Raw genomic sequence first — 144179 nt, forward strand, 5'->3', positions numbered from 1 at the left:
AATGCTCCAACTCGAGTTCATTTTTACTCACAGATATAATTCAAACGGTTTTAGAAACTAGAGAGTGTTTTCTATCCAATAGTAATAATACTATGCATATTGTATGAGCAAGAACTGAGTACGAGGCAGTTTAATTTGGGAACGAAATTATTACAAAGTGCAAATAGCACCCCCTATTGTTAAAGTGAGTTATTTTCTAGCGGTTTTCAGGTGTGGAGTTATTATAGTGGGCAAGTTTAATAGGCTAGAGTAAGAACTATAGCCTAATTACAATACAATGGGTTTTTAAGCTTAATTGTTGCTGCAAAAAATATCCTGGAAGTTGAAGTCTGCATTTCACCATCGTCCCTTATACCTCAGTTGGTAGAGCATGGTGCTTGCAAAGTCAAGGTTGTGGGTTTGATTCGCACGGGGGACCAATATGAAAATGGATGCAGTCATTACTGTAAGTGGCTCTGGATAAGAGCATTTGCTAATTGACTAAAATGTAAATGATTGGGGATACAGAAAGCTTTAGCGACAGATCAAAATATACTGGGGGGAGGAGATGCACCCTCCCCAAAGTTACAAATCTTTTCACAACTCTCTCCTTGTACTGTAAAATAAATTGAACACCCTCCCCCCTCATAGAAGTAACTCAAAATAATGTTTACGACCAAAAATAACAATAACTGTAGACGTGGAATTGACTTTGCCACTTCAGCATGCTTTTGTCATCCAATCTAAAGGTAAACATAGTGGTTCAATATACTGTACCAGTCAAAGGTTTGGACACACCTACTAATTCCAGGGTTTTTCTTTATTCTTACTATTTTCTACATTGTGGAATAATAGTGAAGACATCAAAACTATGAAATAACACATATGAAATCATGTAGTAACCAAGAAAGTGTTAATCAAATCAAAATATCTTTTATATTTGGGATTATTCAAAGTAGCCACCCTTTGCCTTGATGACAGCTTTGCACACTCTTGGCATTATCTCAACCATCTATACCTGGAATGCTTTTCCAAAAGTCTTGAAGGAGTTCCCACATATGCTGAACACTTGTTGGCTGTTTTTCCTTCACTCTGCTGTCCAACTCATCCCATACCATCTCAATTGGGTTGAGGTTGTGTGATTGTGGTGGCCAGGTCATCTGATGCAGCACTCCATAACTCTCCTTCTTTGTCAAATAACCCTTATACAGCCTGCAGGTGTGTTGGGTCATTGTCCTGTTGAAAAACAAATGATCGTCCCGCTAAGAGCAAACCAGATGGGATGGCGTATCGCTGCAGAATGCAGTGGTAGCCATTCTGGTTAAGTGTGCCTTGAATTCTAAATAAATAATTGACAGTATCACCAGCAATGCACCATCACAACTCCTCCTCCATGCTTCAGGATGGGAACCACACATGCAGAGATCATTCGTTCACCTACTCTGCGTCGCACAAAGACATGGCAGTTAGAATCAAAAATCTCAAATTTGAACTCATCATACCAAAGGACAGATTTCCACCGGTCTAATGTCCAATCTTATTATTGCTGTCCTGTAGTAGGTGTTTCTTTCGAGCAATTCGACCATGAAAGCCTGATTCACAGTCTTCTCTGAACAGTTACAATGTTAGGTGGTAGGGGATGTTAGGTTAAATGTCTGTTGAATGAACTTTGTGAAGCATTTATTTAGGCTGCAATCTGAGGTGCAGTTAACTCTAATGAATTTATACTCTGCAGCAGATTTAACTCTGGTTCTTCGTTTCCTGGGCGGTCCTCATTAGAGCCAGTTCGTCATAGCACTTGAGGTTTTTTTCGACTGCACTTGAAGAAACTTTCAAAGTTATTTTTTCTAGATTGACTGACCTTCATGTCTTCAAGTGATGATGGACTGTCTTTCTCTTTGCTTATTTGATCTGTTCTTGCAATATTATGGACTTGGTCATTTACCAAATAAGGCTATCTTCTGTATACCACCCCTACCTTGTCACAACACAAATAATTTGCTCAAATGCATTAACAAGGAAAGAAATCACACAAATTAACTTTTAACAAGGCACAGCTGTTAATTGAAATGTATTCCAGGCAACTACCTCATGAAGCTGGTTGAGAAAATGCCAGGACTGTGCAAAGCTGTCATCCAGGCAAAGAGTGGCTACTTTGAAGAATCCCAAATATAAAATATATGTTGATTTGTTTAACACTTTTTTTGGTTACTACATGATTCCAAATGTGTTATTTCATAGTGTTGATGTCTTCACTAGTATTCCACAATGTAGAAAATAGTAAAAATAAAGAAAAATCTTTGGAATTAGTAGGTGTGTCCAAACTTTTGACTGGTACAGTATATTGATCCACTATGTTTACTGTTAGATTGGATGACAATATTTCGCTGTTGATATTGACATATTGCTGACACAATGGGACATAAATATGCTATTGGGGAGCTAATATGTTGCATTTTATCAGTCAAAGCAGAAAGCTGTAGCCTGTGGTGGCTTTTTACATGGCTAATGGCTAAATTGACAGGTGGGCTAAATCGATAGGTCAGCCAGGCTTCACAGGCATTTCTTCTATCAGGTGTTCCCGCCTAAATGTGTCTGGAAAAATAGCTTGAGGTGTTTTGTTCGTCATTCTGACCATCCCATTAGTCGGGGCTGTGACTATTTGAGAACTTATGTGGAATTAGGAGGAAATGGGAGGTGGCTGCAGTGTTCCAGATAATTTGGAAGGGAGTGACACGAGGGTGCATTTGGGTATAAATAGCACTGTTTGTGCAACTTTTCTGACCATCTCATCTGGACGAGGGAAGGGAGCATTTCGAAGTGCGGAGGAAGACCGGCTGTGTACCGAAGCTATTGCCATGGCTCTCCACTTACTTTCCCTTGTATTGATCACCTCAGTGATTTTACAAACTGTGACATCGAGCACCTTCAAAACGTAAGTACGCTACAAAACATTTGATGTAGTTGGTAGTAGATTAAACACACAATCAACAATTTGTATTTACATGTCTTTCTGCATGCAACATAATTAATTCTACTCCGTATTCTGCACACGTTGCACTTGCAGGTGTAGAATAGTCCACCTGAGCAATATAATTATTTTAGTTATAAACCTAATATGACATAATGTAATCGTTTATATGTACTGATATAACTGAATGTCTGCTTGCAATTGTCTCCATGTGTGAATAATAATGCAAAAAATATAGTGGTAAGGCCACAGGACCTCTCTCTTTCTCTCTGAGCATTTCACATGTTGTGAGGCTTTTCACATGTTGTGAGACATGCTGGCAATTAGAACTATAGATTTTTGGGTTGAAAATTCAAATAGAGTTAGCCCTTAAATGTGCACCTGAGAGATGTTGACAGACACCGCTCCCCTATTGGTGTGCTTTCCTCCAATGTCTCTCTGTTTAATCATCCCCAAGACATGGTTGACAGACCATTAAGACAACTCAGTGGTATTCCCTCTAACACTGTCCAAAACAAAATCAATTGTGTCCTCCATTTCTCATTGGTTGGCCTCTCTGAGTGGGGCACATAGCCAGAGACGATTAAGATAACTTTGTCCCCAACTTTAAAACAGTAGGAACAAAAAGAGGAACAAAGGAGCAGTTTGAGTACACTGCCACTTAAGTATTATTACCACAGCTGCATTCATGCTGACTCTTTCCCCTTTAAGGATTTACCTGGTGACGGTCAGCTCGGAAGTGGTAGGAGGGACCACAGAGAAACTTTGTGCTCAGGTCCACCAAACCACAGAGCCTCTGTCATTGAAGGTGTCGATGGAGATGGAGGATGGCAGCAGCACCATTCTACTGGAGGAAGCCGTAACACAGGATTTCTATCGCTGCACCTCCTTCCAGGTCAGCTGCAACTGTGCTGTGTTCAGCAGGCTACAACATTGTGGAAGGCTTTGATAGAAATATATTATGTAGAGCCAACATGCCTCTCTGACATGTAGATTAAGGAATCATGCCAGCTCTATCTATGACATTTCTAACTGCAAAGTTCCACAACAATGTGATCTACTGAATGTGGCCCTATTCTATCTTCTCACATGCAAAAGCATCCCGACTACAGTCAACAAGCCAATTTGTTAAATGTTGACGTCATTTGTTTACTTAACTAACACTGACCGGAGCCATCGGCTTTAATAGTAGCTGACACTTTGAATTGGGTCTCTTCCCGTCAGTGTTGGGTGTTACACAACCTGTGCGTCGCTTCATATTGATTTTAGTTGAACAGTAACCCCCACTAGTTGTACATACACTGAGTATACCAAACATTAAGAAGACCTTCCTAATATTGAGTTTTGCCCTTAGAACAGCCTTTATTTGTCGGGCCATGGACTCTACTTGTTGACGAAAGCGTTCTACATAGATGCTGGCCCAAGTTGGCTTGACGTCCTTTGGTTGGTGGAACATTCTTGATACACACGGGAAACTGTTGAGTGTGAAAAACCCAGCAGTGTTGCAGTTCTTTACACAAACTGGTGCACCTGGCACCTACCATACCCAGTTCAAAGGCACTTAAATATTTTGTCTTGCCAATTCTCCCTCTGAATGGCACACATACACAATCCATGTCTCAAGGCTTAAAAATGATTATTTAACCTGTTTCCTCCCATTCATCTGCACTGATTGAAGTGGATTTAACAAGTGACATCAATAAGGGATCATAGCTTTCACCTGAATTCACCTGGTCAGTCTGTCATGGAAAGAGAAGGTGTCCTTAATGTTTTGTATACTCTGTGTATATCAGATAACAGTTGACAGAAACTCCTGACTCTTCTTCTGTACTGGTCATTCTTTATCTAAACAAAACACTATTCTTAGACTCAAGCTAGCTATGCGCATTCATTCAACAACACACATTCATTTCAGTCTTTTATTCTGAATAGTTTGGTCAGTCAGTCATGTTGTGTGGAACTCAACTTGGTTTCCAGGCTGTATGCAAAATGATCCAACCTATGAAATGTAATAGCTGTTATTTTAACCTCAGCATAGTGAAGTATGACTATCCACCATTTTAACAAAAAGCCCTCTTCTCAAACTACTGTTAGGAGAGCCAAGCTAAGGTTAGGAGCTAGAGAATATTAGAACTTCTAAAAAACATCCATTGCTGTGCAGGTACCCACAGTGAAGGCTGACAGTGTGGCCACTGTCCATGTCAGCATCAAGGGGAGGAAGGATGAGATGAGTAAAAAGACCAAGATCTTTATCAAGCCCAAAAGATTCCTCACCATTTTCCAGACAGACAAACCAGTCTACAAACCTGGACAGACAGGTAGTTAGATACATTTCATTATTGATCAAATAATGTACTAAACTGACCCTTTTCGTCTGTTAATAATGTTGAATGATAATTATACATACTTATATTGAGGAAAGGTCATTACTGAAATGGATGATGAATATACTGTATATAGACAGATGCTATATAGATAAATGTTTCTACCACTTTTCCAGTCAAGTTCCGAATCGTCTCGCTGGATGCTAGTTTCTTGTCATTCAATCAGATGGTAAGTTACTCTCAGTGTTATTCAATAAAAATAAAGTTAGTCTTTCAAAGCATTTTTAAGTTGGGTTGTACAGGACAGCCGGTGTTAGTCAGCATTGGAACATTCTAGGGAGGTGCTGTGTCATTTGGGAGAGGTTTACTGTAGTTGAGTAAGGAAGGGACGTGATGGAGCAATGATTTCGTTCTCTTGCAGTCCCATTTTTTTTATGGGGCAGTGTGGGTGAGTGTATGTGGGTGGATAAGCAAACATGTGGTCAGAGTTCATTTAGCTCGGCTGTTTGGTCAGAGCATCTGAATCAACAGGATCTCAAGGCCTGCTCTGTACTGTAGCTCTGTAGATGCCTGTACTGTGGAAGCTGTTTTGGAAAGTTATGTATTTAATGTTTTAAACCCATTTCTGACACCAAACAATTCTGGGTAGTAATACAAATAAAGTTTGAATTTATTTTGGGGGGGCCCAATGTAAATGCTGAATGTTTGTTTCTCTTTTCTAGTATGAAACAGTGGAACTTCAGGTGAGACTCATTCACATCTATTGCACCTAAAAACCAAATCTGCATATATAACATAAGCAATAATAATGTCAGGATCTCTCTTCAAAAATATTACCTGCCAATATGTACTGAGGCATGAATTGATACAATGCCTGCCTCTGTAACAAAAATATCTTCCTTCAACCTATTATGAATCTGTATACAGGACCCCAACTCCAACCGCATTGCTCAGTGGTTGAACCAGTCAACAGTGAGTGGAATTCTGGACCTGTCCCACCCCATGTCTGCAGAGGCAACGCAAGGAAGTTACGTCATCACTGCATGGAATGAGAAGGGAGAACAAACCTCCCAAAACTTTGACATCAAAGAATATGGTGATGTCTTGTGTCTGATTCTATTGTTTTTACATTGTGATTACATGGTGATTTAAATGGTGGTCTGTGATTTGTTTTTGGTGTAGTTCAACAGACAATGAAGAAGTAATATCAACATGTCTTTTTTACAGTGTTGCCCAAATATGAGGTGAAAGTCCATCTTCCCCAAACAATAACTATTCTGGACAAACAAGCAACACTGAGAGTTTGTGGAAAGTAAGTGACTAAGATGATCGACCGAGCATGACAGACAATAAGATGATAATGACCAGCAAGATAATGATAATGACAAACAATCTTTTAAACAAGGCCATTTTATGGGCAGAATATTAGGACTTAATGTGTGTGTTGCAAAGACTATACTTTATAGATACTGTCCCATGTTTGATACTTGCTCATGTTCATAGCTGTTTCTATTTTTACAACACATGTGTTTACCATTATTGAATTGTCATTCTTCTGGTGACTTTGTTTCTAGATACACTTATGGAAAACCAGTGCTGGGGTCTGTCACGACGAAAGTTTGCAGAAATGCCAATCGACGTTACTGGTCATATGATTCTAGTAATATCTGCGACTTGTATCTTATGAAAGTAAGTATTTTTTATTCTTGTTACGCTAAATCCTTTGATGACAAATGGAACTCACTGTGGTGAAATTTGTGAGGTTTATGGAAGCATGCTTTCATAGAGGAGCTAAGCTGACCTACAATAACTGTACTCATTCTCCCTAGACGGACAAAACTGGTTGTGCAACCCAAATTATTGACGTGACCCGGTTCGGTTTAAATGAATCAAAGTTTGATGACTTTGAAGTGGAGACTGAGATGGAGGAATATGGAACGGGTAGGAGAGAACTTCATCTTTAACGTAGAGGTGTTTACATGTTTAACTGTTAACCTCTGACCCTTGCCTGTGTTCTCTCCAGGGGTCATCCTTAAAGGTAGTGGTAAGGCAAGCTTCACCAATGTCATCATAACTGTCAGTTTTGAGGACGTGCCCCAAGCATATAAACCAGGGATTGCATACGAGGGGAAGGTGAGGACAAAATATATTAACAAATGCCTTTTTAATAACACTGCAGGGAAACGGATTGCTCAGGAAAATCTTTGTGAAAGAAGTTGTGATAAATGTTAACGTATCATTTGTAGCATCTAAACCATGATTTTGATGTGTTGTGTGCAATGGGAGTTTACATGTAGTATATTGGACGTCTGCAGTCATCCTGTCCTGTTTTTTCAGATCAAAGTGACCGGTCCAGACTCTACTCCCATTCCCAATGAGCCTGTGTATCTCTTCCTACAAAACAGTGGCACATCTGAAAACTGGACTCTCACCACAGACAGCAAGGGCATTGCTTCTTTCTCTCTAGACACTTCTCTGTGGAGTTCTGAGTCTGTGTCTCTGTCGGTCAGTTGTCACTCATGTCTTCCTCTGTTAAATATTTAATGATATATTATTTAAATATGAAAATGTTTGTTCAGAAAGAGATCATTCATTTCTCATGGTGTATTCTTTAAGGTTACTACAATTGTTTATTTTTCATATATTTTCTGTATTTCTTCAACCAGGCTCGTTATCAAAAGGTTAAGAAGGATTATCCGTACATGCGCAGTGTGCGTAGACCAGAATATACATCCGCTAACCATTTCGCAAGGAAGTTTTATTCCAAGAGCAAGAGCTTTGTGAAGATAATGCAGGGCGAAGGGAAGTTCTCCTGTAAAAAGGACGGTATTGTTCTTGCTCGCTACATCATCCAGGGGGAGGAGCTGATAAAGGGACAGACGACCCTGGACTTTTTCTATCTGGTAAGGTTAAAGGGATGTTTCACTCAAAATACAACCTGTTTTTCCACTTACTTTGTCTGTGGTTTTCGGAATATATATATTACTTACTTTGGTATTTGATTGTCATGTCTGGAAAGATTTTAAGAATGGATCAGGCAAACCGTGCAATACTTTACATGCAGCTGAAAAGTTATCTTATGTCCCAGGTTATATCTAGAGGCAGCATTCAGCAGCATGGCCGTCTTCCTGTGGCCGTTATTGAAGGAAAAGGTAAATGAATTGGTCTTGGATTCTCCCGAATGCTTCCTGACATTTTTTCTTTAGGACTTCACAGAACCTCACTTGATTAGAGAATATACCTTGTTGAAAGGCCTAATGGCATTAACCTGTCATGGGATGAAAATCTGTCTCAACAGGATTCAATCAGCCAGATTACATCTTCAATACTAGTTCTTTTTTTTTCTTTTTTTTTTTCTTTTTTTTTGGGGGGGGTGGATCAGCTTAATATTGCGGAAAGAATGTTGCTTCCAATGTAATTGTCTGCATCATTTCCAATCCCCCATATTTTTTGGGGTAAATATATATATCCATTCACGTATGCATACATATACATATTATTACATACACATACCTACATAGACATACATACTTTTTTAAAGAGTATACCTTTATTATTATTCCCCGCAAACCCTACCACCGATCCCCCAATTGGAGTAAACTGATAAACATTTCTGTTTTTACCTTCAATTTATACATCTTATACACATTTTACAGACACAGTCTACTTTATAATAGTTCTCTCTTGTTTGTTCTTAGTCCTTCCTCTATTTCTGTTGTCCATCCAGTTTGATTTCCACTTGTAACTGTGCTATTTCACAATAGCTCCGCACCTATACACATTTCACAGATCCCGTATGCCCTACATTGTTTATCTTGTTATTAGTCCCACCCTTCAGCTCCACTCAACCTTTCCCATCTATCTTCCAACATCATCCATTTCGGATTTTTATTTGCCATATATTTTTCAACTGTGCTGTGATGCTTCACAAAATATTTGAATCTTCCTATTCTCATAGCTTCCACGGATTGTAAATTAAAAATAAACATTTTTGCTAAAATAATTATTATATTATTGATTGATTGACTATGGCTTTTCAAATCCCCCAGTATTGCTATCTGTAGCGTTAGTTCTACGCAAATGTTGCAGTTCTTCAACCATTCCTGGACCTGTGACCAAAAACGAGCTACATGCGGACAATACCAAAATAAATGGTCTAATGACTCTGCCTCCTCACAGCAGAATCTACAGAGCTGGGAAGATTGTATCCCCCATATATATAACATTCTATTAGTTGCAAGAATTTTGTACAATAATTTAAATAGAAAAATTCGAAGTTTTGAATCCGGCGTTGTTTTGCGTATCAATTCATAAACCATGTGCCATGGAATGGGTACATCGAAAATCTCTTCCCAACTATTTTGCAATTTATATGGCACAGCTGTAAGTTTTTTGGTCCTTAAATGAAATTGGTATATGTTTTTATTTATCACACTTTTCTTTAACCATTTATGTTCTTTAATATAAGGCCGACATACAAGTTCCTTACTTTTATCCCCTTCCACCTGCCTCTTCCATTTTTGTGGTAATGCCGCAATTAATCGGTTGTAATTTTGGGTAGAGCAAACATTTCCATATGTCTGTGTTAGCTGCATGTGTGACATTACTCCACAAGTCCTATTTATGATATCATTCACAAAAATTATACCTTTTTTAAACATTTCTTCGATAAATACAGTTTTTTTATCAATTACTATATTTGAATTTAACCACAAGATTTGTTGTACTATTTGTTCCGTCCTTTCAGGTGGATTAAACTGAAATTGCAACCAACTTTCTAAGGCTTGTTTAAAAAATAAAGATATTTTGGAAATTATTTCCTTTTCAAGCAAATGAAAGTGAGCAGGTGTAATCTGAATAAAGGGAAAAAGGCCCTTCTTGAACATAGGATGAGACATTCGTACCAATCTACTAGAGAACCAGTTTGGATTTAAGTATAACTTTTGTATGACTGATGCCTTTAGTGAGAGGTCTAATGCTTTAATATTTAATAATTTCTGCCCTCCGAATTCATATTCGTTATATAAATAGGCCCTTTTAATTTTATCTGGCTTGCCGTTCCAAATAAAATTGAATATTTTGAATACAAGTTCTTACTGCACAGTGCAAAGCATATTTACATTTCATAGACTAATCACAGATCACAATGTCCGTATTGGATGGCTGGTGGTTTACAGTGACTTAATTTCAATCACATTGTCCATCTCATTTCAGTAAACCAAGGGGAGCTGACGCTCTCGCTGCAGCGAATGCCTGAGCTGACCCCTTTAGCCCAGGTAGTGGTGTATACCATGCTGCCTGATGGGGAGGCAGTAGCAGACAGTCGAGACTTCCCCATTCACCTCTGCCTGAAAAACAAGGTAGGTCCTAGGCACCTTTCACCAGCTACATGAGATGTCAAAATGTCACATCAGAGAGCCTGAGCCATATGGATATATCGGGGCAACGTGCACTACAATCGATTTCCAAAATGACTTTGCATCAGACTACGATATGAAATGCTTCAACTGCACCTCTTGGATCATCACAAAATCTTTGGGTATGTTTCTGTTCCTCTACACAGGACTCTAGCACTATTACTATATGTGGGCTCTGTTCCAATATGCACATCACTTTGCTACTGTATTTGAAATGAACCAATGTGTTGGACATATATGTTAGTATACAGTAACCTTCAGAAAGTATTCAAACCACTTGACTTTTTTCACATTTTGTGTTTTTTCACATTTTGTGTTTTTTCACATTTTGTGTGGTCCTCATCCTGTTTGCAACAAGGCACTTAAGTAATACTGCAAAAATTATGGCAAAGAAATTAATTTTATGTCCTGAATATCAAAGTGTTTTGTTTGGGGCAAATCCAACAAAACACATCTCTTAGTTCCACTCGTCATACTGCATTTTCAAGCATGGTGGTGGCTGCATTGTGTTATGGGTATGCTTGTCATCAGCGAGGTCAATTCTATGCTGGAGTTGCTTACCAAGACGACATTGAATGTTCTTGAGTTACAGTTTTGACTTAAATCGACTTCAATATCTATGGCAAGACTTAAAAATGGCTGTCTGAGCTCTGTCAAGTTGATTGTTGATCATTGATAAATATTTTTTTAAAGAACAATGGGAAAATTTTGTACAAGCCAGGTGTGCAAAGCTCTGAGACTTAACCCCCCAAAGACTCACAGCTGTAATCGCCACCAAAGGCGCTAATACAAAGTATTGACTCGGGATGAATACTTGTGTAAATGAGATATTTCTGTATTTCATTATAAATATATTTACGAACATTTCTAAAACATGTTTTCACTTTGTTATTGTTGTGTGTGTGTAGATGGGTGAGGGGAAAAAACATATTAAAACAATTTTTGAATTCAGGCTGGATCAGAACAAAATGTGGTGTAAGTCAAGGGGTATGAATATTTTCTAAAGGCACAGAAGATATATTTAAACGTTTGCTGGGATGTGTTCTCCTTTTCTCCTCTCCAGGTGTCCCTGAAGTTCTCGTCCCTCCAGGAGTTGCCAGGGGAGAAGACCTTTCTGAGCCTCCAGGCCCACCCGGGGTCTCTTTGTTCTCTCAGGGCCATCGACCAGAGTGTGCTGCTGCTGCAGCCTGAACAGGAGCTCAGTTTAGACTCTGTACGTTCTCCATGTGTGCGTCCCAAATGGCACCCTATTCCCTATGTAGTGAACTACTTTTGGGCCTCAAAGGTGTTTGGTCTAAAGTAGTGCACTATATAAGGAGTAGGGTGCAATTTGGGACAGTACACAGCCCATCCACTTACTAACCATTGACTCACCACACTAAGCTGAAGCTTAACCACGATCACACAAATCCTCCTTTGGCATTGATTTTGTGCACCCATGTATTTCAAGATAGGATCCGGCTTACTTTCAGCTTCTTCTAACCATGTTTTAACAACTGTCTGATACTTAACGTTTAAAATTTTGGGACTATTCCATTGGTTCTCTTGTACCACTCAAGCTAAATCAAGTATTTGCTATATGTATTTAACCAAGGTGTTATCCTATGCACTGACCTCGTACTCACCCTGTAACCTCTGATCACTTTCTGACCACGCTCTGACCATGTCAAGATGCTGTGGATGATCTAGTCAGTATTACAAGAGGTATATTCTCTCTCTGCAGGTCTTCAGTCAGCTGCCTGTTCAGAAGTTGTCTGGATATTCACACAGAGTAGAAGACTTTGACCCCTACCCATGCCTACCATTTCCTTCAATCATTGAAGAGGAGATGGAGGTGCCCCATCCACCTATACCTGAGGATTTGGAAGCAACACCCGTACCTGATAGGAAAAAACGCTCATTCTGGTTTGGCCCCAACAACGACAAAAACGACGTTTACAACATCTTTAAAGTAAGAGTCTCATTTTAAGTAAGAGGTTCGAGCTAAAATGCGATCTTTTTGAAGTAGACACTGAATAAATTAAAATGGAATGCAATCTGTGAAGTGATGTTTCAGAAATAAGTAGAAAGACATGTACACAGTATCTACAAAAATGTTTGGGTTTTAAAACTATCACCCACATAATTTAGCTAAACAGAAATACAGGTATGATATGGCCTTTATTTCTGGACACTGTTTTTAGAATTTTCTGTACTTTTTAATTTTAGGAAGTTGGAATCAAGATCCTGACCAACTCCGACGTGAAAAAACCTTTTGACTGTAACCTAAGGTTTTCTATGGAGGACGATATGGAAGGTGGTATGATACGCTAATGTGTGAACCTTTCTAGTCTTAGTCTTAACCTAATAAAGGATTGGTTTCTATTTGCATCTATCCTATTTAAATACGTAGATGAAATTGATGCTCCATTGTTAGTTGCCTACATGATGGAAGAGGGCTCAGGAGCTGAAGCCTCTGACGGGCCTAAGGAGACCGTCCGCACATACTTCCCTGAGACCTGGATCTGGGACCTGGTGCCTGTGGGGTAAGCACTGTAACAGACACCATATTTGTAGTCCAATTTCTATTTAGTTTAACGCACATCCCTTTTGATGGGGTGCTGAGCTGACAATGCCTTGTAAAAGGGGAATACAGGTATGTTTTTGTCCAAGGGGTCGTTTTTAAGGGGGGGGGGGGGGTATTTAACCTTTTTTGAATTGACCATAAACCATGTGTTCAAATGGTAATATACATTTTGTTTTATTGCACCCTTTTTACCACCAGAGATACAGGAAAGGTGAATGTTGAGAAGACTGTCCCTGACACCATCACTAAGTGGGCTGCAGGGGCGTTCTGTACTTCCTCAGTGGGTTTTGGCCTGGCTCCCAACACTGGCCTCACTGCCTTCCAACCCTTCTTTGTGAGCCTGACGCTGCCCTACTCTGTCATCCGGGGGGAGGTGTTCACACTCAAGGCCACAGTGTTCAACTACCTCTCCAAGTGTATCATGGTAAACCCTCCCAGTATTGTCTATTTCTTTTACCTCTCCAGTCCCACTTCATTTGGATAGTCCCTGTAGACAACCTGACACTCTGACATTAAGGACGAGAGAAGAGGACACATGGAATCTAGGAAAGACTTGAGATTGACCCCATGTGTTTCTCCTAGGTGAAGGTGATTCTAGCTGAGTCGGACCAGTTCACAGCCAGGCCATGTGAAGGCTGCCAGTACACCCTGTGTCTGTGTGCTGAAGAGAGCAGGACCTTCAAGTGGATCCTCACCCCAACTGCTCTGGGTGAGCCATACATTACTCTCTGTCAATCTATCACAAGGCTCCAAATGTACTCCCTGCACCTTGGTCCTTCCCACTAACTCTTCTGTAAGGTGTAATAAATATGTTGGTAACTCCACTAAACTGCGTATACCTATCCAGATCCTTAATTAATGCAAATGTTGACGGGTTAGGGCCAAAGAGGGGGTAGGATGGGAATTTTGCCGCCTGTGGTACCACTGTAGTGCCTAAGGACAGCGTTATTCACTTCGCACAGCTCTCGTCAGACTGAAATGTAAGAATATTCAGTTAGGTATCTATTAGACATGGCTCAAATACATTCCTTGTATATATCCTAGGCCTGTAAAGAAATGTTGACAATTGCTTGTACTAACGTCAAGAGGGATATCTGATGTGCTCAGAAAGATCTCCCTCAGGGGTATCGAATAAATGGAGGGAGGGAAGGAAGGAATGAGGGTGGGTGGGAAGTAAGGAATGAGGGTGGGTGGGAAGGAAGGAATGAGGGTGGGTGGGAAGGAAGGAAGGAATGAGGGTGGGTGGGAAGGAAGGAATGAGGGTGGGTGGGAAGGAAGGAATGAGGGTGGGTGGGAAGGAAGGAATGAGGGTGGGTGGGAAGGAAGGAATGAGGGTGGGTGGGAAGGAAGGAATGAGGGTGGGTGGGAAGGAAGGAACGAGGGTGGGTGGTTTAGGAAGGAACGAGGGAGGGAACAGTTGAGCCAGGGTACATGAGTGACTGAGGAGACGCTAGAGGATTCTTTTTTTAAATAATGTTTTTATTTAACCTTTATTTAACTAGGCAAGTAAGTTAAGAACAAATTCTTATTTATCAAAAGGCCTCCTGCGGGGATGGGGGCTGGGATTAAAAATAAATTATGTAAAAAATATAGGACACCACACACATCACGACAAGAGAAAAACACAACACTACATAAAGAGAGACCAACACAGCATGGCAGCAACACATGGCAGGAGCACAACATGGTAGCAGCACAAAATAGGGTACAAACATTGTTGGGCACAGGCAACAGCACAAAGGGCAAGAAGGTAGAGACAACAATGCATCACGCAAAGCAGCCACAACGGTCAGTAAGAGTGTCCATGATTGAGATTGAAATAAAACTGTCCAGTTTGAGTGTTTGTTGCAGCTCGTTCAAGTCGCTAGCTGCAGAAAACTGAAAAGACGAGTGACCCAGGGATGTGTGTGCTTTGGGGACCTTTAACAGATTGTGACTGGCAGAATGGGTGTTGGATGAGGGCTGCAGAAGATATCTCAGATAGGGGGGAGTGAAGCCTAAGAGGGTTTTATAAATAAGCAACAACCAGTGGTCTTGCGACAGGTATACAGAGATGACCAGTTTACAGAAGAGTATAGAGTACAGTGATGTGTCCTATAAGGAGCATTGGTGTCAAGTCTGATGGCCGAATGGTAAAAAACATCTAGCCGCTCGAGAGCACCCTTACCTGCCAATCTATACATTACGTCTCCATAATCTAGCATGGGTAGGATGGTCATCTGAATTAGGATTAGTTTGGCAGCTGGGGTGAAAGAGGAGCGATAGAACGATAGAAGAAACCAAGTCTAGATTTAACTTTAGGATGAGAGGGTGAAAGGGAGGAAGCAGATGGAGGGGCAGGCTGATGGATGACTGGTCCAGACTTGCATGTTAATGTCTCCCTGGCCTGAACTATAGGGGAGGTGAGTGTGAAAGTGAGCGCCGAGGCATTGAAGACTGAGGAGCTCTGCGGAAACGAAGTGGCCACGGTGCCAGAGAAAGGACGCATTGACACCATTGTGCAAACACTGCTGGTAGAGGTGAGTGTTTGTCCTGTATAGCAAATCCACTGTTCTTTCTCCCACATTGATAACATGTTTTCAGTAGCACTAGGGTGAGGGTAAATACATTAGACTTTATATCCCCTGCATGGTTTGGTGTTTTAAGCTCAAATACAGTTATACACCGGCCGATGCATAATAAATAAATAGGAAATATTTTTACAAGTTTGAAGAAAAATGTAATCTGTCAATTACTTAATGCATATATTTTGGATTGAGTCGTATAGCTGGACTGACACAACAGACGGCCTGGGACGTAGACTTATCTGAACAGTCTACTTTTCAGGTCAAAAACATTTAAATAACCTTTAAGTGATTACCATATAAATTCTAGGATCGAATGAACTAGAGTTGTCATCATTAGACTTTTCTTTTGGTGCTGTTTTTCCTGAAAAAAGTCAGTTTCCCTCTATTAGGCCGAGGGAACCCAGGAGACGGTTAGCCACAACGCCCTGCTCTGCCCTGCAGGTGATCTCCTGACCTCTATCAGTCATTTTACTTTCTCATAATTACCCTGATGATTAAGTTGACGTGTATTTGTTTTGGTTTAGATGACAAATACTTTTTAATTGGTTATACCGGTTTTCAAGTCACTCAGTCTGTCTCATATATCTGTCTCGCGTCACCAGAGGGCCCAGTGGAGAAGGACATCTCTCTGAAGCTGCCTGAGGTGTTTGTGGAGGGCTCTGCCAAGGCCACCCTCTCAGTACTAGGTGAGAATACTCTGTCTGAGTTTTCACACCTAATTCTAAGTTTTATAAAATGTTCAGGATATGTTTTCCTTTTGGTGCAGATGAAGTGTAGGCAAGGATTTTTCATCCCTCTATTCATGATGGGGGAAGTGGATATTAAACTATTCAACCTGCAGATCTATGATTGCCTTAAGGTCATGGGTGAGGATAGGGATAAGCATTGATTAACGTTAGGGTAAGGAACAGGGATCTGCAGGTCAAATAACTGCCATTAACTAGAGACCAATGTTTGATTGCTTGCCTCAATGGTTGGTCTCTTTCACCAGGCGACCTGATGGGCCGGGCCATGAAGAACCTGGACAGCCTGTTGAAGATGCCCTATGGCTGTGGAGAGCAGAACATGGTGCTGTTTGCTCCCAACATCTACATCCTCAACTACCTGCAGAGCACCAGGCAGCTCACCAAGGAGATCCAGACCAGGGCCACAGGCTTCTTAGAGAGTGGTGAGGAAGCTGGGTCTGGTTCAGTAAGGCACAACATAACAAAACTGGTTTAAAATATGTTGCAACGAAAAACAAGCATTTATTATCAGACATGTTCAGTTACAGCCTACACTCCCTATTTTACTCAATAGCATTTAAAAAAAAAATCTCCCTACTGGACACAACCCTGGTAAATAGGCTGCTATCTATTCTGAAGGCAAATGCTTAATTTAATACATAGAATGGGATCTGACAAGATCATTTGCAATAAGCCTTGTGCTTTTTAAATAATGAGCTGTGATTGAACAGGATTCTGCAAAGATGATCACGGTCTCTGACAGTTTGTAGTCTGATCATTTCTGTGTGCATCTCCCCTCTGACTAGCAACATCATGTTGTCTATATTTGGCACAAAACCAGTTAACTGCACCTTCCATGTACAGTACCTGTCGCTAGAAGGAGTCTGTTTGTTCATTTGGCCATTTGTGTTGCAGGCTACCAGAGAGAGCTCAACTACAAGCATGATGATGGCTCCTACAGTGCCTTTGGGCAGAGTGATGAGTCTGGAAACACCTGGTCAGTTTATTGGAAGTCCACACAGTCATAATACCGTCTCTTAGATATTTCCACAATTTAGATATTTTTTTTTTAAGTCACTCTAGAAAATGACATTTGATTTAAGGGTGTTAACAGTATGTAATAAAGGTAGAATGTGATCGTCTCAAATCCATATTAGGATGTGCTGAAGCCGATTTGTTATCGTGGCAAAGTTAGGGTTGGCTTTCAGCACATACAGTATGGCTACTAGCCACTCTTATCTAGATTCTATGATCCATAGTTTAGGTAAGGCTCACCACATCTAAATTCAGCAAAAAAAGAAACATCCTCTCACTGTCAACTGTGTTTATTTTCAGCAAACTTAACATTGTAAATATTTGTATGAACATAACAAGATTCAACAACTGAGACCTAAACTGTGCAAGTTCCACAGACATGTGACTAACAGAAATGGAATAATGTGTCCCTGAACAAAGGGGGGGGGGGGTGTCAAAACTAAGTCAGTATCTGATGTGGCCACCAGCTGCGATAAGTACTGCAGTGCATCTCCTCCTCATGGACTGCACCTGATTTGCCAGTTCTTGCTGTGAGATGTTACCCCACTCTTCCACCAAGGCACCTGCAAGTTCCCGGACATTTCTGGGGGGGAATGGCCCTAGCCCTCACCCTCCGATCCAACAGGTCCCTGACGTGCTCAATGGGATTGAGATCCGGGCTCTTCGCTGGCCATGGCAGAACACTGATATTCCTGTCTTGCAGGAAATCCCGCACAGAACAAGCAGTATGGCTGGAGGCAATGTCATGTTGGAAGGTAATGTCAGGATGAGCCTGCAGGAAGGACCTGCCTTGCAATATGCCTACAAGCCCTTAGTCCAGCCTTTCTCAGCCTATTGCGGACAGTCTGAGCACTGATGGAGGGATTGTGCGTTCCTGGTGTAATTCAGGCAGTTATTTTTGCCATCCTGTACCTGTCCCGCAGGTGTGATGTTTGGTTGCACCGATCCTGTGTGGGTGTTGTTACACGTGGTCTGCCACTGCGAGGACGATCAGCTGTCCGTCCTGTCTCCCTGTAGCGCTGTCTTAGGTGTCTCACAGTACTGACATTGCAATTTATTGCCCTGGCCACATCTGCAGTCCTCCTTGCAGCATGCCTAAGGCATGTTCACGCAGATGAGCAGGGAGCCTGGGCATCTTTCTTTGGTGTTTTTCAGAGTCATTAGAAAGGCCTCTTTAGTGTCCTAAGTTTTAATTGTTTATTAATTGTTTATGGTAATTGAACAAGCATGAGAAACGGTGTTTAAACCCTTTACAATGATCTGTGAAGTTATTTGGATTTTTATGAATTATCTTTGAAGGACAGGGTCCTGAAAAAGGGACGTTTCTTTTTTTGCTGAGTTTAGTCTTAGTAACTCCATTAACATCTTCCCTGTGTCCTCTCAGGCTCACCTCCTTTGTGCTGAAGTCCTTTGGCGGGGCCAAGCCCTACATCTTTGTGGACCCCGCCCACATTGCCCAGGCCAAGGCCTGGTTGGCCAGTCACCAGCAGAAGGATGGCTGCATCACATCAGTGGGGAAACTCTTCCATAACGGCATGAAGGTAAAGGCGAATCAGAGCTTAGCTGGAAATAAGAGGAGGAAGAGTATCTTACTGCTACCGCCTAATGTGAAAAGGTGACGTTAAGGGCTGAGATTCAGCAGGAGGTTCTGGTGCAAAAGTGTCCCATTCTATTTAGTGCAATGTAACTTGATAACAATACATAGTCGTAACATCAAATATATGTACTTTATATAATTCATCCTGCACTGACACCTGGGATAATGTACTGTTCAGGAGGACCTTAGGACCCCACGTGTGCCCCAAAAAAGCACGTGCTGAGCACAACAAGAATCCCAAGCATGTTTTAGCCTGTCCTGAAAACACACCACCTCCCTAAAGTTACCGGAGTCTGACTAGTCCTGACATCTTTTGTGTATCTACACAACAGTACACTTGAATCTGAAGGGCTGAACAGGTTTTCCCAGCCTGTTCTTTATCTTGGTGCACCATACCATGCAAATGTTGTTTTAAACACTGCAATGATTTTTGCCTGATATCGGCCGATATCAGAGTGACTTTGAAACTCTGTAGCACCTGAGAGTACTGTATGATGTTGGATGAAGTTTACTGTCATCCTTTGGTGTTATAGGGAGGGGTCGGGGATCAAGTGTCGCTCACTGCCTACATTACCGCTGCACTCCTGGAGCTGGATGGCAACACTACTGTGAGTTATCACCGGTTGACCTTTCTCTCTTTCCTTATCCATATCTTTTTACATCATATTGATAAACAAGAAGGCCACATTTGGTGCTTTTATCACAAAATGTACAGACCTAGGGGATGTTTCTGCTTAGCTGTCACGATCGTCTTCTTGAGAAAGAGAGGACCAAGGCGCAGCGCGTGAAAAATACATCTTCTTTTAATGAAGGAAAAAACAAACACTTACAAAATGAGCAAAACAAACGATCGTGAAGCTAAACCTGAACTAAGTGCACACATGCGACATAGACATTGACAATTACCCACAACCACCTAAAGCCCATGGCTGCCTTAAATATGGCTCCCAATCAGAGACAACAATAAACAGCTGTCTCTGATTGAGAACCAAATCAGGCAACCATAGACTTTCCTAAACACCTACACTGAACACATCCCCATACATACTAAAAACCCCTTAAACAATACACACACCCTAAACTAGACAAAACACACAAAGACAACCCACCCCAACTCACGCCCTGACCAACGAAATAAATAAAAGAAAAAGGAACAATAGGTCAGGAACGTGACATTAGCCGTCCCACTATTTCATAGATCGAAATACATCTCTATATATCCATCAGTGTATTCGGAAAGTATTAGACACCTTGACTTTATCCATATTTTGTTAGGTTACAGGAGGGCTGCCCAACACTCTTCTTGGAGATCTACTGTCCTGTGGGTTTTCAGTCCAACCCTAATTTAACACACCTGATTCTACTAATTAGCTGCTCAACAAGACCTTAAGTAGCTGATTCAGATATGCTAAACTAGGATTGGACTGAACCTACAGGACAGTAAATCTCCAGGAAGAGGGTTGGACAGCCCTGCGTTACAGCTTTATTCTTAAATGGATTAAATTGAATGTTTTTGTCATCAATCTACACACAATACCCCAAAATGACAAAGCTGAAGCTGGTTTCTAGAAATGTTTGCTAATTTATTAAAAATGGAAACAGAAATAACATATTTACATAAGTATTCAGACCCTTTGCTATGAGACTCGAAATAGAGTTCAGGTCATCCTGTTTCCATTGATCATCCTTGAGATGTTTCTACAACTGGAGTGCGCCTGTGGTAATTTCAATTGATTGGACATGATTTGGAAAGGCACACCTGTCTATATAAGGTCCCACAGTTGACAGTGCATGTCAGAGAAAAAACAAGCCATGAGGTCAAAGGAATTGTCCGTAGAGCTCCGAGACAGGATTGTGTCGAGGCATGAATCTGGGGAAGGGTACCAAAACATTTCTGCTGCATTGAAGGTCCCCAAGAACACAGTGGCCTCCATCATTGTTACATGGAAGAAGTTTAGAACTACAAAGACTCTTCCTAGAGCTGACCACCCAAAACTCAAGCAATCAGGGGAGAAGGGCCTTGGTCAAGGAGGACAAAGAACCTGATGGTCACTCTGACAGAGCTCAAGATATCCTCTGTGGAGATTAGAGAACCTTCCAGAAGGACAACCATCTCTGCAGCACTCCACCAATCAGGCCATTATGGTAGAGTGGCCAGACAGAAGCCACTCTTCAGTAAAGGCACATAACAGCCTGCTTGGAGTTTGCCAAAAGACACCTAATAGACTCAGACCATGAGTAACAAGATTCTCTGGTCTGATGAAACCAAGATTGAACTCTTTGGCGTGAATACCAAGCGTCACGTCTGGAGAGAACCAGGCACTGTGTGAGGGTGTGTGTGTGGTGTGTGGACATGTTTAACTCTTCTTGTGGGGACAACTGGGGACATATTGTTGGTCCCCACAAGGTCAAATGCTATTTTTAGGGTTAGGTGCTAAAGTTAGGAGCTAGGGTTAGGTTTTTGGGTTAAGGGTAAGGTTAGGGAAAATAGGATTTTGAATGTGACTGAATTGTGTGTCCCCACAAGGTTAGCTATACAATATTGAGTTTATATACATACATTACCAGTCAAAAGTTTGGACACACCTACTCATTCCATGTTTTTTCTTTATTTTTACTATTGTGGAATAATAGTGAAGACATCAAAACTATGAAATAACACATATGGAATCATGAGTCTGTAATACCAACATGTTTCAAGCAGACCACCATAGTCCCTGTGACCAAGTACACGAAGGAAACCTGCCTAAATGACTACAGACCTGGAGCATTCACGTCTGTAGACATGAAGTGCTTTGAAAGGCTGGTATTGGCTCACATCAACACCATTATCCCAAAAACCCTAGACCCTAATTTGCATACCGCCCAAACAGATCCACAGATGATGCAATCTCTATTGCACCCCACACTGCCCTTTCACACCTGGAGAAAAGGAACACCTATGTGAGAATGCTATTCATTGACTACAGCTCAGCGTTCAACACCATAGTACCCTCAAAGCTCATCACTAAGTTAAGGATCCTGGGACTAAACACCTCCCTCTGCAACTGGATCCTGGACTTCCTGACGGGCCGCCCCCAGGTGGTGAGGGTAGGTAGCAACACATCTGCCACGCTAATCCTCAACACAGGAGCCCCTCAGGCTCAGTCTCTTCCTGTGCTCCCCGTTCACCCACGACTGCGTAGCCAGGCACGACTCCAACACCATCATAAAGTTTACAGACGACACAACAGTGGTAGGCCTGATCACCGACAACGACGACACAGCCCATAGGGAGGAGGTCAGAGACCTGGCCTGGTGGTGCCGGAATAATAACCTATCCCTCAACGTAACCAAGACTAAAGAGATTATTGTGGACTACAGGAAAAGGAGGACCGAGCACGCCCCCATTCTCATTGACCGGACTGTAGTGGAGCAGGTTGAGAGCTTCAATTTCTTTGGTTTCCACATCACCAACAAACTAGAATGGTCCAAACACACCAAGACAGTCATGTAGAGGGCACGACAAAGCCTATTGCCCATCAGGAAACTGAAAAGATTTGGCATGGGTCCTCAGATCCTCACAAGGTTCTACAGCTGCAACATCGAGAGCATCCTGACTGGTTGCATCACTGCCTGGTACGGCAACTGCTCGGCCTCCGACCGCAAGGTACTACAGAGGGTAGTGCGTACGACCCAGTACATCACTGGGGCTAAGCTGCCTGCCATCCAGGACCTCTACACCAGGCGGTGTCAGAGGAAGCCCATAAAAATTGTCAAAGACCCCAGCCACCCTAGTGTTGGCTGTTCTCCTTCTACTACCGCATGGCAAGCGGTACCGGAGCGCCAAGTCCAGGACAAAATGGCTTCTCAACAGCTTTTACCCCCAAGCCAGAAGACTCCTGAACAGGTAATCTAATGGCTACCTGGACTATTTGCATTGTGTACCCCCCCCCCCCCCCCCCCCCAACCCCTCTTTTACGCTGCTGCTACTCTCTGTTTATCATATATCCATAGTCACTTTGAATATACATTCATGTACATAATACCTCAATTAGCCCGACTAACCGGTGCCTGAATATAGCCTCGCTACTGTAAATAGCCTCGCTACTGTATATAGCCTCGCTACTGTTATTTTTCACTGTTACTTTTTTATTTCTTTACTTATGTCACGCCCTGACCATAGATTGCTTTGTATGTTTCTATGTTTTGTTTGGTCAGGGTGTGATGTGGGTGGGCATTCTATGTTGTATGTCTAGGTTGTCTATTTCTGTGTTTGGCCTAGTATGGTTCCCAATCAGAGGCAGGTGTCAGTCGTTGTCTCTGATTGGGAGCCATATTTAGGTAGCCTGTTTTCCTTTGGGTTTTGTGGGTGGTTGTATCCTGTGTTAGTGTTTTCACCATACGGGACTGTTTCGTTTTTTTTGTACTTTTGTAATTTCGTTCAGTGTTCTGTTTGATTTATTAAATATATCATTATGGACACTTACCACGCTGCGCATTGGTCCTCCGATCCTTCCTACTACTCCTCGTCAGACGAAGAGGACGGAACCCGTTACAACTTACTTATTGTTCACCTAATACCTTTCTTTCTTTATTTTTTTACTTAGAAATTGCACTGTTGGTTAGTAAGCACTGTAAGGTGACACCTGTTGTATTCGGCACGCGTGACAAATAATTTGTTTGATGTAGTATATTTCAGGTTCTTCAAAGTAGCTACCCTTCACCTTGACAGCTTTGCACACTCTTGGCATTCTCTCAACCAAAATTCAAGAACTTTGTAAGTTTCTTCAAGTGCAGTCGCAAAAACCATCAAGCGCTATGATGAAACTGGCTCTCATGAGGACCGCCACAGGAAAGGCAGCATTAAGAAGAAGAGACTTGATTGGGCCAAGAAACACGAGTAATGGACATTAGACTGGTGGAAATCTGTCCTTTGGTCTGATGAGTCCAAATTTGAGATTCTTGGTTCCAACCGCCGTGTCTGTGAGATGCAGAGTATGTGAACAGATGATCTCCGCATGTGTAGTTCCCACCGTGAAGTATGGAGGAGGCGGTGTGGGTGTCCTTTGCTGGTGACACTGTCAGTGATTTATTTAGAATTCAAGGCACACTTAACCAGCATGGCTACCACAGCATTCTGCAGTGATACGCCATCCTATCTGGTTTGTGCTTAGTGGGACGATCATTTATTTTTCAACAGGACAATGACCCAACGCACCTCCAGGCTGTGTAAGGGCTATTTGACCAAGAAGGAGAGGGATGGAGTGCTGCATCAGATGACCTGGCCTCTACAATCACCTGACCTCAACCCAATTGAGATGGTTTGGGATGAGTTGGACCGGAGAGTGAAGGAAAAGCAGCCAACAAGTGCTCAGCATATGTAGAAACTCCTCCAAGACTGTTGGAAAAGCATTCCAAGTGAAGCTGGTTGAGAAAATGCTAATATTGTGCAAAGCTGTCTTCAAGACGAAGGGTGGCTACTTTAAAGAATCTCAAATATAAAATATATGAAGAAAATAGTCAAAGTAAAGGAAAGTATTAGTAGTATTATTTGTATTTGTCAAAAATTTGACTGGTACTGTGCATACATACACCTGTTAATTTATTTGTATTGCTATCATTATTCAGTACTCATACCCATATTAAAGACCAGATAAACGGTCTTTGTTCTATTCAATAGGGAACGCAGTGGAAAACCCATAGACATTTTGCAACTGAAAATTAGCATTTCTTATTGGTCCAGGTATTCCCTCACAGTTTCAATCAGTGTTCCTCTGTCTGGTGCCTAATGAACACAACACTGTGTTATTTATATGTGGGTGTGTCAGGACCCCATGGTGGAGAAGAGTCTGGTGTGTCTGAAGGCAGCAGTGTCTGACAAGCTGGAGAACACCTACACCACAGCCCTGCTGTCCTACACATTCACCCTGGCACAAAACCAGGACATGAGGGCCAAGCTCATCACCCACCTGGACAAGATTGTTGATACCTCAGGTATGTGTCTTGTCTCTTTGTGAAAATGTCTTTGTCTTTACCTGTCTGTCTGACTGCCGTGAAACAGTCACTGTTTCTACTGACAACGAAAATTACCACAGGTGGCAATCGTCACTGGCAGAGAGCAGAGGCTTCTGGGCGGAAGACGGACTCTCTGGAGGTGGAAATGACATCCTACGTGCTGCTGGCGCTGCTCTCAGGCCCCTCCATGCCAGGCTTTGGGCTGGACTACTCCACCGCCATCGTCCGCTGGCTGGCCCAGCAGCAGAACCCCTACGGAGGTTTTGCTTCCACACAGGTACTTTATTGGTCTGGTAGACATTCATTCACTCTAGCACCTCATCTGCCTGTCAATCCTACTGTTAGTACATGGTTCAACATTGATCACACCAAATACTTATTTTTATATGAAATGTAGCATATTGGACATTTTATTAAAGCCTTACTTCATAACACATTGTATGGATTTCCTTGATTTGTTGTGATTTAATTTTACATTCTTATTGTATTGCTTTGTTATATTGATTCTCTCCATCCATACCCAAGCTAGTCATCCAGATTTGTATTTGCAACATTATCTCCCTCTTCTTCCCCTGTCACCAGGACACAGTGGTAGCACTGCAGGCCCTGGCCAAGTACGGTGCTGCCACCTTCAGTCCAGAGGGCGCCAGTGCAGTCAGTGTGAGCTCAGCTGGAGGCCTGAATATGGAGTTCACTGTGAATCAGAACAACAGGCTGCTCTATCAGGAGGAGCAGCTGAATGAGGTCCCTGGGGACTACAACATCAAGGCACAGGGCAAGAGCTGCGTGTTTGTGCAGGTCAGGCTCCAGTCATTTGCCCTTTGCTGCCTCTCTACATGCAGTACTGAGTGTCTGGTTTGTGTTCAGTAGGGCCCACTGTTGCACAAAAACGTTTCAACCCTAGAGTGGCAGCATTAATGTCAGGACCCGGTGTGAGAGTCACTAATAATCAGCAGAACCCAGAAGATGAGGCAGACACAGCAGTACTGGAGACGGTGGTTTAATCAAAGGAAAGATCTTCCGGCAAAAATATAAATCCACAACATCCAAAACAAAAGCCAAGAGACAAAAATAGATATCTTCCAAAGTACAAAGAAAATCCACAAAGTGGTAAGAACAGCAAGGGGAAAAACAAACCTCAAAAGACTAATCCAAAATAAACAAGAACAATACCAGAGAACCTCTAGAAACTCCAACAAGAGAAAATGTTAACAGCAGGGCTGGGGCTGGGTGCTAACGTACAAACACTGAGCAAAGACCTGAGGAACACACAGGGTTTAAATACTAACAAGGGAACGACATACAGGTGCAAACAATAAGAGAGCAAGGAAAAAACAAAAGGTACAAAAAAGGTGCAATGGGGACATCTAGTGATAAAAACCAGAACAGTCCTGGCCAAAACCTGACAATTAATGGAAATGCCTGTGTACGGTACATTGAAATGTGGATGTTGATTTCATGCATCTCAATGGTATTGTCTGTTTTCTTTTCAGATCGCCATGCACTACAATATTCCCCCTCCCCCTGATTTCTCTACTTTTAACATCTCAACAGAGACACTGGGGAAATGCAACAGCACCAAGAAATCTCTGATTGTGTCTGTGGATGTAAGGTACAGTGGTATTCCTTTTAACCTTGAAATAGCATCTGACTGATACTGGTAGGACAGGTGGAAAAAGTGACTGAACCACCAGTGTGTAGATGTCAATATCTTTAAAGCTGCAATATGTAACTTTTTGGGCAACCCAACTAAATTCACATAGAAATGTGAGTTATAGATCTGTCATTCTCATTGACAGCAAGTCTAAGAAGCAGTAGATCTGTTTTTATGTGCACTATTTTTATGCTTCCCATTCTTACATTTAGTTTTTGCATCTTTTACTTTCAGTTTTGTACACCAGCTTCACACAGCAGAAAATACAATATTTGTTGTTATTGAAAATATATTTCAAAGAGGTAGAGATGGTACAATGATTCTCTACACCAAAGAGCCCCACAGTGGAGGTGTCATAATACCCAGACAACCTAGCAGTTATGCACGGAAATGGTTCAGGTCGTTTTTTTTACTATTCATTTTAGAAACACTTAAAATAAGGGCTGTGTGTTGTGTAGGCTTACCTGGCGTGACATTTTGATAGCCTTGTAAATCTCTCTCGGACAAAGTGACTTATCAATATTTTTAGCTCAATTTATCTCAGATGCGAAAACGCTAATTAGCATCAATGTAGACATCATGCAAAAGTACAAATCCCTGCAAGCTCCTGCACGTCATCTCTATCTGCTACTTTTCTAACTGGTATTGTGTCAATTAAAAATGTGTACAAGACAGTTCACAGAATTGTCCATTGAAAGAAATGTAGCCTATTTATTCATTACTACATTTAACATTAGATAGTTAACCCAGATATTCTTACCTTTTGCCTTGATTCGGTAGTCTCGTCCAGATCATCATGGCATTTGTAGTTCTTTATGATAGCAATATTAGCAGCTAAAAAGCGTTTCATTTTTGGGGGAAAAATACAGGTGAATACATATTGATAAAAGTCACCTATCCTAGAGAGATTTACACGGTTATCAAAACGTCATTTCCCTGTTTGACCTCTAGGTTTTATGGGTATTATGACTCATACTGTGCTACTCCTTGTTAGGCAAACTAGTAGAACTGTAGCAACTAGGAAATGGAGCGATTTATACATATTTGCAACTTTTTAGGGTAATACAGTATCTTACCTTCATCTGACCCGGTTTGACTGACAGGTACAACGGTCGGCGAGAGGAGACCAACATGGTGATCATCAATGTCAAGCTTCTCTCCGGCTTCGTCCTGGACAAGTCCTCCCTCAGGCCTGTGAGTCAATAAGAGAGCATTAGTTGAGGGGAACGCATATACAGTTTAATCAGGGCCAGGAGTTTTACCAGGTTGGGGAACACGCCTGGCCCTAAGTATAATCCCCTCCAGGATTAGTTGATATATAATAATGATAATGGCGTCTGTTCTAACTGTAAGTATTGTCAATGCCAGTGGTTGTCCTTTGGACATATCAGTTCTACTGTCTATGACAATGTTAACCTGTGTTCTGTTCTTCCAGTTGAAAAATGACCCCACTGTCAAGCGAGTTGACCTGGAGGAAGGACATGTCATAATCTACCTAGATGGGGTAGGAACATGAATAATGAATGTTGCGTCTAAACAGGTTGCTGTCTTTATCGGTTACAGAAAACCTAGTTGGATGTGGTCTCATTTGCATCCACACACTGGATTTAACTTGAACAGTAACATCAAAGTAAGACCGTAGTGGATGTTTTATACAGGAACACTATATGAATCAATAACATTGAACTGCAGTGTCAAATGTATTATTTCCTTTTCTTCCAGCTGAAGCAGAAGGAAACTAAGACGTACAGCCTGGCCATAGAGGAGGATGTGCCTGTGAGGAATCTGAAACCAGCTGTGGTGAAAGTGTATGACTACTACCAGACAAGTAAGAATTCCATCTAACAGCGACAGTAAAAACGTCTTCTCATGCGCCGAAAACATTGTTCCCCATAGTCTACATTAGTCCCAGATATATTAGTGCTTTGAAAAAGAGCACCATGAATTGAAAATAACAACATATACAGTAGTTGTTTGGATGTTGCCTTTTTGTCTATTAATGGAGACTACACGTTTCAATTAATCAGTTTCCAAACCACCCATTTCTCTTTGAAATATTTGATATTTGGTGGCACTGGCCAACCTGTCTGGGCTACATACATAACTCTTGTTCCCTAAAGAAGGAAACAAGACATCACCAGTGGGCCCATTGGTTCACCACTGAAGTGGGAGTTTAATGATGTTGACTGACTGAAAGGGAAGTAAAGTTAGCAGAAGAAACTGACCTCTGCATTATCTGTTCTGTTCTCAGGTGATGAAGCTGTGAGTGAATACAGCTCCCCATGTGCAGAGAGTAAGTACATAACCTTTCTACAACCAAACCTACATGTCTCATACAGATTCGCACCTTGCAGGCAAAACATTTCAGTGGCCCCCCTCTTGACGACAGAGAAGTATTTTAGTTGTAAAGCTAATTTCCTGCAATTCTACACATTTGTCATGGGGAGTAAAGAAAAGGTTGCAGTTTTAAAGTAAGCTTTCTACAATTCTACACATTTTGCCAAGAGGCAGGGAGAAGTTTAGCAATTTTATAACAAATTACATGCAATGCTACTCATTTTGCCTTGTGGCAGAGAGAAAAACTGTGTAGTTTTACAGCTAAATTCCTGTAATTCTAAACATTTTGCCAAGACTTATGCCATCTTAATGATATGAGAGTCACTTAAAAAATCAATGAGGGGCTCTCTGGAGGTCAGAGAGGTCAATCTAAAAATCGTTAGCTAACATGGCAGATTTGGGTGACTGTCAGTGTCTGCACAACCACATTTTGAAATTGCACCTTGTGTATTCTACAATTCTAAAACGTAGCAGAGTTGAGATCCCGACTGAGTGCCCCCCCCCCCCCACCCCTCTAAAACGATGTATTCCGAAAATTAGGAACCTCCCTTTGCCCTCAGAACAGCCTCAATTCGTCAGGAAATGGACTCTACAAGGTGTTGAAAGCATTCCACAAGGATGCTGGCCCATGTTGATTCCAAAGCTTTCCACAGTTGTCAAGTTGGCTGGATGTTCTTTGGGTGGGCCCCCTTCTGAAAGGGTTCTTTGACTGTCGCCATAGGAGAACCCTTATTTGGTCAAGGGGGCCCTAAGCAACCGCTTATGCCTGGAGCCGGCCCTGTGAAGATGTGTATATGTTCACTGTTTTATAGAGTAAGATCCTAGGACAAGCAGGGAATGTTCTATTGATGTTTGACATTTTCACAGGTGATGAAATCAATGAAGTGTGACAGACAGAGAGCCAATCACAAGCTGACTGGACCCGGGCTCAACCAAGTGCTTTCATACGTAGGAATGTTTTTTTAGGCAGAGCTCATGAATTTTCTCAATTTATTTAATTTGATGCTTATAGTTCATGGTAACACATTGACCACATTGACAAACTCATAAACCGTTTTTAATATTGTAAGTGAACACATTTTTTCTTATGTCAATTTGAAAAGGTGGGCAGAGATAGGCTGTAGGATTTTACCTTAACTGTGTTTATTTTGTTTTGTTACTTTGATTTGTGCTAACATGTCACAACCTGCTGTTGTAACCCTAAAACTGCTATTACTAAAGTGATTATGTGAGATCGTTATTTCAAAAGTAGCATTTCAGTGTTTCTACTGCGATGATGAGAATGCACATGACTGCATCTACTGAAAATGAAATGCATGTTTTAATAAAACCATGGCCATGTTGCTATGAATTCAAACCACAGACTCACAGTAACATTTCTGTTTTAATAGATCTGACAATAATCATATAATCCATACATGAAAGTGCCGTATGAAACAGTGTACCGTCAACATAATATAGTCTGAAGACTGTGCGAGTGTGTGAGATGTTCTACACAGTGTTGAGGGAGTGTAGACAGTTGTATGACCCCATGAATGTTTTTTTAAGTATGGTATACTGTATCAATGAATACAGAACCCATAAAACTGAAGTGTATTCTGACCATTCTTTTGAAATGACAAAAACAAGTAAATTGCTTTTTATACAATACAGGTTGAATGATGAGTAAATTACATTTTCATACAGGCATCTTTTTACAGTATAAAAGTTTTTATTTTTTATAACACTTTGATATACCTCTGACCAATGCTGAATATTTGGTTGCACCTGGGAAAAATATAAATGGGAAAATATATTAAGGTCTTTTCTCACTAGTCTCTTTTCCTCTACTTGACAGTGACATGGTTTACAGTACCACTGTATCTCAGGCAGGTTAGCCATAAATAAAAAAAAATAACTACATTTCACAATGCTTCTCAATCAACCTGAACTCTCAGGTTTACACTCAGGTTTACATGTTCAAAATCACAGCATAGTCTTCTTTAAAAAGATATTCAGATGGTGATAAATGTTGTTGTGATCGTGTAGCCTGTCTGAGTCCATTACAATGATTAGGTCAAGTTACCAGATCATGACGTTCTATTAAAGCTGAAACGCACCCTGAGTCTGACAAGACCATATACCCTGTGCACTTGTGGAGATCTGAAAGAATTGGATAAGTGTAAGCAATATTATATTGCGACAATTCCACCTGGCGTATCAGAGAGCAGTATGGAGCAACCACCTGTTTACCAATCCAATCCTCTCAGATCTACACAAGAACATAGGATGTAGTGGGGGCTTGAACTTGATTTGGAATTCAGGGGAGGTTACTCTTCACATGTACTTGTGTATTGCTGCATCAAAACAGCAGTCAGACTCCCCTCTCCCTTCCCCATGCAAGTCTGTTGAATTCTGATACTGTTAACAAAGATTGTAGAACAGCACGATCAACAGTTACAGACTAGGAGTATTATGACACATCAAGGCACAGCATGATTATCATTATTATAATGACATGTACTGTTGTCTCATTTATGTAGTCCCTAGAGCTCCTGGTGTTGTAGGCTGGCAGTGATGGAATGGCTGTTTACGTAAGGGGTCGAGTTATCATAAGATCAAGTTATCAGGACTTGGCAAACAGACTGTGTGTGTGTCTTTAGGAGTTGCAAAAGACAAGACGGACACAGTGGAATCTAGTTCAGCAGTAGAGTAAGATCACAGAGATGGATCAAGATCTAGTTTCATCTGTGACGGGAACTCAAATTAAGTATGGACTCCTGAGTTGGTGTGTTGTGTCATGGTCTTACTGATTTTAAATTCGATTTATTCTCCAACATTTTCAATAGAATTTCTTTTAAGCATTTCTTAAATGATTACATCTTTCGCTCACTGATAAACTTAAGTAGATTTGGGGAAATGCCTTTGTGTTCTATTTGAAACATTCCATAAAAACGACCATCTGTTTGAAACTATTGTTATGTCATTTGGCAATATTCCATATAGTGTGTGAAAAAAAAACTATCAAAGACATTTACTGATACACAAAATAGCTCTCACACAAGAGCCTGTAACTAAAACAAGATCTCCATTTGGCAATATAGAAAGGCTTTTGAGCAGAAAGACAGTTATGTCGTTTTGGTTATATACAGTGTGTGTGTGTCTCTCGTCCAGGGCTCCCTTTTTTAATCAGTGGGCAGAAGCAAGTAGAAAAACCAGTGGAGAAAAAATGTCTATTGTAAAGTGAGAGATGTGAGATTTAAAAATAGATATAATGAACGTAACAAAATAAAAAGGCAATTTCCCAACATTGGGAGAGGCGCTAGAAGGAAAGGCCTGAATCTATTGAAGTGTTCCTGCCGAAACAGTCTCCTTATGTCAACGTACGCAAGTCTCCCCTATTAGTTCATGAACTGCGTGTAGCCCTCGGCTCCGGTTACTATAACATCCATCCATATCCTCATGGCCTCCGGGGCAGGGGCCACCATGTAGTAGAGTCTGTCATGAGTCTTCACACAGAAGGTCAACGAGGGATTGGGGCTCTGGGATTGGAGGAGAGAAAGGTCAAAGGTCAGTAATATGGAGCTGACGTATCATTTAATGACTCTGATTTAGCACTCGATGTTAAGGGGTGTGAAAGTGCAGAAGCTACCCATATCCTTTTTGGGGATCATTGGAGGCTAGATCGAATGCAGAATGTGGGCGGAGAGTTTTTTCTACGTGCTACCCTCGGATATTGTCTCTGATTCAACTAAAATAACCAATATCATGCTCTGTCCCTACATATTTTTCCAAAATTATTTGGTCATGATGGTTAGTATAATGGGTGCGCTACAATAATCAAATATCATAAACGACAACCCAAAAACCACAGGCAAGAGTTAGTTGCTACACATTTGCCCATCTAGATTTCTTTCAACTGATTGTCTTGTTGCCGGACAGTGGGGCTTCTCCTAGGCCGAGTCACACTTCTGTCTTTTGAACATGTGAAAAGAAAAGTGAGCACTACGCTGCGCTACCACGTATTTACCCACAACACACAGTTAATCAGGGCGTGGCAGGCACACACACCTCTCTTCGAAACTGAGGAGGCAGGAGCTCAGAAAAGTGCTGAAGGAGACAGAGTCAAAACAGGATACAAGAAATACAGCAGGACAGTACACACACACACACACACACACACACACACACACACACACACACACACACACACACACACACACACACACACACACACACACACACACAAACCATAAAACGCATGTGCCTAATGCACATATTTTACAGTTGCACACATGCACTTCTTAGGAGTTCATAAGCTATATACAGTATGTGAAATACAACACTGATACGCACACACGCAAACACACACCTGGACCCTTATTTAGTCTGTTTCAATTGAAGGGACAGATTCAAACACAACCAATTCCACAGAGGAACAGACAAGTGAATTATCACTAAAAAGGCTTGCTTTGGCAAACAACTCCAATGCAGGCACTTCAGACAAATATGAAACCAAGGGGGTGAAATGTGAGGATCCAGAGATGCACTGTTCTGTAATGGCTGTCTTTTTTTGTATTAATCATGCATGATTACGCCCCTGGTGGGTATTCAACTGAAAGTTGCAGAAAGCAATGGAATATGTAGAGCTGACACATCCTTATTCTACATGACAGACAATCCTATCTATTCTACATGACATATTTCTATCTGAACACTGTGTAAACAAACAACCAAACACACACACTGGGGTAAGGAGGGCAGAGAACAAGCAATGGGTGGGTCTGTGAGCTCACAGACAAAAAGTGATACATACATTGGCCAAATTGAGGTTGAAAAATCCTTTCTGTGAAACCAGCCAGTCAAAGAAAAAGAGTGAGAAGAGCGTAGAAGAAGCAAAATGTGTATAAAACAAAAGAGCTTCAAGATAAATATTTAATCAGTACAGTGAAAGCGTAAAAAGAAAAAGTGATTAAAAGAGGATTTCATTGTGTTCTGCATAAAGATTGTTTTCCGATTGTTGGGTAGATAACACGGAAAGTACCTTCGTGGCGATACGCAAGTGATCGTAGTAGACCTCTTCAATGGCCTGGAAGTAGATGACTCCTTTCAGTTTGGTCTCGTGCTTGTCTGTAGAGGAGATAAACATCACATTATTATTTTCGATTCCTACAGTACAGTTTCTTTGATGACAGAGGGAGAGAGAGTCATGGAATTTTTGTAGATAAGGACAATCCTTTTCATTGTTTATAACAATTCTATTATTGAGCTCCAACAGTATTTCCTAAGCCAGTGTCATAAAAGGAACATACTGTATCATCATGTCCATTTGAATAATATTGCAGCCAAAAAATATATGTATATTTCAAGTAATTTCTTTGTAGAGAACACAGCTTCCTTTTAGTTTTAAATAGGTTGCAGTGTCTGACTATTGTATTTTAGACTTGGGGCTCTATTCAATCCTCCTCGCAGAAATTCAGCTTTACAGCGTGATTGGAATTTAAAGGCAATATTCCCCCCCTTTAGTGGAGACTGCATTCATAGTAAACGCTGCATGTTGACTCAATCGGAAATTACTTTTAATCTATATTGCAGGATCTGTAACGCTGAAGCATTACAGATTGAACAGAGTCCCTGATTTCTACATTCTTACGGTACAATATTGCAGCTTATTTCATCAACCACTGCAAAAACACAAGAGGAACAGGGGGTAACTTTATGCTTTATGCCTGCTACCAAACCGCTAACCACACATGTGCATTACCCTTGTGTATCCTAATGTTAATCTCCACCGATCTCATTTACACCACCTTTCATAAATATGGTCTACATTGAGGTCAAGGGGTATGAATATGCCATGTACTGTATCTCCCGTTGGCTCGATCAGAGCAATAAGAGTACACAAATATGTTTGTATATAAATGGCAGCATTTTCCTTACCAACGTAATAGGAGAAGGTCCTTTTGAGGCGGTCGAAGACAAACCAGCGTTTCTTCCACGACTTGATCTTGCCGCCCATCTTGACCAGGTAACCCTTGCACATCTTGTCTGTGAGGATCACGTGGTGAGAGGTCTCCACGTTGTGGCCGGATGACTCGATGTGGGAGCGCAGGTCAAACTCCTCCTTGCGGATGGGCAGGTAACGAGTCATAGGACGGGCCTGAGGAAAGGAGGAAACAGACGTGTAACCAGTCTTTCGAAAGCCTGTACGACTAACAGAGGATCAGAGAGACACATCTCAAACTGCATATTATTTTGTAGGTTGTTGTCGGGCCTGAGGCTCACCTGGGAGAAGTTCTTGCTTCTCATCTTCACCTCCTTGTCCACCAGCTGCTGCCTGTGCACCGTCTCCTCCTGAAGCCTCTTCTCTGCCTCCTCGCGCCGCCTCCTCTCCTCCTCCAGCATCTGCCTACGGGCATGGCTCTCACGCTCCTGGAGAGAAGATCATGAACATAAAGCCCTTTTTACATAAGCAGTTGTCACAAAGTGCTTCACAGATACCCAGCCTAAAACCCCAAAGAGAAAGCAATGCAGAGGTAGAAGAAGAGTGGCTAGGAAAAACTCCCTAGAAGGCAGGGACCTGGGAAGAAACCTAGAGAGAAACCAGGCTCGGAGGGATGGCCAGTCCTCTTCTGGCTATAAACACTGAAGTAAGACGTTAGTATGGGATCTGATAGGAAGCTAGACATGGTGTGTGAGGTGGTGTCTTACTCTGGATTCTATGAGCCTGGCCTTCTCTAGGTGGGCTTCCTTCAGCATCTTCTCCATCTCCTCGATCTTCAGCGCGTCCATCCCACTGGCACTGCAAACCAGACAGTCAGAGTTACATCTCAACTACCAATGACATCCATCATTCAATATATTTATGGGTAACAGAGTATGAATACTTTTAAGTCCTAAAACTGTGACCCGTCATGGAAAACCACACCCAAAATGTATAAAGATCGGCAAGCTTTTTACATAGGAACGAAGAGGATTAAGTAAGTAAGTCCTAAAAACACCTGTCATCACTGGTCATAAAAACAGTAAATTACCATGTGGACACTAACTACCACAAACAGTTATGAACTATCACAGACAGTTATAAAATGGGTCATGACATGTCTATAACTGTTTAGAGGTCCAATGCTCGTATACACTGGAAATGTCCCGTACGGCCAGGTGGTGCCTAGTGGACAGTGAGTGCAAGGTTGTGTTCATTAAGGCATGTGAAGGTCAACATTCTAACACGTTTTGCAACAGAAGACAAATGACTGTTTCTCATTGGACATGTCCAGATAGTAACCGCCCCTTTTCGGACAGTTTTTTCTCTCTCAATTTCCTGCCTACTGAACACAACCCTAATGAGTGCTTGGGCCTGATAATTACATGCAATATTTGATTACCTGTTTAAAGTGGAGAAACAGCTGTGCTTTCACCAGATCCAAAAGGGGATGGTCACATCTGCCTAATCTGTGTGACCTAACACACACACCCTACCTTTCATATCAACTGGCTCAGGGAAACCCCTCTTTATCTGTGCAGAGTGTCTTTCACTAGTCTTAAGACTATATTTAACTAGTCATTTGACTATATTTCAGAAGTCACTCATGTGTTAATGGAAGAGTGTTTCCCTGTTGACATTTTTGTAGGCCTCATTATGGCCGGTGATAATTCATGCACGACAACAAACTTGACGAGTTCTGTACGGACTGGGAGTGCCTTTCTCTGTCACAAAGACGACCTGTTCACAATTGAATTCTAAGTTGTAGAATGTTTGAACTGGATTTAGAGAAATATAGATTTTTCACACTATCGTGCTGACTGAAACCAAACTGTGCTGGCTTGGATACTTTACACATCGTCCTTTTCAGCATGGTTCCAGCAGACCATCTTAGGACAGACAACCTGGTTTGGTTCCAGCAGACCAGTTCAGGACAAACAACCTGGTTTGGTTCCAGCAGACCAGTTCAGGACAAACAACCTGGTTTGGTTCGGCTCAGTAGCATACATTAAATATCCACCAGAATACTGACAACAGCTGAGCAGACACATAGGCTTCTTTTGTCACTATTAGACAGACAATAATGAATAATGTGCGGATACAAGACACAGCTTGACCCCTGTGGTTACTTATTGGAGATTCCTTGGCATAAATTAGTCAGTATTTGTGTGTACTTTGTGTCAGGTAAAGCTGAGTGTTCCTCGCTCTGACCTGGACATGTTGTCGGTGAAGTGTGTGTGTGTTCGAGGATATGCGTGTGGGTGTGTGTGTGTGTACGTTTCTCTGACCTGGACATGTTGTCGGGGGAGCAGGCCGAGTTGTTGCCGGTGGAGACGCTGGTGTCCATGCTGTCAGAGCTCTCCAGACTCAGTGTGTCGTACGGCTGCTCGCCCGCCGGCGGCGGCTGGTGGTGCAGGATGGAGTGGTGCACCATGGGAGGTCCGTGGGCATGGGAAGGCGCATACTGGGTGCTGAGGTGGGTCTGAGAGCCGTGGAGCGCATCCCACTGGCACTGGGCCTCCACTGCAGCCCGCTGCTTCAGCTCAGCCAATCGACGACGCTGCTCCTCGATCACCTGGTGGCCTGGGGGTGGAGGGAGAGGGAGGAAGTCACAGCTGATCTGGGGGGTGGTTTCATCACGTCCAGGGATACCCCATTATGTCCCGTGATGACAGTTCCAGGGTGCATGGCAACGCCCTCAGCATGCAGACTCACCCACTAACCAACTCAAACACACTCACATCCACTTGCCAAGAAAAAGGTCCTGATGATCAGCGTCACCCAGCTATGAAAAGAGAATACCTAAAGATTGCCTGTGAGTCCATGTAATGTAGACACCACAGGTCAGCGACAGATGAAACCAGGCCCCACACATACGTCAAACATACAACATGTATAGTATGTGCTCGGTATTATCAAAAGCCCAAGCACAATTCAACCGGCAACACGTTTCCTCATCACCAAAGCCTCCTAAGTACATTAGCAGCAGAAATACTAATACAAAATGATCCAGTAACCCAAGGAAGTCACCTTCAAGTTCAAACCCATGCTCGCTATCCATCATATAACTGACAGATACCTCCTTTTAAAAACAGGCGCAAAGTTGAAGAGGAACAAAGGTGGCCCGACAGATGAAAAGCACTGCTTCTACCAAACGCATGCATTGTTGATTCTCAGCAGGAGGATGGAGACAGACAAGAACATGGAGAAAAAGAAGGATGGAGAGTTTATATGAGACGAACGTCAGACTTTTAGGAAATTAACATGAGACCAAACCCACTCCCAGGCTCAGAGGTCTGTCTGTCTATCTGTCGGTCTGTGGGATTGTCCATGGTGGAGCAGGGAGACTCAGACGTGGAAGGCAAGGAGGACTCTGTGACATGGAGAGTGGAGGACAGTAATGGAGAGAGGGATGGTTGGATGGAGGGACAGAAGGACAGAGTGACAGACAGGAGGACAACATGGTGGTTAAATCCGAGCTAGAGGAGGTAAGCGAGGGAGGGGTCGTAACCGTGGAAGCAGAGACTGGGTGAGGGGGAAGTGGGGTGATGGAGACAGGGACGGGGTGTGGTTTCTCTGAAGCATGACAGGAAATCTTGAAAATGACAGACAAATCTTGGAGAGGACCATCTTAAACACATTATAACTATACATATTCCATGTTGATGTTTACTGCTGAAACTCTCGCCTCAGACCAGAACATGGGACAGAGTAGCCTGGTGTAAACCCCCAAAAGACGGTTACCTTTCTGCTGTAAGGCTAGCGCTCTCTTGGTCTCTATGTCCTGCATGGTGGCAGCCAAGTTCCGTGGCAAACTTCCGGTACTGTTGGGAACCATCAGCGGCCTCTAGAAGGACACAAAAGCAGGAGAGTGATTGATTGATTGATTAATTAAATTCAATTAACAATGAAAAACATATACAGCAACATATCAATGCAATGGAAGTACACAAATGACAAGGCATCAAGGTTTACACAAAAATATTTATTTCCAATGTGGTCGTCATTGACTGGCAGGCAAGGCCAAGAGCCAATAAGATAACCAGTGAATGGGACAGTATATAAACCATCATATGCTATGCATTTAAACTCTCGGGCTTGTGAACAATGTCATCTAATACTATCAAATGTCATCTGATACTATCATGTAACACACAACACATAACCTGCTGTTGTTTACCAGTATGTAACCATATGCTAGGTCAAATCAATCACCATGTGACCTGAGCAGGATACATACACTACATTCAGATTGATTGTGTATAAAGGGCATTATGTACTTTAGTCTTCCTCATAGAAACTTACCACAAACTTTTATGATGAAGCTAGCTAGATTGCAAGATTACAGCAAATGGCTGCCTCAGAAGAGATCTACACGAGCTACAAAATCCAGCCACAAACGTGACCTCCCTCCTACACCAGTACATTCTATTTAGTATTTTAACCAGTACATTCTATGTAGTATTTTAATTTGGTTGTAGGCTTGTGTAGGCTGCAATTCGGCTTTTAGCTGCAAATGTGTGCTATTCAAATGAATCTTACATAAACCTCAAATGATAATAATAGTTGATTACTACATGATCCGCTGAGGAGCCTACTAGCCAACCAATAGAGATGGAGCGGAGGTGATGAGGTTTACCTTGGAGGTTGTGTTGCGTCCCAGTGTGGCAGCTCCGCACTGCAGGTGGGATCCGGAGCCTGCTTTGGGTTGATGTACCGTCTGTCCAGCATCACTGTCCAGCTTGGAGCGGAACACCTGGGAGGAGTGAAGACGGACCAGGATCAGCTATCAAACACAGTAAACTAATTGTTCGAGGTTACCCCGCACATAGTAAAACATGTATTACATTAAATGGAATGAGGAATATAAACTGTGATGCTTACTCAAAACTAGTCTGGTGGGAGATGCTATGAGAAGTAGAGTAGGGTACAAATACAAAAAAAAGTGGCTTTTTCAGCGTTTCAAAGGCATTTCAATTCAACCAACATATTGACATTGATTGATATCTTTGAAATGTTAAAGCAGCCTACTTTTGGTGAGTGTACTTTAAATCACTACAGCTACTACTGAGATATCAGACAGACAGAGACAGTGATTATTATGGCAGCACCAACAACATGTCACGACTTCGGTCCCTCTCCTTGTTCGGGCGGTGTGCGGCGGTCGACGTCACTGGCCTTCTAGCCATCGTCAATCCACTTTCCACTTTCCATTTGTTTTGTCTTTGTTTTCTACACACCTGGTTTCAATTCCCCCATTACATGTTCATTATTTAACCCTGTGGTTTCCCCCATGTTTGTGTGTGTGTTTGTTCTATTGTTCAGGCTGTTACTGACAGCTGGTATTTTGTTGCCGGGTTTTGTTATTACGTCCGTTTATTTCGTGATACCGGTATTGTTCCCGCACCATAGTATTGTGTTTATACTGGTGTTATCTTGTATTAAATACCTTGTCCACGCATCTCAGCTCTCCTGCGCCTGACTCCTTTCACCAGTTACCCACAGCCTTGACACAACATCCCTTGTATTGGTGATCCTTTGATTCCTCCCACAGGTGTAATGACAGAATCAGTGTCAAAGTGCTTTACTTGCAGATGCCAGTGTGAAGACACACACCCTGTTGTAACCACAACCGTCAGGTGGTTTGTCCCACGGCCTCACAGCATGAGGTCTTATGGCTTTTCATTGTGCCTTTAAATCTTCAGAAATGTATTGCAGTCTAAGCTATACCCAGGTTGGGGTCAATTAATATTTCAAGTACTTGGAATTGACCCCAACCCTATGGCTATGCTTGTATGTACTGTAGTATAGCCTAGCAGTAAATAGAATACAATGCACATTATAAATAATAATTTTTGAAGATTTCATATTCAGGTGCAAATGTAATGACATCTTTAGGGCTAGGCCCCTTTTTTCTCCACTTCCTGTCAGAATGACGTTCCCAAAGTAAACTGTCTGTAGTTCAGGCCCTGAAGCCAGGAAATGCATATAATTGGTACCATTGGAAAGAAAACACTGAAGTTTGTAGAAATGTTAACACAATAGATATGGTAGGAGAAAATCCAAAGAAAAACCAACAGGAAATGTATTTTTTTGAGAGACCATCCTCTTAGATATGCAAGAGAAAGGTCATATTGAGAATTAGCTCCCTGGATGCAATTCCTATGGCTTCCACAGGGTGTCAGCAGTCTATGTTCAATGTTTCAGGCTTGTAACTTCAAAAACAAATAAGAAATATCCGTTTGAGCAGAAGGACACAGTCTTGGAAATTCGTGTTTGTGCGCGCATGTAGACATTACACACCTGCTAAAATTGGTTTCCTATTGAACATACTTCTTTCTGTAAGAAATATTATAGTTTGATTACATTTTAGGGTATCTGAGGAGTTAATAGAAACATATTTTGACTTGTTTGAAACAAAGTTTAGGGGTAGATATTCGGATTCCTTTCTCTGCATGTTGAATGAGTGGATTACTCAAAATCGATGGCGCCAACTAAACAGACCTTTTGGGATATAAAGAAGGATTTTATCTAACAAAACGACACTACATGTTATAGCTGGGACCCTTGGGATGACAAATCAGAGGAAGATTTTCAAAAAGTAAGTGAATATTACCATAAAGCACGTAGAAGATGCTTAAAAAAATCTAACTAAAGAAAAAGGGAAAACTAAATGCATGAGTGGCAGCAAGTCCAGGCAGACCATCGATGAACAATTAGCTCAATCAACAAAGCACACTGCACTTGAAAAGGCATTTTCATCAAAAGTGAGAACATGAAGACAGAACAGAAACAATGGAAGAGTAAAACATGGGGAGGAATAGAAAAGAGGAGGAGAAGGCAGCACCTCTGAGAATTACCTGCATAGGCCTGCGAGGGAAGAGCAATTTAGCTGGGAGAGGGGGGCAGAGATGGCTGCTCTCCCCAGCAGCCATCACCTCCTGGTACCACTGCTCTAAATCAAGAGTGGGGATTTGAGGCCTACTGCGCTCAGGCTGGTACTGGAGGGCCGCAGTTAAGAGTCCACAGTAAGAGGCAGCCGAGAGGCAAAGGACAGGATGGACAGAGCAAGGGAGTGGAGGAGGAAGAGAAATAAGAAAACAAAGCATTAATGAGCAAATAAGAGGATCTGGTAGTTTTCTAAATGTTATGTTTTGTGTGTGTTAATGTTCATCTTCTTGAAACATCAGCAAATGCTGACATATAGGTCTCTCAATGGAAAAAACCTGTTGAAATGAATGACATCAATACAACCAGTTTACAAACAACTACAAACATGGTTGTAAACTGGTGGTTTGATGTCATTTCAACTAGCTTTGTCCACTGGGGTAGAGGGGTCATTCGGGCACCTTCACAGAAACGAGAGGTGGAGGAGAGATGGGTGAGAAGGAATAGAGAGAGACCAGACACACACCTCAACAGAGAGAGAGAGGGAGGAACCGTGAGGAATGGAGAGGCAGGAGAAGGCAGGGTCTCCCGCTCCTGACTGGAGGGGCCGGAGAGGAGAGGTAGGGGAGGACTCGACCTTCGGCATCCCAAAGATCTGAGTTAACTGGCCCACAGTCAAATACTCCTTTCATTCAAGGAGCCACATATAAACAGGCAGACAGGATGTCAAAGGGCAAATAGGGAAAGATAGAGAAACACAGGCAGAGAAGGACACACGTCAACAGGGAGGAAAACAGAAGCTACAAGTACAGCATGTGAAATACATGTCAGTAAACCTGACCCTCATATGGATAGTCTTTCAATAATATCAACCCATTGTACCATCCAGACCTGGGTCAAATACATACAGTATGTCAAATACTTGAGCTGTGTTTGATTCAGTTTGCCTGGTACAATGGAACCAATGAACTAGTTCCAAAAGTGCAAGCTCCAAGCTAAATCAAGCTCACTTAAAAAATACTGGCAAGTATTTGAATGTATATGACAAATGTACAGCATTTCATCCAGGTCTGGTACCATTATCCTCAAAATTCTCATTCTCAAATTAGTAATGCAGAGGTTAGTTGAGCTGATTATAACAAGGACAGGGCCATCTAGCAGAAAGCCAATACACCAGTATGTAAGTACAGTAAGCTACCTACAAGATGACAGCTAGAGGGAAGAGCAACAGGTAAAGAATGAAAAGATGGAGTGATAAGGAGAGAATAGAGTGAGACAGAGACAGAGAGAGAGATAGAAAGTGATGGAGAGAGTGATAGAAAGAGAGAGCAATGGTACCTCGCAGGGGACAGCTGCGTCTAGGATGAGCGAGAGGCCGTGCTGAGCAGAGGTGGTGAGTTGGGTGTCATGGCAATCTCTCTCATACATCCTATAGACATCCGAGAGCTTCATGTACTCCTGAGAGCCAACGCAACGCAAACCAAACAGGACAAGAGGCCATGAGCTCTCTCCATGACACGTCCTTTTCATAATATGCATACTCATACACACACGGATGTGCACCCATTTCAAAAAGGTGCATGTGCACACACAGGCATATAATATATGTACACTTTACAACCACCTAAGACAAGCTGCTGCTTTATCTTGTGTTTTTAAAACATAAAACAAATACGTTTGTGTGAAAAACATGAACAACTATATGAATGGAATAAATAATGAGCACAGCATCTCTCTACCCTGTAATTTCCCAGTGAGCTCAGGTGTCATGCAGGAACAGTTGCACTGACAGTTAGTCTGGTTACCTCTGTCCGGCTGCCCCCTGGGTATAACTGAGAGGAGGAGCTTAAATAGAAAGCAGCGGGTCGGCAGAGAGGATGCTGGGAATGGGAGTCCTCTAAAAGGTCAATCTCGCTGATATGGAGCACTTCCTGTTTCAACAGGAAGTCAGGGACACTGGTTTCAGCTCCAGTTGCTGTAGTGTACAGTTACTGTTTATGTCCCTCTGAACTACACAAGTGTCAATACAGTATTGGGATAATAACTGTCAATCACAAAAGGGTCAAACATAGGTGTTACTGCACATTGAGTGCCCTTGTATGAGTTATATTTAGTTTAATAGGCCTAGTTTACAGTGGTCTAAGTCCATTATATCCAATTCAACAATGAAAGGGATAGGCATCTCATGTAATGAGCGTGGGCTAAATGCATAAGAATGGAGGTTGATAGGATATGTTAGAATTGGACGAGAGTTTAGCACCAGACTAATCGGTTCATGTTTTCAGACTAAACGACACAGCCCACGGATTCAGTATCTCGCTGGCCTGAGTTGAGATATGTACAATCCATCATCAAATTGCAGATGTTTCCAATCCCAAAAATGTCAGTCGGATCTGAATTATCAGATCAAACCAGTCTTACTGATGTGATCAGCTGCATCTAACTATCCGAACGCAATGTAAATAAGGCCATACTTCACAAGCGGACACCACATTGTGTTAATCACAGGAAATAAATGGTTACTCTGGCACACCAGTGGTAGAACAAGCACACACTAGACCTACACCGCATGTAAAAACAGAGAGAGAGGTATCAACCTGAAGTCCTATTCACCAGTTAAACATTCTACCATCTCAACTATGAAAACCATAAAATTACCCTTAAAGCCACAGTCTGTAATTGTGTAACTTGAAATAATGAATTGAGAACAACAGATGTATCATAGAAATCTAGTATCCTAAGCCTACTATTTGCATATGAAAATGTAATGGAGGTCATTTTCTCCATTGTTAACATCTTCAGTGGTGGTCTTTGTTAGTCTTTGCCACTATACACAAATGAAGGAGTGTGGCTTTAGACAAGTGATCAGAGTGGAGGTCCGTTCATATATCTGCGTCATGGTAGATAACCCTGTCGGTGTGACCCCTGAAAGAGCGTAAGATAAACCCCCCCACCTCTTTCATGGTGCTGGAACTCTTAGGGAAAGACCTTCCTCCAGTAAGGCTGAGGTACCTCTTCTCCAGGGCCGATAGTCTCTCTTTCTCCTAGAACACAGAGACACCAGAACACATAAGTATCGGACTCTGTCCTGATTACGGATTGCCATAGTTTCTTTACCAAATTAGATAATGTGCCACTTGCAGAAAAGCAGGGGACAAGGCAGCACAGCACATACGTCGAGATTGAAAGTGAAATGTTGACAAATGGGAAAAACGCCAACAAGCTCTTAATTAATAGACTTGATCTGAGGCGGCTGGCATGGAACATTGCCCTTCATTTGGTAATGACTTTGTGTGCGATTCTCACATTGTCAAGCAAGACCAGAGAGTGATAATGATTAGATTGTAATTATAGTCATTTTCAAAGGTGTTCCATGGGAATCACCTGTACAATTACAAAAAACAGAGTAATAACCAACAATGTGTAGATTGTAGTGGCTGCTGGGCCAGATATAGACTGTATTGTAATGTTACCTTATGGAGCATCTGCAGGGTAAGGTTCCTGTCCTTAGCCAGCCTGTCACACTCCTGAGACGCCTGCTGTCCCAGCTGACTGGCCTGGCCTTCCAGAGCTGCCACCTTGTCCTGGAAGACAACATGTTTAAAGAGTTATTGATGAATTAAAGGGGTACTCAACAAGATGACTTTAAATTGAGAAAATATACACTTCCATTCAAAAGTTTGGGGTCACTTAGAAATGGCCTTGTTTTTGAAAGAAAAGCATTTTTTTGTCCATTAAAATAACATCAAATTGATCAGAAATACAGTGTAGACATTGTTAATGTTGTAAATGACTATTGTAGCAGGAAACTGCAAATTCTTTATGGAATATCTACATAGGCGTACAGAGGCCCATTATCAGCAACCATCACTCCTGTGTTCCAATGACACGTTGTGTTAGCTAATCCATGTCCGGTGCACAACTGAGCAAGAGGACAAGTACATTAGATTGTCTAGTTTGAGAAACAGATGCCTCACAAGTCCTCAACTGGCAGCTTCATTAAATAGTACCCGCAAAACATCAGTTTCAACATCAACAGTGAAGAGGTGACTCCGGGATGCTGGCCTTCTAGGCAGAGTTGCAAAGAAAAAGCCATATCTCAGACTGGCCAACAAAAAAAAGATTAAGATGGGCAAAAGAATGCAGACACTGGACAGAGGAAGATTGCAAAAAAGTGTTATGGACAGACAAATCTAAGTTTGAGGTGTTCGGATCACAAAGAAGAAAATTCGTGAGACGCAGAAAAAAATGAAAAGATGCTGGAGGAGTGCTTGACGCCGTCTGTCAAGCATGGTGGAGGCAATGTGATGGTGTGGGGATGCTTTGGTGGTAATAAAGTGGGAGATTTGTACAGGGTAAAAGGGATTTTGAAGAAGGAAGGCTGTCACTCCATTTTGCAACGCCATGCCTTACCCTGTGGACGAAGCTTAATTGGAGCCAATTTCCTCCTACAACAGGACAATGACCCAAAGCACAGCTCCAAACTATGCAATAACTATTTAGGGAAGAAGCAGTCAGCTGGTATTCTGTCTATAATGGAGTCACCGGATCTCAACCTTATTGAGCTGTTGTGGGAGCAGCTTGACCATATGCTACGTAAGAAGTGCCCATCAAGCCAATCCAATTGGAAGCATAGGGTGAAATCTCTTCAGATTACCTCAACAAATTGACAACTAGAATGCCAAAGATCTGCAAGGCTGTAATTGCTGCAAATGGAGGATTCTTTGACGAAAGCAAAGTTTGAAGAACACAATTATTTTTTCAATTAAAAGTCATTATTTATAACCTTGTCAACGTCTTGACTATATTTCCTATTCATTTTGCAACTCCAATTTCATGTATGTTTTCATGGAAAACAAGGATATTTCTAAGTGACCCCAAATGGTAGTGTACACTACACTCAAAACAAAGCAGTGATCATGTATCATGTCTTTGTCAGGTATCCCCACCAACACCATTCTTGATGTGAATGATCATACTATTTACACTCAACCTGTAAAGGCATTTGGCCATCATCAGAAATGAGCTAGTTTCTCTGACAGACATTCATATTCACAGCTCCAGATATGATGAAGGGTTGCCAGAATAGATAGGAGCAGCCATTGTGGTCCAGTCCATTACCTTCCTCTTGGCCACGCTGGTGTGGTACTCGGCCCTCTCCTGCAGCAGCTGCTGACTGATGGTCTCCCTCTCCTCCTCCAGGCTGCTTTCCCTCTCCAGCTGCTGGAACTCCAGGTCCTCAAACTGCTTTGTCTCTGACTCCAGGGTCTCGCCCTCCTGTCGAACCCCACACAGAGCCCATCACAATGGGTCACAACCACACCAGGCCTCAGCCTCCTATAATATACAGTTTTCACACTGCTGAGCCAAGCCAAGCCGAGCCGAGCTGTATTTGGCCTGCCTGTTCACGCATTCATCATAGAAAGCACAATGTGTTTAGAAAATACCCGAGCCAGCAGTCTGGTATGGGTTGGCACGATAGTGTGAAAAGGGTTCTAAAGTACCAACAACTACCAACCCCAAGAGACAGACAGCCCCACCACACCCCACAAGGTCACCACAGGGTCAGGCCAGCCCCCTCCTCCCCCTTGACTCTCTCCAATGACCATGCTCCTCAGCCACGGCGGTCAAGGCCCAAGCCAAGCCAGCACAACCAAGGGCGGTAGGCCACGGAATGAATGTGCTTCAAGTCCTTGTGCTGAGTCCTTTAAGATGCAGAGTAAACTGCATGGAGGTTCTATCTAACGATTGGTGGAGTTCTGTTTATCACTATGACTACGTTGATCATGCGTTGATAGATTTGAATATTATTTTATTTGGGTTAACTTTGCCATTAGACTCTCTCTTCATTGTATCCTAGGTTCTTAACTATGCCACCAATGGAGAAGCACCATAACATTATGAAAATGTTGTGGTATACAGCAGCAACAACACAGCAATCAATATTACATGCATATCTTGAGGAAACTGCCTCATGCGAATATAATTGGTTGGAAGATTTTATAGCCCAGTAGGTTGATTGAATGGTGACAAGCAGTCTTCTCTGCTGCACTATCTATCTATATGTTACAAAAGGTAATACTGTGCTTTTACTGTAGTAATACTAAAGTACTTATACAGTACTATCTTCTATACTGGATTTTATAGCTGATTTGCATGCGAGAACCCAACTGAATGGCTTTGATTCTTTACCATAAGCCGAAAAAACCCACACAGAGATGTGAGGACGTATGCTTTGCAGGGGGAAAGACGAGGGCCTGCCCTTGCTGTCAGTTAATCGGAGCGTTACTGACGTTGACGAGTGAAGGCTCATGTCAACACTGACATCTTCAGGCCCTCTGTGTTTGGAGAGCAGGCCACTCAAGGGCCTCTGTCGCACTTCTGAAGAATGTCTACAGCAAATCAGGGTCGTGTTCATCAGTGTACGCAACGGAAAATGTTTTGTTTATTTTTGTCCAGGTGGACCCCCCCGTTTCAGTCCATTTTCCTCCATTCGCTGCCTAATGAACATGACCCAATGAGACGTACAAGGCGGCATTTGCAAATGTAGAAGTATACAAAATGTATTATATCTGCTTTCTGTCCTGTAACGAAGGGAAATTGTATAGCAATTGTTCTATCAGGTCAGTCAGCCAATATGTCATGCTACTCTACGTGGATAGGACAGCAAAGTGAATAGAGCTAACATGCAAAATGTAATTGGCTGATACATTTTAACTATTTAAGATACATTTTCTATGGACTGACTTTTCAGAGAGCTGACGATATAAAATATTATTCAGACACAAAACAAACCCATTTCCATTCAGAGGAAAGATATGAAAAGAGAGTAGGACAGGGAGTGGAAAGTGTCTACATTAATAGATTAGTAAGCAGTTATTAAGGGGTTATAAGCCATCACAAATCAAGAAGAGAGGGATGCTTCCAGATGCAGAGACTGTACCAACCAGACAGACAGCACACACACTCCTGTGTGAAACGCGTGCAATGCACATACGACCCAGAAATCACCACAATGCAGCACCTCGCCCCAAAGTCATTAGGAGCCATTTGGACACTCATTCTGTTTGCTCAGAGGCATAGCACATCGTTGTGGCGGAGAGAGGAGAGGGGAAATTCCAGCAGCTTGTGGCATTAGCACGTAGGCGAGGGGCACAAGACAGGATTTTCATACGTGCAGAGTGAAACAGGTCCCGGCTAAAGGGGTAAAGGTCCCAGTAACAGTATCTGAAGAGGTATGCACCAGGTCTTATGATACCAAGATAGTGTTTTGCCTACTATGCAGCAATCACCGACTGGCATCTGGCATAAACATTAAAGGCAGGTTTCCCGGACACAGATTAAGCCTAGTCTAGTCCATGTAGAATCTCCATTGAGCATACTTTCTAGTCCAGGTCTAGGATTAATCTGTGTCCAGGAAACCTACCCATAATCTGTATGCCATCTTCTTGGATGTTACGAACATTTTTCAGTGTTCATCATAGAATTTGATTTCCAATTCCGTTCCTTTGGCCGTCAAGTGCAGCCTTCTATGCACTTTATCCAGGAGATCAGTAGACATTACACTTGTAAATCCGTCAGTACACCACTTCAGCTTTTCCTGAAAATGTCATTCTCTTACTGGGTACTTCAATAATCTGGAGGTAAGTATACGCTAATTGTGATGTGGCTCTGCTGGAATTTCCCTTCAAAATGTTGGATTGGCGTAGCTCAGAGATGAGGGTAGAGGAAATGGGTGGGTGTGTGGAGGGGTACAAGGGCTGGGGGGACACTGCCTGTCTCTGGGTCTCAGGGGTCGTTGTGGGTGGTGGTCTTGGTGGTGGATTGACGACTGACCCGTTTGAGCTGTTCGTGTAACTGCTCCTTCAGTGACTCGGGGCAGTTATGAAGCTGGTTCTTCAGCTCACTGTAGCCCTCCTGGAGGCTCGCCAGGGCTCGGCGCTCTGCGTCAACATTTGCCCTCTCCTAGAAAGAGAACACACCATCCGGGTGGGAGGGAGGAGAGAAAGGGGGGGACAACAGAGAGAGAAAGCAAAAAAAAAACACTTGCTCAAATCCACGCCATGCAAAAAGCTTCCGATGTTAGAGGTCACAACAGTGGATAAGCCAGAGGACGAGGGACATGGGGCATCTGTGGAGTTTATAATACTGTGAATTCAATCCCCAGTGACTAACTTTAAAAGTGCTGGACTACAGGGCACAACACTGAAAACGAAAAAAAAAAAATTGCACTGGAAATCAAAAATGTGCGTTTCTTTTTGGACAAGTCCAGGTACATTCTCCTTGTTTAAGTCAGTTTTTTCCACCCTTTCGATGCCTAAAGAACACGACCCAGGCCTCAAACAGGTCTGAACAGACTTCTTGTTCCCAGACATTTCCAAGCTGCAGGATTCGATGCTCATGATAACACTGGTCTGCGATGGAACAGGAGATTTTGCTATTTGATCAAACATGAAATAGTTTCTGTTTTGGCTCAGCTGTGGTTGTTTTTTCACGTCACAGTGAAAAAACACTTTGGCTGGTGCCTCTCTTTTTCATGTGGCTTGAATTTAAAAAATAAAATAATAATAATAATAATAATAATTGGCCTATCCAGATTTTCATGTGACTTAATTTTTTAAATAATAATAATTATTATTGGCCTATCCAGATTTTCATGTGACTTTGGTATTAATACTTTAGGTCAGTCCAGTTAGTTTTGAACAGGATGTGTAGGCATGCTAGAATGATCAGAAGTCACATTCATTCTTCTCAACCATGAGAAGCATATCGTTACTAATTAGTGTGCTGCTTTAGTTATCATGGTTGGCTACCATTGTGTTTGAAATGTTTTTAAAACTGTTGTATTATAAAACAGCAGAAAATACCAATCCGTTATTTTCCAGGCACTTTGTGGGTTTCGCTCATACCAAATTAGACAAAACAGTTGATCATAGAAAGGCCCACTGCTAAAGCATGAATTACAGAAGGGCAACGTCTGTTAACTGAAGGGTAGCAGGGTTGGGTACCCTCTGGGCATCTGGTTAAAAGCTTACGGAACGATCAATAACAACAGATCTTTGTTGTTATTGCAGCATGTGAGTACAGGCGGTGTAAGCATGGGTAACTAGTGCTCTGCGCTACTGCCCTACTGGCACCCAGGCTGTGATATAAAAACCCCTGGAGGGAATAAAAGCTTTCACTGGTACAGTATGGAGCTCTTTCGCAATAGGCTCTCCTCAATTCCCCGCGTCTGCTCTCCTCGTCTCCTTCGAAACGCAATGGAAGGTCAGAGGGGAAAAACCTTGGATCTTTTCCTCCAATATGTTTTGAAGAAGAGGAGAGGATGTGTGGAATAAGGAGAGTTAGAGCCTGGGTGTGATTGTAGTGAAAGCGCCTGGTAAACTACCTCTATAGAGGGTCACCACTGTACAACCAGTAGAGTAGACCATGCATGAGAGAGAGGGAAACCTTCTGCAGACTAAGAACCTTTTTAGCATTACTGCATTATCTAAAGTCACATGGTGGGAGAGGGGTGTGGGCGGTGCTTTGGGGTTTGAGTGGCACTCCTTTTCTCCAATCTGCCTAACTGTCACCCTGCTCTGGCTCCACCTCTGTCTGTGACCAATGGCAATAAAAGTAGAGAAGGGGACAATACAATACAGGTCGTTTTTCTAGTTGAAGTTTTTGTTTTGTTTTGATTTGTAGTTTTAGCTGAGACAGACCGATAGGGTCTCAAGGTTCTAACTTGAACACAGGAAGTGAGAGGGAGAGACTCTCCGAAATTGTCAGTAATCTACAAATAACAAGATAAACGTTTTTTTTTTAAAGCCTTAAGGAAAGACAAGAAAATGGCCCCTTTCAGATTCTCAGTTTAAGTGTGTCTACATAAAGCCTACATCCGTGGAGTGACATGACTAGGTGAAAACAACATACAGTTGTGTAAAGCCTTCAGATAGAGGCCCTCTGTAATGTTATGAACTACTGTATGTGGTGGACAATGTAGCCTACACAATAGCCCTAAAAGGACTCCCACAGATATACTTTTAGCAGCCAGCCACTCATACCCACTAGCATCCTGTCCCAAAAGCTTCAGCGAAGTAGAAACCTAAAGGATCGATTCACACCTACGTCCCAAATGGCACCCTATTCCCTTCATAGCCCTATGAGCCCTGGTCAAAAGTAGTTCACTGTATAGGGAATAGAGCCATTTGGGACACGTATAAGACAAGTGCTAATAACATACATGGATTTCAGGCTGACAGTGGAGGGAAGGAGGAGAGGAAATTGCTGAGTGAAGCAGTGAAAGGATTAGAGGTTAATGGAGGATGGTTAGTGGAGCCGAGCTGCAGCAGAAGAAAAAGCCCTGAGGAGAGAGACAGAGAAACCACCAAGGAAAACGAAGAACCAAAATAAAGAAAAAACACCCATACTTAAGTCTAAGAGCCATCGTCCAAAGCTCTTCTAAGGTAAAACATCAATGCATATAACAGATGGAAGGATGGAGCATTCCTCGCTGGGGGGGGTTGAAGAGCGACTGCTATGGCTGGGTGAATTTACCTTGGGATGGCAAAACCAACTAGATACGGTCTTGGGAAGCCATCCAGGATTTGGCAATGCCTTTAAGGAATGTCAAGAGACCAGAAAAGGCTGTTCAGTCCCTTTGAGGCTTACGAGATGTATATTCAGTGATGTGAAACGTTCGGAATGCTGCAGAAACATCACCAATAGAACTGCCATGAATCCTTTTTCTATCCGTCAGAAAATGGTATATATGTTCTACAGGATACATTTCTACGTGAACGTTCTGTAACGTTCCATCCACCTGAACAGGAACTATAACAGACAGTCCAGTGGAGGGAAAGGAGGGCTGGGTTGCGTTTGTGGTGTTTAAACATGATGTTGAGATCTCACAAATCTCACCTCCCTGTCTGCATACCCACCGGACTCTCTCAGAGTGCTAGGACAACACAAACAGTTCACTAACAAAAGTACTTTTTCTGTTGGATTCTCCATTAAAATACAACACAGTAACGTTGGAATGACAGGTTTATAAAATGGAGCTAAAACTAATGTGCAGGTGGTAAGACTGCTTACTGTGTACAGGAGATTATACTGTGTGTGTGTGTGTTTTCCCCCAGGGTCCGACCTTGTCTTTCTCCCTCTGGATGGCGTTCTCCAGCTCGTTGCGCTTGTGTTGCAGCTGTCCGATGATCTCTGTCTCTGCCTCTATCTGGTCCAGTTCCGCCTGCCTCTCCCCCTGCAGCAGGGCCCGCTCCATCTCCGCCTGGGAACGGGACACACCCGTCACACAAGAGCCCCCCCTGGCCCCCTGCTCCAATCACAGAGCTCCCTGACAGACAGCAGACCTAACGGTGCATGTGACTTGACACCACCCAGTGCTCATTCAATCACTTTCTGCTTGTTAGTGTTACTAAATGTATGTGAATGCAGACACACTCACAGACACACAAACAAACACACACACAGTATATAGTTTCCTTCAGCTTCCCCACATATATTTCTAGTATTAGAAGTAGCTTACTATCTGGAAATTGAACTGATGGACTTTCTTACCTCCTGCTTGGACTCCTGTAGCTGTTGCTCCAGCTCTGTAATTCGTGATTTGAGCTCGTCGACTCGGGCCAGCACTCTGACCCTCTCGTCCTCCAGGTAACCCAGCTCTGTCCGCCCCGGGCCGCCAGAAACAGACTGCTCTTCATGCTGAAGGGGGGGAGAGACAGAAGAGGCAGGCACATTGTCACATATAAGTGTGAAGAGCATTGCCCATTTGCAGTAGTTAACTGTTTCAGTCGGTTGCACGCACACACAGACACACACATTAGGTTAGGGAGGGACTATTTACATCACATGCCTCCTTGTTAAACACTGTCGCTTGGCAAACAAATGTTGTGATCTTCATCCTTTTAACCATCAATCATGTCAAAATTCAAGGTCGGGCTATGTCTAGCAATTTTCCACATTAAATGCATGCAGTAAGCGCGTGCATGCTGTTGTCATTTCAATGGCATGCCTGTAGTTCTCATCGTAAGTAGTAGAAATGATGAAAGTGATAATAGACGGCCCTACGTCTGACCTGGTATCGGTCTCCATTGTGGAGGGCCTGGGGAGGAAGTGGCATCCTCACCTCCTGATGGGTGCTCTCTGTACTGCTGCACTCCTCCTTGAGGTTCTCCTCGTCGCTCTCCCTCTGCTGTCTCTGGGCCATGCTACGACGCAGCGAGCTGGACCCTGCCAAGTTGTCCATAGAGGGTCTCCTGGCCTCCCCCTCCCCCGGTCCCAGGCCCCCAGGGAAGCCCATCCTCCCCTCTGCCTCACCCCCCAAGGGCCCGTCGCCCTTGTTGTACTCGGCACACAGGTTCAGGATGGTCTCCAGCCTCTGCCTCTCCTGTGGACAGACAGAAACATAAAAGAACTGATTACATCCAGCCTCAGCTGCAAATATGTCCTCCTCCTCGCCCTCGCCCCAAATCTCATTTCCTGTGTGTGGCTGCCACTGATGCCAATCTGGAAATGAGCAATTTGGAGGTGGGTGGAGATAAACAAGACCCTCTCCAGAACCCACCTCCCCCCAGTGATGGCATCTTTCCTCTGTGGAGGAACCAGGTCTTATCAGGGACAGATCTAGCTCCAGCAATGGCTAAGCCAGACCAAGTCTGTCTTATACGCAGTACAGATCACACTCCTACCAAACCAAACAAAAAAAAACTCCATTAACCGACATGTTTTGTGGATGTTGGTGTGTTCATAGTTATTGTGTCCTTTAACTGGGTCACAGGAAGTTAGTAGGTTAACTATAGGTACTATACTGACGACCGTGTCTTGATCCCAATGAGCAGACATATAGACTGCCTGTGCACCCCTGAAACAACAAGATGTATCACAGCTGGCAGTGCATTGCCAGTGTCTAGAGGTTCTACTCAGGGGTCTCACAAACACAGTGATTGTAGAAACAGGTGTCATTCTAAGAGGTGTGCTGGCCCACCTCTGCAGCAGTCCATTGCTGCTCATCACCAGGGGACCTCTGGGGTGACCTTTAACGTCTAAAATTCAACTGGCCCCTGCTGTAAACCCTTGGCTGCAGACGCAGCGACTCTGGTCTTACAGAGACACGAGTACCTTTTCACTCTATTGTGTCGAACCAACTGTACTGTGCCGACTTGGACTTGGCTTTTCTTTTCACATTGTTCTTTCCAGCACGGTTCCGGTAACCGGGCCAGTGCAGTACAGCTCGGCTCGACTAAGTATTGTGAAAAGGTTATTAGGCAGTCAGTAGAATACAGTGCTCAGACAGATAAACACAGACAAAGAATATTAGAAAACACATTTTTTTTCTAGATGAGTTATGTTTTGCATTTTCAGACAAAGGAGATGTTTTGATCACATTCATAGCACCAGCACCACATTACTCAGTCAGATTTGATACCAAGGTCTAAAACCAGCTAGGTAACACCTAACTAGGAATACTTGGGGTGGCAGGTAGCCTAGTGGTTAGAGCGTTGGGCCAGTAACCAAAAGGTTGCTAGATCAAATCCCTGAACTGACAAGGTAAAAATCTGTCGTTCTGCTCCTGAACAAGGCAGTTAACCCACTGTTCCTAGGCTGTCATTGTAAATAAGAATGTGTTCTTAACAGACTTGCCTAGTTAAATGAAGGAAAAATAAACATGTAGCATATGACTAAAGTTTTCAGGTGGTAGGCTCTTTTTGATGCACACTCAGACAGTGATTCCCTGTGATTTAGGTAAGTGGGGTCCTCACCAAACCCTACATTACCTTAACCTGTAATCTGAGCTAGCCACTTAACAGAGGGTTAGAACAACAAGCCCTGGGCTACAATATGTTCACTAGAGATATGAGGGGAAAGCATAACAACACTGGAGCCTCCATTTGCAATGCACAACACCCACATCTTACTGGCTTTCATCTGGAAATGGCACCATGCCTTCCCTTTCTGGAGTCACTGATTAGTGAATTAGGTCTAGAAAATGCAGGCCTGACTACACCAACAGCTGAGAAAAACAGAACATGTTCTCTTGTTCCCTGCATTTTTGTTTGCTAAGAATGTAGTCTACTAAGAAACAGAGCATACCGACAGCAGGCATTCTTGGGGCTTTAAAGTTTGTATGGCATAAATCCAGCAGATTTTCCCTCATACCATGTAACAGGACCTGGCTGGCAGTGCATGGCCCTGGGCTATAGAGAATCAGACTTGAGTTCAATTTATTTAATTTTTTTTCAAATACTTTGAGCATTTGATCGACCCGGACTGAGTGCCATATGGGCAGGTTTGCACTTTTGGTACCATTCCATTGGTTCCATTGTGCCAGACAGAGCTGCTTAAATATTTGGAAGAAAATACTATTTGAACAGAGGTCTGCAAAGAATATCTGGATAACATACTATACGTTCTCTCTATTCCCACCACCTGTCTGTGCGCATATTTACTTTTTGATGCTGTTAGAAAGTTAACCGAGAGTCAACATAATCTCTGTGTCCAAACAGACTGTCTGTCTAGGTTCAAAGAGCCTAGACTGATTTCTGTAATGCCCATGTGTTTCTCTGTACATGAATCAGCATGACAGCGTCAAATTAGCGCAGACACAACCTTCGCATTATGTGATTTTCTGATCTTATGTGACTGGTTGCCAGGACTTTGCTAACTCCAGCAAATTGCTAGTACGTTTTTTCCCTCGCTCTTTTTGCAAGCAGAGCTAGTGTCTAAAGACCTTCAAGAGTGGAGCACCTCGCCTTCTGACGCACCGTTTGAGCACCTCGCCATCTGAAGCACCGTTTGAGCACCTCGCCTTCTGACGCACCGTTTGAGCACCTCGCCTTCTGACGCACCGTTTGAGCACCTCGCCTTCTGACGCACCGTTTGAGCACCTCGTCTTCTGACGCACCGTTTGAGCACCTCGCCTTCTGACGCACCGTTTGAGGACCTCGTCTTCTGACGCACCATTTGAGCACCTCGCCTTCTGACGCACCGTTTGAGCACCTCGCCTTCTGACGCACCGTTTGAGCACCTCGCCATCTGAAGCACCGTTTGAGCACCTCGCCTTCTGACGCACATTTGAGCACTTGGCCTTCTGACGCACCGTTTGAGGACCTCGCCTTCTGACGCACCGTTTGAGCACCTCGCCTTCTGACGCACCGTTTGAGCACCTCGTCTTCTGACGCACCGTTTGAGCACCTCGCCTTCTGACGCACCGTTTGAGGACCTCGTCTTCTGACGCACCGTTTGAGCACCTCGCCTTCTGACGCACCGTTTGAGGACCTCGTCTTCTGACGCACCGTTTGAGCACCTCGCCTTCTGACGCACCGTTTGAGCACCTCGTCTTCTGACGCACCGTTTGAGGACCTCGTCTTCTGACGCACCGTTTGAGGACCTCTACTCCTCTTGTTTGAACACAAAGTACCCTCTTTTGTTTAGCAAGCAGAGCTCCCAGTGCCTAAAGTGTTTTTATGTTCAAGTCCCAGGCCACCACAGACTTAAGTGTCAATATGTAACTTTTTGGATGACCTGACCAAATCCACATAGAAATGTGAGTTATAGATCTATTCTTCTAATTGAAAGCAAGTCTAAGAAGCCGTAGATCTGTTCAATGTGCGCTATTTCTATGCTTCCCATTCGTTCATTTTTTGGGGGGCTCCCGAGTGGCGCAGCGGTCTAATGCACTGCATCTCAGTGCTAGAGGCGTCACTACAGACCTGGTTTGAATCCAGGCTGTATCACAACTGACCGTGATTGGGAGTCCCATAAGGGCGGCGCACAATTTGCCCAGCGTCGTCCGGGTTTGGCCGGGGTAGGCTGTCATTGTAAATAAGAATTTGTTCTTAACTAACTTGCCTAGATAAATAAATGTTAAATGATGCTTCTTTTACTTTCGGTTTTGTACACCTGCTTCAAACAGCTGAAACAACATTTTTGGTTATGGAAAATATATATTTCACAGCGGATAAGATGGTACAATGATTCTCTACATTATACTATCTTATTATGTCATATAAACTGAAATTAGGCAAACTATTATAGTTTTAACAACCAGGAAATGGCGGAGCGATTTTAAAAAGGTCAAATCCCTCAGTTTATGAGCCTTAAACAGTCTCTGTAGATGTCATTAGCTGGCTCCCCCAGGGTAAAGGCACGGCAGAGGCAAGGTGGGACTAGAGTTTTCCAAGCACCTTTAAAGCACACGATATCAAAACCTGGTGGCACAGTCAGAACCCGAGGAGGCGAAAGGAGGGGAAAAGAGGGCAACTCATTGGATCTCCAAGTTGGCCCACACGTCTCTCTGATTCTGCAGCTTCCCCTCCGTGTAGATCTAAGTTACTGACTGGTTCCAATCACAACATAGCATATTACTTCACATCCACTACCTATTAAACACATGGCAGTTAATGGTCTAGCACCCGCTAGTCTCGTGCTTTGATACCGATTTATATAACACAGAGAATTCCAAGAGTTTCCTCGAGTTCCACAACCAGCATGGCAGCATCCACACAACACTATGTAAGCCTAATACTACACTGAACAAAAATGTAAACCAAAAATGTAAAGTGCTGGTTCCATGTTTCATAAAAATCCCAGAAATGTTCCATACGCACAAAAAGCTTATTCCACTCAGATTTTGTACACAAATTCGTTTAAATCTCTGTTAGTGAACATTTTTATCCTTTGTCAAGATAATCCATGTACCTGACAGGTGTGGCATATCAAGAAGCAGATTAAACAGTATGATCATTACACAGGTGCGACTTGTGCTGGGGCCAATAAAAGGCCACTCTAAAATGTGCAGTTTTGTCACAAAACACGATGCCACAGATGTCTCAAGGGAGCAGGCATTTGGCATGCTGACAGCAGGAATGTCCACCAGAGCTGTTGTCAGTGAATTTAATGTTAATTTCTCTACCATAAGCCGCCTCCAACATTGTTTTTGAGAATTTGTCAGTGTGTCCAACCGGCCTCACAACCGAAGACCACATACAAGCACGCCTGCTTTGGACCTCCACATCCGGCTTCTTCTCCTGCAGGATTGTCAGATGGGAGAAGGGGTGGAAGTATTTCTGTCAGTAATAAAGCCCCTTTGTGGGGAAAAACTCATTCTGACCCCTGGTTTTCTTATATGAACTGTAACTCAGCTAAATCTTTGAAATTGTTGCATGTTGCATTTATATTTTTGTTTATTTTGTTGTTTAAAGTTCACCATGTTCAAGAGTAAAAAACAACAACTATCAATTATTAAATCAATCAACCATTGAAAATTCAATTTGATCATCTACAGTACAGCAAATAAAAGTCAGCAAATCAGTGGGCTACTTGCTCTCATTGTGGAGGTGTGAAAAGGCATAGCTCTAGGAGGACAGTGAAGCTCATTGGAGTCCCATTCAAACAAATCCAAGTCTCCCTCCCTGAGACAAACAAACCCATCCCTTCTACAGAGTCCCACCCCCAAACCCCTCCAGTGTCTCCAGACCTGTGTAAACACGGATGTGTAGGGCTGACAATGAAAGATATTTAGTGGCCTCAATAAACAACACGCCTCTGACTCACATTCCTACCTAGTGTACAGTCGTGGCCAAAAGTTTTGAGAATGACACAAATATTAATTTTCACAATATCTGCTGCCTCAGTTTGTATGATGGCAATTTGCATATTCTTCAGAATGTTATGAAGAGTGATCAGATGAATTGCAAATAATTGCAAAGTCCTTCTTTGCCATGCAAATTAACTAAACCCCCAAAAACATTTCCACTGCATTTCAGCCCTGCCACAAAAGGACCAGCTGACATCATGTCAGTGATTCTCTCATTAACACAGGTGTGAGTGTTGACGAGGACAGGGCTGGAGATCACTCTGTCATGCTTATTTGAGTTCGAATAACAGACTGGAAGCTTCAAAAGGAGGGTGGTACTTGGAATCATTGTTCTTCTTCTGTCAACCATGGTTACCTGCAAGGAAACATGTGCCGTCATCATTGCTTTGCACAAAAAGGGCTTCACAGGCAAGGATATTGCTGCTAGTAAGATTGCACCTAAATCAACATTTATCGGATAATCAAGAACTTAATCAAGAACTTCAAGGAGAGCGGTTCAATTGTTGTGAAGAAGGCTTCAGGGCGCCCAAGAAAGTCCAGCAAGTGCCAGGACCGTCTCCTAAAGTTGATTCAGCTGCGGGATCAGGGCACCACCAGTACAGAGCTTGCTCATGAATGGCAGCAGTCAGGTGTGAGTGCATCTGCACGCACAGTGAGGCAAAGACTTTTGGAGGATGGCCTGGTGTCAAGGGCAGAAAAGAAGCCACTTCTCTCCAGGAAAAACATCAGGGACAGACTGACATTCTGCAAAAAGGTACAGGGATTGGACTGCTGAGGACTGGGGTAAAGTCATTTTCTCTGATGAATCCTCTTTCCAATTGTTTGGGGCATCCGGAATAAAGCTTGTCCGGAGAAGACAAGGTGAGCGCTACCATCAGTCCTGTGTCATGCCAACAGTAAAGCATCCTGAGACCATTCATGTGTGGGGTTGCTTCTCAGCCAAGGGAGTGGGCTCACTCACAATTTTGCCTAAGAACACAGCTATGAATAAAGAATGGTACCAACACATCCTCTGAGAGCAACTTCTCCCAACCATCCAGGAACAGTTTGGTGACGAACAATGCCTTTTCCAGCATGATGGAGCACCTTGCCATAAGGCAAAAGTGATAACTAAGTGGCTCGGGGAACAAAACATTGATATTTTGGGTCCATGGCCAGGAAACTCCCCAGACCTTAATCCCATTGAGAACTTGTGATCAATCCTCAAGAGGCGGGTGGACAAACAAAAACCCACAAATTCTGACAAACTCCAATCATTGATTATGCAAGAATGGGCTGCCATCAGTCAGGATGTGGCCCAGAAGTTAATTGACAGAATGCCAGGGCGAATTGCAGAGGTCTTGAAAAAGAAGGGTCAACACTGCAAATATTGACTCTTTGCATCAACTTCATGTAATTGTCAATAAAAGCCTTTGACACTAATGAAATGCTTGTAATTATACTCCATAGTAACATCTGACAAAAATATCTAAAGACACTGAGGCAGCAGACTTTGTGAAAATGTATATTTGTGTCATTCTCAAAACTTTTGGCCATGACTGTACATACTGCATGTTCTCATGTCTGACCTATTCAGATGGAATAGTTGAATTTGATGTTGCTCCAGCGTTGAAGTAGCGTTGAAGTAGTAGCAGATCCAGCTTGCTGACAGGAGGAACACTGACTGGATTTCCTAGCCAAGCTAAAGACTTATTCCAAATGGGGCTCTTTCCTTATCTGCTAAAGTGTGACTCAAGGGATCAGCTCAGTCACAAGTCTAAACCACAACCAGCCTTACAGTTACACTACAGTCTGTCTGCTCCACAGGAAAATACTTAATGAGAAGTAAAATACTGTACAACAAGGTCCATCCCTGCTATGGCCAACCTGGGATTTGAACCCACAGACCCAGAAAAGCCAAGGTCCGGGTTGACAGTACTACTCAATAGTCAAACTGGTTACAATTCAAAGATGGCAGTACTTCCACCAACTAACCCACCCACGTTCCATTTAGCCATGACTCATTCCTGGTTATTTCATGTTGTTCTGCACTGTTTACTGAGTCATTCTTCCTCCCACCGCCATTTAAATTCATCGACAGACAAAATGTGACAGGACAACACACACTCGCAGCGAGCTCTCTAAGCATCATTAGCTTTCCTTATCATATTAGCAGAATGTACTTAGCCTGTTTAGCTAACTGAGTGGCAGTGATCAAATGAGTAAATGAAGTGTACAGTTAAGAAAGTCAAAGGAGATTACATCCTAGTAAAATGTTAGGGTAATTGCTTGACATGAGACTGATTTGATAAAGAGTCTGGAGTGAGGATAAATGGAGGATAAATTTCTTACAGAAAGTGATTGATGCTCCTCGTTGGAACATTTAGGCACACTAATTTCTAGCCAGCAATTTTAAGGCATTCCCCGAACACCGGGACTATCCCTCACTCTATCAACATCCTCTTTCTTTGAGTAAGTCAGTAGCTTTCCCACAGTGCCACTCTCCCTAACATTTAACGACAAGGCCTATTCTTTGAATCAAAGCATCTCTTCCCCAGTCTCTCGCCCTTCTTCCTCCTTTTTTTCTGTTCCTCTCGCTCCTGTCCTTGTTTTGCACTTCTGCATCATTTTCCAAGTGAGAAAAGCTGGTTACAATGACATATTTTCTGATGGCATGGTCAAATTACACTGAGTATACAAAACATTAAGAACACCTTCCTAATATTGAGTTGCACTCCCCATTTTGCCCTCAGAACAGCGTCAATTACTCAGGGCATGGACTCTACAAGGTGTCAAAAGCGTTCCACAGAGATGTTGGCCCATGTTGACTGCAATGCCTCCCACAGTTGTGTCAAGTTGGCTGGATGTTCTTTGGGTGGTGAACCATTCTTGATACACAAGGAAAACTGTTGAGCGTGAAAAAAACAGCAGAGTTGCAGTTCTTGACACAAACCGGTGTGCCTACCACCTACTACCATACCCCGTTCAAAGGCACTTAAATATTTTGTCTTGCCCATTCACCCTCTGAATGGCGCACATACACAATCCATGTCTCAAGGTTTAAAAATGATTCTTTAACCTGTCTCCTCCCTTTCATCTTCACTGATTGAAGTGGACTTAGTGACATCAATAAGGGATCATAGCTTTCACCTGGTCAGTCTATGTCCTGGAAAGAGCAAGTGCTCTTAATGTTTTGTACACTCAGTGTATATACACTGACCAGAAAACAACCAACACCCCTGTGGGAAATGCCCATATTGTAGGCATCTTGTCAGGCGTTGGACTGGAACATGTTTTGGTATTGCTTAAAATGTTGCACTGTAGACACGCAACAAGGACAGCCGCCGGGTTACCAAGAACAAATTCAGAGTCTCACTGATACAAAGGCATTCTTCACAACTCATAACCCAGGGGATAAAAGAACGTCACACTCTCCTTAGTGCAGCGAACACTGGGAAAACAACCACATTGAAGATTGACCTCTTCTTCTTTTCTCTATCTCTCTCTTCCTCTTGCTTTTTTATCATGTACAGTTCCGGGGAGGCAGATGAAAAATCACGGCGGTTTCTGTGGCGCTAGTCACTAGCTTGCGCTAATTAAAACGGCAGCTTCAAACAGCCACATGGAAGTCTAGCCCTCCAGCAGCATCCTGTGCTGGTGTCCATGTCTCAAATGATACCCTATTCCCTATACAGTACACTACTTTTGACCAGGTCCCATAGGGTAAAATAGGATATCATTTGGGATGCAGCCTGTATCACTGACTATGTTTGAGAGGAAACTTGTTGTCCCTGGTCGAACTGGTTTGCATTCAAAACTAATGATGCCTCTATTAATGAGACAACAGCCCCCTTCCCCTGGATGTCTCTCTGAGTGGCAGTAAGGCTGGTCTTACAGCCACATGTCAAATAAAAAACAGAGACAAGTTTCGAGGAAAGATGCAAGTGAAGTATGATCCCGTTTTAGAAGCTGACTAGATGACAAAGATTTCCAAACCTATACATTGTGTTGTGCCCATCATCCATCCCACAATATCTAAATACAAAACAATGCACTACAGGAGAACATGGAAGCACCAAGTCTACACCACCATACAACTAGTAGCTTGTATGATACTGCAGCATGTTTTCTATGATAGCCATAAGACCAGGTTTGTCCAGGTGAGGTTACATGAACATACGGTCTCTCACTCTCTGTCTCCCCACTTTCTCTCCCTCTCTCAGTCTCCTCCCCTTGGCTGGGCCCCTGTCTGAGAAGACAGAACACACTGGCACAGCAGGATGTTGACTTGGCTTAAGACTTCACAGCCACACAGTAGAAGATGAATGACCCCTGACCTCCAAGAATTTACACCCTCAGGTTGGAGTTTTCACTGTGGCCTGGGTTGTGCTCATTAAAAAGGATAGTTCACTCATTAAACAAAAGTACATACTGGTTTCCTTACAATGGAATTTTAAAATGAGCCCGTCTTATTGGACAAGTCTAGGTTATCCCTCCCTGTTTCAGTCCATTTGGTTCCTAACTAACACGACTCTAGAGTCAAGGCAATCTCTTAGCGACAGACGCAGAGGTCTTGAAGCTGAGTGTGTTTGACGTTGTGTGGATAGGATGCACTATGAAAGGAAGCGTAACAGTTTCATGGTATGTTTCTCTAGCATAACATTGTTAATTCAACAGTACAGACTTGGAGAACAGGCCTAATATAAAACTTTTATTCTGGCCTCGCAAGTGGCGCAGAGGTCTAAGGCACTGCAGCACAGTGCTAGAGGCATCACTACAGATCCGGGTTTGATCCCGGATCTGCCGGCCGCGACCTGGAGACCCATGGGTCAGCGCACTATTGGCCCAGCTTTGTCCGGGTTAGGGGAGGGTTTGGCCGGCTGGGATGTCTTTGCCCCATCACGCTCTAGCGACTCCTTGTGGCGGCCGTGTGCATGCACGCTGACTTCAGGTCACCAGCTGTACGGTGTTTCCTCTGACACATTGGTGCGGCTGGCTTCCTGGTTAAGCCAGCAGTGTGTCAAGAAGCAGTTCGGCTTGGCAGGGTTGTGCTTCGGAGGATGCATGGCTCTCGACCTTCGCCTTTCCCGAGTCCGCACGGAAGTTGCAGCGATAGGACAAGACTGTAACTACCAATTGGATATCAGGCACATTAAGCATATTTCACATGCTCTAACCAGCCAAATCTCCAAAGTCTAAAAACAGGTTGAAACCGTAAAAATACACTGTTAATGTGAAAGCCACCATTGTGAATTGCTCTGCAAATGAACAGCCTATGAACTCAACAAAACACACCAACTTCAGCACATGCAGGAACGCACAGGCCCATGCACACATACACACCAACTCAAGCAGATACAGAAACGCACGTACACACACAACCCATTGTTTCCTACCAATTCCACATCTAATCTGGAGCAACAAACAATAATTGCGTTAACAGTTTAAAAACGTGTCTGTGTAGCTCTCTCTTGCTAATGCAGTTATAACCAACGAAACAATGAATACCCGACACAAGCCTTTAACACCATCCAAACACACTGCCACATACCAAATCACATTTAAATATAGACAGAGACAGCAGCAACTGTTCCACAATTGCTAATATTAGAGTTGTCCCCTGTTACCTTCATGAGTGCAGTCACATTGGAGAGGAAAGCTGGGTCTTCCTGAGCCAGAGAGAGTAAGTACAGCATGGCTTGGTCCCTGCTCTGTCCCGCTCTGTGTGCTTACGATCCGCTTCCATTGAGGACTTTACGTCGCTCCATTACTGGTCCTAGATCAGTGTAGTATGTACAGTAAGCTGTGGCTGCACTGTGGCTCTATTGCTAGGTTCTGTTCCCAGTGCTGGCTTGTTCAGTTGTGATTCACCTCCTCACGTTTCAACAGAGCTCGGATGGAGATCATTCCTCTGTCCTCAGGCCCAGGGGGAGAGGCTTAGACACTGGGAGGAGGGGTCAGAGCTCACTACATGGGGCTGACTTCCTCAAACTGGAGGTGGCTTACATAAACACGCCTATGTTACTGATTAATATTTATATCCTAATAGAATTGATAAAATATTAAGAATCCTACAGCCAAATCAACAGATCAGAAAAACAAGTTGTGGTTTTTAATGAAGTAGGCTATTGGGGGCCTATTTGTTTACAATACTCTAGTCTTGAGACTTGTTTCTGCACACCCTTGGTAGACCATAAAGTAGGAGCTCTACTAAAATACAATAACGTAAGAATAGTCCCTCTTGTGGAAATACTTTTTTAGAAAAACATTTTTTGTCAAGAAAACATTTCTGAACTATCCCTTGTCCTCTTTTCAGACAGAGGGATTTTGACCGCTTGCAACTTCTGGAAATGAATCTTCTCCTCCCGGTCGTTCCAATTTGCTCGTAAAATGATTTACCTAATTCATGTAAAAATGAAAAACTGCTATTGGGTAAACTTTATCTACTTGAATATAAAGTTGAATCCCCCTTCATCTAAAATGAATGCCTTAAGATGTTAATGAGGAAAACACATGTCAGATCGTGGTTATTGTCCATAATAGTCGGCCACACGATTACATGATAATTGTGACAGCCCTGTGACCTCTATCTCACTAAATGTTCTCTGAATGCAGATAGCCTAACATATTTTTGTTCACCTCACATGCCATCTTAAGCACCCAACCAATGATTGCTTTGAAACAGCATGGTAGCGTGCCGTATTTGGCAAATCGTGACAATGGGGCGGTAGAACTGACACAGAGAACCTAAAATAGACACAGAGCATATTTATTGTTATTCGCACAGACTAGACTACAATAGCTTCCCTTCAAATGGAGTATGAATGAGAGATTTGCTACTTACTGTCTACTCACAGATAATCTGGGTCTCTCTTTTCTCAATCAAGCTGTGGGGATCACTATAATCTTCCCTGGCTAGTAAACTCGATACTCACTGTGCTTTAAAACCACACACACAGGCCTCCATGGATGCTTCTAACTCTATACCTAATGATGGAATGTAGTTAGAATAATAAAGTTGTGTACTGCTGTAAGAACTACAAAATATACATGTGTTTAAAATCAACCACAGCTACCTGACTAGGGCTGTGACGGTCACCAAATTTCATCAGCCGGTGATTGTCAAGCAAATAACTGGTCGGGCTCACGGTAATTGACCGTTAGTTAACAAACACATTTATCACTTCATGGCTTCCACACACAGTCTACAAGCCACTGATGCAGACCTTTGGAACATCTACATTTTAAAAAGTCTAATAAATCCATGTAATATACACCTTCACAATAAATCCATTATTTATTTTAGTCAGGTCTAAAGAAACATGATATGAAGAAAATGGAGTCTATTTCAGAAGAACAAAATAGCATACTCTGAGTTGTCCTGATCTGGCTATGCCATATGGCTGTGGGCTAGTTAATTTAGCAAACGAGATTTGCTTAGAAGTCTGTGGAATTATTTTATAGTATGAAGAATACAATTGAACAAAGCTGAATAAAGTAGAAAGGATATTTTCTCCAAACGATTTGAGGAAGTGCACACATGCGGCTATTCTGTTTTAACAAAAAAATAGGTACTCCTATATGCTTCATTTTGAGTTTAATACATTGTAAGGCTGCATAATGCAACTCTAATGATGATTTTTTTTTAAAGCTGCTTGAAAGGCATGAGCTCTGCTTTGTTTTTGCGCAGGCTGTACACACTTCGTCAGTCTCTCATTCACAATTTGAGAAACACTTGATAATGGTTCGAATTTCCCGGCGGCATCCCCTTTGTGTGGCCATAATGCACACTAAAAAAATCCATGCCTTTTGCAGCCCTTCTCCCTGAGTGCTGGCTGCTCTGAAGCACTTCGCACTCAGACCACTCTCCATCACGTGATCTGGTCTTTCTCACAGGCTACAAGTGAAGACAGACAGATATGGGACGCAACAGCACGCGTCCTTATCCAATTCCGAGGTGCATATTGAAGATATTGGAAGACCTGTCCACATTTACTCTGTCAGCCAACAAGATGAGTAGGCCTAACGAACAGCAAAAGCACTAGCCTACATCAATCTACTATCCCCATAGTACAAAAGTTGTCCTATTATATTCTGTGTGAGAAATAAATATTCCATACAGTCTGGGACAGTTGTGAGATGAAATAGATCCCAAATTAATACAACCACTAGCATCAAAAAACATTCTTTAACGCAATAAGGCTGACACAACAGATCAGAACATTTAACATAAAATGTTGATAAACTATTAGACTATTTCTTCACATTATAAGAGCAGCAATGCGCACACGGCAGTAGGCTATAAGCGCGAATGTTCCATTAGTGCAAAAACATAATTCTCAAAAGTAACCACAAATATGATTTTGCATTTAATGCTTTTATTATAAAGGTGCATTTTTAGGGTGAAAATTATCCTCCCCAAACTTGAAACTCACGCGCTGCTTATGTATGCCAGATAGGCTCTACACCCTTTGTAACGCGGATTAATGTGCTCAATTTTAAGAAGTTATTTGGCCACTTCAGTTGTGATAAAGCTTATCAAATCATATAGGCCTATGGGCTAGGTTACATGACGTGCGCGAATATGATTTTCTTTAAAAAGGCATTATTTCTTACCTTTATCATTCAAAAGTGATACAGCTCAGGAAGGAGACTCATTCTGTCTCCTAGAGATTAACGTACTTTGGATGCGAAAGTGCAAATCAATCCCAGAACAACAGCAAAGGACCTTGTGAAGATGCTGGAGAAAACAGGTACAAAAGTATCTATATCCGCAATAAAACGAGTCCTATATCGACATAACCTGAAAGGCAGCTCAACAAGGAAGAAGCCACTGCTCCAAAACCTCCATAAAAAAGCCAGACTATGGTTTGCAACTGCACATGGGGACAAAGACCGTACTTTCTGGAGAAATGTCCTCTGGTCTGGTGAAACAAAAATAGAACTGTTTGGCCATAATGACCATGGTTATGTTTGGAGGAAAAAGGGGGATGCTTGCAAGCCGAAGAACACCATCCCAACCGTGAAGCACGGGGGTGGCAGCATCATGTTGTGGGGGTACTTTGCTGCAGGAGGGACTTGTGCACTTCACAAAATAGATGGCATCATGAGGAAGCAAAATTATGTAGATATATTGAAGCAACATCTCAAGACATCAGTCAGGAAGTTAAAGCTTGGTCGCAAATGGGTCTTCCAAATGGACAATGAGCCCAAGCATACTTCCAAAGTTGTGGCAAAATGGCTTTATGACAACAAAGCCAAGGTATTGGAGTTGCCAACACAAAGCCCTGACCTCAATCCTCTAGAAAATGTGTGGGCAGAACTGAAAAAGCGTGTGCGAGCAAGGAGGCATACAAACCTGATACAGTTACACCAGCTCTGTCAGGAGGAATAGGACAAAATTCACCCAACTTATTGTGGGAAGCTTGTGGAAGGCTACCCGAAACCTTTGACCTAAGTTAAACAATTTAAAGGCAATGCTACCAAAAATGTATGTATGTGTAAAATGAATATATACGTGTGAAATTCGTTTTGATTTAGAATGGACCATTATCATGCACCTGTCTCGAAACAGGGGCAGGGGGAAAAAATACATGTCATCTCTGCACTTAAATGGAGAATGGAGGATGTTTTTCCTGTGGTTCATTTTCATGCCAGCCAGGTAGGCTATACTCCTGTTGTAAAGATAAGCAATGTACTTAATATTAGGAAAGTTGAGAAATAAATATAGTAGACCTAGCCTATAGAAAGATGATGGGATATTCCTCTTTTTAATAGAGGCCATTACTCTCTTTTCACGCGCACATTTCATAGCCTATAGAAATGTTGCGCAACATGAGCTCATGGGCTCTCATGAAGTGCTTGAGAAGATTTTCATTTACATTTGCATTGATGTCATGGTGTTTATAGGGACAATAGAGTGCTGAGTTCCAGGCAGTTAGCAAGTTTTGGTAGGCTACTAATGACCATCAGCAGCATCAGAGCTTGGAGAAGCCTAATTACCGTGAATAAATGGTCACGTGGAATTTGACTGCCTTCATGACTCGTGACCTCCGGTGTGGCGGTAATACGGTCACCGCAACAGCCCTATGATTGACCACAGATTTTGACCAGTGACTGACCGGGTATTGTTCTAGGTCTAAACCTAAGCCACGTTGTCCGATGACAGGACAGTACAGCCAAGAATATATTTGGTGTGCTGGTTATATTTAGTGTGCTGGGTATATTTGGTGTGCTGGGTATATTTGGTGTGCTGTGTATATTTGGTGTGCTGGGTATATTTGGTGTGCTGGTTATATTTAGTGTGCTGGGTATATTTGGTGTGCTAATCCATGTGAACACTGACAAAGACGCCAGTCATGCAGAGAAGACCTTTCGCTCTCTTGTGAAGAGCCAAGCTTTTTCTCTGACATTCTCACCGACTCTGAAAAGTCAATCTCTCTTTGCTAGAAATTCTTCACAGACAAAATTGCATGCACAAAGAGACAGGGAAAGAGAAGTGGTGAAAGAGACAGGGAAAGAGAAAGAGAGGGGTAGAGAGAAAATAAAAAACAGATACCTTTTTACATAGGTATTCAGACCTGTTGCAATGAGACTCGAAATTTAGCTCATGTGCATCCTGTTTCCACTGATCTAGAACTTGATTGGAGTCCACCTGCAGTAAATGCAATTGATTGGACATGATTTGGAAAGGCACACCATGTCTATGTAAAAGGTTCCACAGTTAACAGTGCATATCAGAGCAAAAACCAAGCCATGAGGTCAAAGGAATTGTCCATAGAGCTCTGAGACAGGATTGTGTGGAGGTACAGATCTGGGGAAGGGTACCAAAAAATGTCTATAGCATTGAAGGTCCCCAAGAACGCAGTGACCCCCATCATTCTTAAAATGGAAGAAGTTTGGAACCACTAAGACCCTTCCTAGAGCTGACCACCTGGCCAAACTGAGCAATCAGGGGAGAAGGGCCTTGGTCAGGGAGGTGACCAAGGACCCGATGATCACTCTGACAGAGCTCCAGAGTTCCATTGTAGAGATAGGATAACCTTCCAGAAGGAGAACCATCTCTGCAGCACTCCACCAATTAGGCCTTTATGGTAGAGTGGCCAGAGAGAAGCCACTCCTAAATTGAAAAGGCACATGACAGCCCACTTGGAATTTGCCAAAAGGCACCTAAAGACTCTCAGACCATGAGAAACAAGATCCTCAGGTCTGATGAAACGAATATTGAACTCTTTGGCCTGAATGCCAGCGTCACGTCTGGAGGAAACCAGGCACCATCCCTACGGTGAAGCATGATGGTGGTGGCATCATGCTGTGGTGATGTTTTTCAGCGGCAGGGACTGGGAGACTAGTCAGGAACGAGGGAAAGATGAACAGAGCAAAGTACAGAGAGATCCTTGATGAAAACCTGCTACAGAGTACTCAGGACCTCAGACTGGGGCGAAGGTTCACCTTCCAACAGGACAACGACCCTAAGCACACAGCCAAGACAATGCAGGAGTGGCTTCGGGACAAGTCTCTGAATGTCTTTGAGTGGCCCAGCCAGAGCCCGAAATTGAACCCAATTGAACATCTCTGGAGACATGAAAATAGCTGTGCAGCGATGCTCCCCATCCAACCTGACTGAGCTTAAGAGGATCTGCAGAGAAGAATGGGAGAAACTCCCCAAATACAGGTGTACCAAGCTTGTAGCATCATACCCAAGAAGACTCAAGGCTGTAATCGCTGCCAAAGATGATTCAACAAAGTACTGAGTAAAGGGTCTGAATACATATGTAAATGTGATATTTCAATTTTTTATTTTTAATACATTTGCTAAGATTTCTAAAAGCCTGTTTTTGCTTTGTCATTATGGGGTATTGCGTTTAGATTGATGAAGACATTTAAAAATGTTTTTTTTTATTGAATAAGGCTGTAACGTAACAAAATGTGGAAAAGTCAAGGGTTCTGAATACTTTTCAAATGCACTGCATGTCCCTCGAGCTAGAGAGAACAATAATAACCTAAATTGTATCCATGCTAATTCTGAGACGATCAGCTGACAAATGTACATTTACATTTACATTTTAGTCATTTAGCAGACGCTCTTATCCAGAGCGACTTACAGTAGAGTGCATACATTTTATTACATTTTTACATACTGAGACAAGGATATCCCTACCGGCCAAACCCTCCCTAACCCGGACGACGCTATGCCAATTGTGCGTCGCCCCACGGACCTCCCAGTTGCGGCTGGCTGCGACAGAGCCTGGGCGCGAACCCAGCCCAGCCTGGGCGCGAACCCAGAGACTCTGGTGGCGCAGCTAGCACTGCGATGCAGTGCCCTAGACCACTGCACCACCCGGGAGGCCTATATACCCAAATATGGGTATTTTTGTTTAGCTAAGTTTAAAAATGTTTCTGTGAGCATGACAAAACTTGTCAGCATTATAAAGGTAATGGAATATGTGATTTCATCATCCTTGGACCTCTCATTACAACAATGAAATCATCTTCAGTAGACTGGCGTTTTCACAACACTGTCTGACAGTCAGAGCAGCCAGCCAGTGACTAACGCCATATGCCAATTGTCTTTGCAAAGGCAGTGTTTCACTAAGCAACCATGTGTCAAAGGCAGCTCAGATGTGAGAAATAATATCCTTAACTGTCTGGACTCCTATATGATATAGAGCTCACCTCTGATTGGCTGGCAAAAATAACATCTTAGAAGATACCGTTTCACTGGTTTATGAGGCACATTATACTTGGATGAAAGAGAATGAAGGCGCTGTGTGAACATTGTAAACAGACGGTACGAATGATGTCGTCCCTGGTGAACACTTTTTCGGTCCACAGATCACACAAATGTCTTTCCAGAACACTCAAATAATTGAGTATGCTTGGTACAGTAAACAAGTCTTATGTATAAACCGTGCTGATAGTTTCAGGATGCCAGAGAGAGCCTGTGCTGCCTCCCTCTGTAGGGATAGATAGCTGTACCCAGCATACCTCCTTGCTTCGGGCATGACACTGATCCCCAGGGTCTGACTGACTGCATCCGGAAATAACTTGGCGACAAAGTGTAGTTAGTTACCCCTGGCCTGGCTTGGCCTGCAGCATGTTGCTGGGAGACTGACAGACTTCTTTCAGATAGATAGACAGAGCAGGCGGGCGGACAGACGAACACAGACAGACAGACAGACAGACAGACAGACAGACAGACAGACAGACAGACAGACAGACAGACAGACAGACAGACAGGGTCCTTGGGTAGAGAAAGTGTGGCTCTTTTGGGGTAAATATAGCCTCAATCATTGGACTGTACACCTCCCCCCACCCCATATCCCTCCCACTTCCCCTGGCAGCTCCAGTGAGAGACACTGAGGACCTGTGTCACGCTTGGCTCGCTGCGCTGTCTCTCCCCATCTTGCAGGAGTCTATGGCCTTCCACTTACAAGGACCATATGTCATGCTTAGCTCTGCACAGTTCTTTCTGTGTCTAGTTGCTGGATCTTAAAGACCCGGACAGAACAGAATCTTTGGGTCGATTAAAATGGATACAGAAATAGCTCATGGTAATAATGGTTACGGGATCCAAATCCTTCATTCAGTGCTGCATGAGCTGAGCACACCTGGGTTCACAGTGAACACATATAACACCCCTCTCGATCCCTCCTAACAAAGAAAATACTATCATACCAGTGGCAAAGCTCATATGCCAGGGGCTTAATCTGGTTACACATGGGATAGCTAGCTCACTAAGCTAAAGCCTAGGCATTTGCTCAGGGAGCTAATATAAGCCTTCTGGCTTCAGACAAGGTTACTACACGCAAGCATTACGTAATTTGCCAAACCACCCATCTTACATTTTGAAAGTCAGAACGGCAGTTGACAAAGAAAACGTAAATCCCTACAATCTGTCCCCCTTAGCACCTTTCTCCATAAACCACATGCCTTATCCGCGTGGCTTATGTACATTCCCCGAGATTCCTTCTGTTATTTACATTCTGTCCTATGTCAATATTTCGGCAAACGGCAAAGGTCGTTATGGTTCGCTGTAATAACCATCCTTTCAATTTAAACCCCATCCATACAGAGAGAATCACAAATACAATTTAACTGATAAGGTTGGGGGACCTTTTTGTCCTTAACAATCCTGGCAATTGCTTTTCTCGTTGAATTGGAACAGACATTTCTCTTACATTTAGGGCAGCAGCCTACTCCAACACATGGTGGTGACGGAGGAGACAAAGACAGATTGTGTCCATTCTGGGATTGCCAGACATGGTTTTACTGCTGTGTAATGGAAGTAATGCTCCTGTTGGTAACCAGAGCGTAGCCCAGTGTACACAGAGTTGCAAGTCATTCCTCCTCTGCCCAAAAGAACTGCCCTCATTTTGGCAGCAGCACCCTACTCATAGAAATAGAATGTACCCATGACTAACTTCATATTGCCAAGGTCTGAGGGGGGTTTCCCATTCTAATCATTCTATTGCTATGGTGTACCTACAAGGAGGCAGACGAGTATTCATCACACAGATATAAAAGGAAATTGTCTCAGGCGCTTCATCAGGGACACAGACGGATCCAAGATGTCTACCGCTCCCTCCCCTCTTCAGTGCAAAAAAGGACAACAAACAATGGGGTTGCCATGGAAAAACCTGGACGTTTAGTCACCGCACGTTGGCAGATTAGAAGGTTTCAGTCGGGATTCAGAGTTTTTTACAATCCCAACTCCTCACAAATATGGACTTCACTGTGCTCTCCACTCCCATCCTCTTATGTTAAACAAATGGTTAACTGGTCATGTGGAGGAACACTTGAGTGGAGGCTAAACATGGTGGTTAAAAAAAGGCTATAAGCCAAACTACAGCTCAGCATATCCAGTAGCTTCATCATAAACATGTTGTGTATGACGGTATAATTCTGATTTAATTCTTATGTGAAAACCATGAGGGGGCACATCTAAGAACGTTCTGATTTCATTGTTGTTTTTATTGGATAAATAGTGGAGAGAGAGAGAGCTACAAGCAGGGAGAGAGATTTTTCTGTCAGCATAGTGTCAGGAGCTGGATGGATTTGGGAATATTCCCAGGCGGCTGAGTTATCCCCTAGGCCACTGGTCACCAACCTTTCTGAGTCAAAATGCAAGCCAAGATCCACCGCTCAGATTTTGCTGATGTCTGTTCCAAAAACATAAGCCTATACAACATGAACCTATTAAAAACAGTACTGTAGCAATGAGACACAGCGGAGCGGCAGAGCAGCCGACTGAGGGCTCGCCTCAACATACCTCCGCTCTCCCTTTCCTCCGCTGACACTGACCAAAAAGATACACTGCCTTTCAGCTGAGGGCGAAACTTGAGTCGGCACGGCATTATTTCATGCACAAATTCATGTTGTAACTCCTATGAACAGAGAGAGTGAAATATTCCTCAATATTAAAAAAGACACAAGACCCCAATAATAACGAGACACTTACCTACTCATTCACTACAGCTGCAGTGCTGGTTGTAGCACAAGTGGAAGTAGGAAGAACGTGCATTTTATGGCTTATAAAAGTGTTGAATAGAGTGTTGACAGTGCTGAGTAAGAACTTACACTAGAACTCACTAATAAAAACAGCCGCTCTTTGCTCTATTCGTTGACAGTCTCTCTCTAGTCATGGTTTTAGAAGTTTTCAAATCTCACAGTATCAACTTTGCTGTAACTTTCTTTAACTTAACGTGTGCTACGTTACTGCAGGCAATCTGAGCCATCCGATTGGCCAGCGGTAGGCCTATAGTGCACTTGATTTGCTCTCCGGGCCCGTAGGGAAGGCAGAGTTTGTACCTTCAGACACATGAAATGGTTAAAAATGGGAACACTTTGCCTACCCGGCACAAAGGGTAGCTAAAAAATAGGAATAATAAAATGTAAATAGAAACGCAAAGCTTTATAGTTTTTGTTTTTTCACAGAAATGTTTGGCGATCGACTGGCCGATCTCCAAGGCATGCCTAGTCGATCGCCAAACATTTCTGTGAAAAAAAACAACGATAAAGCCTTGCGTTCCTATTTTTGGTGACCACCGCCCTAGACCATCTTGATGACCAGTAGAAAAATGAATGAAAAATGAATGGTAATTTATTACTTGGATAAATATTGTTCAACTAATCCAATAACTTCTAGGTTGCTATTACCCTGCATCACGTAGGTCAATGATGATTGGTGTGAACAACTAGCCTAGCTCACAGCTACCAGTTGATCCAGCTAAGAGCAGGCCGCTCTACTTACCAGTCTCTCCATCTCCTGCTCCCTGAGCCTCTCCTCTCTCTGGCGCCGGTGGTACTCCAACAGCTCGTCCTCGTTGTCGCTGATCTCAGAGATGCTGTTTTTGCGCTCCCGCATGCCTGGGTGGGGGCCCCTCTGATCCCGGGGGCCCCCAGACATCTTCCTATGGCCCCTGGGGCTGGCGAGAGGCGAGGAGCCAGGCAGAGAGCCCAGGCTGTAAGCAGGGGAGAGGGCGTTCCCAAAGCTGGCCTTCCTCCCCCCTCCCCCACTCTCCATCATCATCAACCCTGATGTGGGGGAGGGGCTGCGGGCTCGGACCACACTGCTGCCAAACTGGTCCTCCGCGGGGGACCCGGCCTTGCGTAGGAGCCTGGGGCTCTCTGGGACTCCCAACTTCGCCAATGATGATGATGATGGGCTCTCAGGCGTTCTCAACGTGGGGATACTTCCAGGGAGAGCCCCCGGGAGAACAGGCACCCCTCTGCGAGCCGTGGAGGGGCTGAGAGGTGGGAGCTCCTTCATGCTGCTGCCCCCGCTGCTGAGCTCAAGGTTCCTGCGAGACAGTCGAGGGCTCTCTGGGGGCTGCAGCGTGCGGGGGTGGGGGAAGGGGTGGTGCTGCTGGAGTGGAGAGCCCCCCTGGATGATGTGGACGATGGGGTCCAGGGGAGGCTGAAAGGCCCTGCTGGGCTGGGATAGCAGCTGTCTGGAGGGGCTGGAAGTGAGGGAGTGGTCCGCTTGCTCTCTGAAGGGGCTGGCCGGGCGCTCCTGGAGGATGGTGCCCGCTTTCGTCCTGGGACTGGATGAGGAGGAGGACGTGGAGGTGTAGGGGAACTTCGCCGTGAGTCTGGGGCTACTTGGCACTGCGTTCCTGCCCATGCCCATGTACCCGGCATCGGCTGAGGCAACAGATAGGTGGGTCAGTCTAGGACTCTCTGAACCCACCCCCCCTGGGCTGTCCAGGCTCTGGCCTCTGCGGGCTGGCTTGGGGCTCTGGGGGGCTTCCAGGAGACCTTTCCTCTGGTGCCTAGGGCTCTCAGAAACCCTCTGCCCCCCGCCGCCAGGGCTGTAGTTGGTCAGTATGGTCCTTGGCTGGGGGATGGGTGGTGTAGTTGTGTAGTTGTAGCTGGATGAGCGGACCGGCACGGGGGGCAGGGATGGGTCCTGGGGGTCCAGGCAGCCGCTGGGAGAAGGGCTGGTGTAGCTGCCTGCGCTGCTGGCCGGCGAGGGAGAGGATAGGGGGGAGAAGGGTGGGGAGGTGTTCTCATAGCTGGAGCCCACCGACATGGCTCCTGGGCTGGTGGGAGGGGAGAGGAGGTATCGGCCTCCTCCGTTGACCATGGGGGACAGCGGGGAGTGGGGGATGGGGTGGTCTGAAGAGGAAGGCTGGGGATCATCCATGACTAGGGAGTCCATGATGTCCTGGAGGTCCTTTTCGATGGAGCTGACGATGGCACTATGCTCGGAGCGGGAGTCTCTCTCCCCGGGGGCTGGGTGGCGCGACTGGGACGCTCCTGACTGATGGTTCCCATTGACCAGGCTCACTGTATCTGTAGGGAATACATAACTAATATCAGTCTCAGGTATACAGTACACAGCCTACTATACAGTACACATACATGTAAAGGGTGGTCAGAGTAAATATTATGATCACTCACTAAGCTATACTATGAGTAAAGACTATGATCACTGCAATATATACGGTATATATATATATATATATTATACAGTATAGATACCAGATAGAAACAGATATAGGCTCTAAGAGCTGAATAGATAATGAGATGATGTTGAGAGAAATGAATGGACCATAAAGTTCATAAATTGACTGTATCTTACGGTTGCATCACCTCTCATTAATATAAAGTGTCTTGTTACTTTTATGATTTAACCAGAGTCCTTAGCACAAGTACCTACAATTGGCACTTATGTTTTATAGGTTGGCTACACTTCAATCCATCAATTATCTTAGAGCGCTTCTAAATTTAAACCCACCTGCTGCCCAACTTGATTTACCCAATCCACAATTTGCATGAAGAAATGCTACTGAGAAAAAGGAGGGATAAAAGAGGCAGAGAAAGAGTGAGAGAAACACAGAGAGAAAGATTAACAGAGAGACAGACAGAGAGAGGCAGACAGAGAGAGAGAGACTGACAGACAGACAGACAGACAGACAGACAGACAGACAGACAGACAGACAAAAAGACAGACAGAGAGAGATAGACAGAGAGAGAGAGACAGAGAGGGAGAGACAGAGAGAGAGAGACAGAGAGAGAGAGAGACAGAGAGAGAGAGACAGAGAGACAAACAGACAGAGAGACAGACAGACAGACAGAGACAGAGAGAGACAGACAGAGACACCTGCAAAAGACAGGCTTTAGATAGATAAAGATTGAGGAGAAAATGTGCCAGTATAACCCACTTAGTGTGTGGCTGGAGAGCAGCGCAGGCCAGGGCACAGTGATAATTCAATCGAAATCTCAGGCAACTCGCTGCCTCCCCATAATGTCAATGTGGTAGATTAGGGAGAACAAGGGGACATCCAGGTGTAACCTATGGTATTAATATGATATGCTAATAGGCTCTAATAGGAATAAGCAATGTCATCATTGGTATGATGGCAGGCAGCCTAGCGGTTAGAGTGTCTGGCCAGTAACCGAAAGGTTGCTGGTTCAAATCCCCAAGACACTTAACCTTAATTTTCTCCAGGGGCGTTGTACTACTGTGTCTGACCTTGGAAAACAACACATTCCACTGCACCTATCTGATGTACGTGAAAATAACGCTGCTGGTGTATATCAAGAATGGTTCGACATCCAGCCAACTTGACACAACTGTGGGAAGCATTGGCCTTGCCATACCTCCCTAATCTTACTACATTTGCACACAATGTATATAGATTTTTCTATTGTGTTATTGACTGTACGTTTGTTTATCCCATGTGTAACTTTGTGTTGTTTGTGTCACACTGCTTTGCTTTATCTTGGCCAGGTCGCAGTTGTAAACGAGAACTTGTTCTCAACTTGCCTACCTGGTTAAATAAAGGTGAAATAAAAAAATAAAAATTGGAGTCAACAAGGGCCAGCATCCCTGTGGAACGCTTTCAACACCTTGTAGAGTCCATTTCCTGACAAATTGAGGCTGTTCAGAGGGCAAAAGGATGGGAGGGTGCAGCTCAATATTAAGAAGGTGTTTTTAAATGTTTGGTATACTCAGTATGTATGTGTATGTAAATATATATATATATATATTTATCAATTCATCCAGTTGGGTTTACATTCAGACATGACATGGATATGGTGGGAACATGTGAGCGAGATGTCATTCATGTTTGTTGGAATTTAAGTAGCACAGAGTTTGTGTTTTTGTCCTCATGTTAAAGGTTGGCCATTAAGTCACACACAATGTCATGTCTAGTTTAGTGGATCCATGTCTGCAGACTGTTCAGTTGTCTATTGTCCTCATGTTGAAGGTTGACCATTAAGTCACAGACAATGTCATGTCTAGTTTAGTGGATCCATGTCTGCAGACTGTTCAGTTGTCTATTGACTTTGGTCTAGGGCTATTTTCTATTGTCTAAAAATAGAAATAATGTAAAGAAAAGACATCACAATCAAAAATACCTTGCCGTAAGATGTCATAGCGATACAATGTCACTGTACAGTACATTACAAATTAGTTTAAAATTGCACCTTTGGCAACTATTGTATTTGGAAATATGTACTGTGTGCATGTGAATATGTATGTGAACACATTTATGTGACATGTCTATATCATGCACATGCCAAAAGTGAAAGCCATTCTAAATCCAGCTCTGTTTTAATCCCCTTCAAATAGGCTACTTTCAGTCCAGGATAAACAAGCTACTGTGTATCACTGCATTAAATAACCATCTTAATTAAATAGCCCATGTGATTTTGCGTTCTATTCATAAAGATGATCTCATCGCCCTGGATGATGAAGTGGCTTTACAAATAATGCATAACCACTATTTGTTCAGCAAAGAGCTGGGAGTAGCCTATCAGCCTGGTCTTTCTACAATGACTCAACCAGAGCTCTTCATCTTCTAAGCAGAAAACTATCCAAGCATCATGACGTTTGAGTGACAGCACGACCACCATATGGCCCCAATACATGTTGTTGTATATTACAATTATATGGATATTTTCGGTTATTTGGTTATTCATTTTCCCCGTTATTTTCTCAGCAGGCCACATGGTCGTAGGACGTCGCCAGCATTTCGTTTGTCAAACGTCTCAGAATATGAATAGACCCACAATGTCTAAAACGTAGATAATGACCGTGAAAATACATTATTCTCTGTCCCTGGACGGACCCTATAATGTACAACACCAAAGCGCCAATAATAATAATTATCAGTACTGACATTAATAGGTAAGCTTGCGACTAAATCGTTAATAATGACTTATAGCCCAGCTAAAATCCAAACGCTGGAGCCCGGCATTCCTACCTCAATAAAGCTGCCTTTACCGAAGCCTGTTGTAGCCTACCTGGGTCTCCGCACCCGGGAAGGTTGAGAGAGCCTCTGCCGACGTGATATTCCAGCCGGGTTTCGTGTGCCAGGCGCCGCTATCCTGCTTGCTCGCTCCCCCTCCCTTCCCTGTCCACGGTGCTGATGTGACCGCCTGCTAGATTTACGGGGGCGGCACCTATGTCGTCTGTTTTTCTTCTTAAAGGGGCAGTGCAGTCAAAAACGTGATTTTACTGTGCTTTATATCTAATATATTTCCACACTATGAGGTTGGAATATTACTGTGAAATAGTGTACATTATGATAATATATTTTGAGAGTAAGATTCGTTTGAAAAGACTGCCTGGAATGTGTTTAGCTTAGTTGGAGTTTTGGCCTGGCGGAATCACTAGGAGGTAAAAGTAAATAGACCAATAACAAAGAGAATTTCAAACCTCTTCCAATAACAGCTAGTTTCTATGTTACATATCCCTCCCATTAGACTCCTCCAATTAGGTCCCTGACTCAAACCACTCCCAGACTGGTTGAATTTGTGCTTGAGAAATGTATTTTTGCTATTTTAATTAAAGACAATCACAGTAGCTAGGTTTCCATCCAATTAGCGACAGATTTTCATGCAAATATCCTAGAATCTGCATTTTAAAAATGTCACATTTTCACACCAGTGCTGTTTCCACCAGACTTGTTGCGGATAAAAATCAGTGCGTAATGCCCTAGTGTACACAACGTTCATTGTTTTGCTTAAGTTTTCATGTTCCAAATAAAATAATTTGTTTCCATTTCAACCCTACCTATAGTTTTGTCACAAAAACTGTTACGTTAAATAGCAAATGTGCCTACCTGGGTCTGGGGCACCTGCGCTCTAGCCGACAGCTTGCAAATACAGTGCAGGTAGGCTGTGCGGGTACAGTAGGCTAGACTACATGATGAGATTATTATGGATAAGAAGGAGAATATTTGTATTTGTCAAATGGCAGTCAAGCATCGATCATTTCACCAGAATAAGACCCTCGATATTCATTGGAAAGCAGCATCAAGTTCATCACTGTGTACTTTCACAAAACCCTGTGAAGTTCCTCGTAACTTATTTAATCTGTAGCCTAATAAACTGCATGGCTTTCCGAGTTGTAGTGGGAGGCCCACACACCATATCATCGCACGACTACAACACCATCATCAAGTCTGCTGACGACGCGGCAGTGGTAGGCCTGATCACCAGCAACGATGAGACAGCCTACAGGTAGGAGGTCAGTGACCTGGCAGTGTGGGGCCCCAACAACAACCTCTCCCTCAATGTCAGTAAGACTAAGGAGCTGATCATGGATGACAGCAAACGGAGAAGGGAGTATGTCCCCATCCACATCGACGGGGCTGCACTGGAGGAGGTCCAAATCAAACGTGCACAGTTGTCAAGAAGGAGCGACAGCGCCTCTTACCCCTCAGGAGGTTGAAAAGGGTTGGAATGGGCCCTCAAAAAAGTTCTACATTGAGAGCATCTTCACTGGCTGCATCACTGCTTGGTATGGCAATAGCACCGCCCTCGATCACATGGTGCTACAGCGGGTGGTGCGGACAGCCCAGTACATCACAGGGGCCAAGATCCCTGTCATCCAGGACCTTTATATCAGGTGTGAAAGGAGGACTCCAGCCATCCAAGCCGTAGACTGTTCTCTCTGATTCCACACAGCAAGCTGTACCAAGTCTGACACCAACAGGCTCCTGAACAGCTTCAATTCCACATGTCATAAGACTGCTAAATAGCAAACTAAATAGCTAACAAAATGGCTACACAGACTATATGAGTTGACCTTTTGTATTTGATTCTTACTTTTGCACTGTCTCTATGCATATTCACAGAGCCCTACACACTACGCTCACTGATACTCCGACACACATACAAACATTCACTCCATCATTTGCTCTAACACACACACACACACACACACACACACACACACACACACACACACACACACACACACACACACACACACACACACACACACACACACACACACACACACACACACACACACACACACACACACACACACACACTGCTGCTACTCTGTTTATCATATACAGTGCCTTGCAAAAGTATTCACCCCCTTGGTGTTTTTCCTATTTTGTTGCATTACAACCTGTAATTTAAATTGATTTTATTTGGATTTCATGTAATGGACATACACAAAATAGTCCAAATAGTCCAAGTAACATGTATTAAAAAATTCAACAAAAGAAAAACGTAAATGTGGTGCGTGCATATCTATTCACTACCCTTTGCTATGAAGCCCCTAAATAAGATCTGGTGCAACCAATTACCTTCAGAAGTCACATAATTAGTTAAATAAAGTCCACCTGTGTGCAATCTAAGTGTCACATGATCTGTCACATGATCTCAGTATATATACACCTGTCTTGAAAGGCCCCAGAGTCTGCAACACCACTAAGCAAGGGGAAACGCCAAGCAAGCGGTACCAACGCCTCTACTGTGAAGTGGGGCCGAAGGAGACAGGAAATAGTCAGGTCTACCATGACCTGGCCATGCTCTGACCATGCGCGTTCACATGAGAGGGAGCTCTGTTCCATTGCATTTCTGAAGTCAATGTAATTCTCCGGTTGGAACGTTACTGAAGATTTATGTTAAAAACATTCTAAAGATTGATTCAATACATCGTTTGACATGTTTCTACTGACAGTTACGGAACTTTTTGACATTTCGTCTGCTTTTAGTGAACGAGCTTCCTGACTTTGGATTTGTTTACCAAACACACTAACAAAAATAGCTATTTGGACATAAATGATGGACATTACCGAACAAAACAAAAATGTCTTGTGGGAGTCCTGGGAGTGCATTCCTACGAAGAAAGCAAAGGTAACTTTGGTGAAGATTTATAATGCTTTTTATGAGTTTTATTGGCTGCACAGTTTGGCGGGTAACTGTATGGCTTCCTTTTGTGGCTGAACGCTGTTCTCAGATTATTAAATATTGTGCTTTTGCCATAAAGCTTTTGGAAATCTGACACAGCGGTTGCATTAAGAACAAGTGGATCTTTAATTAAATGTAAAACATGTATCTTTCAAAGTTTATGATGAGTATTTATGTTATTTGACATGGCTCTCTGCAATTTCTCCGGATATTTTGGAGGCATTTCTGAACATGGCGCCAATGTAAACTGAGGTTTTTGGATATAAATATGAGCTTTATCGAACAAAACATATTTGTATTGTGTAACATGAAGTCCCATGAGTGTCATATGATGTAGATCATCAAAGGTTAGTGATTCATTTTATCTCTATTTCTGCTTTTTGTGACTCCTGTCTTTGGCTGGAAAAATTACAGTGTTTTTCTGTGATTTTGCGGTGACCTAACATAATAGTTTGTGGTGCTTTCGCTGTAAAGCCCATTTGAAATCGGACACTTTGGTGGGATTAACAACAAGATTACCTTTAAAATGGTATAAGATACATGTATGTTTGAGGAATTTTAATTATGAGATTTCTGTTGTTTGAATTTGGCGCCCTGCACTTTCACTGGCTGTTGTCATATCATCCCGTTAACGGGATTGCAGCCATAACAAACTATAGTTTTGGCAAGTCGGATAGGACATCTACTTCGTGCATGACACAAGACATTTTTCCAAAAATTGTTTACAGACAGATTATTTCACTTATAATTAACTGTTTCACAATTCCAGTGGGTCAGAAGTTTACATACACTAAGTTAACTGTGCCTTTAAAAAACTTGGAAAATTCCAGAAACAATGTCATGGCTTTAGAAGCTTCTGGTAGGCTAATTGACATAATTTGAGTCAATTGGAGGTGTACCTGTGGATGTATTTCAAGGCCTACCTTCAAACTCAGTGCCTCTTTGCTCGAAATGATGGGAAAATCAAAAGAAATCAGCCAAGACCACAGAAGAAAAATTGTAGACCTCCACAAGTCTGGTTCATCCTTGGGAGCAATTTCCAAATGCCTGAAGGCACCACGCTCATCTGTACAAACAATAGTACGCAAGTATAAACACCATGGGAACACGCAGCCATCATACCGCTCAGGAAGGAGATGCGTTCTGTCTCCTAGAGATTAACGTACTTTGGTGCGAAAAGTGCAAATCAATACCAGAACAACAGCAAAGAACCGTGTGAAGATGCTGGAGGAAACAGGTACAAAAGTATCTATATCCACAGTAAAACAAGTCCTATATCGACATAATCTAAAAGGCCTCTCAGCAAGGAAGAAGCCACTGCTCCAAAACCACCATAAAAAAGCCAGACTATGGTTTGCAACTGCATATGGGGAAAAATATCGTACTTTCTGTAGAAATGTCCTCTGATCTGATGAAACAAAAATAGAACTGTTTGGCCATAATGACCATCGTTATGTTTGGAGGAATAAGGGGGAGGCTTGCAAGCCGAAGAACACCATCCCAACCGTGAAGCACGGGGGTGGCAGCATCATGTTGTGGGGGTGCTTTGCTGCAGGAGGGACTGGTGCACTTCACAAAATAGATGGCATCATGAGAAACGGAAAATTATGTGGATATATTGAAGCAACATCTCAAGGCATCAGTCAGGAAGTTAAAGCTTGGTCGCAAATGGGTCTTCCAAATGGACAATGACATACTTCCAAAATTGTGGCAAAATGGCTTAAAGACAACCAAGTCAAGGTATCGGAGTGCCATCACAAAGCCCTGACCTCAATCCCATAGAAGATTTGTGGCAGAACTGAAAAAGCGTGTGGGAGCAAGGAAGCCTACAAACCTGACACAGTTACACCAGCTCTGTCAGGAGGAATGGGCCAAAATTAACCCAACTCATTGTGGGAAGCTTGTGGAAGGCTACCCGAAATGTTAGACCCACGTTAAACAATTTAAAAGCAATGCTACTAAATACTATTTGAGTGTATGTAAACTTCTGACCCACTGGGAATGTGATGAAATAAATAAAAGCTGAAATAAATAATTCTCTCTACTATTATTCTGACATTTCACATTCTTAAAATAAAGTGGTGATCCTAACCCACCTAAGACAGGGATTTTTATTCTGATTAAATGTCAGGAATTGTGAAAAACTGAGTTTAAATGTATTTGGCTAAGTTGTATGAAAAGATGGACCTCAGAGTGAAGGAAAAGCAGCCAACAAGTGCTTAGCATATGTGGGAACTCCTTAAAAAATGTTGGAAAAACATTCTAGGTGAAGCTGGTTAAGAGAATGCCAAGAGTGTGTAAAGCTGTCATCAAGGCAAATGGTGGCTACTTTGAAAAATCTCCAATATATTTTGATTTGTTTAACACTTTTTTTTGGTTACTACACAATTCCGTATGTGTTATTTCATAGATTTGATGTCTTCACCATTATTCTACAATGTATAAAATAGTAAAAATAAAGAAAAACCCTTCAAAAAGTAAGTGTGTCCAAACTTTTGACTGATAATGTATATCTTTTTTTCCATTGCAGGACATAAAAGACTGTAAAAACACCAGGAAATCAGCTCCAAGATATTTTAATTTAAGAAATATGTTCCCAGGTATTCCCATACATAATAGAGAGATATGATCGTATAAAAATGTAAGCAAGCTTTAAATGATGATGTTTTAGTCAAACATTATACTGCATTGGTTTGGGCTTCTTGCGGTCAATTTGCAGTCTACAAATTATTTGTAATTGTGTTCCGGCCCCCCGAACATCTGCTCAAGAACAAATCGGCCCGCGTCTGAATCTAGTTGATGATCCCTGCTGTATATAGTATGCTTACTTTATCGTGTTGTTCTTATTTTTATATCTAGTGTGTTTTTGTTCTACCTTGTTATTTTTAGTATTACAATGTTATTGATTACTGCATTGTTGGCGTTAGAGCTAGCAAGAAAGGCATATCACTGTACTGTACTTGTGCATGTGACATTAACATTGAAACTAGTGTGAAATCATACTGTCATTCATACTTCATTTAATAATATGCCTAGGCTATATAGTATTGAGTCTTCTAGGTTATCTACAATGTGATATATTTCCTTGCCTATTGTAATTTGTACTGAATAGACAATGAACAGAGTGATTTTGACTACATCAAAAAACAGTTGTAGAATGTGTAAGCTAAATCAGACTTTCTAGGCAGAGCCCAACCATTTGAAATGATGGAATATTAAGATTGAAGCCAGGAGATCATTAAGATAAAGAGGGCATTTAAATCCCCTCTGTTAACCTAAAATACACAGGGAAAAGGGTGCGGTGCAGGAAAGGTTGAGGAAACACACAGGAAGTGGAAAATGGAAGAATAGGGTGGAGGTTTAAAAATAGAAACAGTAAAAGATACCCCTCAACTTAAAATAAGCAGTGCTTAGCCAACAAAGCTTGCCTGGCTGGCATACGAATGAGCCTGGTAGGAAATGTGTCAGAGCTGCTCACTGAGCGTGGCTGAACTACTGTATAGGCCTACTGCAATGTACTGTTGGTGACTGGCTTGTGTTACCAAGCAAGCACTAGAAATGTCTTAGAGATCATACTCATAAATCAAATCTATCAACCTTAATGTGACACAATAAATCCACAATTTAAGTACTTCAAGAGTAAGAACAGAGACTCTCTACCGACCACACCAAGGAATACACATCTAAGGAGAAATTAAGCCCTTTAAACAACAGTGAAAAGCATTCATTAACAAACCAGGAAGATCCCAACACCCAATATGTATATGCGCTATACTTATCACCGGTGGCACGTCGGCAACACGCAACAAAATAAGGAAATAACAAGATGCTGGGACAGATCCCCCAAAGGTGGTCAAGAAGGGGAAACACACTCCACTGTGCCTGCGAGGAGAGGACAGGGCATGGCTAGGAGGCTGAACACCTCTGCCTAGAGAGGAATGAGAAGCTCATAAAACATGCATGGTGTGAAACCAGGGCCAGCAGGCTAGGCAACCAGGGTTCTGTTGCACCCTGTCTCCACCCAGGCCAGAAATGGAAAGGCAATAGGGGGCCTTCTGTGGCGTGTGGAACTCAGCACCTGTAAGGGAGCTGCTTCCTTTGCCACTAACAATCTGAGCCATTCATCTGTGGCGACACAGAAACAAGGACCTTGGGTGCAGGAAGTGTAGCCCTGTTTATTCAGTGTCTTTTCATTTGACGGGGTATTCAAAATGTCTTTATAATACCTTGCTTTTAACCCTTTGCTTACCTTTAGATATACCCCAGTAGTTTATATTCAGTGTGTGTCATTGTACTCCAACGTAGGTTGGCATAAACGGACATCGGCCATGTATTCTGAATATTATGCTAGCGTTGTATTTGAGAGGGTTCAAGTGAAGTGCTCACAAAAAATGTATCTTGTAACATCCAGAGGGACATCTACATTTGATTTTCTGCACATTTTTCTGTATGATTAGTTCATACAACGGTAGGCCTATACCTTGAGTGTGTCATGACAGTACTGTATTACCTGTGACAGTACTGTATTACCGGTGACAGTATTGTATTACCTGTGACTGTATTGTATTACCTGTGACAGTACTGTGTTACCTGTGACAGTATTGTATTACCTATGACAGTACTGTGTTACCTGTGACAGTACTGTATTACCTGTGACAGTATTGTATTACCTGTGACAGTATTGTATTACCTATGACAGTACTGTGTTACCTGTGACAGTACTGCATTACCTGAGACAGTATTGTATTACCTGTGACAGTACTTTATTACCTGAGTGAATTCTGTAGTTCCCACCAGAGCCCCTGCTTCCCTCTGGCATCATGCTCTTCATCCTGAACGCCTCCTCTGGGTGGTTGAAGCGGAAAAAAGCCGACTGGCCAAAACACAGCATACAACCTGTAAAAGAAAACATGGGCGGTTGAGAAAGCAGCATTTGTAAGGGAGGTGTTTCAGTGAACCATGCTCGCGTGATGAGTAACCTTGCCTAAGACCTAAACACTTGCATTAAACTCCCCAAGGCCAGGCCAGTTCATCAGCTTTAGCTTCAACTGATGCTGCCTCTGTAAAATTAGTGAAACACATCTAATAAGTCTGGACAGTGTTAATGGAAAAATACTTTCTCTTTTCATCATCAGTTATTACAAGTCACTGGGGTTTGGCAGCTTGATAAGGTGGTGAGGGGTTATAAAAAGGCAGGCATAGCCTGTAACTCACTTCTATGTAAGCAGTGATCATTGCCTTGTGAGTGAACACACCATAGATTTAGTTTTATCTCTATGGAAAAGACTCCCTATGCTTGTAGTGCCTATTCTGATCGACTTACAGCCTTATTTAAAAAATCTAAAACATGTCAAACGTTCTTATTCAGTCCTGTATGCTACTAACTAAAAGCAATCAGGAGAAAGCAATGATTGCTACTGTACTGTCCAAACATAGTCCCATTATACAGTGAATAGCTGAAAATATATTTTAGATTGAGGTAAATAGGGGGTGGGTGGTCTGCTAACTGATATCTGTCATCAGCAACCAGAGAACCTGGGGGTAAAAAGGCTTTCATGGAAACTTTTCAATCAGAGCACCATCACTGTACAGTGGGTGCGATCCAGATTCACCCTGTTCCCTTTACAGTGCACTACTTTTGACCAGGGCCCATAGGGCATTGTTCAGAAGTAGTGCACTATATAGGGAATAGGATTTCATTTGGGACACATGCAGTGTGTACAATGCAGCCAGATGCCTTTTTATTCCATGGAAGTGGGGAAGAATAGTTGATTACTTCACAGGCTCTGACAGGACAGCCAGTGATTAGGACACAAACACAGGCACAGCTGAATTACCGTGGTAACTATCACATCAGTGTAGGGAGACGAGATGACGTCAATGCAGCGGAGCAGAAGATAACTTTTATTTTGGTGTCGACAGTGACAACTTGGTGAAAACATTAGCTTTAATTGTTCGACTAATGGGAAATTCGAAAAGTTACAGACCCATTTCAATTATATATAATGTTGATTTCCACATTTGATAATAAAGTATATGAAACATACATCTCTGGGGTGGCAGCATACCACCCTGCATACCACTACTTGCTTGCTTCTGAAGCTAAGCAGGGTTGGTCCTGGTCAGTCCCTGGATGGGAGACCAGATGCTGCTGGAAGTGGTGTTGGAGGGCCAGTAGGAGGCACTCTTTCCTCTGGTCTAAAAAATATCCCAATGCCCCAGGGCAGTGATTGGGGACACTGCCCTGTGTAGGGTGCCGTCTTTTGGATGGGACGTTAAACGGGTGTCCTGACTCTCTGAGGTCATTAAAGATCCCATGGCACTTATCGTAAGAGTAGGGGTGTTAACCCCGTTGTCCTGGCTAAATTCCCAATCTGGCCCTCAAACCATCATGGTCACCTAATAATCCCCAGTTTACAATTGGCTCATTCATCCCCCTCCTCTCCCCTGTAACTATTCCCCAGGTCGTTGCTGCAAATGAGAACGTGTTCTCAGTCAACTTACCTGGTAAAATAACGGTAAGTAATAATAATAAAAGAAGGGAAGCTAACATTAAAACAAGATGATGGTAGTACTGAGACGGATGACATTTTATAACAGTATTATTTAAGATTTTAGTGGAGAGTGCCACATCAGCTGAATATCTGTCTCTGTTCTTCTTCAGCAGATAGAGATTGTGCATTTTGGCAGTCAATCATGCCCAGTGTCAGACCCACCCTTCAAATGACATAGCCCCGGGGCTACAGCCATCACACACCGTAAGCCAACTCAACCTCACAACTCATTGGCTATTCAGAGAGCACACACGCACTGTACAGGTCTGATCCAACGTATTAATAGCATGCATTAAACTATGTTGCACACCATTCCATCATGGTCAGGTAATAGCAGGAAAACATGTCAAAATGCAAAGTGAGGATGAAAAATGCACTGCTATGTGTGATTGTAATGACTTGTCTGTGGTTGTATCTGACACCACAAATTTTCCCTAGGGAAAAATAAAGTATTTAAAAGCAGAATGCAGATATGAACTGTGAATGCAGAACTGTATGCGTTACCCACAGCAGTAAAATACTGTCAGGTTAACATGGCCTTGTTTACTGTACCCATTACAGCTGTACAACAGCTCTATTGGAACACAGGCAGTGGACGAATAAGGAGTATGCATGATGGGCTGATGTTAGCAGACTCCCCTCAGGGAGTCTGATCCAAAGATCCAAAGATCTCGGCAGCCGTAGGACCCCGTGTGCCTCTCTCTGTCTGGGGATTCCAGTGAGAGTTAACTAAAAGTGCCTGCTGCACCAGACACCCCCCACACACGGATATGCATTCAAATCAAATCAAATTGTGTTGCTAAACAACAGGTGAAATGCTTATTTACGGGCCCTTCCCAACAACGCAGAGATAAAAAAAAGAGAAATGATCAAAAAAGAATAACACAAGGAATAAATACACAATGAATAATGATACACACACACACATTACATACACAGATATGCAGGCAAGTGTGTACATACACACACAGCCCCAGGGCAGAGGGGCAGCGGAGCCTCATCCTGCTGCCTGCTACATCTACAGCTGAGCGGTGACACGACAGACCATCAAGGGTCAGACAGGCAGGTTGAGTCAGCAAACCACACAAAGAGCTGCTTGCTCACACCATTTCCAAACTACAGCACCCTGTGTGTGTGTGTGTGTGTGTGTGTGTGTGTGTGTGTGTGTGTGTGTGTGTGTGTGTGTGGACAACAGAGTGAGACAACACACTGGACAAGCACAGGCATCAAACTGGGTCTGAGTCAATGACATGACAAGTTTAAGAATTTTCAATCTCTCTCAATGAACTTTAGCTAGTACGAACCTTGAAGTATGGCTCAAAGATTAATGCATTTTTTATATTTTTTCTTTCCTCAGGGGCAGAGGCAGGAGAGCAAAACCAAACATCCAGCCTTGGACTGATGGTTGAGCAATATCAACGCAAGGAAAATATTGTGAAATTACCATATGATTAGTTGTGTGAGTTACTGCACGGACAATATTAAAAATTAATGACAGCTGCATAAATGGCTAGTCAGTAGCCACTCATAGTGACAGGACAGAGTCATTCTCTGTGAACCACATCATTGCCAATGAGGACTCATCAATTCAGCCATTAGAGACCTACTTATATTGATGGATCACTTGGCATAGGGAAACACTAAACAACAGTATGTGACTATAGATTTACAGAGTGCTGAGATGTGAGGCATTTATTTATGTCCTGAAATGGTAGTATAGCTCAGCCGTGCATCATGTAAAATGTACCTGGTGACAGTGGCATAGCCAGAAATGTATTTTTGGAAAGCAGCTAATTTCCTGCAATTTTACACATTTTGCTATGGGGCAAAGATTCAAAAGTACAGTTTTATAGCTAAACTCATTTTATTCTACACATTTTGCTGAGAGACAATGTTGCTGCTTTAAAGCTAATTTCTTACAATTCTACACATTTTGCCATGGACAGAGAGGAAAATGTGCAGTTTTATAGCTTCTTGTGCTATTCTACACATTTTGCCAAATGTAGCATTTCTAAAGCGTATTAAAGATAAAATATGGGTGTGTTGACTTTTTTTGCTCAATCTGATTGGGTGGTCCTGGCTCCCCAATGGGTTGGCCTGGGCCCACTTGCCTTCACCCAGGGATATTCCTTGAATGGAATCATAAATTAGATCCAGCATGCAGGTCTAATCAGAATACGGGACACGTAGAATAGCAATCTGCTATTATAGTGCCTCGTTTTAATTTTGAACTATCTTTCACAATAACAAATAGTAATTGAACGAGTCAATACCATTAGCAAGGTCCCCAGGCAATCACTGTGCTGGAATTCAATAAATCTAGCAGTTGTTTGTTGCAGCTATAGCTAATGTACAGAGGAATAGATAAATGGAGAATTTGCTTACAGAAATAAAAATGGATTGATGGTGGTAACACATTGAGAATGAATATCATGAATCATTTGTTGTTGGTTTGGCGGTACAACAGACCAACATACTAAGAGCGTCCACGTTTGATGTTTGCCTCTTGTCATCAGACTTACCTGGATGTGAACATTTGTCTGGAGACTGGAGGCTTCCATACTTACTCTCTTCATTCACAATTTGTCTGTATTAAGAGTAGGACCCGGAGTATTTCCAGACCATGTGAACTGACCAGGGAAAACTCTGGGCACTAAGTTATAAGCAGTCTACTAAGACCTGAGTATACATTGTTGATATGATAAGCAACTGTGTGGATGTTGCTAATACTTTGGCATCACGACACTGAAGTGTGAGAGGCCTCAAATTTTGGGGTGAACTAAAAATGCTCGCTTACGTAAAAAAAACTCTCAGGGTGTGAGCTTCTCACTGCAGCACCTTCCTTCACCTCCATGCCCTCGTCATGCTGTCCCACCGTGCCTCTGTCTAGGGGTTCCTCCTCAGCTTATCTCTACTGAGACAGCGTTGGGCAAATGACAGTTCGCTGTCTTTTAACCAGAACACAATTATGCCAAATCAGACTACAGAGATACCTAACCCAACTCCCTAGGTGATCCATGGAGACCTCCACTAGAGCATTTGTAGGGGTCACATTCCCAATGGACCTTCCCTAGTCAATCACCTTTGGTTAATCATAGGAGAGGACAGAGTATAGGCAGCGACAGCACTAAACCAGTGACAGGGTTGTAGAATAGATCCTTGGGTTCTCCACTCCAGAGCTGGACTGACCATCTGGTATTTCTGGCAAATGCCAGATGGGCTGGTCAATTTTTAGACCAGTCGCCCTGTCCAATATAGTTTTTTGTGCAAAATTATCATTATCTGGCAACAAATGGGCTGGGCCTTGAGGAAAATGATGGGGCGTGGTGGGGTACTCAGGGAAAATAATGGAGCTGGGATTAAGAACAATATTTCATAACTCTGTTCAGTAGAAGGCTGAGCTTAAAAAAAACTCTGATCTCTGTCCATCACCACGAGAGAGAGCGCAACGTTTAATCAAGTGTTTGCTAAAACAACCTGACATATGACACGTTGCCATTTTTTAATTAAAATTCATGACGTCATTTGGGAGAGGACATGCTTCAATGGTAAATGAAAAAATCTTCACAGAATATAATTAATTGGGGCTGTTGGAAGAGAACGGGGGTGCCGGCTGGGCAGCCAAGATCTTCACAGTTAATCAGCGAGATTGATTCTCTCAACGTTGCGAGGCAGAGTTCTCCTTTAATACTCCAATATTGGCAGAACTCATGGGTTCTCATCACAGTGAGTGCACTTTGGGAATGGCTCCAACGTACATCTTTCATATCTCGTATGGGGTTTTCTCTGCAAGTTACCATATTCATGTTATTCAATTACAACAAAAAGTTTACCATGTAGCCTACTCAAGTAGAAGACTTGATTGAGAGAAGTCAACGGGTTCATTGACATTACTATATTTTCAATACTCTAAACAGAAAATCACAGATGATGTTGTCTGAGATGGGTGTGGATATGTCTTTACTTCAAGGTAACTTTGACACAACTAGAAGTGACACCAAAGAGCACAGACCATTATTCCCTGAAAACACTTTGACACTGGTAGGGATTCAAATCTCCTCAAGAGATATTCTTTCATGAAAACCTGGTAGATGAAAGAAACCATAGGAGAAGTTTGGGTTGGTATACCTGAGGGGTACTACATATATATCACTGTAGTGTAAAATAAATTGAGACCATATTCCCTGGAGTTAAACCCTTGCCAAGCAACAATATGAAAGCATGTTCATATCATCATTTAAATTTAGTATAGTTAGCCAAAAAGATCTTCATTATTAAGCCTTGGAAAGTAAGCCATTGGGACCACTGAAATAAGATCTAGGAAACTGGGTTGAGAGCAGATACTTGGAATTGTGATAACGTGAGGGCATGTATGAAGAATAGAGATCAACTGAGTTCCAGTTGGCTTCAACAAAGAAAGAGTCCCTCTTACCCTCCATCTGTGACTAACCTGAACTATTATCTCTAGTTCAGATAAACTTTTCATTACTTTAAAATCAATCAATAAATCAACTTCTAGTAGTAAGACCAAATGTATTTCCATTCCTTTACTACTTGTTAACTATCATTTAAGCTCACAGTGTTTGACAATTTCACATTTAACTGTGTCATCATAAAACACAGAAGACCAGACACTAAACCTAGAGTGTCAGACATCTCTAAAGCAGAAGACACACTGGGCAAAGGGATGCCAAAAAGTAAGCAAGACAGTTGCTATGGAATTGTTGTGTTTTACTGCTTAAGGAAAGGCCAGACACTTTCAAGCTCACCAGTTAATCACTCAAAGCTTTAGCCAATCCAGAGGCCATAAAGTGCAGCCACACATACCAAGAGATAGAGAGGAGATACACAGGAAAGCAGTGGAAGTTCTCATATGACCATTCTATTTTCACCAACATAACGAAGTTGGCATATCCAACATAACTGAGTTGGTATATCAATACATGTCATAACTATGATGTCTGCCTACTTTCTAAAGAGGGTATAGGTATCCTATACAGCAACACCCGATGAGACATTTTAAGCTTGTGATGAATAAAATTAATGATGGTGACAGTCAAGTATTTTGGTAAGATACAATCCACTTAATTTGAGACAGTCAACCACTTACAGTATATAATGTGGCATTTGACACCATTGATACTGATTTCAGGTTCCCTCTTCATATACTTTCATAATTGAGAAATCTATTCCATAACATTTATCCCAGATACAATATCCTGAAACTATCTGCCATCTCCTGTGAGTGGCATAATGAGGTGTCAGGGGGTCTAGTAACAGATGTGCACTGTTCGCACTCCATCCCTCACCTCCTTTTGCCAGAACAACATAAGACAATAAATACTCCTGCTGGTCAAGTCAGTGAAACAGATGGCTATGGGTTATTTCTCTATCAATGCTCTGTGGATGTGGCCTCACAGACAGAGGAGTCCAGGTTCAACCAAGCATGAGCACCAGGATATGTGGCTCACCGAGCTGTAAACAAGGAGTGCATTTTAGGGCAGCCTGATGCTTGTTTGCAGAGGTGGTGCACCTCCTGTTTCTTTATGCATGCAATGGGGTCAATGCAATGGGGTCAAGGCAATGGGGTCAATGCAATGTGTCAAAAATGACCGATTTTGGAGGGGGGAGTTTTGAGTAGGTTTGCTAATATGAGAATAGATTGCGTCTAGATTCTAGACAGGGTTAACAGCATGCTTAGGTCTCATGGACCAGGAATAGAAATGTAACAGTATACAGGCACCTGGTGACCATGCCAAAATGAAAAGAGATCACTGCCCTGTCATAGCGGAGGATTTGGCTAGAGATTTTATCCTTGTATATGTTTTGCTGTCAATATTAATACAACAGGTCAATGTTATTTTACTGGTGCAGGTGTATTCTCTTTTTTTACGATATCAATAAAGGAGACAATGTCTACTTTCGAGATTAGGGTAACGTTACAATGTATCATTTGAATGTTACAATGTTATACTTACTGTACGTCACCCATCTACTGAAACGAATCTAGCGACTCGCTTTCGGTTTGTGGGCCACAACTGATGATTAACCAATTGCAAAAAGTTGGTAGATACAATAAATTCACACAGCTGCAATACTATACAACATAGACATTACCTTTAATTCTGACTATAACACTTACTTTAATTCCAAATGAAAGTCCTCTTGCCCTCTGCTGTTAACATCGCAGCTGCTCCTTTAAAAACAGCCACGTGTTTTTCCTGAATGGAAAATGATTGTTGAAGAAGAAGAGAGCGGCAAGGCGGGCTTGTCCTGACTACTCCTTTGTTATGGTAATATTTGTCAGTATTCTTCCACAGGCTACTCACATAGGCTACGTTATGTTTTCACAAAATACGCTGTCCACCTGCCTTGTAGTGCAGCCAGTAGAACAGTTGGTTCATCCAACGCGTACTGTAGGCATACAATCCATTTCAGTGAAATATGCTATTCGTTGTATATTGCTCCTTCCAACGCAGCCTCGCGCAATGTCCTATTTATCAGTCAGTCACTATAGCAGTGGACTACACCCGCACGTTTGTTTTGCCGGGGCTCCTTGCAGCAGGAGAGATGGTCGAAGTTGAACAGCTGTTTCCGACACAGGCTCAAACTAATATCCACCCCAGAGAGAAAGAAAAAAAGGTTTGGTGTGGTGTGTGGGAGGGGGGCTCGGTGGGGCGGGGTGAGACGAGCACTAACCCTGGGTCAGAGCTTCTATGTGCAATCCCAAATCTCTGTCATCTGAATCAACCTCACCCATTTCCTCCAGTATCTTCTGAGTCTGTTTGACTGATTGACTAACAAGTTATTATGGGGAAGGGTTCAATGGATTTATAGTCCACATGTTAACATCATACACTCAGCTTTAAACAAAGCCCTCAATATGTCTCTTACTCTCTTCACAGGACCACTGCTCTGTGCTATAAATCAGAGAACAACGTATATGCTGTACCTTCTGAGATGAAAATGTAATATCACCGCAATGTTCAAGTCTGGATTCAGTCTATTCTTTTCAAAAGCTTACCACTCACCCAGAAAAACCAAGGAACTTCTGCATCTTGAATGACAGTAGCAATTCCAACTGTTCACTGATGCTTGTTACATAATATGACCGCCACAGTGTCAAAGGTATCAACTAACTCATCTCTACATATTATTACACAGATCTTGAGTCAGCACAATCAATGACACCACGTTGGTCTTGAAGTTATTCTTCGTCAGTACAATTCATTTTTTGTACCAAAAAATATACATATATCCATGATTCCCTCAACAATCATTGTTTGACCTTTTACCCCTGGGGATCTGTTGGTGTAAGAGGGGTGGAATAAAAATAGCAATGTCCCTGCTCGGATTTACAAGAAAATCCAGGATGGGGGATGCCAGGAGACAGGCAGTGTCATCATTAGCCTCCAACCGTTAGCTCTCTCGTTACTGTTTTTTAGTTTATGACTATCAAGTTCCTGTGATCCTATGGAGCCAAGAAGCCATTGAGAAACTGTAAGTACTATGACTAATGTCATAGATACTCTCCCAGGGGGAGGGCCTGTTGCTTTATTTCCTGTTGCTCTCGTAGCATAAATTCAGACATCCTGGTGAAAGAATGTGATGTATTGAAAATCAATAGGCTTCCTTCCAGCCATGCTGTAATATTGCAGTGTGCTTGAGAGCACAGTCAAGTTTACTGTGGTAACAAAGAATTCACTACAGTCCCACAGGAACGTGTGGTTATTTCTCAATCCATGTGTTTAGAAAAAGCACACGTTTGCATTTACTGAATGGATTTCTTGACTCTAATACTCCCATCTTAATTTGGGGTTTGATTTGGGGTTTGTAAGTGCTGGTTACACAGTTAGCAAATAGGCATCGATCTTTGGCATTAATTGTATACATGTGCATTGGTTAGTCCAGGATTCTAATTGAGTTCCTCTCAATGACCAAAGCAATATCACATAAAAATGTTTAATTGCATGTTTGTTTTTTGTCAAATCATCTCGAAACAGTATGTGCATCTGTTGCTGTACGTCATTATTCAATGTTGAATGTGATACTATAATAGATCACAATAAGAGTTATAGGTATGCAAAAACAGACTCCTTACAATTGAGGTTTATTTCCACAAGTCAGTTTGTTTGTAAGGAGCCATACCTTGTGACAGGCGGACCGGTTTGGTGACAGGAAGCCCGTCTATGGCACACTGGTTCCCACAGGGGTGGAGAGTGATGATCCCTGCCCGGTTCTCTATGTAGCAGTGCTGGGCGGTAACTCCTGGGCCCTGGATGCTGATGTCCATCGCCCCATGTCCCAACGTGGTCCTACCTGTAGGAGCAATACCCAGAAGAGTATGTGCAAAAGATGAAGACTGGAACTGAGGGATTCTAGCCTGGTGGTAGCCTGATCTGTCTGTTAAAATAAAAGACGGCTAAAGAAGCACTAAAATATTTGACTACCAGGCTAGAATGATCCCTCAATGTTCATAGAAGCAGTCTCTTATCAAACTATGTTGCCAAGAGAAGAATGTGACAGTATGTTGACTGTGGCTGTTAGTGGCTGTAAACTGACTTTCATCTACAGTGTTTTACTTACTGTGTACAACGTCCATGTTGTTACTGTATAATGACAAAGTTACCTATTTATTAAGTGACAGAATAACTGAGAAGTGAAGAGAAGTGAAACCTTCAAAATAAGTGAATGATAATGTAATCTTGTTTTATTCTGATATAGTCCATTGGACAAGTCTGTAACTCATGGCGGGAGTCAATGTCATATCCAGCAGTCATGCATTAAATTAGGCAGACACGCTAAAAAACAGAAATGCTTTGTAACTAAATCCCATTCCTCCCTTCACAACCCCCTCCCTCTGCCCAACAGTGACCCTGTCCAGCCTCATCTCTACTGGGGCTCCAGATAAAAGGAGAAAACCCAGTGGAATGTCACATCACAGTGCAACACGCATTCTCATCCTCTCCCCTCTGGACCAAGGTTGCCTCCCAAATAGCACCTTATTTCCTATATAGTGCACTACTTTTGACCAAGGCCCATAGGGAATAAGCTGCCATTATATAGGGCATAGGGTGTCATTTGGGATGGAGCCTTCTCAGTGCATTCCATACCCAACTCCCTGCAGAACTCCAGACAGAGAGGGGCATGGGGAAAGGAATTCCCAGGATGAATGGTAGCAGTGGTGGACAGTGCAGGAGGTAGGGAGAGGGTAGTAAAGCGGTGTTAGGGAGGGGTGGTGGACAGTGCAGGAGGTAGGGAGAGGGTAGTAAAGCGGTGTTAGGGAGGGGTGGTGGACAGTGCAGGAGGTGGGGAGAGGGTAGTAAAGCGGTGTTAGGGAGGGGTGGTGGACAGTGCAGGAGGTGGGGAGAGGATAGTAAAGCAGTGTTAGGCAGGGGGGGTGGTGGACAGTGCAGGAGGTGGGGAGAGGGTAGTAAAGCGGTGTTAGGGAGGGGTGGTGGACAGTGCAGGAGGTAGGGAGAGGGTAGTAAAGCAGTGTTAGGCAGGGGTGGTGGACAGTGCAGGAGGTAGGGAGAGGGTAGTAAAGCGGTGTTAGGGAGGGGTGGTGGACAGTGCAGGAGGTAGGGAGAGGGTAGTAAAGCAGTGTTAGGGAGGGGTGGTGGATAGTGCAGGAGGTGGGGAGAGGGTAGTAAAGCGGTGTTAGGGAGGGGTGGTGGACAGTGCAGGAGGTGGGGAGAGGATAGTAAAGCAGTGTTAGGCAGGGAGGGTGGTGGACAGTGCAGGAGGTAGGGAGAGGATAGTAAAGCAGTGTTAGGCAGGGGGGGTGGTGGACAGTGCAGGAGATGGGGAGAGGATAGTAAAGCGGTGTTAGGCAGGGGGGGTGTTGGGGGTTGAGATCAGGGCCAAATTATGGTGTAGAAATTGGGGGGTACGAATAATAGACAGAGGGTCCATGGGGTCAATTAAATAAATAAAGATTAAAACACATTTCCTGCAATTCTAGACAGTTTGACATGACTTATTATGCCTCTCTTTTGTATTTTGAGGGGTATATGGAGGGGTATTTTAAGTACACAGTATAAGTGGAAAGATATTGGAAGGCCTTCCCCCCTCAAATATTTGTGGGGTAAACAAATTTGTTTTAGGAAAAACGGCTAACCTGCATTTTAACTCATTTTGCCATGATGCTGAGAGTAAATGTTGCAGTTTTAAAGTAACTGTGTGGCTACCCAATGAGCACGGGCGACCCAATATGCACTGGGTCCATTGTTAGCAAGGTCCCGTCGGCCCCATAGTGACGAATGACGTTGTTTTGATAGCTACATTGCTCTAGGTGGCTATGTTAGCGTCAACCATGGGTAGCTATCGCTAGAGTTTGGACTTCTGTTAACGTTACGACATGATGTCCTTGCTAACAATGGACCCCGTGCGAATTGGGTAGCCCGTGATCATGCCACCCAATTCGCACGGGTTCCATAGTGACGAATGACTTCTTTAAAGCTAAGCAAGCTGTAATAGAAAACTGTTTGTCAACATCCGGAAAATAACTAGCTACTTCCGGGATCGGGGCGAAGGACACTGTGTACTTCCTTCTTTTTAACGTTAACAGAAATCCAAACTCTTGCGGTAGCTACCCATAGTTGATGCAAACGTAGCCATGTAGTCATTCGTCACTATGGGGCCGACAGAACCTTGCAACAATGGACCCCTGTGCATATTAGTTAGCCCGTGCTCACTGGGAAGCCACGACTGGCCAGTGAAAGTCTTACTTTTAAAAGTTCCTATTCTGTTAACTCATACCCAAATAATGTTGTTAACTCATTCTATACTCGTATTTGTGGCCAAGGCATAAATTGGAGAAGAAACACTTAAAAAACACCACGTCAAACTTTTATCTCAAACAGACCATTTCAAAAATGCCTTCTATTTCCCCATAGAGGATGTCATCCTCCCGAGGAGGATGATCTGGCTAATCAGTGGGATACTCACATTTTTTTTGGTTGTTGGGGAATGCTCACACCATTCCAATGCAGAAAAGCTGATTTTTTTAACATAACTAATTAAACATTTTTGGAAGGAAAACATAATTATAGGTCATATTTCATAGAATTCTGGAAACACTGGACAGTTACTTTAAAGGTTAAAGGTTGACTTGGAAAAAACGCAAAAATAAAAGCTTTAAACTGTACAACTGATCAAAGTACCATCATACCAGGTCATTTAATGCAAAAAAAAAATTAAATGGATGAATAAGATATTTGGCTACAGAAGTGACATTTCTTACCGATCTCTACTTCTTCCGTTCAAAAACAAATCCTGTGAAATGACCTCAACACATACTGGAGGAGTTACTGGTTAGCTACAAGTGCCTAGTTTAGCTAACGACCTAGCTACGTCGGTGCGGTGTGCATGACTAGAATGACACATCGATGAACCACCAAAGGCACACCCCATTTCTGTTTGAAAATTAATAAGGAGGAGGAATTAGACCATTTTTCGTTCCCAAAGTTGACTGCAAATTTCCTGCAATTCTACACATTTTGCCATTGCTCATGACATGTTCATATGATATCTGGTTCCCCCGACTTCTAGGGTGGACGAATCGACCTGTTTTGCCCCGTGGCAATTTCACCAATGGGTAGATGATTATGGTGAGCGCTATCAGAGTGCCGCGCCCTCACTCCTGCTGTCATATGGTCTTACTCCGAAAGAGAGATGACAGCCGGGTCAGAGCACAGCACATTCAATCCTGCTGGGACTGGGGGGTGGGTGTGTGTGTGTGTGTGTGTGTGTGTGTGTGTGTGTGTGTGTGTGTGTGTGTGTGTGTGTGTGTGTGTGTGTGTTTCTGTGTTTCTGGCTGGGGTATAGCCAATATAATATCTAGTGATATTGAAGTGAACACTGCAGGGTGAAGGACATGCCACTGTCAGTTTTATGCTCCTAGGGCTGATGTGTGAGCATGTGCATGTTCCTGTATTCTGTGCTCCATTGTGTGTGTGTGCATGCAAATCCTCACTGTTCAAAAGCACACATATGAAAGAGCAAAAGCGGTGTAAGGACCAACCAAATTCTTACACCTATCTACATTCCTTTACATTTCACTATTGACATTTGGATAGAAGAAATATTAGCTCACCTTCGGGAAGGGGCAGCAGTGTGATGGCCGTACTGAGACGGCCACTGCCCAGACTGACCAGATGGGGGCGCTCTGCCTGGACCTTCAGCGCCTTGCCGCTCTCAAACAGATCCAGTGGCGTGCTCTACGAACAGAAAGGTCACATACTCAATTATCAGTGTATTAGCTCCATTTGGCCTCATATGGCAGTATAAGTGAATGATTGGAAGCAGACTTAATATCATCAAATGTTTTGGAAAAGCTAAAAGGGGTAGAGAATAGACCTTTAGACAACTACCCTCAAGCTACAGTTGGCCTTTTGACTAACCATTAATGCACCCCAAATGGATGGATGCTCCCTTTCACTGCAAAAGATAGTCACACAATACATGTTCACTATCCAGGCAAACAGCCAGTACATAACCCCTCGAAACCAAGATGGCGTAGCAGTCAGACGTCTTTGGCCTGTCCCTTGTATATATCTTTTTACTTTGCATATCTTTTAAAATATTTTCCTAAACCTCAACTTCTAAATACTCTCCTGCAACCCGCCTCACCCAATGTGGCGTGGATCTGCTTTTTTATAAAGTATTTCTATAGCCAGCTAACTACCTACCAGCTATCAGTCAGCAAACCATTGCTAGCGGTCATCAGCTAACCTTTAGCTCGGAAGCTCTCGCCAGTTCGAACAACGTGACTCAAACCAGAGCATAACGTGACTCAAACCAGAGCATAACCCATAACTCCATATACCCGGATTCCTACCGCAAACTCTGAACATTTTCATCTGGATCTTCGCAACTAGCTAACTGCAATCCCGGTTGACCACTCCTGGCTAGCGTTTCCATCCCGGAGCAAGCACCAATTAGCCTGAAGCTAGCACGGCCAGGCTCCTATGCTACCACCGAAGCCTACTCCTGGGCTACAATATCCGGACCCCTTCTACTGCCGGTACGGGGCACGGAACCCCGCCGATCCTCTATGACTGGAATACCGACATAATCTGCCCGAGGATTCCAACAGGCCCCTCAGGCGCGACGCCCGCTGAAGGTCCATTCTGCTAACCTGCTAGGCTTGCTAGCTACCTAGAGCTACTTGGAACCCTACTAATCCACGACTGGTCTATCGACGTCACCGCACGAAGAGGCAAAAACAGACTTACTCCCATCTGCTAACTGCTAACTGCTGGCTTGCTTGCCCCGGTCTGCTAACTACTAGCTTGCCTGCCTCAGTCTGCTAACTGTTAGCCCCTGCTAACTGCTCGCTTTCCTGCCCCGGTCTGCTACTGCTAGCCCCTGCTAACTGCTTGCTGCTAACCCGGTCTGCTAACTGCTAGCTTGTTTAGCCCCGGCCTACTAACTGTTAGCATCGGCCTGCTAACTGTCTGAATCGCTCTGTCCCGAGTCAGCCCAACCACTCACTGGACCCATATGTTCACTTGGCTACGCATGCCTCTCTCTAATATCAATATGCCTCGTTCATTACTGTCCTGTTTAGTGAGAGAGAGACTATATCTCTCTCATTACGCAATGCCTAGGTTTACCTCTAATTTACTCACATCCTACCTTACCTTTGTCTGTACACTATGCCTTGAATCTATGCTATCGTGCCCAGAAACCTGCTCCTTTTACTCTCTGTTCCGAACGTGCTAGACGGCCAGTTCGTATAGCATTTAACCGTACCCTTATCCTACTTCTCCTCTGTTCCTCTGGTGATGTAGAGGTTAATCCAGGTCCTGCAGTGACTAGCTCCCCTCCCACTCCCCAGGTGCTCTCATTTGTTGACTTCTGTAACCGTAAAAGCTTTGGTTTCATGCATGTTAACATTAGAAGCCTACTCCCTAAGTTTGTTTTACTCACTGCTTTAGCACACTCTGCCAACCCGGATGTCTTCCTGGCTTAGGAAAACCACCAAAAACCCTGAAATCTCCATCGCTAACTATAACATTTTCCACCAAGATAGAACTGCCAAAGGGGGCAGTGTCGCAATCTACTGCAGAGATAGCCTGCAGAGTTCTGTCTTACTATCCAAGTCTGTACCCAAACAATTCGAGCTTCTACTTCTAAAAATTCACCTTTCCAGAAACAAGTCTCTCACTGTTGCCGCTTGCTATAGACCTCCCTCTGCCCCCAGCTGTGCCCTCGATACCATATGTGAATTGATTGCCCCCCATCTATCTTCTGAGCTTGTGCTACTAGGTGACCTAAACTGGGACATGCGTAACACCCCGGCCATCCTACAATCTAAGCTTGATGACCTCAATCTCACACAGATTATCAATGAACCCACCAGGTACAACTCCAAATCCATAAACACGGGCACCCTCATAGATGTCATCTTAACTAACTCGCCCTCCAAATACACCTCTGCTGTTTTCAATCAAGATCTCAGCTATCCCTGCCTCATTGCCTGCATCCGTAATGGTTCTGCGACCAAACGACCACCCGTCATCACTGTCAAACGCTCCCTAAAACACTTCTGCGAGCAGGCCTTTCTAATCGACCTGGCCGGGGTATCCTGGAATGACATTGACCTCATCCCGTCAGTAGATGATGCCTGGCTATTCTTTAACAGTGCCTTCCTCACCATCTTAAATAAGCATGCCCCATTCAAAAAAATTAGAACTAGGAATAGATATAGTCCTTGGTTCACTCCAGACCTGTCTGCCCTTGACCAGCACAAAAACATCCCGTGGCGTTCTGCATTAGCATCTAATAGCCCCCGTGATATGCAACTTTTCAGTGAAGTTAGGAACAAATATACACAGGCAGTTAGGAAAGCTAAGGCTAGCTTTTTCAAACAGAAATGTGCATCCTGTAGTACTAACTCAAAAAAGTTCTCGGATACTGTAAAGTCCATGGAGAATAAGAGCACCTCCTCCCACTGTTCTGAGACTAGGAAACACTGTCACCACCGATAAATCCACTATAATTGAGAATTTTAATAAGCACTCTACGGCTGGCCATGCTTTCCACCTGGATACCCCTACCCCGGTCAACTGCCCGGCACCCTCCACAGCAACCCGCCAAAGTCCCCACCATTTCTCCTTCACCCAAATCCAGATAGCTGATGTTGGACCCATACAAATCAGCCGGGCTAGACAATCTGGACCCTCTCTTTCTAAAATTATCTGACGAAATTGTTGCAACCCCTATTACTAGCCTGTTCAAACTCTCTTTCGTATCGTCTGAGATTCCCAAAGATTGGAAAGCTGCCTCGGTGACACTCTAGACCCAAACTGTTACAGACCTATATCTATCCTACCTTGTCTTTCTAAGGTCTTCGAAAGCCAAATTAACAAACAGATTACCGACCATTTCGAATCTCACCGTATCTTCTCCGCTATGCAAATTTCAGAGCTGGTCATGGGTGCACCTCAGCCACGCTCAAGGTCCTAAACGACATCATAACCGCCGTCGATAAGAGACATTACTGTGTAGCCAAATTCATCGACCTGGCCAAGGCTTTCGACTCTGTCAATCACCACATTCTTATTGGCAGACTCGACAGCCTTGGTTTCTCAAATGATTGCCTCGCCTGGTTTACCAACTACTTCTCTGATAGAGTTCAGTGTGTCAAATCGGAGGGCCTGTTGTCCGGACCTCTGGCAGTCTCTATAGGTGTGCCACAGGGTTCAATCCTTGGGGCGACTCTCTTCTCTGTATACATCAATGATGTTGCTCTTGCTGCTGGTGATTCTCTGATACACCTCTATGCAGACGACACCATTCTGTATACTTCTGGCCCCTCTTTGGACACTGTATTAACTATCCTCCAGACGAGCTTCAATGCCATACAACTCTCCTTCCGTGGCCTCCAACTGCTCTTAAACGCAAGTAAAACTAAATGCATGCTATTCAACCGATCACTGCCCGCACCTGCTCGCCCGTCCAGCATCACTACTCTGGACGGCTCTGACTTAGAATATGTGGACAACTACAAGTACCTAGGTGTCTGGTTAGATTGTAAACTCTCCTTCCAGACTCACATTAAGCATCTCCAATCCAAAATTAAATCTAGAATCGGCTTCCTATATCGCAACAAAGCATCCTTCACTCATGCTGCCAAACATACCCTCGTACAACTGACTATCCTACCGATCCTCGACGTCGGTGATGTCATCTATAAAATAGCCTCCAACACTCTACTCAACAAACTGGATGCAGTCTATCACAGTGCCATCCATTTTGTCACCAAAGCCCCATACACTACCCACCATTGCGACCTGTACGCTCTCGTTGGTTGGCCCTCGCTTCATACTCGTCGCCAAACCCATTGGCTACAGGTTATCTACAAGTCTCTGCTAGGTAAAGCCCCACCTTATCTCAGCTCACTGGTCACCATAGCAGCACCCACTCGTAGAATGTGCTCCAGCAGGTATATCTCACTGGTCACGCCCAAAGCCAATTCCTCAATTGGTCGTCTTTCGTTCCAGTTCTCTGCTGCCAATGATTGGAACGAACTGCAAAAATCTCTGAAGCTGGAGACTCATATCTCCCTCACTAGCTTTAAGCACCATCTGTCAGAGCAGCTCACAGATCACTGCACCTGTACATAGCCCATCTGTAAACAGCCCATCTATCTACCTACCTCATCCCCATACGGTATTTATTTATTTATTTATCTTGCGCCTTTGCATCCCAGTATCTCTACTTGCACATTCATCTTCTGCACATCTACCATTCCAGTGTCTAATTGCTATATTGTAATTACTTCGCCACCATGGCTTATTTATTGCCTTACCTCTCTTATCTTACCTCATTTGCACTCACTGTATATAGACTTTTTGTTTTCTCTGTTCTACTGTATTATTGACTGTATGTTCTGTTTATTCCATGTGTAACTCTGTGTTGTTGTATGTGTCGAATTGCTTTGCTTTATCTTGGCCAGGTCGCAGTTGCAAATGAGAACTTGTTCTCAACTAGCCTACCTGGTTAAATAAAGGTGAAATAACAAATATATATTATATGACTGTGTTGGCTATTCAGAATGATCCCTTTCATTCCTTCTCTATTCATGAGAACAATATGTTTTGGCTCTGTTTTAGCAGCTACACTGGATCACAGGCCTACATTACGGTTCATTTCATAGCCCAGGGACATCCAGCCTGTATGAATGTCTTCTCTGTGTGGTGGCATTGCTCTAGCTGACTGCTGGTGCTGTTTACATATCGCTTTATACAGAGAGAGTGTGAGCTGTGAGGGAGCCTAGTTATGCCCGCAGAGCAAAAACACCAGCATGGGGCTTTGGGAGAAGGAAAAGTTGTCATGGTAACAGCACTCGCTGGAAACCACTGAAGCACTGCAATTAAGAGACATTACCTCCTGGAAGACATACATTATGAGCTAAGCTGTGAAGAACCTCTTTGTCATCATCAGCATAGCATATCTCTGAACGTATTGCACACGTGGGGTTTGCATTACATTTGTAGTCAAAATTAATTAATTTGATGCCTAGGCTACTCTAACATTGTACTGTAGAAGACTAGAGGGAGTAAAATGGTTGAACCCAATGATCATTAGCCCAATGTATGGCATGCCACTTTGAGTCTGTTGTATATCCTTGATGATAATCTTTCTCGTTCACCTGTTTTACAATCAACCCATCTGCACACCAAGCAGCGTTACGACAGATCATGAAGTCAGCCTCTCCTTTGGGTGGCAACCCATGGCTGTCCAAATAGGATGATCTACTTTCAATTAGATCGATCTGTTAAAGCTGGGCCCAGGCGAAGAGGATTGGGGAGATAAATGATAATAGCTTTAAGGCAAAGGCCATCTAGCAGTAGTGACTAGATGTAGTATATGAGGGCCCATGAGTGCTTTGAGGGGTAGTGCAATTACATTTTGGACTAGTGATAGGCCTAATCACCATGCCACCATTTTGTAGCAGGTGGTGGTGATGAAATGTTGAAATGCTACAGGGTCTCTTTGTCTGTCATCAGGATGGTGTTCAGTAGGGACAAAATGTTTTGAAATGGAGTGAAACAGAGATGCTACCTAAACCTGTCCAATATAAATAAAGATTTTCATTTACCGTTGCCAATTTGTTTTGCTACAGTGTGCCTTACTGAACACAACCCCAATATATCCTCATTAAACCTTACTAAGACCTCTCTGAAGAGCATCCAAGTGCTTCCTGCTTGATAGGGCAAAGGCCTACTGTAACAAGTTCAGTCTCTTCTTTCAGCCTCTCTTTGATATTTTTCACTTTGATCTTATGCTGGTTTAATCATTGTCTCTCTCCTGCATGTCAGTATAGGCTACTGTGTTAGTGTCACCCAGCTGCAGTTTCCTGTGTGCTACTGCTCCCCTGTGGCACTCCAGAGCTCTGAACCTCTGTCTACTGCTCTTAGCCTATCCCCCTGCCCCTCTGCTCCATCTCTCTCTCTCTCTCACACCTCCTATAGATTAGCTCAAAATAATTTAGGCGTTCCTGCACCTAAATATAAATGGTACTGACACCCACAATGAGTACTGGCACTGTGTTTTAGTCCGAGTCAAGCACTGCCTGGAGTCCCAGATGGATATTTTAAATAGTATTTGAACCCAGGACTCAGCAACACAGAGCCATACTAACCACAGGTGGGTACAGAGGCAGCTTGTTGTTACAGACCCATTTGTCTCTTATCTAGTTAGTCTTCAGGGAGCCTTGACATGTCACATCAGTGGACACAGTTATCGAGAGAAGAGGAGAAAATGCCGCAGGTATGGTTTGACATTGGAAAAATAAAACCAAATTACATAGTACGATGACAGTCAGGATTTCGTTTTGTTTCCAACGTCACTTGCCAAGTTTTTAGTATCGCTCACACAATGGCCTCACAGTCCAAGTATCCCTCCCCATTAAGAGAACACTCCTCACAGAGTGGTGGTGAAGGGCAGGTTGTGGTTAGAGAGATGAGACTGCAGCTTACACACACACACACACACACTGAGTATGCGAAACAGTATAGGAGCACCTTCCTAATATTGAGTTGCACCCCCTCTTTTGCCCTCAGAACAGCGTCAATTACTCAGGGCATGGACTCTACAAGGTGTCAAAAGCGTTCCACAGAGATGTTGGCACATGTTGACTGCAATGCCTCCCGCAGTTGTGTCAAGTTGGCTGGACGTTCTTTGGGTGGTGGACCATTCTTGATACACACAGGAAACTGTTGAGTGTGAAAAACCCAGCATCGTTGCAGTTCTTGACACAAACCGATATGCCTAGCACCTACTACCATACCCCGTTACAAGGCACTTAAGTATTTTGTCTTTCCCATTCACCCTCTAAATGGCACACATACACAATCCATTTCTCAATTGTCTCAACTCTTAATCCTTACTCAACCGGTCTCTTCACCTCCCCTGATTGAAGTGGATTTAACAAGTGACATCAATAAGGTATCATAGCTTTCACCTGGTCAGTCTATGTCATGGAAAGGGCAGGTGTTCTTAATGTTTTGTATACTCAGTATATATACACCCATACACACACACACACATACTAGCACACACACACACCTCACCTGTAACACTTTATGGGTCTGCCATCCGCATTCAGGCAAGTTCCTGTTCAGACTGTCCATATCCACTGCGTTGTCGATCATGCCCTCTGACACATGAAGATCCTATGGAACATAACATGACACACCTGTGAGAGGATCATCTAACAAAGGAGACTAACAGAGATGAAAGGATTCTGAAGGATTCAAATGGCTTCTGCCGTTACTGACTCCTGCTGTTTACAAAAGGCAACATGAACACTTAATCTACTCTTTGTGTCTCTGTCTTTAGTCAAGTCTCGTCTCATGTGGCGTTTATACTGTACATGCACGGTCATTCACAAGGTTCTATACATTGCAAGTGAAAGACAATGGTCCAGAGTGTTTAACTACGCATGACCAATGGGACTGTGAAATGTCAGACCTTACAAGTGATCAATGAGTACTCTTAGAGAAAGGCAGACCCTGCTGATTGGGATTCCCCCTTCAGCCCCTCTCAGCCAGGATGAGTCAGTAACGTGATTCATTAGATGAGAACACACACCACACACAGGGAGACAGACAACGTTTACGTACAAATAATGCTGATGTCCCCTTTTACAGAACTCAGCCAACATACACACCAGTCAAAAGTTTGGACACACCTACTCATTCCAGGGTGTTTCTTTATTGTTACTATTTTTTACATTGTATAATAATAGTGAAGACATCAAAACTATGAAATAATACATATGGAATCACGGAGTAACCCAAAAAGTTCTAAACAAATTATGCTTGAGATTCTTCAAAGTAGCCACCCTTTGCTTTGATGACAGCTTTGCACGCTCTTGGCATTATCTCAACCAGCTTCATGAGGTAGTCACCTGGAGTGCATTTCAATTAACAGGTGTGCCTTTGTGGAATTTCTTACTGCGCTCACAGTTGTCTTGTGACAAGGGTAGGGGTAGCACACAGAAGATAGCCATATTTGGTAAAATACCAAGTCCATATTATGGCAAGAACAGCTGAAATAAGCAAAGAGAAACGACAGTCCATCATTGCTATAAGACATGAAGGTCAGTCAATCCGGAAAATTTCAAGAACTTTTAAAGTTTCTTCAAGTGCAGTCGCAAATACCATCAAGTGTTATGATGAAACTGGCTCTCATGAGGACCGCCACAGGAACGCAAGACCCAGAGTTACCACTGCTGCAGAGGATAAGTTCATAAGAGTTAACTGCACCTCAGATTGCAGCCCAAATAAAAGCTTCACAGAGTTCAAGTAACAGACACATCTCAACATCAACTGTTCAGAGGAGACTGTGTGAATCAGGCCTTCATGGTCAGATTTCTGCAACGAAACCACTACTAAAGGTCACCAATAAGAAGAAGAGACTTGCCTGGGCCAAGAAACACGAGCAATGGACATAAGAACGGTGGAAATTTGTCCCTTGGTCTGAATCCAAATTTGAGATTATTGGTTCCAACCGCTGTGTCTTTGTGAGACACAGAGTAGGTGAACAGATGATCTCCGCATGTGTGCTTCACACTGTGAAACATGGCGGTGTGATGGTTTGGGGGTGCTTTGCTGGTGACACTATCTGTGATTTATTTAGAATTCAAGGCACATTTAACCAGCATGGCTACCACAGCATTCTGCAGCGATACGCCATCCCATCTGGTTTGCACTTAGTGGGACTATTATTTGCTTTTCAACAGGACAATGACCGAACATACCTCCTGTCTGTGTAAGGGCTATTTGACCAAGCAGGAGAGTGATGGAGCACTGCATCAGATGACCTGGTCTCCACAATCACCCAACCTCAACCCAATTGAGATGGTTTGGGATGAGTTGGAACACAGTATGAAGGAAAGTTAGCCAACTAGTGCTCAGCATATGTGGGAACTCCATCAAGACAGTTGTAAAAGCATTCCAGGTGAAGCTGGTTGAGAGAATGTCAACAGTGTGCAAAGGGTGGCAACTTTGAAGAATCAAAAATATACTTTTTTTTAAACACATTTTTGGTTACTACATGATTCCATATGTGTTATTTCATAGTTTTGATCTAATCACTATTATTGTACAATGTAGAAAATAGTCCAAATAAAGAAAAACCCTTGAATGACTGGTACTGTACGTACGAACACACAAACACCCACACAAACACACGTGGGCACACGTTCACACACACACACACACACACACACACACACACACACACACACACACACACACACACACACACACACACACACACACACACACACACACACACACACACACACAGGGTGATCTCCCCTGAGACCTGACACATCCAGAGGAATGCATGGCAGCCGCCTTGCGTCTGTCTGTCTGCCTTCCCATCAGTCTCTACTACATCCCCCCTCTCCTCCACTCCCCTTATCCCACAAATTCTTTCTCTGTTATTCAATGGTTTTTGGCTTTTCCACAGAGTCGTCCCACAACAGATTGCTATACATACTTTTTCATGCCTATATTTGTACACGTGTTATAATTGACAAGATTTGAGAGTGAGTGTATGTGAGACTAAGAAAACACGTATGCATCCATTATCTATGAAATTAGAGGCTTGTGGGAAAATTTAGACGAGAAAACCACAAGCAATGTTACCCAACCCATATTTATAGTCATCTTTGTACATTTAAGTGTCTTGGATGGAAGTCTTCTCAGAGTAATTAGCATCCCTAAAATGTTGTGCAGGGTTGGAAAATGTGTTTCTGATGCATCCCGTTTTACAACATAGATTCAAATGTTCTTTATCATTAAGTTTATCCTGTTGTCATCATAGAACTCAGCCAAGAAAATAACTAAAATATCTGATAATACCTATAGAAATGACAACAGGGAAAATGGGGATACCTAGTCAGTTATCCAGCTGAATGTATTCAACTGAAATGTGTCTTCCGCATTTAACCCAACCCATCTGAATCAGAGAGGTGCGGGGGGCTGCTTTAATCGACATCCATGCCTTCGACGCCAGGGTCAAACATTAAAAAAACATTATGATCAGAACAAAACACTTCAATCAAAGTTATATTTCACATGACTCTATATACTAAGAAAGTACTATATGTGAGAGACCCAGTAACCTTATGATATAGCCATCACGTCCCTTGTAATATCTCACAGTGTAGTTGTAGGGCGATCCAATAATTACCTTTCGCCAGTTGTCCAGCAAATACACGTCCTCCATTGCGAAATGATTCTAGCTCTCAACTACCGAGTGAGCGAATTAGAGCTTCCTTCAAAGCTGCTACAGTATCTGCCACCTGCCAGCAGCTCTACCTACTGGTGTATCGTCTACCTCAACAATCACCCCTGACTCGCTACCTGCTCCCATTTACAACACGAACCTGTCTGTGCTTGTTACACTGAACTGAGCCCACATTCCTGCCTGGCAGCCACAAGCCCTGATAACAGATGGAGATAGGAATGTATAAAGGACAGAGAGAAATAGGGAAGGGAAAAGTGAGAGAGGAAGAGAGGTGAGGGGTAGAAGTAGCCTTAGGAGTGAGTTGACCAAAAACAGAAACAGTATATATTAACACTATTAGAGAAATACAAACATGCAACCACTCAGAGAGAATAACTCCATGTAGGCAATGTAGGTCAACTGGAGAGCTGGATAGAACATACAATAGGCCGCCATCGAACGCTGTCTAATCCAATATATCTCTGTGATCTAGTCTGGTTTGATCTGATTCCAGCCCCTATTCTCAGCCAGTTCCCACCACATGACATCACATTCATCAAAGCCTCATCTCTCTCTCGCTCTCTGTCCAAATACTGTTGACAGCCTTTTCTCTCTCGATGCGCTCTAAAGAACCAGCCCACTGCTAACTACACGCACACAGATTAAAGGAGAAACAACGCAAAGAATGGCAGCCTGGAGTCACTGCTATAAAGGCAGGCGTTGTTTTCAAATGAGCATGCATGGATCTTTCCCTCACACATGAAGGAATATTTCTTGATGGGGATATGAGTTGGAGAGCATAAATGTTGGAGGGAAGGAGGGAGCTTGTGGCTTGCTGAAGGCATGCGAGTACGGGCAATAGCGGGGCATACGACTGTCTAGGTGAATTTGGGAATTTCTTCCCTATTTTTGTCCCCTAGTCAAGACAGGGAAACTCCTAAACAGCAGTGGTAGTGTAGAACTGAACGTCCGCGACTTAACAACAAGATATGACCTCCCTAGACATTCTACGGTAGCTCATGTCAAAAATCTATTTTAGGCCTTTATACTGCATGGAGGAGGAGATTCCTGTGTCAGGGGTGGGTGTCAGAAAGAGCTAAATGAAATGATTCCTTCATTTAACCACAGAGTTAACAGTTGGATATCTAGTAACGCGTCCACTCAAGCTACGCTCTGGAATATCCTCTCCCTACTATCCAAACACAGCATTTGCAGGTTTTATCATGCATATGAATGTATGTGGGACAACATTCTCCACAGATTCTCTACCCATGCGCATGAATTTCAAATGAAGAGATTCTTTGTGCGCTTCCAAAATGCTGATGCATCTGAAATAAATAGCTATTAGAATAGAGATGAATAGTCTCGTATGGAGTCCTGTAGTTCCAGGGTAATGATTGGCTTCCTGTTCCTTCCTACCCAGAGGATTACTCAACACTAGCATTAGAACTGAGGTGGGAGAGAGAGAGAGGGAGAGGGAGAGGATGGTATTTTCATTGGCTGGTTTATCTTCCTCTGCCAGCTCTGAGCCCTGCCTCCTCCATCTGGCGATGAACCACCTTGTTCTAATCGTCTCTCTGGTGACACCAAATAAACTCCCTCACTCCTTTTCTTTTCCCCACCCCACGTACGCACACACGCACAAACACACACACACGCGCAAACACACACACACACGCGCAAACACACACACACGCGCAAACACACACACACACACACGCACACACACACACACACACACACACACACACACACACACACACACACACACACACACACACACACACACACACACACACACACACACACACACACACACACACACACACACACACACACACACACACACACACACACACACACACACAGGTGTTACTCTAACTGTAAGAGAGACATGAGAAGAGCCTGATAGCAGAGGGGAGTAAATTAAATAAGCCAATGAGGTCATTTGACTGTTACTCATGAGGTAATGTTACATTTACTAGTGAATAAACATAAAGCTGAACAATCCATAATTTCAGTTTCAAATGCCATATCTGCTCACATGACTGTTTTATCCTCAGAGATAAAATATTCACTGTCTCTATAAAATGTAAGCAATCTCTCCCTGAGGCTTGATGTGTTTCTCACCCGGAGATGTTTCTCTCTGAGAAAACATCTCGGAAATCATCTGTTCTAATATTCACACTAGCATACTACCTAGAACGAAGCAATCAATTATTGGGCTTGCTGGCATGGACATTGACACTAAATGGCTCTGTTACAATATCTAAACTAGCTTACCTTCTAGAATGAAGCAATGTATTGGGCACATATTCTGGCTAAGTGGTATGTTAGTATGGACACTGGAACGCCAACATGTCAGGGAACAGGTTAGAGAGGGGAGGACAGCAGTTCTAGTAGTAGGCACCATGTACAGTCTGCTATAGGAAACCAAGTGGCTGCACATAAATACTTGGCATTTCAAAGAACATATGATTATGGCAACAATTTTACTCTGCAATGTTCCTTGGCTATTCACAACTGGATGTGGATGGAGCCAAATAGCACCTTCTGTTTTTAGAGCAAGGCCACAGAAATATAGCAAACAACTTTGGGAAGAGGTCCAGCATGCATCTTTTAGGCAGTCTTTACCAGATACCGTAAATCAGATGATATAAAGATTCATGCAATATGCACAATACGGGGATATTCCTATGAGAATACAAATCAACAAAGCAACAGTAAACATGTCATCCCCCACACATGATGTTGCACCCCCCTTGGGCCAATCAGTGTAGTTTTGTAAATGACGGATCTCTATGGCAACGAATATCCTTGACAGATTTATATGCATTTATGTACCAGACCACGCACATGTGAATTTATATTGGTCAGTAACGGCCATTTTGTTTTAGGTACTAGTCTGGAAAGTATTGCGTTGAGAGACCTTTGTCCATAGATGCCACATATCAAGTTTTGTGCAGATTGGTCATTCGGTGCCAATCTGGTGTTTTTCACTAAATCAAAATGGTGGAAAATCCATCATGGCGGACCTTATGGGTCCCTGAATCAAATGATTTCCTTGTGAGGAGAGAAATCTATGTGCTGAATTTCATGACTTTAGGTCAAATGGAGGGAGGGGCATGACCTTTCGCATTTTCTATCACGTGTTATAGCGCCACCATCTGGCCAATCAGTACAATTTTGTAAACGCCAGCTCTCTATGGCAAGACACATCATTCGCCCAAGTTTAGTCCAAATCAGGCCAGTGCTGTCTGAGATATCGTGTGTGACAAACAATGTACGTACTAACGGACGGAGACAGAGCCACAGGCCCCTCCCCGAATTCATTGTGGGGGACAATCAAGAAGTTACATACTTCTTTATGTGATTGAACCAAGTGATATATTGAGGGTTACTACAGCCATTGCATCACAAGAGAGCACACAACCTACTGAAACAAAGTGGCACTAGAAGTCTAGGAGTTGGGACCAAACCTGTTGCCACTGAAAAAAATACAACACAAATAACTTCCATTTTTACTACATGAACGTGATGAAAAGTCCTGCTGCACGTGGCGGTTTAACTTGGTCTGCTTTTCACTCGGTGGACTAGTAAACTACTGGTGAATTCCTAATAACACACAACATAAAGCATTTTGAAACAACATTATAACAACATTGAGGGGTTAATTTAAAATCTGTCTCTGAAGAAAGAGTAATAAATTAAGAGTTTATGGTTATTTTGCTTACTGCCATTTGCTTGAGCAAAATGTCACACTTTGTTGCATGGAATGCAAAACAGTTCAAAAAGTAGGTTTAGCTCAAAACAAGAACTCAATTTATGAGATGGAGGGAGAGGCAATTTAAAATGTGGTATTGTGAAAGTACCCTTCTGTGGCAACACCCTTCCATGGTCTATCACCCAAACAAAGTTTATATTTTCTCCGGCTGAGAATACAGTACACCATACAGTCGTGGCCAAAAGTTTTGAGAATGACACAAATATACATTTTCACAAAGTCTGCTGCCACAGTTTGTATGATGGCAATTTGCATATACTCCAGAATGAAGAGTGATCAGATGAATTGCAAATAATTGCAAAGTTCCTCTTTGCCATGCAAATTATATTAATCCCCAAAAAACATTTCCACTGCATTTCAGCCCTGCCACAAAAGAACCAGTTGACATCATGTCAGTGATTCTCTCGTTAACACAGGTGTGAGTGTTGACGAGGACAAGACTGGAGATCACTCTGTCATGCTGATTGAGTTTGAATAACAGACTGGAAGCTTCAAAATGAGGGTGGTGCTTGGAATCATTGTTCTTCCTCTGTCAGCCATGGTTACCTGCAAGGAAACACGTGCCGTCGTCATTTCTTTGCACAAAAAGGGCTTCACAGGCAAGGATATTGCTGCCAGTAAGATTGCACCTAAATCAACCATTTATCAGATCATCAAGAACTTCAAGGAGAGCGGTTCAATTGTTGTGAAGAAGGCTTCAGGGCGCCCAAGAAAGTCCAGCAAGCGCCGGGACCGTCTCCTAAAGTTGATTCAGCTGCGGGATCGGGACACCACTAGTACAGAGCTTGCTCAGGAATGGCAGCAGACAGGTGTGAGTGCATCTGCACGCACAGTGAGGCAAATACTTTTGGAGGATGGCCTGGTGTCAAGAAGGGCAGCAAAGAAGCCACTTCTATCGAGGAAAAACATCAGGGACAGACTGATATTCTGAAAAGGTACAGGGATTGGACTGCTGAGGACTGGGGTAAAGTCATTTTCTCTGATGAATCCCCTTTCCGATTGTTTGGGGCATCCGGAGAAAAGCTTATCCGGAGAAGACAAGGTGAGCGCTACCATCAGTCCTGTGTCATGCCAACAGTAAAGCATCCTGAGACCATTCATGTGTGGGGTTGCTTCTCAGCCAAGGGAGTGGGCTCACTCACAATTTTGCCTATGAACACAGCTATGGATAAAGAATGGCACCAACACATCCTCTGAGAGCAACTTCTCCCAACCATCCAGGAACAGTTTGGTGACGAACAATGCCTTTTCCAGCATGATGGAGCACCTTGCCATAAGGCAAAAGGGATAACTAAGTGGCTCGGGGAACAAACATCGATATTTTGGGTCCATGGCCAGGAAATTTCCCAGACCTTTGAGAACTTGTGGTCAATCCTCAAGAGGCGGGTGGACAAACAAAAACCCACAAATTCTGACAAACTCCAATCATTGATTATGGAAGAATGGGCTGCCATCAGTCAGGATGTGGCACAGAAGTTAATTGACAGCATGCCAGGGTGGATTGTAGAGGTCTTGAAAAAGAAGGGTCAACACTGCAAATATTGACTCTTTGCATCAACTTCATGTAATTGTCAATAAAAGCCTTTGACACTTATGAAATGTTTGTAATTATACTTCAATATTCCATAGTAACATCTGACAAAATTATCTAAAGACACTGAAGCAACAAACTTTGTGAAAATGTATATTTGTGTCATTCTCAAAACTTTTGGCCACGACTGTACACAAATCACTATACAGGTAACTGCCAAAATAAAGGAAACACCAACATAAAGTGTCTTAATAGGGTGTTGGGCCACCACGAGCCAGAACAGCTTCAATTAACCTTGGCAGTGACTCTACAAGTGTCTGGAACTCTATTGGAGGGATGCAACACCACTTCCATGAGAAATTCCATCATTTGGCGTTTTGCACCACTCCACCGCTCTCGTGACTGACACACACACACACACACACACACACACACACACACACACACACACACACACACACACACACACACACACACACACACACACACACACACACACACACACACACACTTTAAACCCCCTATGCTCCTTTGAGTCACCTCTTTCAAAGTCACTGAGATGTCTTGTTCTAGCCATGGTAGACAAAATAATGGGAATCATTATTTTCATACATGACCTTAAGAATGATGGGATGTTAATTGCTTAATTAACTCAAGAACCACACATTTACTCAAGTCTTTCCTTTATTTTGGCAGTTACCTGTACGTTAAGTGCCATGAGTATAGCTCTACAACTCACAAAACAAACTTTTTTTCAAAGTTTATTTATCAATTATTTCTTAGGTGTGTGGAGCTGCGTAAATTACTTACATTAAGAAAACCAAAAGCAGGTCAATTTTGTTAATGGAAGATTCCACCCAAAAACTCTATTTTGGTATTTGTTTCATTAGTCCATTGTTGATATGGTCCTAAAATGTTTTGTCGGTCAGCAATCAAGTTTTCAAGATATATACAGTGCAGTCAGAAAGTATTCAGACCCCTTGACTTTTTCCACATTTTGTTACGTTACAGCCTTATTCTAAAATGGATTAAATTGTTTTTTTCCCTCATCAATCTAGCTCTGTCAGACCATCAGGTTCTTGGTCACCTCCCTGACCATGGCCCTTCTCCCCCATTGCTAATTTTGGCAGGGCGGCCAGCTCTAGGAAGAGTCTTAGTGGTTCCACTCCTTCCTTTTAAGAATGATGGAGGCCACTGTGTTCTTGGGGACCTTCAATGCTGCATACATTTTTTGGTACCCTTCCCCAGATCTGTGCCTCGACACAATCTGTCTCGGAGCTCTACGGACAATTCCTTCGACCTCATGGCTTGGTTTTTGCTCTGACATGCACTGTCAACTGTGGGACCTTATATAGACAGGTGTGTGCCTTTCCAAATCATGTCCAATCAATTAAATTGACCACAGGTGGACTCCAATCAAGTTGTAGAAACATCTCAAGGATGATCAATGCAAACAGGATGCACCTGAGCTCAATTTCGAGTCTTATAGCAAAGGTGAATACTTATGTAAATAAGGTATTTCTGTGTTTTATTTTTAATACATCTTCAAAAATGTCTAAAAACCTGTTTTCGATTTGTCTTTATGGGGTATTGTCTGTAGATTGATGAGCAACATTCTTTATTTAATCCATTTTAGAATAAGGCTGTAACGTAACATAATGTGGAAAAAGTCAAGGCGTCTGAATACTTTCCGAATGCACTGTCACTTTCGAAATACAGAAATACAGCCGGTATGATGCATTTGATACATATGTGAAATGCATCATACTGGCTTTTTTCCTTTAATGCAAATATCTCCAATGATAATCACAAACTCTGATTGTCATTGTTTCCATCTGTGTCGTGTTCAGTAGGACACACCGTTTAAACATTTAATATGCAACGGAAAAGGGTAATGGAAAAGGGTTTTTCATTGGACAAGCTCAGGTAAGTATGTACCTCCTCATTTCAAAACATTTGTCCCTACTGAACACGGCCCTGATGAGGATGTGAGATAGTGGCAATGGGACGAGGGAAGTGTTGATGGGAGTGATTCCCTCATCCCTCCCTTCCTTTCACCTCCAGTGACCTCTGACCTTAGTAGCTGCTTCTCCGAGTGTTAAAAGGGCCTGACGCCAAATCACTCCTCTTCCTAACCACTCCTCTGGCTTAGATCATGCTGTGTAACATGGGCTGATTGCATCATTACGATCATTAGGACAGAGGCTGGAGATGACTCACCTACCCAATGGGCACCTGGGACAGTCAGGAGGGGTGTATGTCCTAATATGTACACCGTACAGGGTGCTAAACAGTGAACAGCATCAAAGGCTTCCCTCCCTACTCTCCTTCTCTTTAGCACCAGCGAGATATATGACTGTTTATCATAGGCTACAGAGAACAAAGGGAATCTGGAATAGGCAGTGTACAATGCCAGTCAAGGTCAGTGGTTGGGGTTGGGCAGTCTAACATAATAAAAAAGAGAATGTCTAAACTGAGATTATCTTCTTAACTGGATAACTGGCCTCACACGTTTGGGTGTATTTAGTGTTTCACGATTCATTGTAAAACCATCCAAAGCTTTCAAAGCATAACAGAAATCTAAGAATGGATTACTGAATAGCATTGGTAAACAGGATACAACCAATGGTTGTGGCCTCCCAGACAGAATAAATGGTTTCCACTTTTGCACATGGCTAAAAGTGTTGTTTATGGCCATATGTTTAGTGAGCAATGCACAGTATTTAACTCAAGTTATGGTTGACAAGTATAGGTAAAACTGGCCAGTATGATGGTACTTTCTCATAAAATTCTCCATATAACAAGCAAAATCTTATGGAAGCACCTATGAAAAATGATTGCCTGATTTTAAAATAAGGTTTAAGAAAATAGAGCTTGAGAAAGTCAATAGATGGACGTGTTGTGTGAACTGTGAACCATATAAGAGATTGTATCTCTTCACGGAAGGATCACGGAAAGACAGAGCGACAGCAAGAGGAAGAAGATGACAAACAAAGAAGGACAGGCAGAAGACTCAACGGTTCTGAGTGTCAGTATATGTGGACATCCTGTGTGGCCGACAGAGGCAGCATTTCCTGTAGGGCTGAGGCCAAGGCCAGGTCCGATAGTGGTCTCCAGGTCCAATAGTGGCCTCTGTCACTTTCTTATAAGGAACAGTGGGATATAAGGGATACACGGATCTCTGTGTGTAGTTCAGGAAACCCGTCCAAGAGATCAGGGTGCAACAGACAAAAATGCAAACAGGACTTTTAACATTTGCTAACAACCGATGCAGATGTTTTAAACATTAGATTGGAGATTTGATATGCACAATGATCTCTCAACTAAATGGTCACTTACGCTTCTGATGCCGAGTTATATATTATAAAGTGCAACTATTTCTGATTTACAAGGAATCATTCTGTAGGAATAATAGGCGTGTCAAACCAACCGACCACATGTTCCATAAGCAGCAAAAAAAACACTGGTCAAAATGAAAATAAAGCAAGATATCAATATTGACGTACTCTACATTGCCTGGAAGAGTTTTTGTCATTCCTTCCTCAGCTGATGCTCTAAACACACAGGCTCAGTGCCCTGGCCCAGAGCTATTCGTTTTGGACCACAGCCACTCTCTGCTGCAGGCTAAACACACCACCTGCTCCACTGTGGGGAACAGAAGAGCTACAGAACACAGACTCACAAGATCATCATACCCTTTGTGAAAGCCGTTGAAGGTATGACACTTTAGTTAGTTAAAGCATACATGGGTCATAATGCTTTAGCACTTATTTATGGCCGTTATTCAGTCAATTGTGATCATTATCAGATCAAAATCAAATCAAATCAAATTGTATTTGCCACATGCGCCAAAGACAACAGTGAAATGCTTACTTAAAAGCCCTTAGCCAACAATGCAGTTTTAAGAAAAATAAGTGTAAAAAATCTAAAATACATAACAAATAATTAAAGCACAGCAGTAAAATAACAATAGCGAGGCCATATACAGGGGGTACCGGTACAGAGTCAATGTGGAGGCTATATACAAGGGGTACCGGTACAGAGTCAACGTCAAGGCTATATACAGGGGGTACCAGTACAGAGTCAATGTGTGGGGGCACAGGTTAGTCGAGGTAATTGAGGTAATATGTACATGTAGGTATAGTTAAAGTGACTATGTATAGATAAATAACAGAGAGTAGCGGCAGCGTAAAAGAGGGGGTGTGGGGGGGGGGGGGAATGCAAATAGTCTGGGTAGCCATTTGATTAGCTGTCCAGGAGTGTTATGGATTGGGGGTAGAAGCTGTTAAGAAGCCTTTTGGACCTAGACTTGGCGATCCGGTACCCCTTGCCGTGTGGTAGCAGAGAGAACAGTCTATGACTAGGGTGGCTGGAATCTTTAACAATTTTTAGGGCCTTCCAATGACACCGCCTGGTATAGAGGTCCTGTACCTCTATGCCTTGCGGTCGGAGGCCGAGCAGTTGCCATACCAGGCAGTGATGCAACCAGTCAGGATGCCGTCGATGGTGCAACTGTAGAACTTTTTGAGAATCTGAAGACCCATGCCAAATATTTTCCTGAGGGGGAATGGGCTTTGTCGTGCCCTCTTCACGACTGTCTTGGTGTGTTTTGACTATGATAGTTTGTTGGTGATATGGACACCAAGGAACTTGAAGCTCTAAACCTGCCACACTACAGCCCCGTTGATGAGAATAGGGGCGTGCTGGGTCCTCCTTTTTCTGTAGTCCACAATCATCTCCTTTGTCTTGATCACGTTGAGGGAGAGATTGTTATCCTGGCACCACACGACCAGGTCTCTGATCTTCTCCCTATAGGCTGTCTCATCGTTGTCGGTAAACTTAATGATGGTGTTGGAGTCATGCCTGGCCATGCAGTCATGAGTGAACAGGGAGTACAGGAGGGGACTGAGCACGCATCCCTGAGGGACCCCCGTGTTGAGGATCAGCTTTGCGGATGTGTTGTTACCTACTCATACCACCTGGGGGCGGTCCGTCAGGAAGTCCACGATTCAGTTACAGAGGGAGGTGTCTAGTCCCAGGGTCCTTAGCTTAGTGATGAGCTTTGAGGGCACTTTGGTGTTGAACGTTGAGCTGTAGTCAATGAATAGCATTCTCACATTGGTGTTCCTTTTGTCCAGGTGGGAAAGGGCAGTGTGGAGTGCAATAGAGATTGCATCATATGTGGATCTGTTGGGGTGGTATGCAAATTGGAGTGGGTCTAGGGTTTCTGGGATAATGGTGTTTGATGTGAGCTATGGCCAGCCTTTCAAAGCACTTCATGGCTACAGACATGAGTGCTACGGGTCGGTAGTCATTTAGGCAGGTTACCGTAGTGTTTTTGGGCACAAGGACTATGGTAGTCCGCTTGAAACATGTTGGTATTACAGACTCAGTCAGGAATAGGTTGAAAATGTCAGTGAAAACACTTGCCAGTTGGTCAGCGCATTCTCGGAGTACACGTCCTGGTACTCCGTCTGGCCCTGCGGGCTTGTGAATGTTGACCTGTTTAAAGGTCTTACTCACATCAGCTACTTGCTTGCCTCGAAGTGAGCATAGAAGTAAGTTAACTTGCTGGTAGGCTCATGTCCTTGGGCAGCTCGCGGCTGTTCTTCCCTTTGTAGTCTGTAATAGTTTGTAAGCCCTGCCACATCTGAAAAGCGTCAGAGCCAGTGTAGTACGATTCAATCTTAGTCCTGTATTGATGCTTTGCCTGTTTGATGGTTCGTCGGAGGGCATAGTGGGATTTCTTATAAGCTTCCAGGTTACAGTCCCGCTCCTTACATTCTGTGATGATAAGACTCTATAATAATGACTGTATAAAAGTCTTACAATGCATTATAGCCTCTTCATAAGACATATTACAAGGCCAATATGAGTGACTGTATGTTATGTGACTGATTTCTCACCCAAGCACTGACATCACTGAACAACTCATACCAACAACTACTGAAACTACAGTGAGCAGCTCAGTGGATAGAAGAGGTGCACTACAATTATCGGATTAACATTTCCATACAAGAATATATCCTTCATATGCAAAAACACTTGTTGTCCGCAATCCACTGCTATCTAATACATGCATGACCAGCAAGGCAATCTTGACTAAAACTAACCCCCTGGCTTAATGCAAGTGCAACCGTTAGGGAGTGAATCATTCTTTCTCAGGCTCCGATATTTCCCTACTACCATTAGGGGATGGGGCAGAGGGAGTTTGAGAGTTAGAGTGGTATTCCATGGTATTCCAAAAGCAGGTCATTGCTCAAAAGTTCCGTTGACTTTGGCTGTTTGTTTCCCAAAGACACGGAGCTCTACAGAAATTCCAGTGCTGGTCGGCACAAAGAGCTCTTTTCAATGTCCATAATCCCCCAGAGGAGAGAGGGAATGGACTAGGTGACTGGACCCTCCTCCACTCCACTAGGTTACAGGGCCCAGCCACCCTATACAGTTGCCCCACCACACATGCTGATACAGACAGCACATGGCCAGGGAAACCCCCAGGGAATTATTGGACAATGTGTGTGAGAACAGAACTGACCGATAACCTTTGGGAAATAGCAACTGATATCGTAACCACATGATGTAAAGAGAGAACGAGCGAGAGAGAGTGAGGGGCAAACATGTTGATTAGTATACACATCTGGTCTCCAAATTCAACATTTCTACTTTCCATTTCCACAGCCCAACTGTTTTTGTTAAACAAAGAGACATTAAATGACAATAAGTTACACTACGTTAATCTAAGCTCAGCCAATACATGCCCCTTTGAGCATGTTTCGCAACATGTTTCACAACATGCCAACTATGAGGCTCACTAAAGTATCAAATGTTTTCCTTATTCATTTATCCATCTGCACATCGCCACAATTTTAGCTCTATACTCCCGCTTACCTTTGGTACAACCTGGATTTTAGTTTGGGGATTTGACGGGAGAAATATTTTGATCCCAATGTTAGCTGAACAGAGATAATGCTCCACCGCTTAGGTCAGTGGGCAGAAACCATGGTGCCATGGCTTACTGGATCCTCAAAACAGACTATCCCAGGACTTGCTCCTATGGTGTACACAGAGTTCCTTCTTCTCCAACTGAAAATTCTCCAAATGGAAACGACAGCAGGCAAATGCAATACTTCTCTTTCTCCAAGCGAGTCAAAAAGTCTGTAACTCTATACCAGCCAGGTGACGTTTGGCTGGAGTGTCAACTGGTGCCACCTTCTTTGGTGTCAGGCTGTGCCTCGCCAACAGTCCTTTGATAGACTCCTTGGTCTATTCATTAATCTTGCAGTCCCCCTTTTTAGAAAGAAAAAAACAGACAAAGATGAGCAGCGAGCCAGGAATTTGAACGTGGTGTTGCCAGAATAAGCTGAGTAACAAGTACACAAGGACCTGTGTGTCAGGGCAACAAAACAGCAGCCACCCTCCCTCCTTTTAGGAGTTAAAAGGCAACCCTTTCACACAGTATGTTGCTTGTCAAGAGCGTCACAGACTCACCCTCCCCTTTCTCCGTTTGACTCCAGATTGGTCCTCCTCTTCCTCAAGTGGCAAATGTCAGTCAGTTACAAGAGAGAGGTCATCACAAATGAGTTCAGATATCCATAGGAATTTCCAACTCAAACCCAGTCTGGTGTGTAGAGGGAAAAGTATTGCTTGTTGTTGTTGCTAAGGACAGCACTATGGGAAGACGGAGCAACAGGGGAGAGGTGGAAGCAGGGTTGGGGTGGGGAGGAAACGACAGTGTGGGATATATCCCTTTAAGTAATGGAAACTGATCCTCTGGACGGACAGACAGCAATCCTCTACTCCCCGTCCGCTACATTCAGGAATCTCCTTCCCAAAACAAGTCTATTTCTAATTGTTCATATTCAGATATTCAGAATCACAGATTCCAACCTGGTGAATATGAATAGAAAGCCTGCAATATATCATAGTAGTGTAGTTCTTGTTTTGGACAAGCATCCTGTGTTCATGTGTAATCAAATGATGTGGCTTATAATGAGACATTTTCCAGACAAGTAGCCAGAGAGAGCGGTTTCCTTGGACAAAATGACAACAGGTGCACTATTCAACTGCTGTAAATGTCACCAGTGCCTCACATGATGACATCATCTCATTTGGACTGCCAACCATGTGTTGCCGTGACAACACATTTGGAAAACACCCCAACCATCAGTCTGGTGTGTTCTCAGATACAGGACCAGTAATGATGATGATAAGCTAATTTTGGGTTTCATTCATTGTAAACTAACTACCGCCAAACAAAGCTGTGAATGCTAATATGGTCAGTTAGCAGACGCTTTTATCTAAGCAACTTACATACTGTGTGTATATCTGGACCAAGCAGCAATGGAACCCACAACCCTGGTGTTGCTAGCACCATGCTCTACCTCACTGAGCCATTGGAACCACCAATTTGAAGAGAACAATGTGAAGACTAATGCTGAGCTCACTTTCCAAGGCCTTGCAAACAGGCAATAACCGACTATGAAATAGAAAAAAGATTGCAAAGGATGATTCAGGCAGAAACTGATTATCTCTTTGTTTTGGATGAAGCGCTTGTCTCGAGGCGAGACATAAAAGAAGAAGAGTGAAGAAAGGAAATCACATGAGGAAAGAGCTTTAGTAGAGGTCACCCAGTCTGCAGTATCTACAAAGACAGACACCGCCTGGTAGTGTGTGAAGCCCAGATATTGCAGCTGTTGGAAAGGCCTGAAGTCCCCGCATCACACAGCTGTTTGTAACAATAACACTCTCTCACAGACAGGCATCCTCACAGCTTGGGAAACTACTCATTAGATAAAAGCAAGATAAATATACTATATGACAGGTAGTCTCTATTGTATACAATATATAAGACACTGTATGTCCCTCAAAAATAACCTGTTTGATCTGACAGTGAAGCAAGACTGGGAAGTAAGGAGAAAGTGGGTTAGAAGGGCATTGGCCAGATTTGACCTCACACCAACACCAGCATACATGTGCACTGAAGGAAGCGTCATTAACCGCTTGAGCACAGCAGAGTAGACCACTTATTTCTGTTCTGTCAGTACTGTGCATTTCTCTAACGGGGTAAAGGGATCATGCATCTTATTAAAACAGTTATAATGTATCAAAAAGACTCTTTCCAACAGCAATAAGCAATGGTGCTACCGAGTGGTGTAGGCATTGCATCTCAGTGCTAGAGGCGTCACTACAGACTCCCTAGTTCGTATCCAGGCTGTATCACAACCGGCCGTGATTGGGAGTCCCATAGGGCGGTGTACAATTGGCCCAACGTCTTCCGGGTTTGGCCTGTGTAGGCCGTCATTGTAAATAAGAATTTGTTCTTAACTCACTTGCCTATTTAAATAAAGGTTAAATAAAATAAAAATAATTAAATAAGGAACAGGCCAGTCGAAGTACACACATTAGAAGTCGGACTGGTGGAACAACATAGTCACATTTGACGACATGGCCCTGATTGCTGTGAGAACATAACAAAACAACCTTCCATAACAAATTAGTTATTATTGCAGTTTAAGTCAGTGTCTAGGGAGCATTTCTCTGTCTACTAGGCCCCCAAAACGTGTCTGACACACTGCAAAACCACTCTCTCACTCCCTCTATTTCTCTCAATAGCATCCACTGTTTGAGGGGTGGGAAGAAGAAGGGACTAAACGTGGCAATGACTGTTGCCTTTGTAACGGGTCTGTGCCTGCCCTCTCTCTCTTCCTCTGTCTCCCCCCTGTCTCCCTCTCTCTGTCTTTCTCCCTCTGTCCTTCTGTCCCTCTCCCCACTCTGAAAAGAGAATCTGCAAAGAGACTAGGAGATGAGATTTAGAAGAGATAGAGGTACACAGACATGATCATTGTCTGTTTGGTCTCCATCGTAGCCAACTAGCCAAGCATTACCTAGTCAATCTGCCCTGTAGATCTCAGCTTCCAGTGTGCAGACTCAGGGGAGGACAACCTAAGCTTGTATTGTGTCTGTCTGGGACTCTGATAAGCCAAGGTCACAGGACCCACTCCTGGAGGTTGGCATTGACACAAACAACAACCAATGATATCCAACCAAGACTGACTATACAATTCCCCCACAATCTCAACCAATTATAAAATTTTGTTATATATTTAGTTCAGTTTGTTTAAACCCCTTATAATTCAATAATAAAGTATCACAAGATAAACAAGCATATGATCTACTCATTAGTTAATTCATTCATGTTTCTCCCTCCTTTAAACCAGCAACAGAAAATACAGAATAAACTATATTGAATAACATGCAAATAGACAAACTCATCAATGAATCTTTAGACTACTGACAGAGCTACACATGCAGCCGACACAAACAAAGTATTGTGTCTCACCTGGAGTCTTTCATGCACCACTTCTCTCTCTCCAGCGGATTGTCAGTCTGAAAAAGTCAATCCTTCTAACAACGCATGATGGAAGTTTACTTTACCTAAGGGCAAGTTTCCAGTAACAACAAAAGAAAAACAGCAGGACTTAGCAAACACACAGCTTGTCACATAGAGGGCACCACTGTCAGTCTTCTTCGTGTACAGCAAAACCCTGGATGGAATCCAAATAGAGGGAGAACAGGAGTTTGTTTTTCTTCTTCTCTCCCCTGTCGTGAACACACTCTCTCACATCACACTGTCATGACAAAAAGAGGGAGAAAGCAATGTGTCCTGTACTCTACTCTGCTGACACAGTCTCTCTCTCTCTCTCTCTCTCTCTCTCTCTCTCTCCTCTCTCTCTCTCCTCTCTCCTCTCTCTCTCTCTCTCTCTCCTCCTCTCTCTCTCTCTCTCTCTCTCTCTCCTCTCTCTCTCTCTCTCTCACTCTCTCTCCTCTCTCTCTCTCTCTCTTCTCTCTCCCTGCTCTCTCTCTCTCTCTCTCTCTCTCTCTCCTCTCTCTCTCTCTCTCTCTCTCTCTCTCTCTCTCTCCCTCGCTCTCTCTCTCTCTCTCTCTCCTCTCTCTCTCTCTCTCTCTCTCTCGCTCTCTCTCTCTCTCTCTCTCTCTCTCTCTCTCTCTCTCCTCTCTCTCTCTCTCTCTCTCTCTCTCTCTCTCTCTCTCTCTCTTTTCCTGTGCTGTCAACCACTCCTAGCAGGACACAAGGCAGTCATTCTTCTGGCTAAAGAAATCCTGACTTGTTCTCACAAAGCCTACAGAAACAGCTTCACCTTGAGTCACCAGCATATTTTGGAGGAGATTTAAATTACTGTAAGGTGCTGGGACTTTTCATTGGACGAGAGCAATTTACTCCCTACTCTCTTAGAAAAAAAAGGATTCTTGTATTGCAAACTCTATATTTTTTGCAGCTCATTTGGTTGACTGAGTCAAACATGACTGAAACATAGTAAGTGGTGAAAACAGCATATAATACAACAACTAGCTGGGGCAGTTACTAATCACATAATGGCAATGTCTATTATTTTCAAAGTGAACGTAAACTGCAGACGTCTGCTGTTTGTAGATGCTCAGAGCCTCAGACTCAGCTGTCATAATTGGTTCAAGCTGTCATGGCTGACCTAACCAGTGATGCTGCTGCTTGTCAGCCTGGCTCTAACACAGACAGAATACAAACACGCCAACAACATAGCCACAAATATAGCTCCTATAGCCTCTGAAAAAGCACATTATTTTCCTGATTTAAAAATACTGTATATATATATATCTATATCAAAGTGAAATTCAATGCTAGATGGAAAAGCATTAGCAGGTAGGCAGAAAAGGGTCAGATATTTGGAAAGATCTTATAACATGCAGAAGTCATTTGGGATGCAGAGAACTATTTGCCTAAAAAGCTGTGGATTGGAGAGCAGTCTTTCATCAACCTTGCGTGGTCTGTGCTTCACTAAGCCTAAACCGTCTATTTAAAAGCAATTAACCTCCCCACGGAGATAGACTAGCAGAGAGACAAATTCCACCCCAAACCACTGTCTGTCTGTCTGTGTGTGTGCGTGCGTGCGTGTGTGCAAATGATGAGGAATTATTTTAAGCTAGGGAGAATGATCATCTGTGAATGTATTGTAGGTATGGTATACATTACTTGTATCAAAAAGATTCATAATAAATGGTACTCTGCCCATGTCCATTACACAGACATTAGACAAGAAAATACAGTGTACCTTTTCATCTCTTTAACCCCAATGAATGGTTGTTGTATTGACCAATACTGTCTGAGTTTCTCTACTCATCCAGGTTGTTGCAACAGAGTGCCTCTCTACTAGAGGTCGACCTCTACTCTCTACATCCACGACTATTCTATTGATCGCATTAAGGTTTTACATGTTTTATTTAACCTATATTTAACTAGTCAAGTCAGTTATGAACAAATTCTTATTTACAATGGCGGCCTACCCCGGCCAAACAACGCTGAGCCAATTGTCCGCCTCCCTATGGGACTCCCAATCACGGCCGGTTGTGATACAGCCTGGAATTGAACCAGGGTCTGTAGTGATGCCTCTAGCACTGAGATGCAGGGCCTTAGACCACTGCACCACTCGGGAGCCCCCCCAAGGTTCTTCAGAGCTTCAACAACTCACAACCATGTTCAGTGGATGATAAATACCGTATAAATACACACAATGTTCTCAGGAGCCACTATTAAATATGCACTTTATCTACAGGTCCCGTGTGGCTCAGTTGTTAGAGCATGGCGCTTGCAACGCCAGGGTTGTGGGTTCATTTCCCACGGGGGGACTAGGGTTCAATTCCCACGGGGGGAACAGGATGAATATGTATGAACTTTCCAATTTGTAAGTCGCTCTGGATAAGAGCGTCTGCTAAATGACTTAAATGTAATGTAAATGTACAGCCCACTATTGATCTGCATACTGTAAACACATAGGCTGCATGATAAATTGCACCCTATTCAAGTGCACTATGTAGGTATTATGGTGCCATTTGGTATGCAACCCTGCAGTACACTGTTAAACTAAATGAAGACACGACAGGCTGTGTCAGTAGAAAGCTTGCCCCTGCTTTCCTTTCATCTTTAATGAATAGCATATTTCTCCTACCCCCCTCCCACTCAATTCCTATTGGCTTTGTGGGAGCATGTATGAAGGGCCCACGGCCTAATTTGAAGGAAACGTTCATTACAGACATCAAAAGGATTGATAGGCACTGACTTGATCCTTTGAGCTGATTTCAGCGTCTCAATCGGTGAACAAAACAACCTATTCCAGGTCTGGAACAGTACTGCAGTCTGGGCTGGAAATTCATGGAGTGATTTCAGACTACAATATAGTGGGAATTCAGAGGTTCCAAGGAAATGGGTCACTGTTTCTCCAGAAGCACAAGTGGATTATTCAATATTTCTACTAGCTGCAGGCTAAATGTGTAAAATGTTACTATTCTGTAGCCACATATCCTTTTATGTTGCTTAGTATTTTCTACATTAACATCCTCATAAAGTGAGAACTCAAGATGACCATATGAATGATCGTAGCTGCTCTCTGCTAAGTAGGTTCATCACTGTCAGTAGGAGATTACTCTCCATTCTAATATTGTTATGCTGGCAATATGACAACAGACCACTTTGAGTAGTATTACCATGAGGAATTAAAACAACTAGCAAAACTCACTATCCCTTCATGTATTCTCCCATTCTAGTTCACTCTTAGCAACAGACTGCTCAACAGCTAGAAATGACCAAGTATCAGTTGGATATTCTATCCTTTCAACGTGAGGGTTGTATGTATGAAGCATCTTAAAGTAGGATTACTGATCTAGGATCAGGTTCCCCCTGTCCATGTAATCGTATTCATTATGATCTAAAAGGTAACACTGATCCTAAATAAATATCTTGATACATATGGACCCAGAGCCATACAGAAATATACAGCAGGGATCTGAACATTATGTAGCAAGAGTGCCACCTAGTGGGAGTTTAGTGTAAAACAGTGACAGTTTAAAATTAGAGGTGGAAACCCCACACAGGTATAAGGCATGGGCTATAATATGATTAACTAGGTCAAGAAACTTAAATACGTTCGGCTAATGGTGGTACAATACATAATTCATTCCACTTGTCTCTGTGAAATATATTAAATATCAGATGAATAACAAATACTTTAAAGAAAACAGTGGTTTTGTTTTAAGATTCAAACAGCAGTCTTGCTATATACCTTTGAATACCATGAGCTGCTCTAGGAAATGGAAACAAATAGGATTGCTAGGCCTCCGTAAAATAACATGTGAGTGATAGGATTAGGATAGACCCTAACAAAAGCATGCTGATGGTCTGTTTGGGAGGGAGTGGATCTCTCACACATAACAGCAACACTACTGTTTCAAATCAAATCAGTTTATTTGTCACGTGCGCCGAATACAACAGGTGAAGACCTTACAGTGAAATGCTTACTTACAGGCTCTAACCAATAGTGCAAAAAAGTTTTTAGGTGAACAATAGGTAAGTAAAGAAATAAAACAACAGTAAAAAGACAGGCTATATACATGTTGAAACATGTTGGTATTACAGACTCAGTCAGTGATAGGTTAAGAATGTCAGTGAAGACACCTGCCAGTTGGTCAGCACATGCCCGGAGTACACGTCCTGGTAATCCGTCTGGCCCTGCAGCCTTGTGTATGTTGATCTGTTTGAAGGTCTTACTCACGTTGGCTACGGAGAGCGTGATCACACAGTCGTCCGGAACAGCTGATGCTCTCATGCATGCCTCAGTGTTGCTTGCCTTGAAGCGAGCATAGAAGTGATTTAGCTTGTCTGGTAGGCTTGTGTCACTGGTCAGCTCGCAGCTGTGCTTCCCTTTGTAGTCTGTAATAGTTTGAAAGCCCTGCCACATAAGGCGAGCGTCAGAGCCGTTGTAGTATGATTCAATCTTTGCCCTGTATTGACGCTTTGCCTGTTTGATGGTTCGTCGCAGGGCATAGCAGGATTTCTTGTCAGCTTCCGGGTTAGACACCTGCACCTTTAAAGTGGCATCTCTACCCTTTAGCTCAGTGCAAATGTTGCCTGTAATCCATGGCTTCTGGTTGGGGTATGTATGTACAGTCACTATGGGGACAACATCCTCAATGCACTTATTGATAAAGCCAGTGACTGATGTGGTGTACTCCTCAATGCCATCAGAAGAATCCCGGAACATGTTCCAGTCTGTGATAGCAAAGCAGTCCTGTAGTTTAGCATCTGCTTCATCTGACCACTTTTTTTATAGACCGAGTCACTGGTGCTTCCTGCTTTAATTTTTGCTTGTAAACAGGAATCAGGAGGATAGAGTTGTGGTCGGATTTACCAAATGGAGGGTGAGGGAGAGCTTTGTACGCATTTCTGTGTGTGGAGTACAGGTGATCTAGAATTGTTTTCCCTCTGGATGCACATTTACTATGTTGATAGAAATTTGGTAGAACTGATTTAAGTTACCCTGCATTAAAGTCTCCGGCCACTAGGAGCGCCGCCTCTGGGTGAGTGGTTTCCTGTTTGCTTATTTCCTTATACAGCTAACTGAGTGCGGTTTAAGTGCCAGCATCTGTCTGTGGTGGAAAATAAACAGCCACGAAAAGTATAGCTGAAAACTCTCTAGGCAAGTAGTGTGGCCTGCAATTTATCACAATTAACTCTACTTCAGGCGAGCAAAATCTAGAGACTTCCTTAGATTTCGTGCACCAGCTGTTGTTTACAGACCGCTCCCCCTCATCTTACCGGAGTGTGCTGTTCTATCTTGCCGGCGCAGCGTCTATCCCGCTAGCTGAATATCCATGTCGTCATGTTGTCTGTTTGTAGCGTCATGAGAAGAAAATTCCACATACTCTCACAGAATGCATCCAATTTCCTTTTCCTTCTGTCTCTCTATCTCTGGCACTGTCACTAAATCACTCACTCACTCACTCACTCACTCACTCACTCACTCACTCACTCACTCACTCACTCACTCACTCACTCACTCACTCAATCACTCACTCACTCACTCACTCACTCAGGGCAAGGAAAACAGGTGAGAATGACCAAAAATAGGAAGCTCCTTCTCAGGGACAAAGAGCTCAATACCGTTTGAAAGTATTCAGACCCCTTGACTTTTTCCATTTTAAAAATGTTTTCCCTCATCAATCTACACACAATACCCCATAATGACAAAGCAAAAATACGTATTTAGACATTTTTGGAAATGTATAAAAATTACAAAACTGAAATATGACATTTACATAAGTATTCAGACCCTTTACTCAGTAGTTTGTTGAAGCACCTTCAGCAGCGATTACAGTCTAGAGTCTTCTTGGGTATAACACTACAAGCGTGGCACACCGGTATTTGAGGAGTTTCTCCCATTCTTCTCTGCAGATTAAGCTCAGTCAGATTAGATGGGGAGCATCGCTGCACAGCTATTTTCAGGTCTCTCCAGAGATGTTTAATCGGGTTCATGTCAAGGCTCTGGCTGGGCCACTCAAGGACATTCAGAGACTTGTCCCAAAGCCACTCCTGTATTGTCTTGGCTGTGTGCTTAGGGTCATTGTCCTGTTGGAAGGTGAACCTTTGCCCCAGTCTGAGGGCCTGAGCGCTCTGGAGCAGGTTTTCATCAAGGATCTCCCTGTACTTTTCTCCGTTCATCTTTCGCTCAATACTGACTAGTCAACCAGTCCCTGCCACTGAAAAACATCCCCACAGCATGATGCTGCCACCACCATGCTTCACCGTAGGGATGGTGCCTGGTTTCCTCCAGACATGACGCTTGGCATTCAGGCCAAAGAGTTCAATCTTGGTTTCATCAGACCAGAGAATCTGAATTCTCATGGTCAGAGTCCTTTAGGTGCCTTTTGGAAAATGTCAAGCGGGCTGTCATGGGCCTTTTACTGAGGAATGGCTTCCGTCTGGCCACTCTATCACAAAGGCCAGAATGGTAGAGTGCTGCAGAGATGGTTGTCCTTCTGGAAGGTTCACCAATCTCCACAGAGGAACTCTGGAGCTCTGTCAGAGTGACCATCGGGTTCTTGCTGACCTCCCTGACCAATGCCCTTCTCCTCTGATTGCTCAGTTTGGCTGAGCAGCCAGCTCTAGGAAGAGTCTTTGTGGATCCAAACTTGTTCCATTGAAGAATGATGGAGGCCACTGTGTTTTTGGGGACCTTCAATGCTGCAGAAATGTTTTGGTACCCTTCCCCAGATCTGTGCCTCGACACAATCCTGTTTCGGAGCTCTACGGACAATTAATTCGACCCCATAGCTTGGTTTTTGCTCTGACATGCACTGTCAACTGTGGGACCTTACATGGACAGGTGAGTGCCTTTCCAAATCATGTCCAATCAATTGAATGTACCACAGGTGGACTCCAATCAACTTGTAGAAACATTTCAAAGATGATCAATGGAAACAGGATGCATCTGAGCTCAATTTAAAGTCTCATAGCAACGGGTCTGAATACTTATGTAAATAAGGTATTTCTGTGTTTTATTTTTAATAAACATTAACATTTCTAAGAACCAGTTTTCTCTTTGTCATTATGGGGTTTTGTGTGTAGATTGATGAGGGGAAAAAATGATTGTATCCATTTTAGAATAAGGCTGTAACGTAACAAAATGTGGAAAAGGTCAAGGGGTCTGAATACTTTCCGAATGCACTGTATATCATGGTGTCAAAAAAGTCCACATGTTCATAGTAGTATTATGATGATATTATACCACACCATTAAACCCCTACTCAAAGTTAAGTAGATCATCTGTTGTTGACGCTCAACCCCAAGCCCTAACCCAAGCAACCTCCAACCAAGTGGTTGTGTTATCTTTCCCAGGAAGAGAAGCCCGGTGTCATAATTATCACCTGGGTGTCACCACATGGGCCACAACAGCAGGCCTAATTTGAACTGCAGCGCTAAGGTCAATGTCCACCGCCTTTGAATAAGTGGCGACAACCAACTCTAATCTACTGAGTAAATACAACATTCCATCTCCTCTGTGACTACCCTCTGTGGAATGCGAAAGGGATGAATCTCATCATATTAGATAGGATTAATCAAGAGGGTGTATAACCGTATAATGGTCTGTCAGAGCATGGGCGGTCAGTGTAAGCTGGCCAAACATGTGACACAGAGGTGACATGGACAGTACACAGCTGTTGAATGTTGAATTTCAAATACAGTATTTATAAATCAAATTAACATTTTCTATCCCTGATTGTGATCTTTAACACATTACAAATATTTTTTGAAGTTTTTACAGTGCTTATAAAGAGGTTATTAAACAAAATACAACAACACATATCTTTTTTCAGGTCATTGGTTTTAAGTTCCTAAGCTTGATGTAAAAACAAACTACAGATTCAGCAATTGTCTAATAAAGCAATACCATAGCTGGAATCATGCATCATAATAGGGCCATGTATTTTGGTTAATCATGTCACATGACCTGGATTTTAACCTTTATTTTAACCATTTTCCAGAAATGAAAATTAGACCAAAAATGAAAGCAATTGTTTGAGGATGATGCTGAACCATCTGACATAAAAATAAAAGGGACAGTTTAACAAAAAACCTTTAAATAAACGATAAACTCCAGGTCATGTGACATGATGAACCAAAACACAGGGCCCTACAGTTGCCCTGACTAAAAAAACAACACAAGAGAATAACAGCCTACCTTGAAGCGGACCTTCTTGAGCATCATCCTCGAGTCCAGGTGAAGAGGCTGCTTCTTACAACACAATCCCAGCAGGTCTAGAAGCACTTCCAGTTCTACTTCCACTGTGCTCAGTTTGGACTGCACTCACCAAACCATACAGGAATCACACCACAAACACCAGTGTCCAAAACAGCCAAAACAAAGTAAAAAATCCTATGTAGTTCACAGGTTTTCTGACCCTGATGTTAGTTTTCTGACAGACTGAATCCTGAAATCAGACTCTCTAACAGCATACCAACAATAATGGTGTTCTGTTGAGTCTATTGTCTGTGCCCAGCTCTCCCCTCAGCCTCTCTCTCCTTTGAGACCCTTTACAATTCCCGGCTCAGTGCTTATCTGCCTGTTCATTCATTCGTTAAAAAAAATGACTGGAAGACCTGCTATTAGCACCCCCTCCTCACCACCTCCCCCAAAACCCCAAATAAGGATGTTGTTGCCCATTTGACGTCACCCCCCTTCCCCTTCTTTTTCCACGGTTGCCCATCTGTTTGAATTACCACAAAGGATTTGACTGTAGCCATGTCACCAACAATTTCCATCTAGATTTGTTTTCTTTAATATTTCCCTCTTTGTGGTTTCTATTGTCATCCCCCAGTCTGTTTCCATCCATGTTTTCCATGTCCCAATCCCCTACAAACTTCCCCAGTCGACTCTCATCCTTTCAGCTGATCCTCACTCCTAGCAATCAATGCACAAATCAGGTCAGCCCTGAACTAATCCAATGCATGCTTATCCCTTCATGCCTGCTTATTTATGACACTATCCAGCTCCCAAAATCAATTGTTAAATATGTTTTACTGACCCCCCCCCCCCCCCTCTCTTGAAAATCGCTTTAGGAAAATAAATAGATTTCTGTTATCCAGATTTGATCAGAAACAATCCCACAACAAATCACCCCTGCTGGCCCCTGGAGATGGTCATTGGTTGTGTGACTCACTAGGTTCAAACCCGAGTCTCTGTCACCACACAAGACTGTGTTAGCCCACTGCGCTCAGGTCTCAGGTAAGGTTACTCAGCATGTGATTGTGGTTCACACCTCCATTACAGTTGCATGGTCCAGTGAATGCAGAAGCAACATATTTTTGAAGAGTGTGGTTTATCAGGCCTATTGTATGTCTGAATCCTCATCGTTTGGTCATAACTTATCATCTGAATATCATTGTTTTTATAGTTGGGGATGAGTGTGTTTCAGATGACAAGTTATAGTATGGTGTTTAAAGGGGCATTCTGGGTTTGGGACATCCTTTTATTACTTTTAAATTAATTATATATAGCCATTGATTTTTACATTTACATTTAGGTCATTTAGCAGACTCTCTTATCCAGTCAGTACATTCTATGAAAGTACATAGAACAACTACATATTACAGTCATTGCAAATCAAATGTAAACATCTATAAAGCAGCTACCAGCAAAATCAGTGCTGGTAAGAAACGCCAAACGCTAGTATATATAAATTAACACATTGTACTATTTGTACTTATTCATTTATAATAATAATGATACTAATAATGACTCATGAGACATTTACAAGTTATATTCTTCAAAATATTATTTATTTATATATATATATATATATATATATATATATATATATATATATAATAAATGTATCATGAGTTCAGCTGTGTTACCTGAACAGAACTACGAAATGTAAGCTTGGTTTACACCATTGTTTGTAAAAATGACATTGTAAACAAACACTTTATACTTTTAAAACATGGCTAAACTATCCTTTTGATCTCATGCACCTGTCTATGAATGCGTGGTCAGTCCTTGTAATACATTCACCCTGTCTATGAATGCGTGGTCAGTCCTTGTAATACATTCACCCTGTCTATGAATGCATGGTCAGTCCTTGTAATACATTCACCCTGTCTATGAATGCGTGGTCAGTCCTTGTAATACATTCAAAGCCCTGTCTATGAATGCGTGGTCAGTCCTTGTAATACATTCAAAGCCCTGTCTATGAATGCATGGTCAGTCCTTGTAATACATTCACCCTGTCTATGAATGCGTGGTCAGTCCTTGTAATACATTCAAAGCCCTGTCTATGAATGCATGGTCAGTCCTTGTAATACATTCACCCTGTCTATGAATGCGTGGTCAGTCCTTGTAATACATTCAAAGCCCTGTCTATGAATGCATGGTCAGTCCTTGTAATACATTCAAAGCCCTGTCTATGAATGCATGGTCAGTCCTTGTAATACATGCAAAGCCCTGTCTATGAATGCGTGGTCAGTCCTTGTAATACATTCAAAGCCCTGTCTATGAATGCATGGTCAGTCCTTGTAATACATTCAAAGCCCTGTCTATGAATGCGTGGTCAGTCCTTGTAATACATTCAAAGCCCTGTCTATGAATGCATGGTCAGTCCTTGTAATATATTCACCCTGTCTATGAATGCGTGGTCAGTCCTTGTAATACATTCAAAGCCCTGTCTATGAATGCATGGTCAGTCCTTGTAATACATTCACCCTGTCTATGAATGCGTGGTCAGTCCTTGTAATACATTCAAAGCCCTGTCTATGAATGCATGGTCAGTCCTTGTAATACATTCACCCTGTCTATGAATGCATGGTCAGTCCTTGTAATACATTCAAAGCCCTGTCTATGAATGCGTGGTCAGTCCTTGTAATACATTCAAAGCCCTGTCTATGAATGCGTGGTCAGTCCTTGTAATACATTCAAAGCCCTGTCTATGAATGCATGGTCAGTCCTTGTAATACATTCACCCTGTCTATGAATGCATGGTCAGTCCTTGTAATACATGCAAAGCCCTGTCTATGAATGCATGGTCAGTCCTTGTAATACATTCACCCTGTCTATGAATGCATGGTCAGTCCTTGTAATACATTCAAAGCCCTGTCTATGAATGCATGGTCAGTCCTTGTAATACATTCACCCTGTCTATGAATGCGTGGTCAGTCCTTGTAATACATGCAAAGCCCTGTCTATGAATGCGTGGTCAGTCCTTGTAATACATTCACCCTGTCTATGAATGCATGGTCAGTCCTTGTAATACATTCACCCTGTCTATGAATGCATGGTCAGTCCTTGTAATACATGCAAAGCCCTGTCTATGAATGCGTGGTCAGTCCTTGTAATACATTCACCCTGTCTATGAATGCATGGTCAGTCCTTGTAATACATTCACCCTGTCTATGAATGCGTGGTCAGTCCTTGTAATACATGCAAAGCCCTGTCTATGAATGCGTGGTCAGTCCTTGTAATACATTCAATGTCACGATCGTCTTGCTGAGAGAGAGAGGACCAAGGCGCAGCGCGTGAAAAATACATCTTCTTTTAATGAAGGAAAAAACAAACACTTACAAAAATGAACAAAACAAACGATCGCGAAGCTAAACTGAACTAAGTGCACACATGCAACATAGAACATAGACAATTACCCACAAAACCCAAATGCCTATAGCTGCCTTAAATATGGCTCTCAATCAGAGACAATAAACCACAGCTGTCTCTAATTGAGAACCAATCTAGGCAGCCATAGACATACAAACACCTAGACAAGTCACTGCCACATTAAACATACAAACCCCTAGACAAACCAAAACACATACATCCCCATGTCACACCCTGACCTAACTAAAATAATAATGCAAACAAAGATAACTAAGGCCAGGGTGTGACATGCAAAGCCCTGTCTATGAATGCATGGTCAGTCCTTGTAATACATTCAAAGCCCTGTCTACCCATGAACCAGGATGCTACCCACAACCCAAACACACTCATGTAGTAGGCCTAGGTCAAATCATAAGGCTAAATCTCATGGCCCTTATTTGCAAAGAGTCTCAGTAGAGCAGTGCTGACCATATATGGGTAATGTAGTCATTTGACAGTTTCCAAATTGTCCTACAATCCCTTGAGGGACCTGATGTTTTTTATTGGAAGGGGGTGCGAAGAAAATTGGGGTGTCGTAATATTTTCTATTTGGGTCACAGGGAGCAACAATTATTTTTATTTTGATCACCAGGGAGGGTCCTGCTTTTTCCTGTCAGGCCATCATGTAGGCTAGAATATTCTATGCTCATCCAAATATGGTGGATAAGTTCATTGACATTGAAAACAGTGAATGGTGTCTCTCTACCTCTTCTGTCTCATGTACAGTGCAATAGCTCCCTCTAGTGGAACTGTAATGCATTGACTCAGAAAAACCCAACTTGTGTAAATTATGTGCCTTACAACTAGATTTATGTACATTTACGATGGATCGAAATTTACATAATGGAGACCTGGAGGAAAATGGGGGAGGCTCATGCATTTTCAATTTCAGTCAAGGGGAGGGTTTAGTGTTTTTAAAATCTAGTCCAGGGGAAGGTCATGTCATTTGTAATTGATGAATTTAACTATTGCTTAATGTTTTAGAAATGAGTTGCTTATTAGGCTGTATATCGATGTGTGCCCGATGCTGCCCCTCATCTCTGATTCTCTGCTGGGCACACAATACCAAGTGCTATTTAGTGTGGTCTCAATCAAATGATACATAGCCTATAAGCTATAGTCTACAAAGTGCATGCTCAGAGAAGCACAGATGAATGTCATTTTTTAAGATAGCTGCTTGGATGGTGTAAATAAAACTAGGCTGCATTACAAGCTGCAATGGATATTACAACCCTGAGTCCAGCCTACTTTCAGGGAAACACTTTTGGTTAGGCCATGGAAGAAGGGTAGCAAGCAGTTAAAGCTTTCATTTTTCTGTGTCGGTAGGCCTACTCTGTCTGGGGTTGGAAGGTAGGCCTACTCTGTCTGGGGTTGGAAGGTAGGCCTACTCTGTCTGGGGGTGGAAGGTAAGCCTACTCTGTCTGGGGTTGGAAGGTAGACCTACTCTGTCTGGGGTTGGAAGGTAGACCTACTCTGTCTGGGGTTGGAAGGTAGGCCTACTCTGTCTGGGGTTGGAAGGTAGGCCTCCTCTGTCTGGGGTTGGAAGGTAGGCCTACTCTGTCTGGGGATGGAAGGTAGGCCTACTCTGTCTGGGGATGGAAGGTATGATCTACTCTGTCTGGGGTTGGAAGGTAGGCCTACTCTGTCTGGGGTTGGAAGGTAGGCCTACTCTGTCTGGGGATGGAAGGTAGGCCTACTCTGTCTGGGGTTGGAAGGTAGGCCTCCTCTGTCTGGGGTTGGAAGGTAGACCTACTCTGTCTGGGGATGGAAGGTAGGCCTACTCTGTCTGGGGTTGGAAGGTAGACCTACTCTGTCTGGGGTTGGAAGGTAGGCCTACTCTGTCTGGGGTTGGAAGGTAGGCCTCCTCTGTCTGGGGTTGGAAGGTAGACCTACTCTGTCTGGGGTTGGAAGGTAGACCTACTCTGTCTGGGGTTGGAAGGTAGACCTACTCTGTCTGGGGTTGGAAGGTAGACCTACTCTATCTGGTGTTGGAAGGTAGACCTACTCTGTCTGGGGTTGAACGGTAGGCCTACTCTGTCTGGGGTTGGAAGGTAGGCTTCCTCTGTCTGGGGTTGGAAGGTAGGCCTACTCTGTCTGGGGTTGGAAGGTAGGCCTACTCTGTCTGGGGTTGGAAGGTAGACCTACTCTGTCTGGGGTTGGAAGGTAGGTCTACTCTGTCTGGGGTTGGAAGGTAGGCCTACTCTGTCTGGGGCTGGAAGGTAGGCCTACTCTGTCTGGGGTTGGAAGGTAGACCTACTCTGTCTGGGGTTGGAAGGTAGGCCTACTCTGTCTGGGGTTGGAAGGTAGGCCTACTCTGTCTGGGGTTGGAAGGTAGACCTACTCTGTCTGGGGTTGGAAGGTAGACCTACTCTGTCTGGGGTTGGAAGGGAGACCTACTCTATCTGGTGTTGGAAGGTAGACCTACTCTGTCTGGGGTTGAACGGTAGGCCTACTCTGTCTGGGGTTGGAAGGTAGGCTTCCTCTGTCTGGGGTTGGAAGGTAGGCCTACTCTGTCTGGGTTTGGAAGGTAGAGCTACTCTGTCTGGGGTTGGAAGGTAGGCCTACTCTGTCTGGGGTTGGAAGGTAGACCTACTCTGTCTGGGGTTGGAAGGTAGGTCTACTCTGTCTGGGGTTGGAAGGTAGGCCTACTCTGTCTGGGGCTGGAATGTAGGCCTACTCTGTCTGGGGTTGGAAGGTAGGCCTACTCTGTCTGGGGCTGGAAGGTAGGCCTACTCTGTCTGGGGTTGAACAGTAGACCTACTCTGTCTGGGGTTGGAAGGTAGACCTACTCTGTCTGGGGTTGGAAGGTAGACCTACTCTGTCTGGGGTTGGAAGGTAGACCTACTCTGTCTGGGGTTGGAAGGTAGGCCTCCTCTGTCTGGGGTTGGAAGGAAGGCCTACTCTGTCTGGGGTTGGAAGGTAGGCCTCCTCTGTCTGGGGTTGGAAGGTAGGCCTATTTGCCAACAGGGACAGTTTCATTGCAAACAAAACACACTGATTCGAAAGAATGGCACTGGAGGGCGGGCTGACGTTTTACGGGTTCCTAACCAGTTGTGCTATTTCGTGTGTTTTTTCGCATTGTTTGTAACTCATTTTGTACATAATGTTGTTGCCACCATCTCGTATGACCGAAAAGAGCTTCTGGACATCAGAACAGCGATTACTCAACTCAAACTGGACAAAGATTTTTCTTTAATGAGTCTGACGTGAAGGATATAATGCTGCTCCCAGACAAGGCCTAAATCCTCGTCATTCGCATGAAGAAAATAAGGAAATACAGGGGGGCGGAGATCAGGGTGCCTTGTGAGAATTTGTCAGCGAGTGGGCGAGTGGGTAACCCGCCTCTACCATGCTTTCTATTGGTCAACGTGCAATAATCTGGATGAGTTCTGTTTAAGACTATCTGACCAACGGGACATATCTGTAATATCTTATGTTTCACCGAGTCGGAGCTGATTGACAACACAGATAATATACAGTTGGCTGGGTTTTCCGTGTATCGGCAGGACAGAACAACTATCTCCAGTAAGATGAGGGGTAGTCTCATGGTATTGCTCGCCTGAGGTAGAGTATCTCATGATAAGCTGTAGACCACACTATCAACCAAGAGAGTTTTCATCTATATTTTTCATATATTTTTTTTTTTCTGGCCAGACAGATTACCAGGACGTGTACTCAGAGCATGCGCGGACCAAGTCTGGCAAGTGTCTTCACTGACATTTTCAACCACTCCCTGACCGAGTCTGTAATACCTACATGTTTCAAGCAGACCAAGAGAGTGAAGGTAACCTGCCTAAATGACTATCGCCATGTAGCACTCACGTCGGTAGCCATGAAGTGCTTTGAAAGGCTGGTCATGGCTCACATCAACACCATCGTCCCGGAAAACCTAGACCCACTCCAATTCGCATACCGCCCCAACAGATCCACAGATGGCGCAATAACAGTTGATGCACTCCACACTGCCCTTCCCCACCAGGACAAAAGAAACTATGTGAGAATGCTGTTCATTGACTACAGCTCAGCATTCAACACATTAGTGCCCACCTTAGCTAAGGACCCTGGGACTAAACACCTCCCTCTGAAACTGGATCTTGTACTTCCTGACAGGCCGGCCCCAGGTGGTGAGGGGAGGCAACACATCTGCCATGCTGATTCTCAACATGGAGGCCCCTCAGGGGTGCGTGCTCAGTCCCCTCCTGTACTCCCTGTTCACCCACGACTGCATGGCCAAGCACGACTCCAGCACCATCATTAAGTTTGCTGACAACACAACGGTGGTAGGCC

The 144179-nt window shown here is 43.2% G+C and overlaps 2 protein-coding genes across 17 annotated transcripts; one reads left to right on the forward strand and one right to left on the reverse strand.

Annotated features, from left to right (window-relative positions):
• The first annotated feature begins 2756 nt into the window (after positions 1–2756).
• On the forward strand, positions 2757–30531 carry LOC129822088 (alpha-2-macroglobulin-like). Of its 4 annotated transcripts, none has more exons than XM_055880009.1 (36): positions 2757–2914; positions 3662–3845; positions 5112–5268; positions 5451–5503; positions 5997–6017; positions 6202–6370; positions 6502–6586; positions 6849–6963; positions 7104–7215; positions 7298–7407; positions 7612–7779; positions 7941–8177; positions 8363–8426; positions 10489–10634; positions 11755–11904; positions 12415–12642; positions 12900–12990; positions 13084–13216; positions 13456–13681; positions 13840–13966; positions 15655–15776; positions 16214–16265; positions 16427–16510; positions 16816–16992; positions 17465–17546; positions 18969–19125; positions 19715–19789; positions 24992–25157; positions 25259–25455; positions 25761–25976; positions 26672–26790; positions 27936–28026; positions 28268–28336; positions 28555–28660; positions 29084–29125; positions 30037–30531. In XM_055880009.1, the coding sequence occupies exons 1-36, from the start codon at positions 2838–2840 to the stop codon at positions 30057–30059; spliced, it is 4431 nt and encodes a 1476-aa protein (XP_055735984.1). In that variant the 5' UTR covers positions 2757–2837; the 3' UTR covers positions 30060–30531. The 4 variants fall into 4 exon arrangements, with proteins under 4 accessions (XP_055735984.1, XP_055735986.1, XP_055735985.1 ...); XM_055880011.1 differs by having other exon boundaries at positions 13108–13216; XM_055880010.1 differs by having other exon boundaries at positions 12900–12987.
• Positions 30532–30534: 3 nt separating this feature from the next.
• Positions 30535–113147, reverse strand: LOC129822087 (pleckstrin homology-like domain family B member 1). 13 transcript variants are annotated; one of them, XM_055879997.1, is made up of 26 exons: positions 112535–113146; positions 109402–109503; positions 101913–102036; positions 97964–98134; positions 88032–88157; positions 75847–77390; positions 54147–54407; positions 53576–53722; positions 53148–53285; positions 49856–49984; positions 47141–47296; positions 45493–45603; positions 44974–45063; positions 43358–43477; positions 42546–42704; positions 41992–42132; positions 39771–39887; positions 38876–38978; positions 37420–37714; positions 35860–35950; positions 35434–35580; positions 35089–35308; positions 34193–34278; positions 33965–33994; positions 33220–33258; positions 30535–32690 (listed from the first exon to the last, which is right to left on the reverse strand). In XM_055879997.1, the coding sequence occupies exons 1-26, from the start codon at positions 112568–112570 to the stop codon at positions 32550–32552; spliced, it is 4824 nt and encodes a 1607-aa protein (XP_055735972.1). In that variant the 5' UTR covers positions 112571–113146; the 3' UTR covers positions 30535–32549. The 13 variants fall into 13 exon arrangements, with proteins under 13 accessions (XP_055735972.1, XP_055735970.1, XP_055735977.1 ...); XM_055879995.1 differs by having other exon boundaries at positions 54096–54407; XM_055880002.1 differs by lacking the exon at positions 49856–49984 and having other exon boundaries at positions 112535–113147.
• Positions 113148–144179: the final 31032 nt, after the last annotated feature.

Source organism: Salvelinus fontinalis, chromosome 24 (genome assembly GCF_029448725.1).
Source record: "Salvelinus fontinalis isolate EN_2023a chromosome 24, ASM2944872v1, whole genome shotgun sequence".
Classification (NCBI taxonomy): domain Eukaryota; kingdom Metazoa; phylum Chordata; class Actinopteri; order Salmoniformes; family Salmonidae; genus Salvelinus; species Salvelinus fontinalis.

Coding starts and splice junctions, on each gene's coding strand:
- LOC129822088 (XM_055880009.1), top strand. CDS start 2,838: ATGGCTCTCCACTTACTTTCCCTTGTATTGATCACCTCAGTGATTTTA. Junction 6,018..6,201: donor ATGAAACAGTGGAACTTCAG/GTGAGACTCATT, acceptor ATCTGTATACAG/GACCCCAACTCCAACCGCAT. Junction 16,511..16,815: donor GGCCACCCTCTCAGTACTAG/GTGAGAATACTC, acceptor CTCTTTCACCAG/GCGACCTGATGGGCCGGGCC.
- LOC129822087 (XM_055879995.1), bottom strand. CDS start 112,570: ATGGAGGACGTGTATTTGCTGGACAACTGGCGAAAG. Junction 35,581..35,859: donor CCAGGCTCATAGAATCCAGA/GTAAGACACCAC, acceptor TCTTCTCTCCAG/GAGCGTGAGAGCCATGCCCG. Junction 34,279..35,088: donor GACCTTCTCCTATTACGTTG/GTAAGGAAAATG, acceptor TCTCCTCTACAG/ACAAGCACGAGACCAAACTG.